Here is a 144,179-nt window from a genome sequence, read left to right as displayed (position 1 = left end):
TGTTAGTTCTGTAATTGCTAAAGTTGATCCAGAGGAGGGCAAAAACCCCAAATGATTTGGCCAATCTTCACCTGAGGAAAAATTCCCTCCCGACTCTGAAACCAGCAGTCAGAATAAATCCCTGTATCAACCTACTATTTTATTTTATTCTTAAGTATATGCAGAAATCTGCCTGGTATCTAGAAATGCATCCAGTCCCCGCTTGAACTGGTTTAGTGAATCCGACATTACCGTCTCCTCACTCAGTGAATTCCATATTCTCACTGCTCTTACCGTAAAGAACCCCTTCCTATGCTGGTGCTGAAACCTTTTCTCTTCCAGTCTTAGTGAATGCCCTCTTGTTAAGTATTGAGTGCATTTACTGAACATACATTTCAGTAGGCCAACATTTCGGATTTTAAAATTATTTTTCAAGCTGTTGTTATAATGTATTCTAATTTACTGAGATAATGACTTTTGTGTTTTATTTGGCTGTAAGCCATAATCATCAACATTAACAGAAATAAACAGTTGAAATAGATCACTCTGTTTGTAACGACTCTACATAATATATAAGTTTCACTTTTTGTATTGAAGAACTGAAATAAATTAACTTTTTGATGATATTCTACTTTAGTGAGAAGCACTGGTATTTATACTCTTGCATCTTTCATCCAGCCTTTGACGTTTATGGATTGTGAGTCATGGGGAAAGCAAAATAATTGTCAATGGATCTACGGGAAAAGGTAGTGGAACTGTATAACACAGGAAAGGGATACAAAAAAAATACCCAAGGAATTGATAATGCCAGGCAGCAGCATTCAAACTGTGATTAAGAAATGGAAATTTCCGGAGACTACCTCTTGAAGCTCATCAAGAGAATGCCAAGAGTGTGCAAAGCAGTCATCAAAGCAAAAGGTGGCTACTTTGAAGAACCTAGAATATAAGACATATTTTCAGTTGTTTCACACTTTTTTGTTAAGTATATAATTCCACATGTGTTAATTCATAGTTTTGATGCCTTCAGTGTGAATGTACAATTTTCATAGTCATGAAAATAGAGAAAAATCTTTAAATGAGAAGGTGTGTCCAAACTTTTGGTCTGTACTGTATGTGAAGAAAATTTTATTGAAGAAGGTTTTATAATGTTTAGTAAGCTGATAAGAAACATGTAACGTTTAAGAAAAGAGCCTCCCATAAAGGGATGAAAAAGTTGTGTGTTATTCTTCTATGTGAATGCATTCTAAAAATTTGCATGTCTCTAAAACACCTGTGTTTTTACTCTGTTCCAGCCCGCGGACGTGCTGTGCTTAACAAGGGAGGTATGTGGCGCCCCTGCGGATTCAGTCGCCACAGAGGTACTGCATCTCACCCACAGGGGTGGTACTCCACTCTCAGGTAAGGAAGGAGTACTGCCCGGGACCCACCCACCTGCATCCAACACTACACCACTACAGACCAGCAGGCGGGGCAAGATGCACGTGTACAATGCTGAGCCCTGTCCCTGGTTGGAAGTGGGGGAACCAAGGGAGGGGGAACCATGTAGTGGGTGTGGGTGTAGGAAATAGATCAGGGGAGCACTGACAGGAAGAGTATAAGAAGAGGGGGAACCATCTAGAAGCAGATCAGTCAGAGGAGAGAGAGTTGGGAGCACGAGCTCTGGAGGAGCTCTGCTCTGGAGGAGTGGAGAAAGGAGCAGGGCCTAGTCTGAGAGGCCCAGGAAAGAGTGAGAGAGGATGGGAGCAGAGGAAAGGCTCCAGAGACAGAGGGGATCACAGGGGCACGGGGAGTGCAGGAAGCCACCCGTGTGCCCGAATCTACCCGGAGGTGGAGGGATCAGGCCGCAGAGGGGACCGGCCCCTAAACTAGTGGAGAAGAATCAGGCTCAGCTAGATAACCGGAGGCTACTGTACTTTCAAGGTGCAGCTGCCGACTACCACAATTATATCGCTGAAAAGGTGGCTGCATAGGGTCCAGGGGACTGCAGGGCGACCGACAAGATCCGAGGCTACTGGCTTGGGACACTGATTGTGAGGCGCAGGGCAGGAGGGTGAGAGGCAGCGCAGGAAGACGACCGAGGAAGGAACATAGAACGGGGTCCCTTTTAAGTACTCCTGAAATACCTGAGAGCTGCTGAACCCCTTCCTTGGTGAATGCAGGACGACGTGGATGGTTATAAGCTGGCAGTTGTAACCTGGAGCAGCGTGATAACTGTGAGTAAACCTTGAAGACTGTACACCACTGTGTCCTGGAATTATTGCTGCGCCATCACCAGCCCTGCACTACACAGCATAGCAACATCTACCTCATAGCATAACTATATCCTGCCCTGGAGCTAAGCTCTGCCTGTGGAGAGCTGAACCAACTCTGCTGCGTCACCATCAGCCCCAGAGGATCTGCACCGCAGCGGCGGCCCCATATAGCTGCATACCACAGGTGACGTCACGGACATTATTATCCTAAAAACTTTATTCCCCTTTTTCTTTTCCCCTTTAATTGACCGCCCTGGGTCACGGACTGGGTCACTGCCACCATGACATCCCCCAGCATCGACCGGCCCGCCTACCAAGTACCCCAAGGCCCAGGGGGCACGTCACAATAACCTTTTTGGGCCCTTACTGCATGCTGTTATGAACGTAACACACACTGACTCACGGGTAACGGAAAAAGGGAAGACCTACTACAGGGAGGCGCCGTACCCACATCAAACTGGTCCCTGTACAGAATAGAAAGACCCTAACCACACAACTCAAAAACACCACTTGGACCTGGTTCCCTATAAGCCATCGAGGAGTTTCCCTTACCTCCTGAGGAACCAAAGCGGACGCCGCAATACCCTGCTAACAAGAGGAGAGGAAAATGTGTAGGAAGATATGAAAACACACGGTGAGAAAAGTAAATCACATTCATATAAGGTAGAGAGGTAAAGCTAAGTAGAGCCAGAAATAAACAGAACAAGAATAACCTCCCAGAAACCTAAAGAGGTGAAAGGAAGAGGAATTGGGAAGGAAAACAAACAGACTCACTGCAGAAATTCAACTGGTGTTTACCATACAAAGTAAACGCCTTAGCTGAAAGGTTGTAACTCCTAAACACAAGTCCACCTAGACGTATAGCCAGCAAGGAAGTGCAGTGAAGGATGAACATATAAAACCAAACCCAGAATGTGATAGGGCAGCCTAAAATAGGAAAATGTAAAACATCTGTAGAGGAGCAAACCAAGAAGGGGGAACAAAGACAGTTAGAACCATCAGCATTTAGACAGGTAAGAAAAGGCAATAGCTCAGCAGAACTGACCATGGAGCAACAGGTCAGCGGATCGAATCCCCAAACCGAGCCAAGACACATGCCTTAATTGTACGAACTTATAAAAATCAAAAGTTACCTAAATTAAACGTCTGCTTCAGATGCTTGTGTAGCACCCTGAGGATTCGGCTGCTACAGGGGTATTACACCTCAAGCCAGAGGTGTGGTATTCCACTCCCGGGTAAGGATGGAGTGTGGAACTGAGCTAGTAGGCTGCATGCACTACATACATCCCATTTCCGGGGGATAGATCAACGGTACTCCCACCAGTTTATGTGCAGGTACGACAGCGTCTGTCCCTGGCTGGAGTGGGAGGGGGGTGGAACATCCCAGTAGTGTAGGGGCAGATAGGGGGAGTAGTCTGGGTAAAGATAGGAGCTCATTGGGTGCTGGTCACCTGAGCTCACACATAGAGGGAGTATATAAGGTGGGCACCATCTTAGATCAGGGTTCAGTTCAGTTCAGTTCAGGCAGAGGAGAAGAGCAGAGGAGCTCAGCCAGAAGGGCTGACAGGGAGCTGTGGCTCCGGCTGGGCCCAGCTCCAGAGCAAGGCCTGCTGAGAGAGAGAGAGAGGAGTCAGAAGGACCCAGAGAGGAAACAAGAAGGAACCCCAAGATCCCAGAATAAGGACAGAAGGGTGAAGGGTTGGCGCACAAGGGTACCGGAACCCAAGCTGGCAGAGGCCAAAACGAACCTTAACCAGGAACCGGAGGTTGTGGGCAGGATCTGCCACGACCCTCACCAAATCCACTAGAAAGGCACACCGAGCATAGGGTCAGGGAGCCCAGAGGAGGCTTGACCACCAAGAGACCCGAGGGAGCCGGCCAAAAGTGGATCCCTGGTGGGAACGGCCAGAGGAAGGGAGAGTCAGAAAGGAGCTCAGGACCACGCTCCAGAATTGCCTGGGGGTTGGCCGAGTCCAGGACCTGGTGGACGCAGCACGGCTCGGGTGGTCACTCAAGGCCAGAGTGACCAAAAGAACACCAGTAAGTAAAAGCCCTGAACTGCATCTCCTGACTCTGAGTCTTCCTTCTGCATCTTCACAACCCCCATCATCTACACCTGCTGCCCTGAGGCCATACCCCTCCCGTTGGGGGTTATACCATCACTGCTGCACATATACCACCGGCCTCAGTGGACTGCTCTGCAGCGGCGGCTTCAAAGCCGCACTCAACGGGTGGCGTAGTCGACAATCAAGTTAACATCTACTGCCATAGACTGCCACTTAGTTTGACACCCTGGGCACGGACCGGGTCACCGCCACAAGGACTACTACCCCTATCCAGATCCGGCTCCGGGTATCCCTACAGCACTGGCCCAGGGGGCGCGTCAACTTTTGGCGTAGTCGGCAGGATCACGTGCCCGCAACCATCGGGTACTGCGTGCCTGAAGAAAAGTTCACATTTACCTCAAAAAGAAGTCTCCCGCCGATTCCGGAGGGTCCCCGCCATCGGACGCCATCTCGGATCGGTTCCCGCCATTTGCCCGTCATCTGCAGTCTTTTCCCGCCATTTCAGAAGATTTCCCGCCCTGGCAGAGCGGACGCCATTATGGGCGTGTCGGAGGGTGGCAAGAGGCCACCTCCCATCGTGGGCCAGGTCAAGGAATGGCGCCAAAAGCGGAAACCGCCCCCACCAGCAGAGACTGTGATGTTAGAGATGTCCATCAGCGTGAGGGGTCTGCCCCTGGAACTGACAATCACCAAGTTACCCCAGGACCGCCCTCAGTATGGGCGTAGACAGAACAAAAGAGAGAAGATGGGAGCAGATTGGAGGAGTCTGGAGGAGCCGTACCCGGAGATGGAGGGAGAGGCAGGCAGCACCGACCCAGTGGTCAGGAGTCTGTTGCAAGCGACAACCCCAGAAGGCCTGGTGGAGATCCTGGCGCAGCTCCCCAGAGATCGGGAGCATGCACGGACCGCACTGGAGGGCTTGGCTCAGAGGATGGCCCGAGTGCAGGGGGACGTACTGGCCGCATGGAGCAGAGAGATGGCCCAGCAGGCTGGAACCCGCCAGCGAAGCACGCCACCCACAACAAGGAGCATGTCCGCCTCTGAGGACGGTGCAGGAGGGACGACGGCCGGAGACGACGCCGCGGAGGGAGTTGAAGAAAAGGGAGCAGGTAATGGGGACGACAACATCCCGTGCCCGATGGTCGCAAGCCTGCCCCAACTCCCCGTCGCAGAGCCCGAGACCCCACTCACCACTCACGTTGCTGCATCGTCACTGCTCCAAGCTAGGCCTCAAGCGGCAGGAGCTGCGACCACGCCCCCTGTGACGTCACGCGCCTCAACCCTGAGCGCGGCCAAGCAGGAGACGCCACCGGCCTGGTCGCAAGGCCGAGTACCCCCGGGCGCCGCAGTACCAACAGCGCCCTCTACCTCCACTGAGCCACCGGCCTGGTCGCTGGGCCAAGTAACCCCGGGCGCCGCCGTCTTCACGGTGCCCTTTACATTCAGGGTGCCCCAAGCCTGGTCGCAAGGCCTGGTGAACCCGGGCGCCGCCACCAAAACAGCGCCCTCAACGTCCACAGCGCCACACCTGGGTGAAGACCTATTTGCCCAGCACACATGCCCGGATGGGCAGCCCTTTGTGTGGCCACCGGAGTTCCACCATCCCCGACTCCGGAAAGAAAGATCTCTGGATGAGCCCCTGATCCCGGCTCCGGCGCCCGTCAAGATGACCCCGCTCTCGTTAGAGGAGGCGCAGTTTGAGTGGGACCCCGCAGGAGGAGACCTCATCGGGTTCACTCAAGAAACCCGGGCGGCTGCAGCGGAGCGTGCAGAGTGCTGCCGCCAGCAGTTGGAAGCCTTTGACCGAGAAAGAAGAGAGAGGCGGGTCCGCGAGCAGCGGCTGCAAATAAAAAGTGCAGAACAGAAGAGCCGGACCAGGAGGAACCCCCGTGCAGCCCACGGTCCCCGTGCCACCGGGACTGTAATTAAATTCCAGTTGCAGCACGGTTGGGGCTTCATTCGAGATCATCACACCCCCGGCGACGTCTTTGTGACCAGAAGAGATGTCGAGTCTCACCTACCGGAGGGACACAGAGGTCGTGACCTTTACCTGGGTGATGAGGTCACCTTTACCCGGCACCAGTGTGCCAAAGGACCCTATGCACTTCATGTACATCGCCTGACGGAAGAGGAGTTGAGGTGTCAGGAGGAGCAAGAGGACCCGGACGGGTCTGAAGAATACACGGAGGAAGGAGCTGGAGGACGTCGCTACTAAAGTACAGTAGGAGCACTGTAAATAGTTACCCGTGAAGGTACAATAACTGTTACCATTATAGTCCCCGTTGGGACCAGTGAACTGTTCCAGTGTGTCCCATCTCCCCACAGGCTGAGGACTGTGAGCAGCCATCCCTAATCCCACTGGCCGAGGACTGAGAGCGGCCATACCTTCCCTTGTATATAGTTGCGCTTTCTAAGGCGCCCCCTACCGGTTTTATAGGAAACTGTTGTTTTTACTACAAGAGACTGTTGCACTTTACCCGGTCACAAGTTGCACCGTGGCCGGAGGAACAAGAATGTTTACTATGAAAAGTTTTATATGAAAAGTTTTATGCTGATGATATATATATAATGTTTTATATGTTTATGATGTTTTTGAAAAAAAAAAAATTGTATGTTTGTGGATGTTTTTATTCTTTTACAGCCTGAGGACGTGCTGTGATTTACCAGGGGGGAATGTAGCACCCTGAGGATTCGGCTGCTACAGGGGTATTACACCTCAAGCCAGAGGTGTGGTATTCCACTCCCGGGTAAGGATGGAGTGTGGAACTGAGCTAGTAGGCTGCATGCACTACATACATCCCATTTCCGGGGGACAGATCAACGGTACTCCCACCAGTTTATGTGCAGGTACGACAGCGTCTGTCCCTGGCTGGAGTGGGAGGGGGGTGGAACATCCCAGTAGTGTAGGGGCAGATAGGGGGAGTAGTCTGGGTAAAGATAGGAGCTCATTGGGTGCTGGTCACCTGAGCTCACACATAGAGGGAGTATATAAGGTGGGCACCATCTTAGATCAGGGTTCAGTTCAGTTCAGTTCAGGCAGAGGAGAAGAGCAGAGGAGCTCAGCCAGAAGGGCTGACAGGGAGCTGTGGCTCCGGCTGGGCCCAGCTCCAGAGCAAGGCCTGCTGAGAGAGAGAGAGAGGAGTCAGAAGGACCCAGAGAGGAAACAAGAAGGAACCCCAAGATCCCAGAATAAGGACAGAAGGGTGAAGGGTTGGCGCACAAGGGTACCGGAACCCAAGCTGGCAGAGGCCAAAACGAACCTTAACCAGGAACCGGAGGTTGTGGGCAGGATCTGCCACGACCCTCACCAAATCTACTAGAAAGGCACACCGAGCATAGGGTCAGGGAGCCCAGAGGAGGCTTGACCACCAAGAGACCCGAGGGAGCCGGCCAAAAGTGGATCCCTGGTGGGAACGGCCAGAGGAAGGGAGAGTCAGAAAGGAGCTCAGGACCACGCTCCAGAATTGCCTGGGGGTTGGCCGAGTCCAGGACCTGGTGGACGCAGCACGGCTCGGGTGGTCACTCAAGGCCAGAGTGACCAAAAGAACACCAGTAAGTAAAAGCCCTGAACTGCATCTCCTGACTCTGAGTCTTCCTTCTGCATCTTCACAACCCCCATCATCTACACCTGCTGCCCTGAGGCCATACCCCTCCCGTTGGGGGTTATACCATCACTGCTGCACATATACCACCGGCCTCAGTGGACTGCTCTGCAGCGGCGGCTTCAAAGCCGCACTCAACGGGTGGCGTAGTCGACAATCAAGTTAACATCTACTGCCATAGACTGCCACTTAGTTTGACACCCTGGGCACGGACCGGGTCACCGCCACAAGGACTACTACCCCTATTCAGATCCGGCTCCGGGTATCCCTACAGCACTGGCCCAGGGGGCGCGTCACTTGAATGTGCAAAAAGCCCATCTTGATATAGTTAGTATACATATTTCAATCCCTAAAACATTCCAGGTGAAGAGGCTTCCTCAAACAATGGTTGTTCCAAATGAGGGTACACTTGGAGCAGTCCCGCAAAACCATCAACTTCTTGCAGGTCCACCTGATTTTATGTATAAGGCATAAGGTTGGGGAGCATCTTGATTTAGCTTTGATATTATGTGATTCTAAAAGTTCTAAGACGTTATCTCCCTCTCCCAAAAATGTTAACCTCGAGGCACCTGCCTCTTGTGTCTTCTCCAGTGCCAACCCTCTAAAATGCTGGAACTGAGAGGCAAAGAAATACCCCCAGATATGTGCCAAGGCTTAGCCTCCCTGGTGTTTAGGTAATTGTAATTTTTGTAATTGTATTCTAGGGATACCCTTTTTCCAAGTCAGATCTCTAAAAATGTTATGCATATTTTTAAACCAATATTTGGAAATTCAAATGGGAGAGTTATGAAGGACATGGAGAATAAAGGCACAAGGCACAAGATTTGTTCTTCCAAGAGCAGAAAAAGGTCATTTATCCCATACACCAACTTTATTCTTCGATTTAGACACCAAAGGGCTTAAAATTAATGGGATATAGTCATTAACCTCTGTAATATAAATACCTAGATATTTAAATTTGTGTACTACCGGAATTTCTAAATTACTATTTAATAAGAAAGGAGCTCTATTATCCATATCCAAGGGAAGGAGAATGGACTTTGTCTGGTTAATAGTTAAACCTGAAAAATAACCAAACTTTTATATTGTTTTCATTATATTTGGAAGGGAATTACTCATATTATCTACAAATAGCAACAAGTCATCTGCATACAGAGCAATCCACATCTCAATCTCCGTATTTAAAACCCTTAATCAGATTGAGATTTCTAATAATACAAGCTAGGGGTTCTATTGAGTGCATACAGTATAAGGCTGTGTGCCCACTATGCGTTTTTTAAGCGTTTCTGCAGCGGCAAAAACGCTGCAGAAACGCTTAAAAAACGCATGGTAGAAGGCATGCCATGTTCCCCAATGATAATCCGCATGTGCTGTGCACATACTGCGGAAATTTCTGCTGCGGGTTATCATTGCAGAAAAAAACGCAGCACTACCAATTGTTTTGCGGACGCGCTGCGTTTCGCCGCCATTGACTTGCATTGGAATGCTTGGATTCCGCATCACTGCATCTGTACATGCGGAATCCATGTGCGGATGGTACCCGGGTATGGAGAAGAGGAGACTCTCCTCCGGACCCAGGTACCATAGAACCTGTAAAAAAAAGAATAAAGTAAAAAATAAATATGATACTTACCTTCTGATGGCCCCCGGTGTCTTTGTCTTCGCTTGCCGGCAGATCGCGGTGGACTGAAGGACCTGTGCTGACGTCATTTAGTCATGTGACGGGTCACGCGACGCTTATGTCGGCAGGACCTTCAGTGCAAGCCAGGAAGGAGCGAATAAAGACTGCGGGGGCCCTCAGAAGGCAAGTATAGATTTTATTTTTTTTTACCATTCTTTAACCCCTTAACCTCCGAGGGTGGTTTGCACGTTAATGACCAGGCCAATTTTTACAATTCTGACCACTGTCATTTTATGAGGTAATTACTCTGGAACGCTTCAACGGATCCCCCTGATTCTGAGATTGTTTTTTCATGACATATTGTACTTCATGATTGTGGTAAAATTTCTTCGATATCACTTGCGTTTATTTGTGAAAAAAACGGAAATTTGGCGAAAATTTTGAAAATTTTGCAATTTTCAAACTTTTAATTTTTATGCCCTTAAATCAGAGAGATATGTCACACAAAATAGTTAATAAATAACATTTCCCACATGTCTACTTTACATCAGCACAATTTTGGAACCAAAATTTTTTTTTTTTAGGGAGCTAAAAGGGTTAAAAGTTGACCAGCGATTTCTCATTTTTCCAACAAAATTTACAAAACCATTTTTTTAGGGACCACATCACATTTGAAGTCACTTTGAGAGGTCTTTATGACAGAAAATACCCAAAGGTGACACCATTCTAAAAACTGAACCCCTCAAGGTGCTCAAAACCACATTCAAGAACTTTATTAACCCTTCAGGTGCTTCACAGGAATTTTTGGAATGTGGAAGAAAAAAATGAACATTTAACTTTTTTCACAAAAATGTTACTTTAGACCCAATTTTTTTTATTTTCACAGAGGTAACAAGAAAAAATGGACCCCAAAATTTGTTGTGCAATTTACCCTGGGCACGTAGATACCCCATATGTGGGGAAAAAACACTGTTTGGGCACACGGCAGGGCTCGGAAGGGAAGGAGCGCCATTTGACTTTTTGATTGTAAAATTTGCTTGAATAATTAGCGGACGCCATGTTGCGTTTGGAGAGCCCCTGATGTGCCTAAACATTGGAGCTCCCCCACAAGTGACCCCATTTTGGAAACTAGACCCCCCAAGGCACCTATCTAGATGCATAGTGAGCACTTGGAACCCCCAGGTGCTTCACAAATTGATTCGTAAAAATGAAAAAGTGTTTTTTTTTTCACTTTTTCATTTTTACGAATCAATTTGTGAAGCACATAGGGGTTCCAAGTGCTCACTATGCATCTAGATAGGTGCCTTGGGGGGTCTAGTTTCCAAAATGGGGTCACTTGTGGGGGAGCTCCAATGTTTGGGCACACAGGGACTCTCCAAATGCAACATGGTGTCCGCTAACAAATTGAATGGAAAATCGGCTCAAATTGTTAGCGGACACCATGTTGATTCGTAAAAATGAAAAAGTGAAAAAAAAACAGCATTGCGGGGATTAATGTGCTGGGAGCGGTGCGGGACCGCTCCCTGCACATAGTACCGGGTGTCAGCTGTGACAATCAGCTGACACCCGGCGACGATCGCGCCCGCACAGCCTGTGTGCGCGCGCGATCGCGATGATGTACTAATACGGGTCTGGTTCTTAAGTCCCAGGGCACAGACGCGTATTAGTACGTCTAATGTTGTTAAGGGGTTAAAGTCACACTATATAAATCCATGCCGTGTGACCAAGTTGTCAAGCACTTTCCAAGTGATGCTAAAATCGCTTGGAAAGTGCTTGACAACCCGCATGCGGAAATGCATGTGAAGAACGCTTCACTTCCGCATGTCCCTGGCAAGAAAACGCATGTACAATCCGCATGCGTTTTTTCTGCCAGGGAGATGCAGAAACGCTCAGGAAAAATCCGGAGCATTTCTGCATCGTGGGCACATAGCCTAAATCACTATCTCCTTTGCAGCACAGCCACAATGTTTGATAAAAGGCACAGAGGTCTTCAACAGACTGTCAAAGCAACCCATCGGTGCCCTGTGATCACATCACAGGGGTGCCAATGAATGCATAAAATGATGCACCCCATGCCAAAGCACTGTTAATGGTCCTGTCAGAGATTGATAGCGGCATTTAACAGGTTAACAGTTGCGAGTGGAGCTCTGCATCACCTGCGGCAGTTAGAGGTAGGCCCTGGCTGTTAGTCACAGCCATTATCTGCCGGATATGGGACGGGCTCCATGCACCCACTACCGACTTGCTCCATACATGTACGGTGAATGTCAGTATGGGGTGAATACTTCTTACATCATGCTTACTTCATTGATCACTTTTTTACATTTAACAATCGTGGTTGTAGATAATGTCAATATTCTTTCTCTAACATGCGCAATTCCACGTACTGATTTATTCTGGCTCATCAAGGGCACATGCACCTTTCTGTGCTTTGATTGACAGCTTGCTCGCGCATGACATTTTTTTGCCTACTTATATTTTTCTTGTGTATAATTCCTTAATGCTGTATGTAATCGATATGTGCATGTGCAGATTTTACTTCTGGATGTGGTATCCATTACATGTCTCCATCGCTCATCATATGGATGGAAATGATTCAATTGTAAAGTGCTGCAGAATTTGTTGGCACTATATAAAGGAAAATTATTATTATTCTTGATTATACTTAATTATTTTTTCTATTTTACTATCACATGTAAGACATACTTATCTTTCTATTCCCTAAAGAAGCCATCTTCTGAAGATGATACGCATGGGGCCATATTTGCCCTTATTTTACCTAGTCCTGGGTATGAGCAAATAAAATCTTTACCTCTATTCAGGGTTTGTCTATATCTATAAAACTAACAAATTAAAGCTGCACTCTGAAACGCTATATTATGTAAACATTGAATATATGAAACTGGAACTGCTGTAGAAAACATGTTAAAAAATAAAGGTACTTGGCGCACAAATTGCGGGCTAAAAGCCTACAATTATATGGGCAGATAGAATCAAGCTCTATTTAAAAACGCTTTACTTTGATGGGAGGAGTGTTCAGTCAGAAGGAGTGTGCTACAAATATAAAAAAAACTGACTGGCACTTCCAAACAAATAAAGGCAAGTGTGAACAGGTGCAAGCTAAGAGAGTCAATCTATATAACTAACAAATTAATGCTGCACGCTGAAATGCTATAAGATGTAAGATGCAAGCATTGAATATTTGGAACTGAATTACTGCATGTTTTAAATAAAGCGAGATCCTACCTGCCCATATACAGTCCTGATCATTGTTATTGGCACCCATGAAGTTTAAGCACATAATGTGGAATATCTCCTGAAACAAATGAATCAAGTGAAACAGTTTTTTAGTATAGAGCACTCGTGTTAAATACAAAAGAAATGATAAACAATAAAAACCTAAAGCTTTCTGTGTCACTGGTATTGGCACCTTTTACATTAATTTGACTTGCTTGTGGTCACAAAAGTGTTTCACCTGTGATTAATTTTCGGTTCCCATGTGACATGAGTTAGCCAATGAATAATGACTTCAGTGTTTTAAAAAGCCACATGGCAGGGCCTGTTCCTTTGTCACAATGGTGAAGACAAAGGAGCTGTCTGAGGACATCAGAACTGCTATTATTAGCAACACATGACTTCCAAAGGGTATAAGGCCATCTCCAAAGATCTCGGTATCCCAGTTTCAACAGTGCGCAATGTTATTAAGAAGTTTGCCAAGCACTGAACTGTCAAGAATCTCTCTGGACGTGGGTAAAGAGGAAAACTGACAAGAGATGTCTTCGAAAGTTGGTGCGAATGGTGGAAAAAACACCATGTCAAACATCCGAAGACCTGAAGGCCCACCTGGAACAGTCTGGGGTCATGGTTTCAACAAGTACCATATGCAGCACACTAAACCAAGCAGAGCTTTATGGGCGAAGGCTAAGGAAGAAACCATTGCTGAAGAAAAGATATAAAAAGGAACGACTCATCTTTGCCAAAGAGTACCTTGACTAACTAAAATCCTTCTGGGAAAATGTTCTGTGGACAGATGAAACAAAAATAGAGCTTTTTGGCAATGCAAAGCAAACAGTTTGTTTACAGACAATGCAATGAAGCTTAACAGGAAAAGAACACCTTACCAACAGTTAAGCATGGTGGAGGATCCATGGTGCTGTAGGGTTGCTTTGCTGCATCCGGTACTGGAGGCCTTGACCGTATCACAGAAATCATTAAATCAGAGAATTATCAAGAGATTTTAGAGTAAAATGTCCTACCCAGTGTAAGAAAACTTAGTTTGAGTCGAAGATCATGGGTCCTGCAGCACGACAATGACCCAAAGCACGCATCCAAAAGTACACAGGAATGGTTGAAAAAGAAAAAATGGACCTCATTCCCATTGGAAATCTTTTGGGTGAGCTGAAATCTGCCATTGGGAAAAAAAACCCTGCAAACATTCAAGAGCTTAAACAAACTGCGAAGGAAGAGTGGGAGAAAATTCCAGCTGAGAAGTGCAAGGAAAAAGCTTATAGATGGCTACAAGAAACATTTGAAGGCTGTCAGCAATGCCAAAGGGTGTGCAACCAAGCATTAATTATGGGTTCCTTTACTGCTGCAGATGCTGTTTATTCTGTTTTTTTCTTTGAAATTGCAACATGGAAGTTGAAAAACAGTGTTTTATTGTTGTTGACCACTAATTAAATAATATTGAGGATATAACTTTGGTACATTTCCATTTATTTCTGAAGATATTGTACAGTCTATGAAAAAAATGAAGGGGTCCAATAATGGTCAGCAGCACTGTAATTGTAGGTTTTTAGTCCGGGAGAGGCATCATGTTAGGTTTATGGTCCCAGGTTTAGGGTCCCAACAAAAAGGTATGTTGGCTGTCGGGCTCACACAATTTGGCCAATTTGTGTGCTAAGTACCTTCATTTTTAATATGTTTTCTACAGCAGTAATGCAGTTCCAATTTCATATATTCAATATTTACTTACTATAGTGTTTTACAGTGCAGCTCTAATTTTTTTGTTATATAGAATGGCTCTCTTAGCTTGTACCTGTTCACACTTGTCTTTTTCTGTTTGGAAGTGCCAGTCAGTTTTTTTATATTATTTAGATCTATATTCATTATTTCATGGCTCTTTATTTGTTCACTTACTTTATTGTGTCATATTATTGGCCAGTAGAATTTTTTTTATTACATTTATGTCTACTTACTTATTCTTATTTCATATCAATGATTTTGCTTGCACTGACACTTTACTGTGTATATGGATTGTTTATTATTTAATTATATCAATTTGGATTAAACTTCACTATGCAGCCTTGGTTATTATGGGACAAGTTTTGGGTACTTGCATTTTTTAGGAATAATGATGATAAGTGTTGTGCAATATTTACTATTGGTACCAAGGTATATGGTATATCTATTGACTGGCAGCTTGAGGTTTTGGTATACTTCTTTGGATAATATGACTATAGCTTGTTCTGATTGGTTAATGTCCTTTTACATTATTTATTGTTTTTATATTTTTTTAATGTCATTCTGCCAATAAAATTACTATTATATATTTGGTCGTCTGTTTTTTGGTTTCTGCTTTGTAGAGCTCGCTCAAAGGAGCATATAACTCAGCGAGTGTAATCTGATAAAAAAGGGATTGCACTCGGACCAATGTTATTCAATGAGGCAGAGCAGATCTGCGTTTTTTATCTCACTTGTATTTGGCATGAGGAAAAATTCTCAGGATGCTGCGATTGACTCCGAAATCAGTTCAGTGCAAGAAAAAAATTTGATGTCATACAGAGTGGCATCCAATTTTTACGGATACATTGCAATTCTGTAATATGGGAAACAGTAACTTGTCCTGTAAATGATTAATAGCTGCTGAGTAAAGAAACTGATTACATACACACAGCACATGGATGACAAGTGAGAAAAAAATCTTCCCACTTTTCTGGCTGAGAGTGGCACCGATTTTTTTATACACTTGTGTGACCCCAGTTATAGGCAGAGCTATTCCAGATGTTTTAGCCTGCTTCATCAATTACAACTTTTTAAAAAGTCACAAAATTTTGCGCAACTTCACTGCAGTTACCCCCGGTGTAGTTTTAAGACTGCCAGTGAAAAAGCCATGACTTCTACCATGTCCTCCACCTGTGTGTAAATAACAGAAATGCAGACTTAAAGGGATCATTTTGGGAACATTTTCACAATTTGAAAAGCCCCAAAAGTCTGTGTGTTGTGTTGTTAACCCCTTCGCAACCCTGGAATTTTCCATTTTTGCATTTTCGTTTTTTGCTCCCCTTGTTCCCAGAGCCATAGCGTTTTTATTTTTTGGTCAATATGGCCGTGTGAGGGCTTATTTTTTGCGGGACAAGTTGTACTTTTCAACGTCTTTACTAGTTTTACCATATCGTGTACGGGACAAAGGGAAAAAATTCCAAGTGCGGTGAAATTGCAAAAAAAATGCAATTCCACAGTTGTTTTTTGGGTCCTTTTTTTACCACGTTCACTGATTGCTAAAACTAACCTGCCATTATTATTCTCCAGGTAATTACGAGTTCGTAGACACCAAACATGTATAGGTTCTTTTTTATTTAAGTGGTGAAAAAAAAATCCAAAGTTTGCTACAAAAAAAAAAATGACGCCATTTTCCGAGACCCGTAGCGTCTCCATTTTTCGGGTTCTGGGGCCGGGTGAGGGCTTATTTTTTTGAGCGCCGAGCTGCCATTTTTATTAATAACATTTTGGGGTAGATCCGATGTTTTGATCGCCCGTTATTGCATTTTATTGCAATGACCAAAAAAATGTAATTCTGGCGTTTAGAATCTTTTTCTTGTTACGCCGTTTACCGATCGGATTAATTCTTCTTTTATATTGATATATCGGGCGATTCTGAATGCGGCGATACCAAATATGTTTATGTGGGTTGTTTTTTTAATTATTTTATTTTGAATGGGGCGAAAGGGGGGTGATTTAAACTTTTATATTTTTTTTATATTTTTAAAAACTTTTTTTTTACACTTTCTGCATGCTTCAATAGTCTCCATAGGAGACTAGAAGCAGCAGTTGTCTGATTGCTTCTACTGCATATAAGCGATGAGCAGATCGCTTGTATGCAGCAGAAATGCTCACTTGCTATGAGCGCCGACCACTAGCTCATAGCAATTGAGACATGACAACCACAGGCGTCTGCTGCAGACCCTGGGTTGTCATGCCCACCCATTGGTGACCCGCGATCACATGACGGGGTCACCGATGGGCGGGGCTTAGGACGCGCTTCCCAGAAGCGCGAGTTAAATGCCGCTGTCAGAGATTGACAGCGGCATTTAACTGGTTAACAGCCGCGGGTGGATCGCGATTCCACCCGCGTCTGTTGCGGGCACATGTCAGCTGTAAGAATCAGCTGACATGTGCCCTGTTCAGTGCAGGCTCAGCGCCGGAGCCCCCGCTGAACCGGCCTTTCAGACCTAGTGCGTACTATTACTGACCAGGTCGGAAAGGGGTTAAGGGCTGTGGTGGATGATATTGTATGGGGGAACTATAAGGTGCTGTGGGGGTCATCATTCTGTTTGGGGACTATAGTGGCCATCATAATGTGTTGGAAGCTATTAGGGATCATACTGTGAGGGTCATCATTCTTGTGTGTGGGATCATACTTTTTTGGGGTGCTGTGGGGACCATCATATTGTGTGGGGAGCTGCAGAAGCTATCATATTGCTTTGGAGGTCTGTCGGGGATCATACATTGGTGTGGGGATCATTTTGTGTTGAACTGTATGGGCATTCATACTTTGTTGGGGTCATCATACTGTGTCTGGTATCATATTTTTTGGGGGGTTGTGGGGCCATCATACTGTGTATTCGGGGCTGTGCGGACGACATACTCACTATGCTATGAACCCAAGTGATATGAAACATCAGTTCTTATAAGTGCTTTAGCAAAAAGAGTCCTGTGGGAGCACATTTTAAAAATGAAATGGGAGCCCAGACCAGTTTATATATTATTTCAGCAATGTAGACAATGAAATATAATATACCTTTTATGTAGCATTAGTAAATAACGTCATATAATAATCAATGTTCGATACAAATCTTCGAAGGTCTGTGGTGTCAATGAAAGTTGACAACTCTGTGTTAAGTGTTATCTTTATCAGATATAGGTAATTTCATTATCTTGGTTGCTCTGTTTTCCTTAGTTATTGAAAAAACCTGCGGTTATTAGTTGTTGCTGTCTCACAGCCTCTTACATCAATCGAAGATAAATCTGCAGATTTTATTACCTTGCAATGTACCATCTTGTACCAAGGTGATAGAAGCTCATAACTGTTAACCTAGAAAAGTGATAATCGTGATACCAAAATCACATGTCCAACAAAAACATTTCATTGGGGAATAATATAATCTTCAAAATCGCATACGTACTTACAATCTATGCGTACGTGACCACATGTACTGATCTCAGATAATATCCCTATAATATTACCAAAGTCTTTATGCCTTTTATTAACCGATTTGTTCTCTTTGAATCCCAGCATAAACAGCTTCCCGACACGGCCAATTTCAATTTTTTGCATTCTTGTTTTTTCCTCTCCTTTTACTAAGAGCCATAACTTTTTTAGCTTTCTGTTCACATAGACGTATAAGGGCTTGTTTTTTGCAGGACGAGTTGTACTTTTGAATGACATCATTCATTTTACCATATAGTGTACTGGAAAACTGCAAAAAAATTCCAAGTGTGGTGAAATTGCAAAAAAAACAATTCTGATACTTTGTGGGAATTGTTTTTATGGCATTTTTATTTATAACATATTGGGATAGATATAACATTTTGATCGCAAGACTGCATTTTTTGGAGTATGGCAGCAACCAAAACATTGCAATTTTAGCGTTTTGATTTTTTTGCTGTTTATGGTGTTTACTGTTCAGCTCAATTATTTTTATATTTGTATTTTTTTATGATCTGTATTTTTATTGAAGGAAAAGGGGGATGATTTGAACTTATGGTTTTTTTTTAACTTTTTTTTACCTTTTACTGTATTTATTGGTCTCCCTTGGAGTACTCGAATCTGTGATTGTCTGATCACGTGTCCTATACACAGTATTGCTGCATATAGTAAAAATAATGGTCTCCTTTGAAGCGCGGCCACAGGATGGGTTTCAAAGGTGCTCTGTGATGATAGAGTTTGACAGCGGTATTTAACAGGTTAACAGTAATGGGCGGAGCTCTGCTCCACCTGCGGCTCTTAGGGGCAGGTCCTGGCTGTGTGCCACAGCCATATCTGCTGGTTATGGGCCCGCTCCGTACAACCGCTTGTGCCGTACATGTACGGTGGATGTTGGTAAAGGGTATTTTACAGGAGCCGACCGTTTGCACTAAAGTGCCACTGATCAGCAACTTTTTTGCTAATAGGCGGTCGTTCAATAATCTGAATGATCAGTGCGCATAGGAAGCCATTGTTCTTGGCAACACAGGTTCTGTTTACACAGGATAATGTTTTGTGCAGCACAAAAGATCATTTCACCCAATGAACAAGTATTTTGTAGTTTGTCAGGTGATTGGTAACCTGTTTAAACTGTTAGATTATCAGGAAACAGGACTTCTTAGGAGCACTCGTTCATGATAATTTTGCATTGTAATTGGACCCTTAAGGCCCCGTCACACTTAGCGACGCTACAGCGATCCTGACAACGATATGACCTGTCAGGGATCGTTGCTGCATCGCTATGTGATCGCTGGTGAGCTGTCAAACAGGCAGGCTCACCAACGATCAGGGGAGCAGCGACATCGTGGACAGAATCTTTCCACGATGTCCTGCTCCTGGTTACCAGCCTGCTGAAGCAGGAGCAGACTGGTAACCATGATAAACAGCGGGTTACTAGGGGCACACGCGCACCTAGTAACCCGCTGTTTATCATGGTTACCACTCTGCTACAGTGAGCGGGAGGTTACCGCTCACCGTAGAAAAGTGGTAACCATGAAAAACAGCGGGTTACTAAGTGCGCGTGCGCCCCTAGTAACCCGCTGTTTATCATGGTTACCAGCCTGATCGCTGGTCCCGCTGGTCACACACAGCGATGTGTGCTGACCAGCGGGAGGGCAAAGACCAAAAAATGGTCCAGGACATTCTGCAGCGATCACTGACCTCACAGCAGCGGCCTGATTGCTGCAAAGTGTCACACATAGCGACATCGCTGGTGAGGTCGCTGTTACGTCACCAAAACCGTGACTCCGCAGCGATCTCGCTATGTGAGACGGGGGCTTAAGTCAGCCATAACTTTTTTTTCTATGATTATGTAACTAACCAATGCCTTATTTTTTTCAGGAAGCATTGTAAATCCTTTTCAGGGTAAAACTACATCAATATTTGATAAACTTTAACTTTATTAAATAGCAATGAATAAGTAAAAGCAACTTAGTCATTTTTTTTTACAACGTTCACTGTTAAAATTAAAAGTATAACTTTATTGCATAGGTCAAGACAAGCATAGGGATATGTACTGTGTTTTTTGTTTTCTATGATCTTGTGACTTTGATTAAATCAAATTGATTTATTAAATAGGTGAAAAAATTTGATTATTGCATTTTTCTTACATTGCAGCTTGAGTTTTTCCCTATGTTATGTTTAAAAAGGAAATGTTACAATGTTGTGTATCTACATTACTGCTTTTGAATGTAAATTTTGGGGAACTGGATATTAAAGCCTTCCCCATACACATTAAATAGCTTTCAGCTGATCAATCTCCTATTGATCGACTGGCAGCCATCTCTCCCGACTCTCCCATACACAGGAGTGCTCACCCTCCTGATTGCTCCTGTGTTCTCTATGAAACAGATGCTGCTGGACATCTCTGGCAATGTCTTATCTCACAGAAAACAAAGTGAGTGGTAGTTCAAAATCGGACATGCCGAATCCTTTTCTTCTCTTGACACTCATCTATTGGGGGGCCCCCATTGACATTAAACTGTCAGCCGAATCCGTCCATATTGGTGGGTTTGGCCAACGTTAGTCTAACGGCTATGGGTATTTTTCAAACAAAAGAGTTGGTGGCTTTTGACTGTGGCCAAGGACCTAATGGATCCTCTCAGGCTGTGGAGAGTAAATTAATTTTATTTGTTTTTAAATACCAGTTGTGAGTCTATTTCAAACATGTACTACTCGGTTTATTACATAATACAGGTGCATCTCACTAAATTAGAATATCATCAAAAAGTTAATTTATTTCAGTTCTTCAATACAAAAAGTGAAACTCGTATATTATGTAGAGTCATTACAAACAGAGTGAGCTATTTCAACTGTTTATTTCTGTTAATGTTGATGATTATGGCTTACAACCATTTGTTAACCCTTTCGCCGAGTATGCTTGGGCGGGCACCAAGTATTTACAGCTGCTCGGTGTTATGTTTGAATCACTCCCGTGTGCATGATTTGCAACTGTTTGACAGTTTTATTACATGTGAGGAATGTGTAAAAAATAGACATTCCTCACATGTACTAAAGCTGTCAAACAGTCGCAAATCATGCACATGGGACTGATTCAAACATAACACCGAGTACGCTGAAGATACTCGGTACTCGCCCGAGCATACTCGGCGAAAGGGTTAACAGAACATACTCGCTCATCACTAGTGACAATATGTAATGTAATGCTTCCTATAAAAAGTCAAGTATATATTCACTAATGATCATATATATATATCCACATATGGGAACATGGTTAGAAAAATGTGTTATAATAGCACAATAACATAAATTAGGTAAAACTGGCCATATCTTAATAAGTCAGGAATTAGCCTTTCATCATTTCTAGTTTATTATTTAAAGCAAGGTGCTTTTTCCACATTATACTTTTACTAGCAATTGAACCTGCTCTATGCCCTGGTGGCGAGCATTTTTACTTGCATATGCTCCCCCATTCTGTTACGCGCCGCCCCCATCCTGTTACGTGCCGCCCCCATCCTGTTACGTGCAGCCCCCATTCTGTTATGTGCAGCCCCCATCCTGCTATGTGCAGCCCTCATCCTGCGCCCCCATCCTGTTATGTGCAGCTCCCATCCTGCTATGTGCAGCCCCCATCCTGTTACGTGCTGCCCCCATCCAGAGGCCGGGGGAGGAGTGTGGTGTCAGAGTACGCGTGTGCCCATACTGCGCTGCCCGGCACCAATGTGTCTTCACTAAAATGGCGCCGGATAGTGCGCTATGTGCATGCACCGATTCCGACGTCGCACTCCTCCCCCGGACTCCGGCCAAAACAGAGGTGCCGCGGCAACATTCCTTCTGGTCAGGTATGTACTTATGGTTCCGGAGCTCGCGGTATGCATTCAGTGTCTATTTTGATCAGTGTTCAATCAGAGTGAGATCCAAGTGTCATCAGTTTTTCTCGTACGTGGAAAAAGAAATAAAGTTTCACCACTTTGTCCTTTTTGACAGTCTGTGAAAATGGGACCACACTCAGATGTCATCGGAATGCGGTCCGATTTTTTAACGCTTGGATGAAAATCAGACATTACTCCTCTTGGTCCACAAAAAATCACGGACATGTGAATGACCCCGTAGACTATCACAGGTATGAGTGCAATCTGTGAAAACCATGGATAACACTTGTACGCAAAATACGGACGTCTGAATGAGGACTTAGGAAAAGGTTATGTGGAGAAAATGACAAGAAATATTTTACTAATAGCAAACAACGTCTCTCGTTCTGGAGGAATCAGTTCACCCATCCATTTGGGTATGGGTACCGTGTAATATATAATTTCTCCTGAGAAAGTGCTGTACAACAACTGAAGTTCTAAGCACACTTATAGGCCGAACATTTTCCAGCAATGAATTATCACAAATAGAATTCAGGAAGGGAAAGTAACAGTGACTGGTAGAGGCATGCAAATATAACTGCTTCCCCTTTCAGGTGGAAAAAGCAATTACTATTCAAATAGCCATCATAGCATACAGCAACCCACAACATAAACTTATTATTCATTTGTAAGGGAAAGATAGGCGTAGCTAGAGGTTCTGTTTAGGAGGGGGGCGAAACATCTGAGTGGGCCCCTAACTGGTAACCCTGATTACAGCTAAGGAGGCACATTGATATTACCACCATGTGGTGACATATCAGTCCTGCAGAACATACAAGTGATTACAGTACAGTTATAGATAGTGACTTAGAGCTCACGTTCTTTCTGGTCGAGTCATTCATTTTTACCGTCTTTTCCATTTGGCCCAGACCGACATGACAACTTCTTCCAGCCAGGACTCATCTGCAGAGATTACAACAAAGACATATTTGACTTCTCACATTTCCAGGAACGTCCCCATCTATCCCCAACCTGCACAAACGCCTCATCCTACTAATACCCCAATACTGAGCCGCTGCTGTATGCGTCCCTGTTACTGCACCTGCTTTGAGGCACAAAAACAGTGCTCCTCTTAGTGCCCCACAAAATAATGCGTACCACTGTGCCCCTTACACAGTAATAATGCCTCCTTTGTAGCTACTAGTTGGTAAAATTGCCCCCCCCCTAGAGGATTGAGTGGGATCTGGGAAAGATGATGAATTCTGTTATGTCCATGTTAAGTTTTAGACATCTGGCAGAGAGGAAGGATGAAATAGCGGACAGACATTGTGGGATTCTGGTTAGTAGCAAGGAGATATGGAGTCCAGAGAGGTAGATCTGTGTGTCATCAGCATAGAGGTGATACTGAAACCCGTGAGACTATGAGTTTTCCCAGAACTAAGGTGTAAATGGAGAAGAGCGGGGCTCCTAGGACTGAACCTTGAGGGACACCGACAGATAGGTGGTGAGGTGAGGAAGTGGTGACTGAGTGGGAGATGCTGAATGTTTGGCCTGTTAAGTATGACGAGATCCAAGCTAGGGCCATGTCTGTGATGCCAAGAGATGAGAGAGTCTGTAGTAAGAGGGAATGGTCCACTGTGTCAAAAGCAGAGGACAGGTCCAGGAGGACGAGGACAGAGCAGTGTCGCTTGGATTTGGCGATTACTAGGTGACTTTAGTCAGGGCAGTTTAAGTGGAGTGATGCAGTCGGAAGCCAGATTGCAAGCGGTCAAAGAGGGAGCAGGAGGAGAGGTAGGAGAACAATTCAAGATGGATGTGTTGTTCCAGTAGTTTTGAGGCATAGGGGAGAAGTGAAATGGGGCGATAGCTAGACACAGAGGATGGGTCAAGGGAGGGCTTTTGGAGGATGGGTGTGATTGAGGCATGTTTAAAGCATAAGGGGAATACAGCAGTTGTTAGTGATAGGTTGAAGAGATGGGTTACGATTGGGGTAAAGACTGTGGTGAAGATTGGGATGAGGTGGGACGGGATCGGGTCAAGTACACCGGTGGTAAGATGTGATCTTGAGAGTAGAGCAGAAAGTTGATCTTCAGTAATGGCGGAGAAGCTGGTTTTGGAGGAGGAGGGTGGAGTAGTTATGAGGAGAGGCTGTGGGGACTTTAGGCAAAACCTTCGCCTGATGGAAATAACATTTCCTTTATGTCTTTACATCAGCACCATTTGTAAAATGTTTTTTTTTTCTTTATTTTGTTAGGATGTTAGAACCTTTAAAATTGTAGCAGCAATTTTTCATTTTTTTCAAGGAAATTTACAAGACTTATTTTTTTAAGGGACCTATTCAGTTTTGAAGTGACTTTAGGATATATATATATATACACTGTGTTCAGAATTATTAGGCAAATGAGTATTTTGATCACATGATACTTTTTATACATGTTGTCCTACTCCAAGCTGCATAGGCTTGAGAGCCAACTACCAATTAAGTAAATCTGGTCATGTGCATCTCTGTAATGAGGAGGGGTGTTGACTAATGACATCAACACCCTATATAAGGTGTGCTTAATTATTAGGCAACTTCCTTTCCTTTGGCAAAATGGGTCATAAGAGAGATTTGACGGGCTCTGAAAAGTCCAAAATTGTGAGATGTCTTCCAGAGGGATGCAGCAGTCTTGAAATTTCCAAACTTTTGAAGCGTGATCACCGAACAATCAAGCGTTTCATGGCAAATAGCCAACAGGGTCGCAAGAAGCATGTTGGCCAAAAAAGGCGCAAAATAACTGCCCATGAATTGAGGAAAATCAAGCGTGAAGCTGCCAAGATGCCATTCGCCACAAGTTTTGCCATATTTCAGAGCTGCAAAGTTACTGGAGTATCAAAAAGCACAAGGTGTGCGATACTCAGGGACATGGCCAAGGTAAGGAAGGCTGAAAAACGACCACCTTTAAACAATAAACATAAGATAAAACGTCAAGAATGGGACAAGAAATATCTTAAGACTGATTTTTCAAAGGTTTTATGGACTGATGAAATGAGAGTGACTCTTGATGGGCCAGATGGATGGGCCAGAGGCTGGATCTGTAAAGGGCAGAGAGCTCCACGCCGACTCAGACGCCAGCAAGGTGGAGGTGGGGTACTGGTATGGGCTGGTATCATCAAAGATGAACTTGTGAACTTGTGGGACCTTTTCAGGTTGAGGATGGAGTGAAGCTCAACTCCCAGACCTACTGCCAGTTTCTGGAAGACAACTTCTTCAAGCAGTGGTACAGGAAGAAGTCAGCATCGTTCAAGAAAAACATGATTTTCATGTAGAACAATGCTCCATCACGTACATCCAACTACTCCACAGCGTGGCTGGCCAGTAAAGGTCTAAAAGAAGAAAAAATAATGACATGGCCCCCTTGTTCACCTGATCTAAACCCCATAGAGAACCTGTGTTCCATCATAAAATGTGAGATCTACAGGGAGGGAAAACAGTACACCTCTCGGAACAGTGTCTGGGAGGCTGTGGTGGCTGCTGCACGCAATGTTGATCGAAAACAGATCAAGCAACTGACAGAATCTATGGATGGAAGGCTGTTGAGTGTCATCATAAAGAAAGATGTCTATATTGATCACTAATTTTTTTGGTTTTTGTTTTTGCATGTCAGAAATGTTTATTTCTAAATTTTGTGCACTGATATTGGTTTACCTGGTGAAATTAAACAAGTGAGATGGGATTATATTTGGTTTTTATTAAGTTGCCTAATAATTCTGCACAGTAATAGTTACCTGCACAAATAGATATCCTCCTAAGATAGCCAAATCTAAAAAAAACCCACTCCAACTTCCAAAAATATTAAGCTTGGATATTTATGAGTCTTTTGGGTTGATTGAGAACATAGTTGTTGATCAATAATAAAAATAATCCTCTAAAATACAACTTGCCTAATAATTCTGCACACAGTGTATTGAAAAATCCCAAAAGTGAGACCATTTTAAAAACAGCACCCCCAACATATTCAAAACTGCTTTCAACAGTAGCTTATTAACCCTTCAGAAGCTTTTCAGGAATTAATGCAAATTGGCATGAACGAAAATAAAAATGTTATTTTTGCCACCTAAATGTTGCTAACTTCTGAACAGGTCACTGAACTGCCATGGCAACCATGATCAATCATGATCTCAGGGTGCCAATGTGGTTAAAGAAGAAGCCCCCACACCCTGTTAACCATCTAGATGCCATAGTCACTATTGGCAGTCACATCTAAGGTGCTAGATGACCATGGTCGGTGGCAACGCCGATCGTGACTGATGCAGCAGGGTGTTAGCTGTAGTGTACAGCTGACAGCTGCTGCATTTTGATCCACTGGGGGAGGCTATTCACTTATATCTCAGGTCAGTTTTAAGTCATATTGGTGGTCACTAAGAAGATAATAGTTGAAATACTGCTTCTATGAGATGATATTTCTATAATACGATGCCATATGAAGACACTAAATGGCTGCTTACAGACTGCCTGTGGCTCCATAGTATGGCTCCATAGTGTGGATCCGGAGGGACCATATGTGGTTCTGTTCATGTCATGTGTGTGATGTCTAAGATTGAGAAGAAACAAAAAAAAAAACTGACCAGCAACTTCTAACAGAATAAAGCAAGTTTGAACAGGTACAAGCTGCTCTGACTGCATAGTATACAAACAAAAGCATACAGCAGCATTCTTTAAGCACTAAAATGTATGCAAACAATGAATATGTGAAATATAGACTGAATTACTGCTATATAGAATATAATTATAAAATTAAGATACTTTGTGCTCCATCAAAGACAGGCTCGACCATTTGGGCATCAAGTACATTCACTTTATAACTGTATTCTATATAGCAATAACGCAATTTAAATTTCATATGTATCGTATTTTTCGGACCATAAGATGCACTCCCCCCCCCCAAATTTTTTGGGAAAAGGGGGGTGCGTCTTATGGTCCAAATGTACCGTTTTTGTGATTTGGGGGGTGGCTGGGGCTGCGGTAGCGGGGGCTGCGGCAGCAGAGGGGGCTGTGGCAGCTGGCAGCAGAGGGGGCTGTGGCAGCAGGGGCGTCGACGGAGAGGTGTTACCCAGTGTGCGCAGCCATGAATTCACTATGGCCGCGCTAGACATCAGGAGGTGGGCAGTCTCCCTTCCAGATCGCGCGCGGCAGTGACGTTACTAAGAGGCAGGGCCGGGGAGGACTGCGCGCTGTGCTGTTCTGTGTTGCCACGGCCCTGCAGCGCATGATCTGGACGGGAGACTGCCCACCTCCTGATGTCTAGTGCGACCATCGCCGCCCCAGCTGCACAGCCCCCGTCGCAGCCACAACCCCCTCTGCTGCCACAGCCCCCTCCACAGGCACAGGCCCCTCTGCAGCCACAGGCCCCTCCACTGCCACAGCCCCCTCCACTGCCACAGCCCCCAGCCAGTGTGACCCTGCTCCCTGCCTATCCAGAATGAGAGGCAAGCATTATAAGGTAGAAGTAAAGTATAAAGTGAAAAAGCACATGTCATTAAACACTGTACCACTCCTGTGGTGAACTATAACTCCCAGCATGACATAAGAGCTGAAGGACATGCTGTGAGTTATAGTTCTCCTCGGAGCAACCACATGACAAATGTGTGGTGAACTATAACTCCCAGCATGGCATAAGAGCTGAAGGACATGCAGGGAGTTATAGTTCTCAGGGCAAACACATGACATAAATGTGGGGAACTATAACTCCCAGCATGCCATAGGAGCTTTACCCCCCCCCTATTTTCCACCTCTAAAACCTGTGTGCGTCTGTCTTATGGTCCGGTGCGTCTTATAGTCCAAAAAATACAGTATTCCACATTTGCATACATCTTGGCATATACAGAGTGCTTCTGTATCTTTTTTTTTAAGATTGATCAATCCCTTGACATACAGTGGGTCCCATATATTGACCAGTCCTGGCAAGAGCTGCAGCAGCCAGAAGCATGTTATTTTAACCTAGTTTGTAAAGTAAACGTGACTGCTTAGATCAGTATAATTTTCATACATCATTGCATTCTCACATACTTTGAACTTTGATTCTTTTATCGATTATGCTTTATTACTCGTGACAGTTCCACCTTTGTGACAAGCAGTGGACATTAAACCTTCATAAACAATACACCTTTCTACTTACTGATAAGACAGCGTATAAGTACAAGGCTGCAACTTCTACAATTCACCAAGCTAAATGTATTCTGACCTTTTCTCCTATACTTATAGTAAATACAAGACATGGGCTTATCAGGTTCTTTTCACTCCAAGGCTAAACAAGCCAGAATCTTGCTACTGGGCTTAGACGCAGCAGGGAAATCTACTGTCCTGTATAGAGTCAAGTTTAAGGAGCCCTTTTCCACTATCCCAACAGTGGGATTTAATGTGGAGATGATTCAGACGGAGAAGCACCTGCAGCTCACTATATGGGATGTTGGAGGACAGGAGAAGCTGAGATCTTTCTGGTGCTACTACTTTGAAAACACAGATGGACTGGTGTACGTGGTAGACAGCACCAACAAACATACTTTGGATGAATCAAAGAAACAGTTTCAGCAAGTCCTCCAGAATGAGCTGATCAAGAATGTGCCAGTGGTGGTCCTGGCCAACAAGCAAGACCTGCCGGGAGCTCTGAACGCTGATGAAATTACTAGAAAGTTTAACATGAAGAAGTATTGCTGTGACCGGGATTGGTATGTCCAGCCATGTTGTGCCATCACTGGGCAAGGACTAGCTGAAGGTTTCAACAAGGTGACTGAATTTGTGAAGAGATCTAAAGAAGAAGCTGTAAGGTTCACCAAGCAGAATGTAACACTTAAAACTTCCCGTAAAGTATGAACGTCCTTCTACAGCTCATGGACAATTAACTTAATGCTGCCAAAAAGAGCCATAACAAGAGCTAAGTATTATTTATCGTCGGTACATGCACAAGAAGGCAATACATCTCTGTGATACAATACTATGAGTGTGTACCTACTTACAAACTACGAGAACAAGAGGCCTCACAGTATTAAGGGCCAAAATTTGGGAAATATGTGACTTTTGTATTAAAATGGGCAGCTATCGACAAATTATTGAAATTGCTGCTTACAGTTGGGGCTATGTACACTCAAGTACATAAATGAAAAGACATTCAGATGTGTGTGGAGTATTATTATGTACATGGCACTGTTGCAGTCCACTGTAATACTTACAATCAGTATTTTAGATAGCCGATAGCATATGCTGCTTTCCTTTACACTATGCATTGTTTTATTTAAGTTTAGTTTTCATTAACAAATAATATCACCAATGTGACCAATGTATAGTTTTATGTTCTAATAAATCCATATTTTTCTTATTTGATTGTTTTAATTTTTGTTAAATAGTTACTTTCCATTATTTCTAATTACAGCATTTTTTTTTTAATTACTTTGTTTACTAAACAATATAAAAATATTTATCACAGAGGAATACTGATACCCCAAGACAGACTAGGTACAATGAAAACGTACTGTAGCTTTCTAATATAACTTGCACTGTCAAATATTGTAAAGTATTGCTAGTATTCATTAATACAATGCTATTTAAATGGTCACAACAATGACAGTTCAGCTTTATATGCAGATACTTTGAATTTGCATTTCCTTTCTACTTCTAGTGGTACATCATGGTTTAAACTTTTAACTTTAAAGCGTAATTAAAGATTTAAACACTTTTTGATATGTTGTAGCCAGTGATGAGCGAGCGTGCTCGGCACTGCTCGATACCCGCATCGGTTTGCTTGGGCACGCTTGTTACTCGGCTGAGTATCTTGTGGTGCTCAAGAAAATGCTTCGGTCGCCATCTCACATGTTTTGCTGCTGTTAGACAGCCATTAAACATGCAGGGATTGCCTGTAATACACAGTAATGCCGTAGCCATGTTGGCTACTGGCATTACTGTGATTGGCCATCCGCATCGAGTCATGGGGTCTATATAAGACCCGGTGACGCGATGCTCGGCACACTGTCCTCCTTCCCACCTCTCGGTGCCTGAGATTTTTACTGCTACTGACCCGACGCTGAGCGGTGGGCGTGGGAAGCAATGAATATTAATTTTGAATTTACATCTTTTTTTTTTATCTTTATTCTTTATTAAATGTTTTCCAATTTTTACAACATCAAAAATTAAATACATCACCCTTGTATGTATACATAGAACATAAACATACAATTACACTTTCTTTTTCAAAAAGGAAAAGTTCAATATTTCAAAGTCATAAAAGGTGTGCAACATTTAACACAACATATAACATTACAAAACAGCATAAATTTACTTAAATCATCATGTGTTTATAGGAATGACCCACGGGTATAGAGTTCAATATTTACATCTATCCATAATTTTCTTTCTATTTTGTTGCGAGAATGCTAGCATATATTCATAATGATAATGTAGCGCCGGCGTCCCTGCCCTCTGCTAGGCAGGGATGCTGTTCCCCTCACCTCTCTGCTCCGTGCCCGGCGTCCTCCTCCCGCTCTGCTGGCAGCGCGCGCTCCTTCCCGGCCACTGTGCTTAGGGCGCGCGCGCTCTCCCTCCCTCTTAAAGGGGCCGCGCGTGTCGTCCTAAGGAGTCCCCGGCCAATGGCCGGAGGACTTCACCATATATAAGGCACCTCCTCCAAAATGGAGGTGCCCGAGCAATGTTGTTGCACTGTTCACTACTCTGCTTCAGCCCTCAGGTCCCGTTGCCAGTTACCTGCCAGATACCTGCCAGATTCCTGCCAGCTTGCTGTCTTATTCCTGCCTGATATTCTGCTACCTGCCTGCTAGCCTGAGGTCCGACGGTCTGCCTTACTACTCCTGTCAGTCTGTCTAAGGACCAGCTTGCCCGCTCACCTGGGAGCGCACATCAACTACCTGCCTGCTTGCCTGAGGTCCGACGGTCTGCCTTCCAACTCTTGTCAGTCTGTCTATGGACCAGCTTGCCCGCTCACCTGGGAGCGCACATCTGCTACCTGCCTGCTAGCCTACCTGGAGGCTCTGCCGTCACGTGCTGTGACCACCTGCCTGTCCAGTGACTCCTGCCCGCTCACCTGGGAGCGCTCATCTGCTGCCTGTCTGCTAGCCTACCTGGAGGCTCTGCCGTCACGTGCTGTGACCACCCGCCTGTCCAGAGACTTCTGCCCGCTCACCTGGGAGCGCTCATCTGCCGCCTGTCTGTTGGTCTTCCTGGAGGCTCCGCCGTCACATGCTGTGACCACCCGTTTATCCAGAGACTCTCGCCTGCTCACCTGGGAGCTCACGTCTACCATCTGCCACCACAGGTCGTACCAACCCTTTACCCAGAGACTGCCCCGGTCACTTGCCGTGACCATCTGCCCGTTCACCCAGAGACTGCCCCAGTCACTTGCCGTGACCATCTGCCCGTTCACCCAGAGACTGCCCCGGTCACTTGCCGTGACCATCTGCCCGTTCATCCAGAGACTGCCCCGGTCACTTGCCGTGACCTCCTGCCCGTTCTTCTAGAGACTGTCCCGGTCACCTGCTGTGACTGCCTGCCTGGTCGCCACCCGCTCCCTTACAAGGACCGCCCCCTTGTATAGTAGCTCAGAGGTTCCGCCTCCCAGACCCGTTACAGTTTGCTCGGGCCATGGAACCCGGTGGCACCCAAGCTCCCTCGCTCTCGGACCTGCGTCATGAACTGTCCCGTCAGAGGTCCCAACAGGAGTCCATCCTGGGTCACCTGCGGAATGTCAATTCTCGCCTGGACACTCTGACTGCTCCGCCAGCAACCTCCGCCAGTGCCATGACTCGCAATCCGGCAGCTCCGCTGTCCACTAATACCATGGTATCCTACCCCGGACCCCGGCTTTCTGCACCTCCTCGCTTCGGAGGCGACTCCGCCCAGGCTCGGGGCTTCATAAATCAGTGCACCCTGCACTTTGAACTCCTGACCCACCAGTTTAACTCCGACCGGGCCAAAATTGCCTTCATCATGTCCCATCTCACCGGGGAGGCCCTGGCCTGGCTAAATCCTCTATGGGAGAGAGGAGACCCCCTGGTGTCCGACTTGCCTGCCTTTCTCATGGCTTTCCGGAAAGTCTTCGACGAACCCGGACGGAAGACCTCATCCGCATCATCACTGCTACGCCTCCGTCAGGGAAGTCTCACCGTGGGCCAATATGCCATACGGTTCCGTACCCTTGCCTCGGAGCTGGCCTGGGATAACGACGCTCTGGTATCCGTCTTCTGGGAGGGTCTGTCCGGCCGTATTAAAGATGAACTTGCCGGTCGGGACATTCCTACCACTCTCGATGACCTAATAACTCTTGCCACCCGGATTGACCTATGGTTCCAGGAGCGTGCCAAAGAGGTCACCCGTGAGAGGAGGTTTCCACGTCTAGCTCCTACTTTTCAGAAATCCGTCTCTCCCCAGGTACACTCTCCTGAGCCTATGCAGGTCGACCAGACCAAGATGGTCAAAACCCGTCAGGACTTACGCCGTGCCGAGGGGAGTTGCTTCTACTGTGGCAGTAAGGAGCACCGGATCCGTGCCTGCCCGGAGAGGTCGGGAAACGCCTGTGTCTAGGTTCGCTCAGAGAGGTCGACCTAGACAAGAATAAATCCTCTCCATCTCTGCTGCTGTCAGTCTCAATCGTCTGCGGGGAGAACCGTTATTTCGAACTAGCCCAACTTGACTCTGGAGCAGCCGGGAATCTTATTTCACAGTCCCTGGTAGAGAAATACCGCATCCCCACCAAACCTCTGGCTGTACCCTTGTCTGTTGCTGCCGTGGATGGGGGTCTTTTACCACGCCCCATCCAACTCATCACCGAATCCATTACTCTGCAGGTGGGAATGCTGCATTCTGAGATTATCTCCTTTCATGTTCTGCCTGGACTCTCTCACGCCCTCTTGCTAGGTCTACCTTGGCTCCAGAGACATGCACCCGTGCTTGACTGGCAGACCGGAGAAGTCCTTCGCTGGGGACAGGACTGCCATAAGACCTGTCTGGTTCCCGTCCATCCCGTCCGTCCTTCTCCTACCCCAGCTAATCTACCTGGACTTCCGATTCCTTATTGGTCTTATGCTGATGTCTTTAATAAAAAGGAGGCAGAGACACTACCCCCTCATAGACCATACGACTGCCCTATCGACCTGTTACCTGGTACTACTCCTCCCCGTGGGCGTATTTATCCATTATCCGCTGCTGAGACCCGGTCGATGTCCGAATATATTGAGGAGAATCTGGCCAGGGGATTCATCCGGAAATCTACCTCCCCGACGGGAGCAGGCTTCTTTTTCGTCAAAAAGAAGGACGGCTCTCTCCGTCCCTGTATAGACTATAGAGGCCTTAACCAGATCACGGTGAAGAATAAGTACCCCCTTCCGCTCATTCCGGAGTTATTTGATCGTCTGAGGGGGGCTAGAATCTTCACCAAACTGGACCTCCGTGGGGCGTACAACCTGGTTCGTATCCGTCAGGGGGATGAATGGAAGACGGCATTCAACACCCGGGACGGCCACTATGAATATCTGGTAATGCCCTTTGGTCTCTGTAACGCTCCTGCCGTCTTTCAAGAGTTGGTCAATGACATCTTCCGGGACCTTCTCTACTCCTGCGTAGTGGTGTACCTGGACGACATCTTGGTCTTCTCTCCGGATCTCCAGACTCACCGGAGAGACGTTCGTCAGGTCCTGCTCAGGCTCAGGCAGAATCACCTCTTCGCTAAATACGAGAAGTGCCTCTTTGAGCAGACCTCGCTTCCGTTTTTGGGCTACATTATTTCTCAGACCGGCCTACGAATGGATCCAGAGAAACTGTCTGCCATCGAGAAATGGCCTCGACCGGAGGGGTTGAAGGCCATTCAGCGGTTCCTGGGCTTCGCCAACTACTACCGTCTCTTCATACCGCACTTCTCTTCCCGGACTGCCCCAATTTCCGCGCTCACCCGTAAGGGTACTAATCCCAAAGAGTGGCCGCCCAAAGCAGAGGAGGCCTTTCTTTCCTTAAAACAGGCCTTCTCTTCCGCCCCGGTGCTGCATCGCCCGGACGGCAACAAGCAGTTCTTCCTGGAAGTTGACGCCTCCTCCTCTGGAGCCGGAGCGGTACTTACTCAAAAATCATCTTCCGGGAGGATGGTAACTTGCGGCTTCTTCTCTAAACTCTTCTCCTCCTCAGAGCGCAATTATTCCATAGGAGACCGAGAGTTATTGGCCATCAAACTGGCATTGGAGGAGTGGCGTTACCTGCTCGAGGAGGCTCTTCACCCGGTAATAATTTACACTGACCACAAGAACTTGGCTTACCTCCAGCATGCCCAGAGACTTAACCCGCGCCAAGCCCGGTGGTCCTTGTTTTTTGCTCGCTTTGATTTTGTTCTTCATTTTCGCCCGGCTGACAAAAACGTCAAGGCGGACGCCTTGTCTCGATCCTTTCTGGTGTCTGATCTCGAGGAAGATCCGAAACACATCATCGATCCCGCCAGAGTAATGCAGGTGGCTCCCGTGAGTCTAAATCGTCTCCCTCCCGGAAAGACGTTCGTATTAGTACCTGATCGGGAGAAGATCCTTCACTGGGGTCACTCGTCTAAACTGGCTGGCCACGCCGGTCAGAAAAAGACCCTCCAGCTTATTACCCGGCACTACTGGTGGCCTACCCTGCACAAGGACGTAATAGACTTTGTTTCTGCTTGTGTGTCCTGCGCCCGCAACAAGGTTCCGAGACATCTGCCAGCCGGTCGCCTCCTTCCGCTTTCTGTACCTGCTGCCCCCTGGCAGCATATAGCAATGGACTTTATAACTGACCTCCCAGTCTCTGCCGGTTGTACGGTCATTTGGGTGGTCGCTGACCGCTTCTCCAAGATGGCTCATTTCGTTCCCCTGCCAGGCCTCCCGTCTGCACCCGAGCTAGCTAAAGACTTTATTCGTCACATCTTTCGTCTTCATGGCCTGCCCCTCCACATCGTGTCGGATCGTGGGGTACAGTTCACCTCACGCTTCTGGAGAGCCACTTGTAAACTGCTAGACGTCACCCTGGACTTCTCTTCCGCTTACCACCCACAGTCCAATGGTCAAGTGGAGCGGATCAATCAGAACCTGACCAGTTACCTCCGGCACTTCGTTAATGCCCATCATTCAGACTGGGTGGATCTCCTACCATGGGCCGAGTTCTCTTATAACAATCACGAGAGCGAATCCTCCTCCAAATCCCCGTTTTTTGTAGTCTTCGGTCAGCATCCTCGGATTCCTTTTCCTGTCTCCACCTCTGTGGATAACCCGGCTGCGGAATCTCTCGTTAGCAAATTTTCCTCCACTTGGGAGAGTACCCGATCCGCACTCCTTCAGTCGTCCGAACGGATGAAAAGACACGCTGACAAAAAACGCCTGGATCCTCCACAATTTCGTCCTGGAGATAAAGTCTGGCTCTCATCTAAATATGTCCGACTCAAGATACCTTCTTACAAGTTAGGGCCTCGGTTCATCGGTCCTCTGGAGGTCATCAGTCAGATCAACCCGGTGGCCTATAAATTGAAACTCCCGGCCAACTTACGGATCCCTAACTCCTTCCATGTATCTCTCCTCAAACCTGTGGTACTTAACTCTTTTTCCAAGTCTACAGGTACGCCTCCTGCTCCAGTTTCTGCTGAGGACGAGTTTGAGGTAGAGAACATTCTTGCTACCAAAAGGGTAAGAGGAAAGACCTTTTTTCTAGTAGATTGGAAGGGGTTTGGTCCTGAGGAGAGAACGTGGGAGCCCCGGGAGAACATCCATGCCCCGCTCATCCTTGCTAAATTTCTGTCTGGCCTAAAAAAGGGGGGGCCTAAAGGGGGGGGTACTGTAGCGCCGGCGTCCCTGCCCTCTGCTAGGCAGGGACGCTGTTCCCCTCACCTCTCTGCTCCGTGCCCGGCGTCCTCCTCCCGCTCTGCTGGCAGCGCGCGCTCCTTCCCGGCCACTGTGCTTAGGGCGCGCGCGCTCTCCCTCCCTCTTAAAGGGGCCGCGCGCGTCGTCCTAAGGAGTCCCCGGCCAATGGCCGGAGGACTTCACCATATATAAGGCACCTCCTCCAAAATGGAGGTGCCCGAGCAATGTTGTTGCACTGTTCACTACTCTGCTTCAGCCCTCAGGTCCCGTTGCCAGTTACCTGCCAGATACCTGCCAGATTCCTGCCAGCTTGCTGTCTTATTCCTGCCTGATACTCTGCTACCTGCCTGCTAGCCTGAGGTCCGACGGTCTGCCTTACTACTCCTGTCAGTCTGTCTAAGGACCAGCTTGCCCGCTCACTGGGAGCGCACATCAACTACCTGCCTGCTTGCCTGAGGTCCGACGGTCTGCCTTCCAACTCTTGTCAGTCTGTCTATGGACCAGCTTGCCCGCTCACCTGGGAGCGCACATCTGCTACCTGCCTGCTAGCCTACCTGGAGGCTCTGCCGTCACGTGCTGTGACCACCTGCCTGTCCAGTGACTCCTGCCCGCTCACCTGGGAGCGCTCATCTGCCGCCTGTCTGTTGGTCTTCCTGTAGGCTCCGCCGTCACATGCTGTGACCACCCGTTTATCCAGAGACTCTCGCCTGCTCACCTGGGAGCTCACGTCTACCATCTGCCGCCACAGGTCGTACCAACCCTTTACCCAGAGACTGCCCCGGTCACTTGCCGTGACCATCTGCCCGTTCACCCAGAGACTGCCCCGGTCACTTGCTGTGACCATCTGCCCGTTCACCCAGAGACTGCCCCGGTCACTTGCCGTGACCATCTGCCCGTTCATCCAGAGACTGCCCCGGTCACTTGCCGTGACCTCCTGCCCGTTCTTCTAGAGACTGTCCCGGTCACCTGCTGTGACTGCCTGCCTGGTCGCCACCCGCTCCCTTACAAGGACCGCCCCCTTGTATAGTAGCTCAGAGGTTCCGCCTCCCAGACCCGTTACAGATAATAGGTGTTAATTTTCCCAATCAGCTCTTCCATCGTGGGAATGAGAAGAGATTTCCATTTCAGTGCTATGCATTGTCTGGCTGAAATCAAAACATGTATTACCATCCATCTGAACTTGTGTGGAATTGTATCTATCCCAATATTCAGCACTGCTAGAGCTGGAATTGCACCCCTATTAAACCAGAGATCAACCCAAAAACCAAAGACCAAAGGGGTCCTATCTTAGGACGAATCCACCATACATGGCGTAATGTACCGACTTGCAGACATTCCTTCCAACATTTATCCGAATAACTTGGATTACAATATGATAATTTAGATGGAGATAGATACCATCTCATATGGATCTTCTTTAGTTGTTCAAGATGATTAATACATCTTGATGTTTTTTGTATCCAATCGCATTATGACAATTCTGAATTGGTACTGATATATCTAGATCCGTTTCCCACTTAAGCATATACGGCAATTTCTCCTCCTCTAGTGGACTATTTAACATTTTATAGATAAAAGACATTCCTTTAGTCATGGAGTTCACATTATTTAAAAAATGTTGAAGCGAACCTCCATGATTACCTTTATCTAGGAAACATGATGCTTGGAAATGTCTAATTTGTAAATATTGATAAAAATTTTTGCTAAAACGATACTTATTTCTAATAAGCAATCCAAAATAAAAAAAATGACGATCCAATGGCGCTGTCACTATGATGAATTATTAAAAAAACAATGTTTTTATTAAAACAACGCGTTTCTAGAGCAAACTGCTCTCTTCATCAGGTACAAATAAAAACATACATTCAAATTAACCAATTATTCTTATAAAACCCCTTAACCAGGTGTGGGTACTGAAATTCTTGAATCATTTAACCCCTTCGCGACCTTGGGATTTTCCGTTTTCGGATTTTTGTTTTTTGCTCCCCGTTTCCAGAGCCATAGCGTTTTTATTTTTTGGCCAATATGGCCGTGTGAGGGCTTATTTTTTGCAGGACGAGTTGTACTTTTAAACGCCATTACTAGTTTTACCATATCGTGTACTGGAAAATGGGAAAAAAATTCCAAGTGCGATGAAATTGCAAAAAAAATGCAATTCCACAGTTGTTTTTCATTTTTTTTCTTTCCACGTTCAATGAATGCTAAAACGAATCTGTCACCATTATTCTCCAGATCATTACGAGTTTGTAGACACCAAACATGTATAGGTTCTTTTTTATTTAAGTGGTGAAAAAAAAATCCAAAGTTTGTTAAAAAAAAAAAAAAAAATGGTGCCATTTTCCGAGACCCGCAGTGTCTCCATTTTTCGGGATTTGGGGCCGGGTGAGGGCTTATTTTTTGCGCGCCGGGCTGACGTTTTTATTGATAACATTTTGGGGTAGATACAATGTTTTGATCGCCCGTTATTGCATTGTATTGCAATGTTGTGGCGACCAAAAAAACGTAATTCTGGCGTTTGGATTTTTTTTCTCGTTACGCCGTTTACCGATCGGATTAATTATTTTTTTATATTGATAGATCTGAACGCGGCGATACCAAATATGTGTATGTGGGGTTTATTTTTTATTATTTTATTTTGAATGGGGCAAAAGGGGTGTGATTTAAACTTTTATATTTTTTTAATTTTTTTAATATTTTTAAAAACATTTTTTTTAAAACTTCTTTCATGCTTCAATAGTCTCCATAGGAGACTAGAAGCAGCACTTGTCTGATCGCCTCTGCTACATAGCGGTGATGAGCAGATCACCTCTATGTAGCAGAAATGCTCCTGTACTATGAACGCCGGCCACTAGGTGGCGCTCATAGTAATCTTTACATGACAACCACTGGAGTCTGCTGCAGACCCAGGGTTGTCATGAACATCCATCGGTGACCCGCAATCACGTGACGGTGTCACCAATGGGCGGGGTAAGTGACACACTTCCGGCGCGGCGATGTTAAATGCCGCTGTCAGAGATTGACAGCGGCATTTAACATGTTAACAGCCGCTGGTGGGTCGCGATTCCACCCGCGGCTGTTGCGGGCACATGTCAGCTGTAACAATCAGCTGACATGTGCCCGGTACAGTGCGGGCTCACCACCGGAGCCCTCACTGAACCAGGGGTGATGGCCTGGGGCGTACTAATACGCCCCAGGCCAGTAAGGGGTTAACCCCATCACCACTGCTCTATCGCTCCACAGCAAACTTGCCCCTTTGTTAATGTGATGCATGTTAACCTATATACTGCCAGTGTGATTTAGCCTGTATGCTCTATGCATTCATTTAGTCCTTCCAGGGCTAACGTAAATAATTTAAAATTCCAATTGCAATGGGGCATAGAGCATACAGGCTAATGTATTAATTCCACTCTTATGCCATAATGCTAAATTTAGATATGGGATATGAAATTCTATAGACCTAATGGAAATATTTACCAGTGAAATAGACAGATTCCTTCTAGCCCAGTTGTTCCAACCATATATAGTTGCCACCATAGTTAACAAGGAGAAAAAACTGTTGGCTTTAGATTTTGAGAGTATGTGCCCATAATGAGGAGCTGCTGCGGCATTGACGCAGCAGAACATCCTCATTGATGTTAGTCTATGGGGAAAGTCTACATGCTGAAAGACGCGCCGCATGTCAGTTTCCGCGGGTGATCTGCAAGTGCACAGAGACGCATAGTGGACATGGGATTTATACAAATCCCATCCACTATGCTGTAACATCTGGATGATGTGGGTTTGACGCTGCATAAAAATGCAGCGTCAAACCTGCAGCATTTCCTGATCGTGGGCACATACTCCAAGAGTTCTCCTTGTAGAACCACCGTTAGAATAAAAGGATTCAATTTGCATCCATCTATGAGAACCTTCTTCCAACCACCAATCCCTCGTTGAGTCAAGAATAGTAGCTTTATAATATGCCAAGACATCCGGAACTCCCATACCTCCCAAACTAAAAGGATAGGAAATCATTTTTTTTTAGACTCTTGTTTTTTTCCCCACCCATATCAATTGCCCAATTAATACTTGAAATTTGTTAATCAGTTTACGGGAATACATCTAAATAAATATAATAATTTGAGAAGTAATGTAATTTTAAAACCATTTATCCCAGCTATCAATGATAGTTCGATTGTCGAATATCTTTCCAGTTCCATTTTAAGTGACCTACATATTGTGTCAAAATGCTCCTGTACGAATAGATGGGTAGATGTAAGAAATATACCTAAATATGGAATTCCATTTTCAGCCCACTTAAAGGGTAATAAAGTCTCTATCTTACTTTTAGTTTGACTTAAACCCGTTAAGTTTATAGTACGAAACAGAGAAAATTCACCAAATTTCTATTGATGGCCTGGAGGGATTTCTCCACATTTGTGCACGTTAAAATAACATCATCTGCATAAAGTCCGATTACATGATCCAAATCACCTACTTTTATGCCTGAAATATATGGATTAACACATATGGACGCCGCCAAGGGTTCCATAATCAATTGTAATGCAGCGGTTGCTGCATTACTAAAATGTCCAGGGGGTATGTTCTGACTGACCACGTACCTCCCCTTCAGGTTACTGATCACATGACTGTGACATCATCACAGGTCCTGTGCGCACAGAAGGATATATAAATCCTGGTGGTTTTTGAAACAGTGGAGAGGCAAGAGGCCTGGTCCCTGTGTCTGGGACACCATTACCCTTGGAGAGGCAAGAGGCCTGGTCCCTGTGTCTGGGACACCATTACCCTTGGAGAGGCAAGAGGCCTGGTCCCTGTATCTGGGACACCATTAGCCTTGGAGAGGCAAGAGGCCTGGTCCCTGTGTCTGGGACACCATTAGCCTTGGAGAGGCAAGAGGCCTGGTCCCTGAATCTGGGACACCATTAGCCTTGGGAAGGCAAGAGGCCTAATCCCTGTGTCTGGGACACCATTAGCCTTGGAAGGCACGTGGCCTGGAGACCACGTCTGGGGAGCCTTAGATCACAGCGGTGGCAGAACAGAGCTGATAGAAGCAGCCAAGACCCGGCAAAGGTAACAACGGTACTTGAAATGGACATTGATGTTGTTACCTTGCTGAAGGCTGTATCTGAAGCCAAGTGGGCATAGCGGCCACTGGAAAAGCTCTAGGATATTACATGTGTAACATTCCTGCAAGCCACTGAGATGGACTATGTAATAAGCAGTTTATGATGTGTAATAAACTGCTGGACTTCAGATTAATGGATAACGTTGCATGTGTGCTTTAATTGACCCGGTGAAGTGAGTGCCCCTCAACATGATCATTAGCGCTACCTTACACAATGCAAAAATAATTAGGGATAATGGACACCTCTGGCGGGTTCCATTAGTGATATTAAACTTAGAGGGCAAAAAACCCAAAGCTGAAATCACTGCCCTACGATTGGAATACTAAGATCTAATTGCAGATCTAATAAAACCTATCAGACCAAATTTTGTGAGAACTTCCTACAGGTATCCCTAGTACACCCGGTCAAAGGCCTTCTCAGCATCCAAGGACATGAGTGCACTGGTAATACTGGACAGCTCTGCTATCCTAATTAGATTTACTATCCGTCTTGTTCCATCATTCACATGCCGTCCTGGTCCAGGGCCACTAAGTGAGGTATCACCCCACTTAACCTAGAAGCTATTAATTTTGAAAAAAAATTTAACATCACAGTTCAAGAGTCTATAGTTGTCCGGTAACCCCGGATATTTTCCTGGTTTCAAAAGAGTTAAAATTCTAGCCTCAAGATTTTCTGGAGCTATAGATTCTGCGCTCTGCCAATAACTAAAAGTCCTAAGTAAATATGTGGATAAATTCTCAATAAATTGACCATAGTATTAATTTGGTAGCCTATCTGGGCCAGGCGATGAATTAGTTTTAGACGTTTTTATAATATTTTGGATTTCCTGTATGGAAAAAGGTGCATTTAGATACCCTAATTATTCTGCAGAGATTTGAGGAAGGTTCAAATTCCCAAGATATAACTATATACTCTCCGTATTTAGTTGTATAGTAACACAATCTTCTTTTAAACTGTAAAGTTTATAATAATAATACGCAAATGTCTCCGCTATTTCAATCGGATTCTGTATAACTAATTTATTTGGGCCTTCTAGAAACTCTATTTTTGTTTTAGCTTCTTTTTTACTCTTTTAGCCAATAAAAGTCCTGCTTTATCCCCCAAGGCGTAAAATCTACATTTAGATTTCCTTAAGTTGTTCTTATATAAAAGTAATAAAAGTAATAATCTAGATCGAAGTTGGAATCTGAGTTTTGATAAACTATCCAGAATTTGTTTAGAATTAGAGACTTTTTTTTTTTCAGTTGTTGAATTTTGAAAATTAAATCATTTAAAACTTTTTCCGACCTTTTTTTTTATGAAGGAGGCATGTTTGATAGAAATTCCCTTAAAGACCGTCACCACGTTATTAGCAAAATATTCCGTCAAATTTTCCTTTACTTCTTTAAAAAAATCAGCATCCAATAATAAGCGAGTATTTAAACGCCATATGGGAAGTCTAGCTGCAGCATATTGAGTCTTCACTGTTAGAGAAATAGGAGCGTGGTCTGACCACGATGCTACTCCTATCGTTGAATCCACACAGTTTCAGCTCTTTCACACGTCAGTGTGTCTGATGCGTATGGTGACAGTTTCCACATGTACCGGAGACACTGACACACGTAGACCCATTCAAATGGAAAATGAGCCGCTGCAGCGAGCGGGCCCAGGAGCTGCGCTCAGTGAGTGACAGGACGCTGCTCCTGAGCTCAGCGGAAGTCCTGGCCTGCTCACTGAAGGAGTTATTCTCCCCAGATCCTCTGTTGATCGGTCGCATGGATTACAGGGGGGGACACTTAGGACAGGTGAGTATAAGGATTTTTTATTTTATTCTTATTTTTACACAGGGACAATGCGGGAGCAGACACTACAACTTTCATCATTGTCCCTGCTGGTGTTGATCGCAGCTCCGGCAGGGAACCATAATGAGGGCAGCGTTCAGCACCCGGCGCTTAGGAACAGCGCTAACTGTACACTGATTCCCAGGTGCTGGTACGTATGATCCTGATGCGGCACACGGGCGGCACACGTGTGACACAGGGGACACGGATATCTCTGGTATCGGAAATATACGGACGTGTGAAACCGGCCTAACCTAACATTTTACTGTCAACTAGAAAATAATCAATTCTGCTATATCAATGGTGTCTAGATGAAAAAAAGGAATGATCCTTTTCACTGGCATGCAAATATCTCCATATATCATGCAGATGGTATTCCATAATTAATAAACCAAGCTCTTTCCTGGTGGCTCTTAATGAAGAACAATCTCTAGTCCTTGATACAGGAATATTAAAATCAACCGGCATGGATTTATATAGTGTGACCAAGTTAATAGTTAAAAAAAAAGAATAAAAATGGTAAAAAATAAAAAATAAAGATTATACTTACCTTCTGATGACGCCCGGTCTTTTCTCCGCTGCGTCCGGTCTCTTGTACGGCTTGCGGTGGTGTAAAAGGACCTTTCATGACGTCATTTAGTCATGTGGCAGGTCACGCGACTGCCAACATCAGCGGTCGCGTGACCTGTCACATGACTAAATGACATCATGGAAGGTTCTTTTAGACCATCGCGAGCCGTACAAGAGACTGGACGCATCGCTGAGGAGACCGGGTAAGTATAATCTTTATTTTTTATTTAAAAATTTTTTTTTAACAGGTTCTATGGTACCCGAGTCTGGATGAGAGTCTCCTCTTCTCCAAACCCAGGTACCATCCGCACATTGAATTGCTTAATATCCGCATGTGCACATGTGCTCATGCGGATATTATGCGATTCAATGCAAGTCAATGGCGGCAATTACGCTGCGTGTCCACAAAATTAATGGACATGCTGCGTATTTTTCCGCAATGATAATCCGCAGCGGAAATTTCCGCAGCATGTGCACAGCACATGCGGAATTTCACTGGGGACCATGGGGCACGTATTACCAAGCGTTTTCGCTGCGGAAATTCCACGGCAAAAGCGCTTGAAAAACGCATAGTGGGCCTGAGGATCTATCAAATCATTATGTGATGAAGCATATTCTACCATGTTTGTTTCAATATGCACCATACAATCTCATAAAAGAATCTATTTCCCCCTTTAAATCTTTCAAGATGCCGCGCATATCTTCCTGTAATGAGGCTCGCAAGGAACCAAGGAGAGATTGCAGTTTTTTTGTGAGCGGTACCTCAGAGTCACCACTACTCTCCCCCATCAGATGCCATCAAAGAGGCCCTTCGCTGTAAGCGAGCTGAATGGACGGGTGCTGTCACAACCGCAGCCATGAAAGTTTCTAGAGCATAAAAGTCTGTAAGTTTTGCTGGAGACCCCGCTTGCGGGTTCTCCATTTTGGCATCGTGCCCTCGCTGCGGCGCAACACACTGCTATGTGTCGCAGATTGACTCACGGCGACCAGTGTCCGGGGACCACGAGGTGCTGCACGATTTGCAATGTGGCGCTTTGTGATACCACTCACAGTGTCTAACCTTCTCATCCGCTTGTCATGCAGCGCACATGAGAAAGGGCTCAGAAGTGGGTCAATCACGTGAGATAGTCACGTGCGGCAAAACGGGATCGCTATACGGCACTATGCACTAGGAAGGAGATCACTTTTTTGGGTAAAACCAAAGGCTCAAGCCGCTTCAGAGTCCATAGATGCTGAGCTCCTGCTCAGGTTCAAGTAGCTGACACAATCAGCATGTCAGCCACACACCCCACCACACCCAGGTTCCTTGAATTTACATCTGATTAACTGGGAAGTACGTGGCTCTCACTCCTCCAAGTCCCAATTTCAGGATATCATTAGTATAGTAAATAAAAAAAAGTCACCTGACAGATTCCCTTTAACGAATTAAATAAAACGAAGTGGGGTCCCCCCCATTTTTAATCACTAGCTAAGGGAAAGCAAACAGCTGGGGCCTGATATTATTGGGCTGGGAAAGGCAAGATAACTAGGGACCTTCCCAGCCTATTAATATCAGCTCACAGCTGTCTGCTTTGCCTTTCCTGGTTATAAAAACTGGGGAGATCCTAAAAAAAAAATGATGTGGGGTCCCCCCCCCCGATTTTTGACAACCACAAAGGCAAAGCAGACAGCTGTAGGCTGATATCAATAGGCTGGGAAGGTCCATGTTAATTTGTCCCTTCCCAGACTAAAAATACCAGCCCTCAGCCGCCCCAGAAGTGGTGCATCACATTAGATGTGCCAATTCTGGCGCTTAGCCTCAGCTCTTCCTGATTGCCCAGGTGCGGTGGCAATCGGGGTAATGGGTTTTGGGGTTGATGTCAGCAGCTAGTGCTGACATCAAGCCCAGGGGCCAGGGGTTAGTAATGGAGAGGAGTCTGTCGTATACCCCCATTATTAAAGCAGTTGTAAAAAGAAATAAACACAGAAAAAAATCTTTACTTGAAAAAACACTCCCCGATACAATTCCCTCTTTCTCAATTAAAAAAAAATAAAAAATAAAACCCATGACAGTCCGTCATAGTCCACATGGAGGTCCCGCATGATCCCAGTCTCCGTCGTTCAGTGAATGGAGCTACATTCAGAGAACGTAGTTCCATAGACTGGTGCAAGAGTCGGAATGATGACTGGGGAGCGTGCCCTCTGTGACCCAGCGGCTGCAGTAACCTTACTGACGTAACCACTCATCACAGCCGCCGGGTCTCATGGAGTGCAGTGTGAAACCTGACAGTGGCTGCTGCTAAACCTATGGAGCTTCGCTCTCAGAATGAGGCTCCATAGGCTATGGACAGCGTGGGACCTCGTGGGAATCCATGGACTACAGCGGACCGGCGTGTGAGTTTTTTTTATATTTCTTTAATAAAATGGTGAACCAGGGAAAGAGTCGGGGAGGTTTTTTTTACATGTTTTTTGTGTCTGTGTTTATTTCTTTTTATGACTGGGTTAGTAATGGAGGTGTTTGACAGACGCCGCTCTATTACTAACACCAGTGCTTGATGTCAATGCCAGCTGCTGACATCAACTCCAAAAACATTACCCGATTGCCACCACACTGGGGCAATCGGAAAAAGCCAAGGTGAAGGGCCAGAATTGATGCATCTAATGAAAGCGCCAATTCTGGGCCGGCTGCGGGTTGGTATTTTTAGGCTGGAAAGGGTCCAATAACCAGGGTCCTTCCCTGCCTGATAATATAAGCCCCCAGATGTCTGCTTTACCTTGGCTGGTTATGAAAAATAGGGGGGACCCCAAGTTGTTTTTTTCATTCATTTAATCATAAAAAGCTGCCGGATAAGCTCCACACACAAGACACTAAAGGGTGCAATGTTATAATTTGTTGTGAAATTATCTGTATTATCTATCTCTTCATATAAGCTTTTTTTCCTTTTTTCTTTCAATTAGCTTTAAGTCTCCACTGCAAATCGGAGATAGAGGATGAGAAGGAGCAGTAGGGGGTGCAGGAACCGGTGTAGGAGGTAGAGGAAACCCTGATAGAAGTAGGGCCAGCAATCCTCGGCGTCAGTAGCACATGTGACATGTCAGGGAGGACAAAGCCCCGGCCTGCACAATGTTCAGCCAGTCTGCAGTCAGGGAAATGCAGCATGCCTGTCCACGTGTCGGTTGTTAAGTGGACAATCCCAGTAACTGCGTTGGTAAGGGCACGGGTGATGTTCCTGGACACGTGCTAGTACAAGGCGGGATGCCACACCGGGATAAATAGTGGCTGCTGGGGACCGAGTACCGAGGGTTTGCTGCCACCATGAGTAAGCGGAAATCAGGTCAAACAGGTCTTTGATTTGATCTTACCACTAGAACCTCATCTCATCTTGCTTAAAGAGCACCTGTCAGCAGGATAAACCACATACGCTGTCAGGTGGGCACCATTACAGTGGGTACGGAAAGTATTCAGACCCCTTTAAATTTTTCACTCTTTGTTTCATTGCAGCCATTTGGTAAATTCTAAAAAGTTCATTTTTTTCTCATTAAAGTACACTCTGCACCCCATCTTGACTGAAAAAAAAAACAGAAATGTAGAAATTTTTTCAAATGTATTAAAAAACTGAAATATCACATGGTCATAATTATTCAGACCCTTTGCTCAGACACTCATATTTAAGTCACATGCTGTCCATTTCCTTGTGATCCTCCTTGAGATGGTTCTACTCCTTCATTGGAGTCCAGCTGTGTTTAATTAAACTGATAGTACTTGATTTGGAAAGGCACACACCGGTCTATATAAGATCTCACAGCTCATAGTGCATGTCAGGCCAAATGAGAATCATGAGCTCAAAGGAACTGCCCAAGGAGCTCAGAGACAGAATTCTGACAGGGCACAGATCTGGCCAAGGTTACAAATGAATTTCTGCATTACTCAAGGTTCCTAAGAGCACAGTGGTCTCCATAATCCTTAAATGGAAGAAGTTTGGGACCACCAGAAGTCTTCCTAGACCAGGCCGGCCAGCCAAACTGAGCAATAGTGGGAAAAGAGCCTTGGTGAAAGAGGTAAAGAAGAACCCCAAGATCACTGTGGCTGAGCTCCAGAGATGCAGTAGGGAGATGGGAGAAAGTTTCACAGAGTCAACTATCACTGCAGCCCTCCACCAGTCGGGCCTTTATGGCAGAGTGGCCCGACGGAAGCCTCTCCTCAGTGCAAGACATATGAAAGCACGCATAGAGTTTGCTCAAAAACACATGAAGGACTCCCAGACTATGAGAAATAAGATTCTCTGGTCTGATGAGACGAAGATAGAACTTTTTGGTTATAATTCTAAGCGGTATGTGTGGAGAAAACCAGGCACTGCTCATCACCTGCCCAGTACAATCCCAATAGTGAAACATGGTGGTGGCAGCATCATGCTATGGGGGTGTTTTCCATCTGCAGGGACAGGACGACTGGTTGCAACTGAAGTAAACATGAATGTGGCCAAGTACAGAGATATCCTGGATGAAAACCTCTTCCAGAGTGCTCTGGACCTCAGACTTGCCCAAAGGTTCACCTTCCAACAAGACAAGGACCCTAAGCACACAGCTAAAATAATAAAGGAGTGGCTTCAGAACAACTCTGAGACCATTCTTGGCTGGCCCAGCCAGAGCCCAGACCTAAACCCAATTGAGCATCTCTGGAGAGACCTGAAAATGGCTGTCCATCAACGTTCACCATCCAACCTGACGGAACTGGAGAGGATCTGCAAGAAAGAATGTCAGAGGATCCCCAAATCCAGGTTTGAAAAAATTGTTGCATCATTCCCAAGAAGACTCATGGCTGTACTAGCTCAAAAGGGTGCCTCTACTCAATACTGAACAAAGGGTCTGAATACTTATGACCATGTGATATTTCAGTTTTTCTTTTTTAATAAATTTGCAAAAATTTCTAGATTTGTTTTTTTCAGTCAAGATTGGGTGCAGAGTGTATTTTAATGAGAAAAAAATGAACTTTTTTCGAATTTACCAAATGGCTGTAATGAAACAAAGAGTGAAAAATTTAAAGGGGTCTGAATACTTTCCGTACCCACTGTACACTGAGTAAAATTATACCTTCGTTGATGAAATCCATCCAGTAGTTCTTTTATAATCTTTATTTTCAGTTCTGCCATAATGATATGCTGGTGCTCTGGGGTGGGACTTTGGGGAGGGGCTGTAGCTGGTGCTCTCATTATGTATGCCTACCTCTGGCCTCTGAGAGGTCACTGTGCTTTCAGTGACCTGCCTACTATTTTAAATACGGCCTTTGTAATTTCTGTGCCAAAGTGAAATTTACATCCCCCAAAATGGCCCCCTTACCATGTCACTACTTACCTCTTTAGGTGCATATAATCAACATATGCACATATAGTCTCACATACATAGTTGTTCACCCTACTTGTAGTTCATAGTCCAGTTGCTGCCCCCCTTCTTTTTCCTGCCTTTTTTTTCACAAGGAAAGAAAAAAAAAAATTCTCTCCATATTTTCACATTTGCTACTGTTTTACATTTTTTTTTTACCTTACTACATTAACTCTCCCATTTTTTTTATTTTCTTTGGGTTTATTCCATACACACAAGATTGACTCGAGTTACATACCTTCCACTTCTATGACGAGACCAGTTCATTACGCTGTTTTTTGCATTAGATAAGTACTGTGGTTGACAACTATAGGAGACTTGTGTCACCTCTCAAGTCCTATATCAACACTATTATTATACCAGGATATTGTAATTTTTTTCGATTGAACTGATTATCCCATGTTTATTGTTGATGTTCTCTTGTTTTCTTTTTTAATTTTATGTTTCATTGTTGTTTATCATAGTCTGATGAAGGTCAGAGTGTTATGATTGAAACATTACATAGTGGATTGCATTTTCTGAATACATTTCTCCATAAAGAGTGCCAATTTTTATCCTTTATAATATTAAGGAGTTTCCTTTCTGCGCACCAAATAACATGGAATGACGTATATCCTGATCCATAACTTTTATACTACGTAACATATAAGCATATAGCCAATAAGAAAAAATACAGCAGTCCCATAGTTTTACATATTAATCATGGGCCCGATCATCTCCTCACCATAAATGATGCTAGATGATGCGACTGACGCGCCCCCTGGGACCGTGGGGTACTCGGTAGCCGGGCCGGTCGGTGCTGAGGATTTCACGGTGGCAGTGAACCAGTCCGTGACCCAGGGCGGTCAATTAAAGGAAAAGTAAAAGGGGAATAAATTTTTTAGAGATAATGTTCGTGACGCCACCTGTGGTATGCGGCTCTATGGGGCCGCCGCTGCGGTGCAGATCCTCTGGAGCTGATGGTGACGCAGCAGAGTTGGTTCAGCTCTCCACAGGCAGAGCTAAGCTCCAGAGTAGTATATGATGAATTGTGTAGGTAGATGCTGTTGGTGAGGTGTAATGCAGGGCTGAGGGCGCAGGTAATGACCAGGCAACAAATTAATGGCGGTTTCCTCTATCTTTACTTGCGGTTTGTCAGAGCCGGCCGGGGCACAGGTACTAGCTGGTAGTGGAGGTCCGGGCGGCCTGGAAGCAAGTTGGGGATCCACCTCACCAGGTGAAGTTGTAGGCCTTCCCTCTGCGCTATTCTCTTTGGCCCTGCTGCTTGAAGCTATGCTGGGGCCCTCGTCCCTGAGTAAAACGTCTTTTTCCTCACCTGTATGGCAGGCAGCTCAGGCCCTTTTCAAGAGTCGCTCTCACGTGCCGGTGCTGGGCCCTATGGTGCTGCTGAGCCGCCGGGCGTCTGGTGGGGCCAGGAGACCTGCAGTCTCCTGCCCTCCGGATTTAGCTGCTGGGCCTTCAGTGCCCCACAATCATGGACTCCGATGTCCGGTTCCCTTGCGCTTCTCTCTGGGTTGAGCTTCTTTACAGCTCCCTTCCCCAGGTTCTCCCTCATCGCTCTCCTGACTCCAACTCTCTTTTCAACTAACTCCTTCTAACCCCGCCTCCAGATTCCAGTTTGAAGGGGAGGAGCTCCCCCTTCCTGGTCTGGAGCCAGGAAAGTGTTGTATGCTGGTATACCTGATTAGGGGACCCCTCCTTGCTTCCAGGCATGGCATCACCCCTTGTGAGCGAGGCAATGCCACTGTGGCAACCGGACCCCTGGGGTGCCACATGACCAACTGTACGCCTGTCAGTGATTGATGGGAGAGAAGGCGTAGCACTAGACTCATGGGTACGGCTTCATAGGTGTTTTAAGTTTTATTAATAAATACATCAAGTTTATGAAAAGACTCAATATTTACAGTGTTGAACGTTATTTTACGAAGCTTTTGCAATTCGCCTTCACTGCTCAATATCAGCTTCACGGCTACAAATATGACAGCCCGTCCAACCGCATCTCCTATACTGAGGTTAAATTGGCATGTCCCCTCATCCATCCTGTCCACAGCTGTGGAGGGAGCCAGGCACCATTTCCTGTAGCCCAGAGCAGGGCTCTGAGTTATAATATTCCCCTGTAACCACACAAGTAGTGTTCAGCGGCAAGAAGTGACACGTGGTCTGGGCGGCAGAGGTGTACACAGGTCCGCAGCCTGACATTGTACTAAGATCAGGCTACCAAGCAGTTCTCACCGGTGGAGTGAGTTACTCCCAGAACAGCTCGGTAGCCTGGTATTAATACACAACAATGTCAGGTTGTTCGACCGGCCATCACCACCGCGGTCACCGCAGTGTTCAGAGCACAGCAGAGAAACCATAACTCAGCTTTGCTCAGTGCAAAGCAGGGGTAAACAACATTTGTTGATCCAAGGGCCACAGTCATACAGAACCAATCGTAATATCCCCCCACACTACATCTCTCATAATCCCCCCATTTCCCCATAATGTGCCTTCACAGTAACCCCCACAATAATAATTTGCTACATCCTCGCCGCCTCTGCAGTGACAGCAACAGCGCGATGATCTTGTGGCGCCCCTGAGGGTTCGACCGCCACAGGGATGCTGCACTTCTTTAATGAAGTGTAGTGTTCCTCCTCTGAGGTAACAACAGTGTGATGATCGTGACCAGACCTTGCAGCCAACACCACATTTCTCCACCAGAGGGGGCTAGTATGCACTAGGTGCTGCCCTCCTGGTTACAGGGAGACTGGGGAACCAAGAGTTAGGGGAACCAGTTAGTGGGTGAGGGTGGAGGACTTACAAGTTAGTTACACTTTAAATTTCATATTTAATTAAAAGCCATTTGGGGTTTTGGGTCTTTGACTGCTCTTTGATCGCTTTGACTGTCTTTATGCTGTCAATTGCGGAGGGTACATTAGTCTCCTACCCTGAAAGTGGATCCTGTGTGGGCCCGCATCGGATGGAGACACAGCCCTCGTGTCCCGGCCTTGGGACGAGGGGAAGATTGTGGACGAGGGATGTCTCAACCCGGTTAAGAAGGCCCGGAGCTTAAGAGTGCGGCTCCATAGCAAATGGATCCCTGGGAGGATGCAGACGGAGCGGTGTACGCCACCTGTCCTCGCCAACCTGATATATTCAGAGGGAGTCCGGCTGCAAGAGGGGTACCGGCCCCCGACCTTGCTACTCCACGTCCTGGATCGGGAAAGCCCGGTAGGCCCAGGGGATCCCACCGAGTATCAGAAGGAGCGGAGCTGCCACCCGTGCCCTTGTTCTGAGAGGAGCTCAGAGGGAGACCTATTCGCACACACACGGACAGGAAAGGATTCGGTCTCTAGTTCAGGAACCCTCTGGTTCAGGGTCCTAATTGAACGCTGGACTTACTCGGAGGTTGCCGGACCCCCGTCTCTGGTGACAGCAGGACTCCGCACGGAGCAGAGAGTCGCCTTCCTTCTGCTAACTCTAAAGTGAGTAAAGCCTTGGAAGTTCACCCCTATGGCCTCCGGACTGTTTATTCTGCGCCACACCGCGCGACGCGGCATCCGTTATCCTCTACTACAACTACCCTCACCATCCTGTCTTTCTGCCCTGAGGCCTCGCTCCGCCTGTGGGGAGTAGTAATAACTATGGCCGCCATACCACCATGCCTCAGCGGACTGCAGCGGCGCTGGTGGCCTTCACCAGGTGCCACAGGTGGCGTAGTCGTAAATCAGCCACTCAACCTGGATAAGCCCATACCATCTTTTTTTAATGTGACGGCCCTGAGCACGGGTCGGGTCCAGGCCACGGCTGCACCCCATCTCTCCATCACAGGACCCGACTCCGAGTCCCCCATCTCCCAGGGTAAAGAAAAGGGCTTTTCGAGTAGAGGCGTCACAACCTCATCACACCGCGGCACGTCGGGGAGCTGGCGAGTGATCTTCTGATCCTGTCCTGGCGCTGAAGTGTTCAAATGATCTAAAAGACATGAATAAAATGGAGAACGGGATGAAGAGAGAAGGAATCCACTGGTGCTCTATGGGCCGCAAAGAAATCCATGAGGAGGCCACACGTGCCAAGCAGGCTGTATGTTGTGCAGGTCTTGTGTAAAGCCTCATTCAGACGTCTGTGATGTGATGACACACTCCCTTTAATTTTTTTCATGACAAGAAATGACTCTGCAATCCATCAGATTACTCTTCCCAATCTAGAGTCAATGCACATTGTCACTGAAGCTGCAGACCTCGTGACATCCAATCATAGCGCCAGACAGATACCACGTGACATACTGTCATGGCGCTCTTGCGCCCACGACTGTAGTGCAGCCAGGCTTCATCGCACACACTACACCTTTGAGGCACTTGCCTAAGGGGAGGAGTCAGGGCGTGACTTAGATGACCCGCTATCTGACTATCCGTCACGTGACGCACCGCCTTAGTGACATTAGGCGTATGCGAGTGAGTCCACCCGTGATAGCCCCACACACCCGCCCCCTCTCCACCTGATCCACCGGAAGTTGTTACCACACACCAGACGCGCCTTTTCTTTCCCTCTCTTTGATCAGCCAGGAGCTGCTCTAGCGCCCTCACTGCTCGGCGGACTGACTAACAGCCGGAAGCCTTGCGCAATTCTGGCTCCCCAAGGGTCAGCGCGCAGCCAATCAGCGGCGGGGATTCCTGTCTGTGGGCTGAGTCATTTCCACCAGTTCGAGGCTTTCTTGTTACCGGCATTCCGTCCAGACTAGCGGCAGGAGAGCGGGCTGGCTGCGGCGCTAACCGGACAGGCGGAGCTCCAGCGTCTTCGTCCCCGCCTTGAGAAGCGAACCACAGTGCTACGTGCTCTGTCCCCGAGTGTTGTCTTGCTGACACCGAGGCCCCGGCGCTCCCATCATGGCTGACAACGACAAGCTGGACAACCAGCGGCTGAAGAATTTCAAGAACAAAGGCCGCGACCTAGAGGTAGTTACCCCGCGCCCCTGCTCCAGGCTGCCGCGGCCGCCGCACCGCCCCCCGGTCTCCTGCCCTGCCGGGCCCAGCTGTGACGTCGTATCACCGGGGCCTGACGGAGGAATGTGGGCCCGGGCCGGAGGGAGAGGGCGGAGGCGGCCGAGAGCGCTCCTCATCCGCGTTATAGGAGGGCGGCTCCCGTGTAATCCTCCGCCCTGAACCGGCTAGAGCTGCGGGCGCTGAGGCCTAGTCCTGCCGGCACGTACCTCGTATAGGAGTCCCCGCCCGGCCTCCCGCACTGACGGCGTGACAGACAGGCCATCGTGTGCCGCCTCCTGATGGCACGGCGCCGGTTATATACATATGGTGGGCACGGCGCCTGGCACGGGCGTGCATCTTGTGGTCGTAGGCGTGCGTATGGTGGGCACGGCGCCAGGCACGGGCGTGCGTATAGTGGTCGTAGGTGTGCGTATGGTGGGCACGGGTGTGCGTATGGTGGGCACGGCGCCGGGCACGGGTGTGCGTATGGTGGGCACGGCGCCGGGCACGGGTGTGCGTATGGTGGGCACGGCGCCGGGCACGGGTGTGCGTATGGTGGGCACGGCGCCGGGCACGGGTGTGTTTATGGTGGGGACGGTGCCTGGCACGGGCGTGCGTCTTGTGGTCGTAGGTGTGTTTATGGTGGGGACGGCGCCTGGCACGGCCGTGCATCTTGTGGTCGTAGGCGTGCGTATGGTGGGCACGGGCGTGCGTATGGTGGGCACGGCGCCAGGCACGGGCGTGCCTATAGTGGTCGTAGGTGTGCTTATGGTGGGCACGGCGCCTGGCACGGGCGTGCGTATGGTGGGCACGGCGCCGGGCACAGGCGTGCCTATAGTGGTCGTAGGTGTGCGTATGGTGGGCACGGCACCTGGCACGGGCGTGCCTATAGTGGTCGTAGGTGTGCGTATGGTGGGCACGGCGCCTGGCACGGGCGTGCCTATGGTGGTCGTAGGTGTGTTTTGTGAGCGTGACGCGTGGCACGGTTGTGTGAATGGTGGTCATAGGTGTGATTAACGTGGTCGTAGATGTGTATTGTGGCACGGTGCTTGGCATGTGTGTGTATGGTGGTCATAGGTGTGTAGGGTGGGCACGGCGCTTGGCATGAGTGTGCATATGGTGTTTATAGGTGTGTGTATGGTGGGCAAGGTGCCTAACATGAAGCAAGAGTGTAATCATTTGGAAATCTATCGCCTTAGTTTAGGCACAACAGAACATAGAACACAGGTCAGAAGGGGATATGAGACATTTTTCCATTTCATTTGAAAAAATGAACTAATTTAGAAATTGACAGCACATCTCAAAAGTTGGGAGCGGCCCACATCTACCATTGTGAAGCCCCCCTTTCTCTTTTTACAGCAGTCTGTAAATGACTGGGAATTGAGAACGATTAGTTTTGGGAGAGGAAACTTGTCTGATGTAGAATTCTCTGCTCCAGTTCTGGGTCTGCTTTGCTTGATTTTTCATTTATAATGCGCCAAGTATTGGTGAAGGGTCAGGACTGCAGGAGGCCGGTTTATCACCTGAACTAGTCTGCAAAGCCAGGCTGTTGCGATGGATGCAGTTTGTGGTTTAACCTTATGTTGCCGAAATATTCAAGCCCTTTTCTGAAATAGACGCTGTCTATGTGGTGGCATACAGGGGCAGACACAGACAGAAGAGTGCCACTGTACAACAACAGTATATGGGCCCTGTGCCTTCCAATAATGTGTCTGTGAGAGAAGCTTCTTGCTGCTTTGGAGGTGGTAGTGGCCCCATTACACCTCTGGTGCAACCTGTGCAAACGCACAGGGACCAATGACATGACTGCCCCTAGTAGCACAGAAAAAAAAAGTTGATCCAGTTTAAAATGTAGAAAAAAAACCCCTTTTTGATCATTTAAAAATATATATAACGTGTTGATACAGCTAATAAAAATTGGGTTGGACAGGAGGAAAAACATAGGCAGAGAAAACCAAACGCGTTTCAAACATTGTGTTCTTAAACTCGGTCTTCAACCGCCCCTGGTAGTATATGTTTTGAACCCTCTATATAATACTTGGCATTGATAGTAAGCTACCCAGGTCATAGACTCTAATGCAACCCCATACCATCAGAGATGCAGGCTTTTGAACAAGGGCTGTGGAGTCGGTAAAAAATGGACAGACTCCAACTCGTAAAATATATAATAAATTGGGTATAGTAGTTGAGTGCAGTTTGTGGGGAATATTTTTTCATAATAATTTGGGAAAGTTATGAAATGTCCTATAAATGTCTGTCCTATTCCTGATCTAAGGGTTTAGACTTTTAGCTGAGATGAATCTGTGCTACATTAAATTTATCATTTAAACATGAGCCATGTATGAGGGAGACGGAGTCGTGGAAATTGAGGAGTCGGAGGCTTGGCTTACTGACTCCACAGCCCTGTACGGTGCGCTGATAACAAGCTTGATGGTCCCTCTCCTGAGTCTGCTGAAGACGGCACCTGTGGTTTTCATAAAGAATTTCAAATTTGAACTCTTGTGTCTACTGAACAGTTTTTCATTTTGCTTTAATCCACTTTAGATGAGCTTTGGCCCAAAGAGGACGGCAGCGTTTCTGGGTTATGTTGCTATATGGCTTTTTTGCATGATAGTTTTATCTTGCATTTGTGGATTGCACTTCGAATTGTGTTCAGCCAGTGATTTCTGGTCGTGTTCCTGAGCCCATGCAGTGATTTGCACAACAGAATCATGCCTGTTATTAATGCTGTGCTGCCCGAGGGCCCATAGATGACAAGCATCTGATGTTGACTCTTGGCCTTGTCCCTTATGCACATGGATTTCTCCATATTCTTAATATTTTGATGATTTGTACTGTAGATTGTAGAATATTCAAAGTCTTGAACATTTCTGAAAATATCCCACTGATTTTGGACACAGTTATTCAGATTGATAAACCTCTGACAATCTTTGCTTCTGAGAGACTCTGCCTCTAACATGCTCTTTTTACTCAGTTGTATAACTTTGAGAATTGACCCTCCAGCTGCTTTTCATGACTACCACTTTTCCAACCTTTTGATTTATTTCTGCAATCAATTTCTTAATTAATAATTGCAAATTAAATGGAAAAAATGTTTTTCACCTTCTGATCAGTGTTCTATTTTCTGTTGTGAATAAAATATGGCCATAAAAGATTTCCAGATCATTGTATTCTTGTTTCCTTTACATTTTAGTGTCCCAACTTTTTTGGCATTGGCCTCCACAGTATACAGTAGGCACACTGCTGATGTATATCTGTATATGTACAATGAGCTTTGTATAGTGGGCACAACGTTGCCTTTTACCTCCATTTACTGTGCAGTCCATTGCTTCTCCATATGGAAAGTCTTGATCTAGTATTGTATTCCTATCACTGAAGCTCACTCACATTATCACACAGATTCAGGGACATACATTTGTTAGTTGTCGTCAGCTGGTTTATTGTATCCATCCATATGGTGTGGGCTGGTGAAGTTCTGTTGTCACCGCACCCCCTACTTGTTCTCTGTTGATAATACCTTGTGGACGTCACTGATAAGAAGTCTACATTATTCCTGATGAGTTGTGTTTTCTGTGGGGCACAGGTGTACTTACTGTTGCATAACACATCTGTTTAGGATATGACTTTTCAGTAGTTGTGAAACTACAACTCCCAGGATGTCGTGATGGCCTCAGTGAGTTATATTTTTGTGGCAGTAGTCAATGGTTGGTGACCACTTATTTGGGACATGGCTTTTATCCTGCCATTTATTGTCCTGCATGTAATATTAGGTCACGTTTTCAGACATGTCAGTTCAGCAGAAGTATGGGTTGATAGTCGCTGGGGTACAAACACTTCCAGCTTGCCCACTAACCAGAGGTGTTGGTGTAAACATTTTATCTGTTTCCAACAGAAGTGCTAGGGTAGGTTCACACATAAAGGCTTTTTTTTTTTTTTTGCAGCCTTTCCATTGGATATTCTGACAAGGATACTGCAACATAGAATAGACCTAGCAAAATGGTTGAGAACCTATAAATCTCATCCACACATTGTTTGCAGGTCGGTTCCAGAGATCTGGGCCTTTTTATTTAGTTTTAGTCTGTATGGCCTTTATTTAAGGGGGCATTGTTCACAGGGTAATTATACAAAGTAATGTAATGACACACCCCATAAAATCCTGTGAACCACACCCCATTGGTAAAGACCATAAAATCAGCAGTAAATAAAAAGGCCCATATCTCTGGTTTCATGTGGTTGATTAAAACCAGACAAACAGAATACATGGTGGGACTAAAGAACAAAAACAGGCCACTTTTGACTTGGTAACAGGTATTCTTTAAAGGGGTTGTGCGGTACTTTAGATTACCCCCCAGGTCCCTAAGACTTTTTGTAAATACCTTCCGCTGTTGATAGCGCAGCTCACAGGCATCACGTGACTCAGCGATTGGGGTCCCCGCGGTGGCTGCTGGGTTATGGGCGGGGTCACACCCGGCATCCACCGCACGCTTTACCAATGAATGGGGAGAGGTAGAGCGCACGGTGGATGCCGGGTGTGACGCGGGAGGGTAACACCGCCCACAGCCTGGCATCCACCTGGAACCAGGAAGACCGCCCATCAATGCCTCGGTCACGTGATCGGGGGCGTCGATCGGTTGTCATGATAGCCTGGGGTCTGCTAAATGCCTGTAATTACGATCCTCCTAAATAAAGTAAAAAGTTTTTAAAAATATCACCCCCCCTATTGCCCATTTGAAAATAAAACAATAAAAAAAAATACACATTTGTTATTGCTGCGTTCAGAAATGTCCAGTCAGTAAACAGCAAGGCAATACGAGAAAAAAATAAACTCCAGAATTGTGTTTTTTGGCTGTCGCAACATGCGATTAGAGGCGATCAAAGCATCGTATCTACCCCAAAATTGTATCAATAAATGTCAGCTCAAGGTGCAAAAAATAATCACCCTGCCCCAGTTCCCAAAAATTAAAACGCTATGGGTCAAGGAAAAAAACTCAAAAAAAAAAAAAATTCACACATTTTCTAAAAAAAAAAAAAATGTTTTCACCACTTAAATAAAAAAATAAATTCTACATGTTTGGTATCTATGTACTTGTACTGACCCAGGGAATCATATTGCCAGGTCAGTTTTACAATACAGTGAACTTGGTAATTTCATCATCACTTGGAATTTTGTTCCCATTTTCCAGTATACTATATGGTAAAATTGTTCAAAAGTACAGTTCTTCCCACAAAAAAAAACAGCCCTCATACTGCTATTTTAAGGGAAGTCTAAAAAAAAAAGTTATGGCTCTTGGAAGAAAGGGAGGAAAAAATGGAAAATGGCCATGGTGTGAAGGAGTTAAAGGGGTCCTCTCATGCTTGGAAGTTATTCCCGATCCATGTGTAAGGGGGTAGGTAACATTCTGTTTGCTTGGGGATTTGACCGCTGGTACCCCAACCGATCTGGAGAGCCCCGTGTGAATGGAACAATGGTCTATCATGCGCTCTGTCGCTTAATTCATTCTTTAATGTGACTATCGAGGATAGCAGAGCGCTGCGCTCAGCTGGTCTTTGCCGCTCCCATAAGAATGAATGGATCGGCAATGCGATGTGGCTCTCAGTGGTCAGACCCAAAGCGATCGGTAAATTATCTCATATCCCTTGGAAAGGACATGCATTGTTCTTAGAGAATGTTCAAGTTATGTAATGCAGCATCCCACACTTTTCCTCTATACGTTCTTTCAAAACATTTTTTAGTCATTCCTGGGATTCTGCGTTTTATCCTGTAGCTGAAAATCTGTGCAGAGTTTCTTCTGAGAATTGGATTTATTGTCTACTTTGAGCGAATACATCAACATCAAGACAGATCTTGGGTTGTGACACTTTGCTACACTGTGCCACTAGAGCAGGGGTCTCAAACTCGGCTGGGTATATGGGCCGCACATGGAAAAAATTTGAATTTGGGGGGCCGCATTCTTTGTTCAATGTGACATTTTTAGTGATACCATTTTTTTTGTATACACCTTTTGAACATTTTTGCCGTGTTTATTTTTTTATGGCTTGGGTCGTTATGGATGTGGCGATAATAAACGTGCACTTTTTTGTGTTTACTTTAGTTTACATATAAAACAGCATTTTTAGTGCCCAATATTTTTTCATGCTTTATTTTATTTTTTATTTTTTTTTACAATTTTATTTCCCCCAATTGGCCACATACAGTAATATTGTCTTACAATTAGCATCATATAGTAATAATGGAAAACATCTTGTAGTAATGTTCCCCATCTTGTACTAATGTGCCCCATCCAAGTCCCCATCTTGTACTAATGTGCCCCATCCAGGTCCCCATCCTGTGGCTATGTGCCCCATCCAGGTCCCCATCCTGTGGCAACGTTCCCCATCCTGGTGCCCATCTTGGGGCTATGTGCCCCATCCTGGTCCCCATCTTGGGGCTATGTGCCCCATCCTGGTCCCCATCTTGGGGCTATGGGCCCCATCCTGGTCCCCATCTTGGGGCTATGGGCCCCATCCAGGTCCCCATCTTGGGGCTATGGGCCCCATCCAGGTCCCCATCTTGGGGCTATGGGCCCCATCCAGGTCCCCATCTTGGGGCTATGGGCCCCATCCAGGTCCCCATCTTGGGGCTCTGGGCCCCATCCAGGTCCCCATCTTGGGGCTCTGGGCCCCATCCAGGTCCCCATCTTGGGGCTCTGGGCCCCATCCAGGTCCCCATCTTGGGGCTCTGGGCCCCATCCAGGTCCCCATCTTGGGGCTCTGGGCCCCATCCAGGTCCCCATCTTGGGGCTCTGGGCCCCATCCAGGACTCCATCTTGGGGCTCTGGGCCCCATCCAGGGCCCCATCTTGGGGCTCTGGGCCCCATCCAGGGCCCCATCTTGGGGCTCTGGGCCCCATCCAGGGCCCCATCTTGGGGCTCTGGGCCCCCTGTGCTGTTCTTCACACACATAAAATAGAAAAAAAAAAAGATGATTCTCACCTGTCCTCCGTTCCCTCGGCGGCCTTCCTGCAGATGTGGCCCGCAGGCACCACAGAGTCCGACCCCTTGACGATCCCGACCTGGTCCAGGAGGAGCCGCCGACAGCAGCGCTGCATTGCCGCACAGAGACTGTCTCCCAGCACAGCATTTTCAATGTCAGCCGCCGGCCAATCAGAGACCAGCAGCTGACATCTGCATATGGCAATGACGTCATACTCGCTGCGCCGACACGCAGATATCATCAGCTGCTGGCCTCTGATTGGCCAGCGGCTGGCATTGGAAATGCAGTGCTGGGAAACAGTCTCTGTGCGGCAATTCAGCGCTGCTGTCGGCGGCTCCTCCTGGACCAGGTCGGGATCGTCAAGGGGTCTGTGCCTGCGGGCCGCATAAAGCAGCCTCAGGGGCCGCATGCGGCCCGCGGGCCGCGTGTTTGAGACCCCTGCACTAGAGTATACTGATGGCAGGAAGTGTCCTGCTTCCATCAGAGGATACATCCAGTACAGTTGTAGCAAATTACTGGCTGTGAAAAGTAGTCAATCTATATGAATTTCCAGTTTTTGAATTTAAGATTTCCCATTCACTGCTGGCAAATGAATGTATTATATAATAGAAAGTTGAGGAACTTTTCAATAAAGGGAGATAATTTTTGGTTTTCATATAAAGCTTTATTTTAAATATGGAGTTATCAGTACTTGATGTTACAAGACCTAAGCTTGAGGCTGTTCTGCATCGGTGATCTGACACTTTTATCTTTCATGTGCAATAGTATTGTTAATTAAAGTTTAATAAAATAGACTGCACGCCCTACAGCAGGTCAGACAGGTACAGACTAAATTTCTGTAGGTTTCATTTATGGTATAGTTCTACCCAATTCTCTAGCCTGTTTGGACTGATTTTTCTTAATTGGCATCAGTCCAGTATAGTTTTGTGCCTTTATTTAAAAAAAAAAGAGAAAATCCTGTTACTGTTGCCGCTTTTTATACTTGCGTCTCATTCTGTCCGACTTGCCATTTATGTCCATATTATCAACCTAGATAGGAGCGAGTATATGTGGTCATTGATGCAATAACACAAGCCTGAGCTGTAGAGACACAAAGGATTAAACATTCTACATTTTGTCCGAGCTATGGACAGCTCCACTGTATGTGTTCATGGTGAAGGAGCAAACATTTGTTGCCACTATTTGAGTGTAACTGAACACCCCCTTTTTATTGGACCACCTCCGCCAATGACATGACTGACAGACGTGTTTAGTTTTTGTTTGCTAGAACAAGTCCTACAGATAATGTACATATATTTGCTTTACTTCTACCACCCCCTATCGGTGTAGATTATATGGAGCTCAGTGACTCGCCTGCGCACAACATACTTGATCATAGATGGGAGGATAAATGCATACAAGTTAAATTACACAGGATCCGGCCACTGGTATTGCACATCACAGGGCACACTGACAAGCAGGGGAGGGGTAAAAAATTCTAATTACCACAGAGGGGGGTGAGGATTCCTTACTGTCCCCCAAGCGTCAAAAACTGTAAAGAATAAAAAGCCATATCACTACAATAAGACCTCTAAGGCTGTGTGCCCACTGTGTTTTTTTTTTTTTTTAAGCGTTTCCGCAGCGGCAATTCCGCTGCAGAAACGCTTAAAAAAAAAAAAAAAAAAAAAAACGCATGGTAGAAGGCCTGCCATGTTCCCCAATGATAATCCGCATGTGCTGTGCACATGCCTTGGAAATTTCCGCTGCGGATTATCATTGTGGAAAAATATGCAGCACTACCAATTATTTTGCGTAAATGCTTCGTTTTCGCTGCCATTGACTTGCATTGGACCGCATGTCATCCGCATCACTGGATCTGTACATGCGGATTACATGCATTTCAATGTGCGGATGGTACTCGGGTTTGGAGAAGAGGAGACTCTCTCCTCCGGACCCAGGTACCATAGTACCTGTAAAAAAAAAAAAAAATAAATAAAAATAAAAATATTATACTTGCCTTCTGATGGCCCCCGGTGTCCTTGTCTCAGCTTGCTGGCAGCTCGCGGTAGACTAGAAGGACCTGCGGTGACGTCATTTAGTCATGTGACGGGTCACGCGACCGCTGACATCGGCAGGTCCTTCAGTCTACCGCGAACTGCCGGCAAGCCGAGACAAGGACACCGGGGGCCATCAGAAGGTAAGTATTTATTTATTTTTTACCATTCTTTCAGTCACACTATAGTGTGACCAAGTTGTCAAGCACTTTCCAAGTGATGCTAAAATCGCTTGGAAAGCGCTTGACAACCCGCACGCGGAAATGCATGTGAAGAACGCTTCACATCCATCCGCATGTCCCTGGCAGGAAAAATGCATGTAAGATCCGCATGCTTTTTTTCTGCCAGGGAGATGCAGAAACGCTCAGGAAAAATCCGGAGCATTTCTGCATCGTGGGCACATTACCTGTATGCCTCATATTAGGCTAATATAGATTCACATTTCTATCACCTGTATGCCCATATTAGAGGTCTGATAGGTGCCAGGGGGTGACAGATTCCCTTTAATGACCAGGCCAGTTTTTACAATTCTGACCACTGTCACTTTGAGGTAATAACTCTGGAAACGCTTCAACGGATCCCACTGATTTGGTTTTTCGTGACATATTGTACTTGATGATAGTGGTAAAATTTATTTGATATGACTTGTGTTTATTTGTGAAAAATCGGAAATTTGGCGAAAAATTCACAATTTCAAACTTTGAATTTTTATGCCCTTAAATCAGAGAGATATGTCAAACAAAATAGTTAATAAATAACATTTCCCACATGGCTACTTTACATCAGAACTATTTTGGAACCAAAATTTATTTTGTTAGAAAGTTATAAGGGTTAAAAGTTGAACAGTGATTTCTTATTTTTCCAACAAAATTTACCAAGCCATTTTTTTTTAGGGACCACATCACATTTGAAGTGACTTTGAGGGGCCTTTGACAGAAAATGCCCAAAAGTGACACCATTCTAAAAACTGCACCCCCTCAAAGTGCTCAAAACCACATTCAAGAAGTTTATTAACCCTTCAGGTGCTTTACAGGAATTTTTGGAATGTGGCTGAGAACAATGAACATTAACTTTTTTTCACAAAAATATTACTTTAGACAGAAATTTTTATTTTCGCAAGGGTAACAGGAAAAAATAGACCCCAAAATGTGTTGTGCAATTTCTCCTGAGTCAGCAGATACCCCATATGTGAGGGAAAACCACTGTTTGGGTTCACAGCAGGGCTCGGAAGGGAAGGAGCACAATTTGACTTTTTGAATGTAAAATTTGCTTGAATACTTAGGATTCTATGTCGCGTTTGTGGAGAGCCCCTGATGTGCCTAAACAGTGGAAACCCCCGACAAGTGACACCATTTTGGAAACTAGACCCCTCAGGGAACTTATCTAGATGTGTGGTGAGTACCTTGAATCCCCAAGTGCTTCACAGAAGTTAGTAACGTGGAGCCGTAAAAATAAAAAAAATCCATTTTTTCCCACAAAGTTTTTTAGCCCCAAATTTTTTATTTTCAAAGGGGTAACAGGAGAAAGTGGACCCCAAAATGTGTTGTGCTATTTCTCTTAAGCACGCAGATATCCCATATGTTGGGGAAAACTATTGTTTGGGTGCACGGCAGGGCTCCGAAAGGAAGGAGTGACATTTTGGAATACATACTTTGATGGAATGGTTTGCGGGTGTCCTATCTCTTTTGGAGAGCCCCTAATGTACCTAAACAGTGGAAACCCCCCACAAGTGACCCCATTTTGGAAACTAGACCCCCTCAAGGAATTTATTTAGATGTGTGGTGAGCTTCTTGAATCCACAGGTGCTTCAGAGTTTTACAACGTGGATCTGTAAAAATAAAAAATATATATTTTTCACACAAAATGTTGTTTTAGCCCCATTTTTTTTTCCATTTTCTCAAGGATAGCAGGAAAAAATAAACCCCAAAATTTGTTGTGCAATTTCTCCTGAGTATGCCGATACCCCATATGTGGTCGAAAACTACTTTTAATGCACAGTGCAAAGCTTAGAAGGGAAGAAGCACCATATTGGAGTTCAGATTTTGCTACACTGGTTTGAGGGTGCCATGTCACATTGGCAGAGCCCGCTCAATGAATTCATCTAGGGGTACAGTGATCATATTGACACCACAGGTGGATCACAGAATTTTATACCATTGGGCAGTGAAGGAAAAAATAATTACATTTTTACCACCAAAATTTTGTTTTAGTCCCAGATTTTACATTTTCACACTGGGAAATGGATAAAAATGGCACCAAAACTTGTCCCACAAATTCTGCTGAATGTAGAAATACCCCATATGTGGCTGTATAGTACTGCTTAGCCACACGGAGAAACTAGGGAGGGACGGAGCACAATTTGCCTCCTGGAGCACAGATTTTTGTAGAATAATATGCGGATTCCATATACAGAGCCCTCAAGTGACCCCATTTTGGAAATTATACCCGTTTGGGAATTTATCTACAGGCGTAGTGACTATTTTGACTCCATGCGTGTTTTCCAGGAACAAGCAGCAGTGGCTGTTGCGGAGTGAAAATTGCAAACTGCCGTTGTAGTGACCAGTAAGTTGTAGTGACAAGCTCGTGTTTCTGGAGACACACACCTGTAAATTAGGCAGCCTCTCATCGCTACAGAAATGCCAACTATTTTCCTCACTTCACACAATACTTATAAGTGGATTGACGATTCGTCTAAAGGTCTGACGCAGAGTGTTACAGCCCTGTGTACAGGATACTTTCAGTTTCTGGCATATTCTATGATTTTTTTTCCATTTACTTTGTGAGGATGTCGTATGGGAGGATTTTTCATGATTATTACTGAAACATTATGGATGGCCTGATTTAACACAAAAAAGGATATACATATAAGTGTGCAACACCCTTTTAATTTGAGCAATTTTTAGGCATTTAAAGAGACACATTGTCTTCTTGTCATGTTTTTGATTATAGGAAGATGACCGGCCCTGAATGAGTTCTGGCATATTGTCATATGGATAATTGAGGCTAATAACCCTCATCCTGAAATACTAAGGCTCCTCCCTATTAAAATGGTTAAGAAACATATGTGCTCATTAGTCATATCACAGGTACATATTAAAGCCATTCAGCTATATTATGTAGATGGCTAATCCTCTGCAGTAAGGTACAAGTGACAGTCTGGTGCACCATTCTGTTTGCAGAAGGATTGTGCTAAATTCCAAAACCTACCATCTGACACAGGTGACAGGATTTTGAACCAGGACTACTATAGTCTGAGACCCTTACATTCCAGGAGAGGTGTTGACTCATGAGATGCCTGCCATCTCTCTCCAGCCCATTAATTTTTATACAGCTGTAAGCTACTTACCTTCCTCTTCTTGTCTCCCAACAAAGCTTCTGTTATCAGTCCTACAAAATCACCCCTTCTCCCCCTCCCACCCCTCATAGGCATTTTCCAGAACAGTTCTACTATTCATTACTCACTTGAGCCCAGCTGTTGTTCAAAGGCAGTTATCAGTGTATGCAAATATAGTGTTAATAGTGCAGACTTCAAAAACTACCACTGACAGATCGTTAATATGTCACAGTAGCAGGAGGAAACCAAGCTTAGCGGTAGTGTGAAGCTACTGGACCAGAACTGTCACTCCAGGTAGAGTGCCTGCCCCCCAAGCAACAAGAAAGCGAGGAGACTGGCCAGCTGTGTTGCTGCCCACACAACTTGAGAATAACCCTTTAATTGCTGTATTATTCCTGTATTACTATACTTTTTGAAGTCCATGGAAGGTGAGGCCTCACAGTTTTGAGATTTTTCTGCCATTTGTTGGAAGGCAAAGCATTCCCGCATCAAATTGTGCCTAATTTCCATTTCACTAGAGAAAAAAGTGACCCATAATGCTATAGTAAAAATGTACATTAGTGCCAAAACCTCAGAGCACCTTATCGCAGTGAAACATTTTGGGGTGGATGTAATGTAACAATGAATATAAAATTTACAGCTGCGGTTATGTGGGCTGCAGCGCAGCGGTGATACTGGTACAGAATACCACAGCAATGAGCTGCTGCCAACTGTGACAGTTGTAGGATTTACATGGGTTCTAACAAAGTAGCCTTCTAGTTTAGTTTTCACCAATAAAAGGGATTTTGTTTTTCTGGTTGACTAATTGGAGTAGTTGAGATTACTTTACTTTAACGGCATTTTGCAATGCTGTAACTTACACATTGATAAATCTGGGATGTCGTGCTTTGCCACTGATGTAGTAAGGAAATGTATCTGCTGTGGTTTAATACAATTGTCTATTTTAAAACTCATGCCTCAGATTTCATCGTCTGTCTAAATTTGTTCTGCGCACTTGGGCCTCCTGTGCCTGGCTTCTGTTATAGGACACTGTGTACTTGGGGCCGTGGCTCTAGTCCAGTGACTCTGAATTAAAGATGGATTTAAATTTGTAGCTGCAGTGTAAAGGTGTCTGTATGTAATCTTTGAAGTCCAGGATGCTGGGGGCTGCATTGCCGTTTCAGTGTTGCATCTTCAGTTAAAATCCTGTAGTCAGAAATATTCTACCACTTTTTTTTGCCACCACCCTTTTTTGTGATTTTATTTCCTAAATCCAGCTTTTATCCATTCATTGGTAAAGTGACTCCTCTTTTTTTAAAAAACAGTGGCAAGAGTCAAATTTTTCAACAAATCTTTTGTTGCCTGAAGACTGGCACAAAGCTTTGTAAAATTCTCCCCTTAGTACTCGTGCGAAACATGGATAAAAATGCACATGGCTTTCCCATGCCTTGTCAGTTGCTGTACAGTTTCTTCACGGGTGAAACGCTTATTTTCATTGCTTCATCTGTCCAAGCTGCTGTGCTGAAAACTGCATTGTAAAACTCGTTAGTAAATTTTGTGTGAATTGTTTCACACCTCCCAGTTCATCGCCGTTACCGTGGCTGCAGGATGAGCGTGGGAGAAGCGCCACTTACCCGACAGTATCTGTGGCTCTTCTTTTGATTATCCGGACCTGGCACAAAGTCACGTACATAATACATCACTGATGCCAGGCTGGCTAATCAAGAAAAGGCCCCTGGATGCCGTCGGGTAAGAGGCCGTTCTCCTGCTGCTGTCCAGTACTTGATCAGCACCAACTCTAGTTATTAGTGCTTAAACTGCAGGAGCTTCTTAGCATCTGCGCTTTTATCTGCTGTCAGCATTAGATTTTTTAAAAAAATTTTTTGATACGTGTGCTTATTTTTACAACGTTTTTGGAAAATCGCAGCTAGAAAAAGGCATTGGGAACACGTGTGCATAGAGCCTAAGGATTTTCTTGTTTTATACCTTTCTTTGCACTCTTGTATTAGCACAGAGATGTGTTTTATGGGAGTGCTATTACACTGGCTAAGTTACTTTGTACTCTGGCAGTCACTGTCTGCTGTGCAGCCACCGTCATAATCTGTCATGTCTAAGTAGTTTATCTTAAGTGATAAATGTGAACTTGCATGGCTCAAAGTAGGCAGAGAATTTGATTCCTTTTACTTGTCCTATCTGGGTATATGTGGTGATAGAGGAAAGCATTATTCTCCCTTTATCCATGCATTGCTCCTCATCAGAGAAGGTGTCTGTTTAACCCCTTAATGACCGGGCCAAATTTTTGAAATCTGACATGTCGCTTTGTGGTAACTCTGGAGTGCTTCAACATGTATTCCATTGATTTTGAGATTGTTTTTTCTAGACACCTTATACTTTATGAAAATGGTAAGTTTAGGTTGATATGTTGTGTTTATAAAAAATAAAAAAAAAATCAGAAATGTGACAAATATCAAAAAATGTGCAACTTTTAAACTTTGACTATCCCTTTAAGCAGCTAGTCACACCACGCAAAAACATGAATAAATAACATTTCCCTCACTTCTGCTTTACATCAGCGCCATTAGTAAAATGTTTTATTTTGTTAACATTTTACAAGGTTTAAAAATATTCAGTTTTGGAATGACTATAGGGGTCCTATATATTGGAAACCAACAAAAATAACATTTTAAAAACAGCGCCCCTGAACATATTGAAAATTTGTTTAACCCTTCAGGTGCTTTACAGGAATTAATGCAAAGTGACATGACAGGAATGAAAAAATGTATTTTTACCACCTAAATGTTTCTAACTTGTGAACAGGCCGCTATAGCGGGAAGACTTTAAGGCCGTTATTTGGCCATGAATTGCCATAGCAAACATCAGGACCACATGATCAAGATCTCAGGGTGCCGATGGGGTTAAAGAGAGATCCCCCACACTCTGTTAACCATCTAGATGCTGTAGTCACTATTTACAGCAGTATTTAAGGGGTTAAACCGCTATGGTCGGTGCCAACTCTGTTCGTGGCTGATGCAGCAAGTTGTCATCTGTAGTGTACAGTTGACAGCTACAGGATTGTGATCCGTCAGAGGATGCTAGTCTTGTTTCACAGGTCGGTTTTAAATCCTATTGGCGGTCGCTAAGGGGTTAAATGGGGTTTTGTGATGGAACAACCTCTTTGCATGTGTCTTAAAACATTTGTATGTTGCTTCAGTACAGCAATCCTAAGCTCAGTTTCTCGGGGCATCAGTTTGCATTGGTTACATGGTTTTTGGTTCCCTCTTCCTATTAGGGATAATTGAAGTTGCACAACCCCCTTTTTTTTTATTTTTTATTAATGGGTTTTAAGAGATTAAGAAAAAACTACTCTCCTCCCAGACTGTCACTATTCGTCCATACTTGGCAAGTGTTCCCCCTCCGATCACCTGTATCACATCCACCGGGGCCATTACATGAGCGCTGCAGTGATCTCATTTCATTTAAATGGAAGAAACAATTCATATGAAATGTGAATGCTGTAATGGTCACATTACACCTCCACAGGACATTGATGCCAGGGGTCCGATGGGGGACGACGACACTGCTGAGTATGGAGTGGCTGCACTGGTCTGGGAGGAGATAATCTGTGGGCCCTTTTTAAAAAAATAAAAAAAATCACCCACTTCGGTCCATTAAGAAAGGGTTGTCCTGTAGTGGAAAACCCCTTTAATCAGTTAGCAGGGTCCTCTGGAAAGGGAAGACCCATAGAAAAGTTAGTAGCAGAAATGTTTTGGAAGCAGGGCCTCTTAGAAGTTGTAGCATTTCAGCAGCTCCTGTATTTCCTGGCTGTAAACATTTACTTTCTTTTTCAGAGCATGAGAAGACAGAGGAATGAAGTGGTTGTGGAACTGAGAAAGGTAGTCATTTTCCACTAATCCACATTGCATTACATGTAAAGATGAAGTGTGTGTGATAAATTATATGTATCCCCCAATATACTGAGCTATTCATGTTATTTAGCTAAAGTGAAAACTCCAGTGTCAGGGCCAAGAAGTGGTTCTGCCTCCCTTGTTTTTGTGGGGCAGCCGTGTAGCTCACCATCCCTCTATTTCTGTAGCTAATACATCTGTGTTACGTACTTAATCCCAGGCTCAGGGCCGAGCTGTGCTGTAAGATTTCATAACTCTGGTTTATTTTACTTAGCAGACTTCAAGATACTGAACTAGCACATATAAATCTGCTTACCTGTACTAAATTATGTAAATGTCCATAAATGACATGCTCACATGCTTCATAGAGACATCATGCAATATCTTATATTTTGATTATAGAATAAAAGAGATGAGCATCTCTTAAAAAGAAGAAACGTTCCCCACGATGATGTCTGTGAGGACTCTGATGCGGATGCAGACTTCAAAGTGGTGAGTACAATGGATCTGTATACTGTACTAGTGCGCATCTATTAATCGGTTAGTCCTTGTCATGGGGCACATAAATGTACTTGATAGGAGAGGAACATGTGAATGTCATACAATCATTTGTAGCAGCGACATATTGTTACTGGTGATCCCAGTAGTGAAGATATAGGCCAGCGCTGCTTATATTTTGGTGCGTCAGGCGATAATGTCACTGCCGGGGTCCACAGTTATTCTCAGAACAAAGGATTTATTGAGCAAATACGCCAACAGACACGTGAAGCTCCTGAAATGTTCAGTTTCCCAGTTATTGAAAGACAAGTTATAGAAGGTTGTTTTCCCATTATTGTTATAATCTGAAGAAACGCACCGATGCTGCTTTTGGTTCTATCTCCCATGAGCTTCCCCTATGAATATTGTTGCAGTTTTGTCTTCTATACATGACAAGTTTTTTTTCTTTTCCTTTGCTATAGCAAAACACGTCTTTGGAAGCAATTGTGCAGGTAATGTGAGATAATTTAATCTCCTGGGTTTGGTTGAGCTGGACACATTTATTGTATATAATAATGTGTATTTTTTTCAGAATGCATCCAGTGACCACCAAGGTATTCAGCTCGGTGCAGTCCAGGCTGCAAGGTAAAATGCTTACACTTCACACACTGCTTATATTATGCAATCAAATGCTACTTTACCCACATAGTGACATTACCGAACAGTTAAAGCGAATATTTTCCCTTACAGTATGGCGCTGGTGTCATCTTAACCATAGACACTTGTACAACAAATTTATCAGGTCTGCAAAGTTATCATATAAAAACCACTTGGATTTTTTTTTTCTCATTGTTTATACAATTTATTTTATGTTAAAATGAACAGTGGTAGTCAAAATTACAACCCATATACATACAGCATGAGGGTGTGTCAATGGCAAAATAAAGTTATGCTGTTGGAAGAGGAAAACGCAGAAAAAATGTCTAAGGGGTTAAAGTGTGTAGTGCTCAAACCTACAGCGCACACAGCCCATTGTATCAAACAGTTTGCACCAGAAAAAAACCTGTTGACTTTGGCGCAATTTTTGTCACTTTTAATATAGTATTGACATTTTTTTAAGAAAGTTGGTGCAGTTTAGAGAGATTGGTGTGGCCTCTAGCACAGGCTAAACATTTCATTAGAATTTACATCAGAAAAAAACCTTAAATTATAGCATAAAGGTATTCCAGTCATGGACTCTCTGTAGCACAACAGCTTAAGTATATGCCTAATTCATTACGAGACTCGCTCATCTTAATGAGTTTGGTGCATCCTACTCCACTAAGTTCAGCATTAAGATTTGCCGTATGTTTATTCAGTTATGTAGCGCCATTACTTCCACAGCGCTTTACAGACCTATCAGCACTGTCCCTATTGGGGCTCAAAATCTAGATCCGCTATCAGTACGTCAAGACTGGAATATATTAAAAGTGCTCTTGAATTTGTGAAGGATGTGTTAGGCTATGTGCCCACGTTGCATTTATGAAGCAGAAAATTTCTGCTGCATAAATGCAAGTCCTCTCCCGGAAAAACGCATGCGGAATTCCGCACGCGTTTATTGCGCATTTTTCGCGCGTTTATCACGCGTTTTCCACATGCGGAATTGCCTTGCGTTTTTTATGCATTGGACAAAGGCAATTCCGCTTGCGGAAACGCAAAATTAAATGACATGCTGCGGATTTTTGAACGCGGCATAAACGCTGCGGAAAAATCCGCAGCATGTGCATAGAACTTGCGGAATCCCATTGGGGACCATGGGGTGCGGATATACATGCGTTTTTCAAGCGTTTACGCTGCGGAAATTCCGCAGCATATACGCTTGAAAAATGCTACGTGGGCACACAGCCTCAAAGAAATGAAGATGATTAAGGCACCTGTGCACATGAAAACTGAAGACAGTACCTTCAGAAGGGTCTGCCGTCACTCCTCTGCTGTGTTCTGCCCTTCTGTGGACGCGGTCCTCAGTCTTCACGTGCGCAGGCTCCGGAGAGTCACCACTAACTCCTGGTCCTAGTGATGCCCGGCGCTCAGTAGGTGAATTCCCCACAGTGCAGAGTAGCCGACGGCAGGCAGAATGAGCAGGTGCGGGATTTCCGACCGCGCACATGACATGAAAGGGATGCCTGGAGAGAAGGGGAGGAGAAAACCTGTTTATTTAAAACCGGAGGCAGTTTTATCTTCTGGGCAGAGAACAGCCCATAGCCTGGAAGAGCAAAGGTATAAAAGATGATTTTTACTTAACAAGGCCACATCTGGGAGGCATACAGGTATGACTAATTTCACATGTATACAACCTGTATGCCCATAATGACTCCAAAACCTCAGTGACAGATTCCTTTAAATGTTTGGCCTCGCCATGATGCACAAAGTGTCTGTACTTGGTTTGAACAGTCATTCTGTGCTGACAGTCTCTTGAGAAAAAAAAAAAGCTCATCTGGACAGCCCTATTCAATAATATTGGTCTATGTGACGTTTGTGTGATTTCTGATTTTTAACTTGGACAGCACATCTATGTAAAGCAACATTTTGGAAATGTTTGAGTAGGTGGCGTTTTCTCCTTTATTAAAAATGGTCATTGAATTTCATGTACGATTGAACATTGTATTTGGAGTTCATGTCTCTTCTCTGATCCAATACATGTTTGGAAAGTTCCTTTAATAATTTAAAGGATTACTCGACATCGCTCACTATTGAATTGGAGTCGAGCAGTGCCGATAACTTTGACCTCACACACCTACCGAAATGCATGCGCAGTCTCCAAGAATCGTACACTGGTCTGGTTCACCAGAATAGCACTAGAATAGGACAAGTGCACAATACCTGACTATTGTATACTACTCTCGGCAGGAATTTGGGATCATAATGTCATCGACACTGCTCATATCCAGTCTGATCCCTGGTAACAACTTGAATCATTGCCTGGTTGGGGTAGAATTTCAGATATCATGGTTTTGATATTGAGCAGATATTTAGGCTGTTCCTCCTGTGATGACATTGATCTAGTGTTTTGAGGAGGAAACAATGGGTGGCACCTTACCTTAACAACTAATCCAATCTGTAGTTAGTGCCAGCCTACTTATGGCAGATTGTGACTTGATCTCCTTAGTTGACTGCATTGGCCGTTGCTGACTTGGCCCTTTTTGTTTTCAGGAAACTTCTGTCCAGTGATCGTAATCCACCAATTGATGACCTCATTAAATCAGGCATTTTGCCAATCTTGGTCCACTGTTTAGAAAGAGATGACAAGTAAGTGTTCGTTAACTTATTTTTCCTTATGTTGTAAAAAGCCAATTATTTTGTACTTGACTGTTTTTTTGTTTTTTTCTTAGTCCTTCCCTCCAGTTTGAAGCTGCGTGGGCTCTCACCAACATTGCTTCAGGAACATCTGAGCAAACACAAGCTGTGGTCCAATCACGTCAGTATACACAAGTGATATAGCTTATGGAGTGATTCTTATTCTTTGTAGTCATGAATACCCATCAGTATCTTGCAAGTATTCTAGCCAATTTAACCTTTTAATGCCATTTATCAGTTTATCAAACTAGCATGGCCTCCGTTTTGAATGCACAATCTGGGCTTTACCGCATAAACTGTTATACCAAGTATATGGTGTAGTGAAGCATTTGCATTTCAGCGCAGTTTTGCAGAATTGGGCTTATGCAAATGTCTGTCGTATCTAATTTTTCATTACACTTTCATATCTGAGCTCTGGTGGATCCACATGGTGCATGACAAAACCCTATAATTTATAACATAACCCGCCCGCGGTGTAGTCAGGGGTTATATTGCATTGACAGACCAAATAATACTGCATTTTTGTCAAAATTTACATAAAAGTTGACTGCATCTCTAATATAAACCTCAATGTATTATTAATCCTTCATAAGAATCTGATACTAAACGTACTAACAAATGGTGCTTTTCTATACTATAAACGTGTATAGGTAATTTATCTTCTCAGTACAATTCTTCACCTTTTTTTATTTTCTTTTTTTAATAGATGCTGTTCCTCTGTTCTTAAGATTGTTGCATTCGCCTCATCAGAATGTGTGTGAGCAGGCGGTGTGGGCACTGGGCAACATAATTGGTAAGTCTTCTTTCCAGCTAAAGTTACTTTGATTTAATGTTTTTTTTTTGTGTAACGCCAACATATTGTCAGTATTGTGCACACAATCAATTCAATTGCATTGGCCCATGTCACCAGTGGGGTCTGATTTCGTTTCTTTATTGTGCTCATGCATACTGTGTAGTGAGGGGTCTTGGTGGCGATCTGCATACGTTCATGGGTCCTCTGTATTCTTGAGCTATGTGTCAGTCCCTGACTGCTTTCCCATGTTCATGAGTCCACATAAAATGGCGGAGTCTTGCCCATTTTTTATCCGAGTCACAAATTAAGTCTATGGGTGTGTGAAAATCATGGGGCTGCGTGTGATTCTTGTGCTGTCTATTTGTAACATCGTACTGGAAGAGGAAGCTTTTGTGGGTTATTGTATTTTTGGCATAAGGAAATCACTGATGTTGAAACTGGGCACACTGACCATATGCTAATGAAAATCTGATCAAGCACACCTATGAAAAGAAGTGTTTTCATGCCTACAAGATAAAAAAAAAAAATGGATGTCTGAGGCCTTACTGTGCATAGCATGGACTTTTGGCTCAAACTTCACGGCAGGTACATATTGCAGACACAATTGAAATCTGTGTTTGTCAGTAGCTCATACTATCTGAAAAGTCAAGAGAGATTTCATTTAACAGTGCATGTCATGTAGATAGCGGCCAATATGACATACAAACCCTGAATTTTTATTTTTTTCCTCTTCACGCTGCATCAGAAATTGCATGTATTTCTAATGTTCAGAAACTGGTTTTGCTGAAAAACTGTTGCTAAATAACTTTCTGATTTCTCATCAGGTGATGGACCACAATGCAGGGATTATGTTATCAGTCTTGGTGTGGTGAAGCCTCTGCTCTCGTTCATCAACCCTTCCATACCCATCACGTTTTTGAGAAACGTCACTTGGGTAATGGTAAACTTATGTCGACATAAAGACCCCCCACCACCTATGGAGACCATCCAGGAGGTAAATGCCCTTTTAGACATCTAGCAAAGTAACAGCTAACATATTGACTGCTGTTAGTGGACGTGATGAAATGGAGAATCAGGGTATTGGTGAGAATGTGTTTCTATAGCTATTATATACATTTATTTCTGTAATTGCTAATTCAGTGTGTGTGTGTGTGTGTGTGTGTACATGGTTATTATAAGGGGACTCTGAAATTACTGAGTATTGCTGATTTCGGAGTGCATCTGAGGAATGTTGTAAAAAGAGGGGCTGTACTACAACAATTCCAGTGATTAGAGCCCCCTGTCAGGTCTTCTAAATAACCTGTGTACCCTTATCTCTGACAGGTCTGCATCAGTCAGACCTGTGATCTGATCCCAGCAGCAGATAAATGGCTTTGGTAGTGTCACACAGAGTTGTTTCCTTTTATGTGGTACGTGCATTTAGCTGGTGCTGTTTGCTTTACAGATTCTGCCAGCACTCTGCGTTCTCATTCACCACACAGATGTAAATGTAAGTTTTTGCTGCATTCCTAACAATTGTGTATTTGTGCCTTGTATGTGCAGCACTTCTCATGGTTGTCTATCATCCATAGATTTTGGTGGACACAGTGTGGGCGCTCTCCTACTTAACAGATGCTGGGAATGAGCAAATCCAGATGGTGATAGACTCTGGGATTGTGACAAACCTGGTCCCTCTCCTATGCAATCCAGAAGTAAAAGTACAGGTAGGCCCAAACTAAAAGGCAATCCTCATAAGATGCATCCGCCTGTTTTCTCCTTTTTGACCAGTGTCTCTGTGGCGTAATATCTCCGGAACACTGTAATGAATCCCAGTGATACTGAGATTGTTTTTTCACGACACTTTGTGCTTCATGTTGGTGGTAAATTTAAGCTGCTATTTTTTGCGTTTATTTGGGAAAATATCTTATTTTTGGAAAAACGTCGCAATTTTCAACTTTTTACATTTTACGCCCTTAAACCAGAGTTGTATCACACAAAATAGTTAATAAATAGCATTCACCACATGTCTACTTTACATCGGCATCATTTTCAAAACATTTTTTTTTTTTGTTAGTTAAAATTTCGCCAGCCCTTTCTCAATTTTCCAACAAAATTCATAAAACCATTTTTCTCTCCCCCCCCCCCCATGACGGCACCACGGAGAGAGGGGAATCCGCCCTTCAAGGACAGGAAACCTATAGATAAAAAGGGCGGCACCTCTTTCCCGCATCAGTTGGTTTCCTGTCCTTGACGGGGACCTACAGAAAGAAGAAGGAAAGAAAGGAAAAAGAAAGAAAGATAGAAGATGGACTTACCAGGACCGGCCAGACCGGTTCAGGCGGCGGGGGTCCCTGCTTCGGCTGGTGCGCTGTCCTGTAGCGCCACCGCTGGGGTCAGTGGGCCTCTAGGGTGGCAGGGTGACGCACCGCAGGAGAAGACCGGAGCCGCCGCGTTCTCCAGTGGTGCCGGGGCCCAGGTGGTGAGTATGCCTGGGCTTCCGGGGCCCAGGTCGGTGAGAATGCCTGGGCTTCTGGGGCCCAGGTCGGTGTGCATACCTGGGCTTCCGGGGCCCGGGTCGGTGTGCATACCTGGGCTTCCGGGGCCATTGCTGATGCCTTCCCTCTGACGCGAGCCGCAGTGCACCACTGGGTGTTGGCGGCCTGGGCACGCGCACGCACCGCGGTGCCCTCTCGGGGGCCCCCCATGCTGGAAGGTGCACACGTGGACAAGCCAGGTAAGGGGGGCGGAGCCCTATAAGGGTTAAATTGCCGGGCATGCACAAGGGAAGTGCTTCCTGGCACACTCTGGCACCTTTTTGGCTATGAGCGAGCAGGAGCTACAGGAGGTGCAGTCCCTGCACCCCCACTCACCACCACCTCCGCAACATGGGAAGCGTACGAAAGGACCCCCCAGTGACCGCCAACACAGCCAAGGTGACGGTGGAGCGGGCGGTCTGGCAGGTCTTCGCAACGCGACAAGGACTCCAGCGTGGCGTCAACCTCGAGGAAAGACCCAGCTACTGGAACGAATTCCTCTTCAAATCCGGTATTCCCTCTTACAACGAGACGGTAAGTGATCTTCGTGAAAGCTCACTTGTAACTTGGGACCCCCCCTCTCTTTTCTTCTCTCATCAGGGAAGGAAGAGTACGGGCAAGTCCAAACACAGGACCTGCGCGCTTTGCGCAGAGGATCTGCCCACCACATGGCAAAAAAGACTATGCAACTCGTGCATTGAACAAACAATCTGCGAGGAGACCCCTAAGTTTGCCTCAGAGCTCAGATCCCTGATTAAATCCCAGGTTGAGGATACCTTCAAGTCCCTGCAGAAGGGGGGGGAAGAAACGAGAAAAAACGAGGAACCTATCCCCTGTATCAGGATCTAGCAGTTCGGACGGGGAGGTGGTAGACTCAGATTCGTCCTGCTTATCTTCGTCCTCGTCATCTTCTGAGGGTGGGAGTCATAGCTGTTTCCCTATAGAGGGTACGGATAATTTAATTAAGGCAGTTAGGTCCACTTTGGGGTTGGTAGATCCTTGCCCTAAGAAATCAGTCCAGGATATGATGTTTAGTGGCCTAGAACAAAAGAAAGGAGATCTTTCCCTCTTAATGATAAAGTCCACTCCCTTATTTAGAGGGAATGGAAAAAGCCGGAAAGGAAGGGCTTGTTGTCACCTAAGAGAAAATACCCCTTCGAAGACCCGGTATGCTCCTTCTGGGGGAAGGCGCCAAAGTTAGACGTAGCAATAGCTAAAGCCTCTAAAAAATTTTCCCTGCCATTTGAAGACATGGGGGTGCTAAAAGACCCAGTGGTCAAAAAAGCGGACTCCTTCCTGAAAGGAGCTTGGGAGGCGGCAGGAGGAGGATTAAATCCCGCAGTGGCAGCCACATGCACAGCCAGATCTTTAACCCATTATCTACCAATGTCCTCCTTTGGGACGCCTAATATTTTGCTTCTAGCAACTAAGATTTTCTAATTGGGTCCAAAAAAAACAAAAAATGAAAATTGGTAATTTGGCAAGTAATGGGTTAATGGTCTGGCTAGATCAGCTAGAAGCTCAACTTAAAAACAAAACGTCAAGGGATAACATACTAGGCTCCATCCCAGTTATGAAGGGCAGCTTTTTTGGCTGACGCATCAGCCGATTCCGTCAGGCTGGCAGCCAGGGCTGTGAGTTTTTCTAACGCAGCTAGGCGGGCCCTCTGGCTTAAATGCTGGCCGGGTGACCACCAAACAAAATCTAGGCTGTGTTCCATTCCTTGTGAGGGTGAGTTCCTATTCGGATCTACTCTGGATGATATCCTTGACAAAGCCGGGGATAACAAGAAACGCTTCCCAGTCCTCTCCGGTACTTCATACAGGAAGTCCTTTCGGAGCAGGAAATTTATGCACAGAAACCCCCCAAAGACCAGGATAGGTGGGAGGATAGGAGGAAAAAGGCCAAGGGGTTTATGTTTAACAGGCCTCCCAGCGACAACAGGAAACCCGCCCAATGAGACTACCTCATTTCCTCCCAGCCTGGGAAATATCGAACAGTTCTTGGATTTTAGAACTGATAAAAACAGGACTAAAATTCCAGTTTCACTCCATTCCCCGTCCGAACTTAGTCATAACCCCCATGAGGTCATCAGGGGTAGAACAACTAGCACTAGAACAAGAGATTCTAGGCCTAATAGGGAAAGCAGTCCTTCAGGAAGTCCCTGCACAGGAGGAAGGCAAAGGATTCTACTCCCCTCTGTTCCTCAGGAAAAAAACAGACGGGACATTCAGGACCATTGTAAACCTGAAAAAATTGAACAAATTTCTAAAGGTGCAATCCTTCAAGATGGCATCAGTGAAATTGTTGTTCCAAGACTGTTTTATGGCTGTCCTGGATCTCAAGGATGCCTATTATCACGTCCGCATACACAGAGACTACCAGAAATTCCTGAGAGTAGCGATATCGCTAAAAGGTATAGTCAAACACTACCAATATACGGCCCTTCCCTTCGGTCTAGCGATAGCCCCAAGGGTTTTCACAAAAATAGTGGCAGAGGTAATGGCCCATCTGAGGGAGCAAATCATCCTGATCACCCCGTACCTGGACGATCTTCTAATAGGCAACTCGTTCAACCATTGCAAGGACCATCTAGCAAGGGTCATGGGTTCCTTGACGAATTCAGGCTGGCTTCTGAACCTAAAAAAAGTCCAGGTTGGAGCCGGATCAAGTACAAGAGTATCTAGGTATCCTATTAGATTCGAGGAATCAGGAATGCCGTCTCCCGGCAGGGAAAATCCAGAATATGATAGCCCGGATATCTCATGTGAAAGACCATCCCTCTATGACTCTGCAGGTAGCAATGTCCCTTCTAGGTTCCATGACTGCCTGCATCCCGGGGGTCCGCTGGGCTCAGTTGCTCACCAGGGACTTGCAATGGGAAATCTTGGGGGCAGAAAAGTCACTAAAAGGGCGCTTAGAAGGTCAGCTAATTTTGTCATCAAAAACCTTGCTTTCCCTAACATGGTGGATGGAGATGGACCATTTAACCAGAGGCGTTCCATGGACAATCTTAGTGTCGCAGGTCCTAACTACAGATGCAAGCCCCAGGGGGTGGGGGGCTCACCTAAATGACCAAATAGCTCAGGGGGTCTGGTCAGAGGATTTGGAAGGGGTATCTTCCAACATGAAGGAACTTCTGGCAGTAAAATTCGCTCTCTCAAAATTCCTAAACACCCTACGGGGACACGATGTAAGAGTTTTTTCAGACAACAGGATAGTAGTGGCATACTTAAATCGCCAGGGGGGGCCCCGGTCCCATTCTCTACTACAGGTGTCAAAATCCATCCTCCAGGTAGCAGAGAACAATCTAGAGTCCCTGTCTGCACTCCACATAAAAGGAATGGAAAATATCACAGCAGACTTTCTGAGCAGGACCCAGCTGAGACAAGGCGAATGGGAGCTGAATCAGTTGGTGTTCAACCAAATCACGGAGTTTTGGGGGAACCCTTCCATAGACCTAGTCGCCAACTGGCAGAACAAAAAAGTGGACATATTCTGCTCAATCAACCCCAAGGGGAACCCAGCGGCATTATATGCCTTCTCAATTCCATGGAACCACCAGCTAGTCTATGCCTTTCCTTCGATTGCTCTGATTCCGGCGGTTCTGAGGAAAGTCAGGGAAGACAAGGCAAACATAATTCTGATAGCCCCCTTCTGGCCAAAGAGGCCCTGGTTTTCCTGGCTGAGGATAATGTCCACCTCCGACCCCTGGGTTCTTCCGGAGATTCCGGATCTCCACCCTCAGGTAGCAAATCTACACTTGACAGCCTGGATTTTGAGAGGGCGCTCTTAAGGGATAGAGGGTTTTCTCCAAATTTAATCTCCACTCACTACAGAGTAGTTAATAAGCAATTACGTGGGAGTGTACAGCTGCCACTCAAACCAATTTTTTCACTATGTAGAAGTTTTGACAGCAAAATTGTGAATTCTAAAACGTAACTTACTCTGTCGCCTCATTGGGGGACACAGGACCTTGGGTGTTATGCTGCTGTCCACTAGGAGGCGACACTATGCTTATCTGAAAAAGATTAAGCGTGGCTCCTCCTCTGCAGTATACACCCCTGGACGGCATCAGCCTACTCCAGTTTTTGCTTAGTGTCGCAAGGAGGCACACCTCAGACCTTCACTCATCCCTCGCTTCAGCACGGGATTACAGATGAAGAAAAGAGGGTCTCTTAAGAGACCCCCGGCATGGCTCCTTCCTCTGCCCCCTACTACGGGGTGCACAGTTGACGTTGAGATGGCGTAGCCACCATGCTGCTCCTCCTCCGGCCCCTCGGGTCAGGCTCGAAGTTGAGAACCCCCCTCCTTCCCCAATTCCCTCGGTCTTGGTCCGAAGTTGAGGCGAGGACAAAGCCCCCTGACAGGTGACAGCGGCACCCTCCCTAATCCCCCCCTGGGGGTATTAGGTTGAGACACCATCAGGTAGGGCCTGGATGGCGGCATCTGCAGCTCTCACCAGCCAGCACACTGCAGCCGAGGACCAGCAGCAATACAGGAGCCCCAGTCTGTCTGTGGGACCCTGTAGGAGCCGGGGGGGGGGGGCGGGGGGTGCAGGCAGCCATGGCACACACGGGCCCTGCACCTGCGGCAGCTTTTCATCTTAAGCGCCTAAGGGGGACTCTTTTCAGAGACACCCCCCCCCCCCCCCCTTCCACTTATGTCCCCTCCGCCATTCTGCCTTTCAATCCCGGGGGGTCCGGTTTTAATCCCCCCCCCCCCCCCCCCCCCCGGACTACCGCGCTGGCCTGGAGCCCTTTTGGGCACAGAAAATAAATTTACACTGCGGCTTCGGCCTAGCCGAAGCCGTCGCCCATTTTCCGCCCCCCCCCCTCCCCCCCCCCCCCCCCCCCCCTCTCTCCCGGATGACTATTTTTACTCACTGCGGTGTCACACAAGGGGCGGATCTAGGCTGCAGGGCGCGCATCTCCATTGCAACTGCCGCCCTTGCAGCTTTCCGCCCCCCTTCTCCTTCATCTCTGCAAGCAGGAGAAGAGCCACGGCGGCCATCATAAGCTGCAGGACGCATACAGGCCAGCCAAGTCTCCGGGGAGGCACAGGACCAGGCTCTTTCAGCGCTGTTCACAGGGGCACATTGGTGGGGTAAGTTCACAGTCTGAGTTACCTCAGCTGTGAATTTTATTACTCTGTATCCTCCTCTGCACAGTTAGCCCTTTTGCATAGCCACTCCAGGTGCACTATGCCGGGCTCAAAGTCTAAGAAAACCAGGCAGGACTGCTTTTACGCTTTCTGTACAGCCTACAGTCATGCTCTTCCCAGCGGCAGCACATATCCGCTTTGCAAGGATTGTACTCAGACTACTGTGCCAGAGTCCCAAGTAGCCCCTACCAACCCTTCAGTGTCTAATCCTACGCCGGAATGGGTCACTCAAATGTCACAATCTATGACACAGTCCATAGATAACATGACCTCCAAATTGCTTCAGGCTCTGCAAAGCCATACCTCGACTATGAATGCTACCCAACAAAGGGAAAGCCGGACTCAGTCACATACTAACCCAAGCACATCCATGTCAAGGTCAGGACGCAAGCGCACCCATAGGTCACGCTCATCTGCATCATCCCATAGCACACGGTCATCCCTGTCTAGGGAGAGATACCGTAGTCACAGGTCATCTACACAGTCCCCTACCAGGGACAGACATGATATTTCTCCGCACCAATCTCCGTCCAGAGAAATCCCTATTTCTGGGTCACCTAGGACACACCTTAGTGATACACAGGAGTCAGAAGGCGTCTGCGATTCTGACTCAGATAAGGAAACTGATGGATCCCTAACTCCAATCCCACCTAGCAATGCAGCGCTAGTTGAGGACATAATCTCGTCCATACATCGGGTGCTGGATATCTCTGATCCGATGCCGGACGCACCACAAAATAAGATTTCATTTGAAGGAGCTCTGAAACCACCTAAGGTTTTCTTGGATCATCCAGAATTTAAATCTATCCTCACAAAACAATTCTCACAGCCTCACAAGAAGCTTAACAATCGCAAGTTTCTGGAGGCCCGTTACCCCTTTCCAAAGGAAACCACCAAAGAATGGGCAGACCCACCGGCAGTGGACCCCCCAGTCTCTAGACTGGCAGCACATACACTTCTTTCACTGCCAGATAGCTCAACCCTTAGGGATGCAGCAGTCAGGCAGGTAGAAAGTATGGCTCGCTCAATTTGCGAAACCACAGGGGCCTCCCTAGTCCCCGCGTTCGCTTCAGTCTGGGCAGCCAAGGCCATACTGGCTTGGGCAAAAAATCTACAAACTGGCCTCCAAGCTTCTGCCCCTGAACTGTCAGACCAAGCAGTTCAGATAGCAGTTGTGGCAGATTACATGCTTCATGCAGCTCTGGATTCTGCAAGAGGTGCAGCGGGCGCAATATCACACGCCATCACAATTCGGCGTATCCTTTGGCTGCGTGAATGGAAAGCGGACGCAGCCTCAAAGAAGTCCTTCACGCACCTTCCATACCTCAGCGGTCAACTTTTCGGTGAAAGCTTGGACACGATGATATCCAATTCCACAGGGGGTAAGAGTACCTCTCTTCCCCAACTGAAACCCAAGCTCATTTATAACAAGCGTAACCAAGCTCGATTCCGATCCTTTCGGAACTCTTCTGGCTGGTCCGTTTCACGACCACCACAAAATAACAGCCGCTTCACACGCAGGGAAGACTCGAGGCCGACACAAAGGTCGGACAAATCCTGGCAGTCAAAAGCAGGCCACTCAAAATCAAAAGGAGGAAAATCTAAGAATTTCTCCTCGTCATGACTCACGGACTCAGGAAGACACTCCACCTGTAGGAGGCCGACTTTTACTCTTTCATCAAGTCTGGCTACCTATTACAGAAGACAAGTGGGTCAGGGAACTAGTATCTTCAGGATACAAAATAGAGTTCACCTCCAACCCACCAAACAGACTCCTTATATCTGTTCCCCCAAAATCGCCAGTAAAAGCTCGCGCCTTCCACCAAGCGGTCTCATCGCTTCTTCAAGCATGAGTCATAATACCTGTTCCCGCAGCCGAGCGCTTCCAGGAGTTCTACTCCAATCTTTTTGTAGTCCCCAAGAAAGGAGGAGGGGTACGCCCCATACTAGACCTAAAACAACTCAACAAATATGTACGAGTAAGTCACTTCCGTATGGAGTCCCTCCGGTCAATCATTGCATCCATGGAAAAAGGAGAATATCTCGCCTCCATAGACATACAAGATGCATACTTGGATATACTGATTGCGCCTGCCCATCAGAGATTTCTCCGGTTCGCAATCGACCAGGACCACTACCAGTTCGTGGCTCTCCCTTTCGGACTCGCCACGGCTCCCAGAGTGTTTACCAAAGTCATGGCAGCCACCATGCACGTTCTACACTCCAGAGACATAGTAGTCTTTCCATACCTGGACGATCTTCTCGTCAAGGCTTCTACCTTCAAGGACTGCGAGCTCAGTGTCTCAATCACAATCGACACCCTGAGTCGCCTGGGTTGGTTAGTCAACCTACAAAAGTCATCACCAACCCCAAACCAGTCTCTGACATTCCTGGGAATGCTATTCAATACCTCCAAGGGCCTAGTGCTTCTCCCCAAAGACAAGGCACTGCCTCTCCGTCTAGGAGTTCGCACCCTTCTCAGCAAACCCCCTCGATCTCTCCGGTTTGCAATGAGAGTCCTTGGCAGGATGGTGGCGACAATAGAAGCGATTCCATTTGCCCAGCTTCACCTCAGACCTCTCCAACTAGACATTCTCAAGTCATGGGACAGGAACCCTTCTTCTCTCGACAGGAAGTTCCAGCTGACGTCGTCAACCAGGAAGTCCCTTCACTGGTGGCTCAACCGGACCTCTCTAACAAAAGGGAAATCTTTTCTCCCAGGTCAATGGAAGGTCCTGACCACCGACGCAAGCCTGACAGGTTGGGGTGCAGTACACCTACACCACAGAGCACAGGGCAAGTGGTCCCCAGCGGAAGCAACCTTGCCCATCAACATCCTGGAGATTCGTGCGATCCTCCTGGCGTTGAGAGCCTTCCATCACTTACTGGCAGCCTCTCACATCAGAGTACAATCGGACAATGCCACAGCCGTGGCATATGTCAATCACCAAGGGGGAACCCGCAGTGCCAGAGCGATGCGAGAGGTGACACGCATCCTTCACTGGGCGGAGAAAACGAGCTCCATTATCTCTGCGGTCCACATTCCGGGTGTAGACAACTGGGAAGCAGACTTTCTCAGCCGACAAGGAATAGACTCGGGAGAGTGGGCTCTCCATCCCGAAATCTTCCAACAGATCTGCCATCGTTGGGGCACTCCGGATGTGGACCTAATGGCATCTCACCTCAATGCCAAAGTCTCCAACTTCATGGCCAGAACACGCGACCCGAGAGCTCTAGCAGCGGACGCCCTGGTTCAGGACTGGACCCAGTTCCAGCTCCTGTACATTTTTCCACCTCTCCCCCTGATTTCCAGAGTGGTGAGAAAGATCAAACAGGAAGGAGTTCCAACCATCCTAATCGCACCGGACTGGCCCAGGCGTACATTGTACGCCGACATCGTACGACTCACAGCAGACGTTCCCTGGCGTCTTCCCGACTGCCCGGATCTTCTGTCACAAGGCCCGTTCTACCACCAGAACTTAGAGGCCCTCAATTTGACGGCGTGGCCATTGAGACCTGGGTTCTAACCCAGGCAGGTTTTTCGCCAGACGTCATTAAAACCATGATCAGAGCACGAAAACAAACCTCTGCCAAGATTTACTACCGTACCTGGAAAACTTTCTTTACCTGGTGCGAATCTCGTAACCAGACCCCACTCCCTTATTCCCTACCCAGGGAACTTGGTTTTCTCCAATTGGGTCTGGAAGCCAGACTATCCCTGGCCTCCCTTAAGAGCCAGGTGTCAGCTCTTTCAGTGCTTTTTCAAAAACGCATTGCTCATAAACCGCAAGTAAGAACATTTCTCCAGGGGGTTTCCCGATTGGTTCCCCCCTACAGACGACCTCTAGAAGCGTGGGACCTCAACCTGGTGCTGACAGCATTACAGGAAACACCCTTTGAACCCCTTAGGGAAGTCCCACTCCATCTTCTATCCCAGAAAGTGGTTTTCCTCGTGGCAATCACTTCGCTACGCGGGGTGTCTGAACTCACGGCACTCTCCTGCAGACAGCCTTTCCTGATTTTTTTTTTTTCCAGGACAAGGTAGTCTGTACGGTTCCATCCTTCCTTGCGAAGGTTGTATCCAGCTTTCATCTCAATGAAGAAATTTCACTACCATCCCTCTGTCCGGTTCCGGTTCATAGAGTGGAAAAGGCTTTGCATACGCTTGACCTTGTCAGGGCACTGCGTATCTATGTGTCTAGGACTACGCCCTTCCGGAAGTCTGATTCTCTTTTCCTTCTTCTGGAAGGCGGCCGCAAGGGTCTACCAGCTTCCAAAGCTACCCTTGCCAGGTGGATCAAATCCACCATACAAGAGGCCTACTGCCTCAAAAATTCGCCTATTACGGCACATTCTACACGTGCGGTAGGGGCCTCCTGGGCCCTTCGGCACCAGGCTTCGGCACAACAAGTGTGTAAGGCAGCCACCTGGACTAGCCTACACACATTTACAAAACACTACAACGTTCATACCCAGTCCTCAGCAGATGCGAGCCTGGACAGACGTGTTCTGCAGGCGGCGGTGCCCCAATTGTAGGGACCCGTCTACACAATATTCGTCCATTGCTTCCCACCCAGGGACTGCTTTGGGACGTCCCAAGGTCCTGTGTCCCCCAATGAGGCGACAGAGCAAAGGAGATTTTTGTGTACTCACCGTAAAATCTTTCTCTTGGCCTCTAATTGGGGGACACAGCACCCACCCTTTGCCCGTTCCGGGCTGTTAAGTTGAGTTCTCATATTGGTTTTCCTTTGAGTTCTTACATAGTTGCCTTCTTATAGGCATGGTTATGTTATCTATGTTACGTTACTCCTACTGCTTTTGCACAAAACTGGAGTAGGCTGATGCCGTCCGGGGGTGTATACTGCAGAGGAGGAGCCACGCTTAATCTTTTTCAGATAAGCATAGTGTCGCCTCCTAGTGGACAGCAGCATAACACCCAAGGTCCGGTGTCCCCCAATTAGAGGCTAAGAGAAAGATTTTACGGTGAGTACACAAAAATCTCCTTTTTATTACGAAAAAATATATATAAAATACCACTTACAACAAATATGGAGAGTCGCCTGGCCAACCTGATAATTTCCAGAATTATGGCACAGAGACCACCCCAATGTATAAAAAGACAGAGGGACAGTAGAACAGGGCTCAGCACAACAGCCCTGTATCAACCAGATACCTTCTAACATATAGATTTTTTGTAGACCTATTAATCAAGATAATCATTCAACATGGACTCATGGACCACATATTTACCCAGTGTCCAAGAGTACACGAAGTTTTGAAATTTATGGGAATCGAAAAGGTACCGAGTCCAATAAGAGGAGGTGATTGGGACAGAATCATTTTGCAAAAAACGGTGTCACCATTAGGCCTCAATGAACAAATTAATTATGGGTGTTTTATGTAAGAGAATTTTGATCTTTTCTCTCCTTCCTTATTTACCATAGTTGGATTCCCAACTTTTGAATTTCTGGCCAATAAGCGCTTTTTAATTTAATACATGCCACTTGTGCTAATGGATAGTATATTAACTAAGGTCACGATAATTTTGCCAATTTACGGCTTACCAAGGGGGCACTTGTATTAATACCCCCTCTCCCCCTGTTGATTTTCTTTCCCCCTTCCTCCCTACAATCACCCCCCCTCCCTCCTATTATCTCCAAGCATCAGTGGGTTCCATGAAGTAATGAGTAATCACAGTCTACTGCATGATGGACCTAGTTGCAACGGTCCCAATATAGTGTTAACTTAAAATACAGAGTGTTTGATCCTATATTCTGCAGTGGCTGTCTATGGATATTGAGTATGGATGTTGAGCGCAATATGCGCATTTCCGCTCTTTGGAGGTGATGGGGGGCATACAGGCATTATTTGTGCCGCTTGTCTCGGAGGTGATGTGGGAGGAGCGCAGCGCCTGGAGTCGGGCAGCTGGGTGACGCAGAACGGTTGTTCGGGGAAGTGGGAGGAGTTTCATGCGTTCCACAAAGACAGGAAGTACTCGCGCGTGCGGTCCAGTATACCGGATACAGCGCTGAAGCACTGACATGTGTTGGTACATTGAATGGGGACGATATAATCATAAGGGGGGTGTCCCCAGGTGAGCCAATTGACACCAGCAATCTATCTTTCATACTGATAGGTATATATACAGACCCTGCTTCACATCCCACTCTGCAGGTTAGGACAGAGTGGAGGGACCCATGTTTGATTATATGCGCCTAGCACTTTAGTTCCCTGGATACAAGTTAGTCCCCTGAGGATTTTACTTGGATGAAACGCGTTGGGACATGAAAAAGGGAATGTGCAGGGTCTCCATAAAGGGCTAGCTGTGGACTACCCTTGTAAGGGCAGGACTTTTGTGGGGTCAGTAATATTGTGAGCTGACAGGGATTAAACCGGGTCAGCTCATGTCCCCACATTGTTATCCAGAGGTACCTTCTGGATACAGTCTCCTCCCTTGACAACAAAGACAAATGTGTGAGAAAATTCCATTTTCCTCTTTTATATAAATGAATTCTGATGTTTTTTTTTTTTCTTTTTCTTTTTTTCTGCACTCAGACTACATAATATATAATCCAATTCATATGTCAACTTCATGTACTCTTGGACACTGGGTAAATATGTGGTCCATGAGTCCATGTTGAATGATTATCTTGATTAATATGTCTACAAAAAATCTATATGTTAGAAGGTATCTGGTTGATACAGGGCTGTTGTGCTGAGCCCTGTTGTTCTACTGTCCCTCTGCTATAGAAATCTATCCAAATAAGTTGTTTTGGTCTCCATACTGCAGGGTTGATCAGAAAACTGTCTTTTTATACATTGGGGTGGTCTCTGTGCCATAATTCTGGAAATTATCAGGTTGGCCGGGTGACTCTCTCCATATTTGTTGTAAGTGGTATTTTATATATTTTTTCATAATAAAATTTACGTTTTAGAATTCACACTTTTGCTGTCAAAACTTCTACTACAGAGTAGGAAATCCGTAACCACCAGACTTTACAGTAAAACCTGGAAAAATTCCTCTCATTTGCGGGTTCGAAGGTACTATAGGAGGCCCCCATTACTTCCATCTTAGAGTTCCTGCAAAAGGGGTTGGAGCGGGGTCTGGCCACAAGCACTCTAAAGGTTCAGGTTGCGGCACTAGGAGCCCTATACAACTGCGACCTGGCCAGAAATAGGTGGATTTCTAGGTTCATCAAGGCATCACAACGGTCTAGGCCCATACCCTCACGGAATACTCCTCCTTGGGACTTAAATTTGGTTCCTTTTGCTCAAATCCTAAAAACAGGGGGGGGAAGAAGACCTGCACACCTTAGACGTCAGAAGGTGCATTATCCAGTATTTAGAGACCACATGGGAGTATAGGAAGGACAGGTCTCTGTGTGCTTCCAGGGACCTCGGAAGGGACAAAGCTTCCAAGGGCACACTGGCAAGGTGGATAAGGGACGCCATCTCCCTGGCATACTCATCAAGCGGGGAGACCGCCCCGGAGGATTTAAAGGCTCTTTCGACTAGGGCTGTGGCAGCCTCCTGGGCGGAGAAAGCCGGTGCTTCAATTGAACAGATATGTAGTGCTGCAACCTGGTCTTCCCCTTGTACATTCTTTAAGCACTACCGGCTGGATCTAACCTCTTCTTCGGACCTTACCTTTGGTAGAAGGGTTCTGGAAGCGGTGGCCCCTCCCTAAACGACACTTCTCTGCAATTCTCTTCGTGGTGCCGTCATGGGGGAAGGAGAAAGACTTAGTTACTTACCGGTAACGGGATTTCTCAAAACCCATGACGGCACCTGTTCACACCCATGCGTGAAGGGAGGGAATGTACATTTATTTATTACCTATGTTTAGTCACAGGGTGTGTCTGGTAAGCTCCTTAAAAATGTTAAAATTTGTGTTACTGACCTGGGGGTCCTCTCTGTGCTCTGTAAACAACTGATGCAGGAGAGAGGTGCCGCCCTTTTTATCTGTAGGTTTCCTGTCCTTGAAGAGCGGATCCCCGCTCTCCGTGGTGCCGTCATGGGCTATGAGAAATCCCGTTACCGGTAAGTAACTACGTCTTTTTAAGGGACAAACTCACTCTTTAAGTGACTTTAAGGGACCTATACGACACACAATACCCAAAAGTGACACCATTTTAAAAAAACTACACCCCTCAAATTGCTGAATACCACATTCAAGAAGTTTATTTATATTTATATTCCTATAACCCAGGAATTAAAGCAATGTGGAAAGAAAAAAATTAAAATTTTACTTTTATCCCACAAAAAAATGTTGATTTAACACCAAATTTTTCATTTTCACTAGGGTACCAGGAGAAAATGGATTGTCCAATTTGTTAGGCAATTTCTCCTGAGTACACAGATACCCCATATATGGTGGAAAACTACTGTTTGGGCATACGGCAGGGCTTGGAAATGAAGGAGTGACAACTGAATCCTGGAGCTCAATTTTGGCTGCCATAGATTGCGGATGCCATGTCACATTTGAGGAGCCCATGATGTGCCAAAACAGCCGAAACCTCCCACAAGTGACCCTATTTTGGAAACTACACCCCTGGAGGAATTCTGCTAGTGGTGTATTGAGCGTTTTTAACCTTCAGCCAATTCAAAGAATTCTATAACATTGGGTTTAGTCAATGGATAATTACAATTTTTTTTCCACTAAAATGTAGCCCCAAGTTTTTAATTTTCAAAAGGGATAATAGGAGAAAATGAATTGTACAATTTTTATTGTGCAATTTTTCCTGAGTACTCCAATACCCCATATGTGGTCGAAAACTACTTTTGAGGCACAGTGCAAATCTCAGAATGGAAGAAGCGCCATATTGGAGTTCAGATTTTTCTGGATTGGTTTGAGGGGCCATGCTCTCAGCATGTTCTAACAGGCTTGCTGTAGCTGGCTGACCTGGAAGTTGTCATGACGACCAAGTTGCCATGGCAACGATCGGGCCTTCACAGGGTCACCGATCGGAATGCTGCGATTTAGGGAGTTAAATGGGGTGGACACACAATTGTGCACTTGCTTCACTGCTACTTATTAGAGAAATATTTTCCTGTCCCTTTATATTAAAAGTTCTGTAGACCGTGTGTGATTATTTGATTGTGTGAGCACAGGGATACACAAATTGTGGGGTTTCTCTTTCAGACTGCTGCCTTGAGAGCTGTAGGTAATATCGTCACTGGGACAGATGAGCAGACCCAGGTTGTCCTGAACTGCGATGCGCTGTCACACTTTCCAGCATTGCTTACTCATATGAAGGAGAAGATTAACAAGGTTTGTAGTTGTCGCTTACTCTATACGAACTATTGCTATCATACTTCATATTATGTCTTGGCTGTCGTTTGGAGGAATGTCTGCAGGAGGCTTCTTCTAGTTAATCATTGTCTTAAATTGATTTGTAGTGTGGTGAACATCATCTAATGAAACCAATTTTCTGATTCTTCCAGGAGGCAGTTTGGTTTTTGTCCAACATCACAGCAGGCAACCAGCAACAAGTACAAGCTGTAATTGATGCTAACCTGGTACCAATGATCATACACCTCTTGGATAAGGTGAAGCCTTGTGTAGACACTGGGCAGCAGTCATTGCAATGGGTATAATTTTCTAATGGAGCTTTTGTGTGTTCATTTCAATATAGGGGGATTTTGGGACACAGAAGGAGGCCGCATGGGCTATAAGCAATTTAACAATCAGTGGAAGAAAAGACCAAGTGAGTACTGCTGGGATAAAATTCTATACATTACGTGATGCAATACTGATTTTCTATGTTTGATATGTGCTGGAACTAAATGTAGAAGTAAAAAATCTCTCAGTACTGGTCTTGCTGTTAGCTAGTAATCAGAATGTGGCTTTTAGCTACTGGAGATTAAAATGGTGGCTATTAGGGCACGACTGTAACAGCTAATAGTCCTTGTGTGTGCCCTAGACTTCACCAGTGCCATAATTGAAATAATTCAAACTACAATGCATTTGAAGCTTGAAAACCCAATTTTCATGCTGTGAAAACAATCTGCATTTGATTTAGGGGCTGGAGGGGACATTTATCTGTAATATGGTAATGTCTTCACTGACAAAATGATTCTCATTGCTGAGAGTGTATCTAGTCTTAAACCATACTATACTTGTATACCTACACTTTTCATCACCAGTTTGACCAAATTTCAGGCTTGGAGAGCTGCTTCTTCATGATGAGCAGAATAGTAATCGCAGCATTATGCCTCGTGCCTATTGTGCACAGGTCTCTGGAGAGGGTGAAGGAGCACATCTCCACACCCAATATCTGGTTCTGCTTTAAGATCAAAATTAAAGGTTTACTGTACACTTTCTGGAGGCCTAGCTGACTTGTAACAGTAAATGGCACCAAAATATTCCTTGCAGCTCTTCATAATTCAGAGGGTATATATACATAGTAACAGACAAGTCAACACTGCAAAGATTAGGAGTGCGGAACCTGCTCACAACAGGCTTACAATCTGTAAGGAGATGTATGATTATAACGAATTGTCAGAATAAGACTTGTGCTCCTGATGTGCCTGTAACTCAGAGGATTGTCTAGACCGGAATCCACCTCTCCTCGCAAATAAGTACTAGGCCTGTACATTCTCTGGTTTCCGGGAATGAAAAATGTGGCTCCTATTCATCAACATTGCCTTTGTTCATGCCAATCTTGATGAGGTGGTGTGATGGAGTCCCAAGCGCCTGATTCGTTAATCGCCTCGTCACAAATCTTACTCCTGTCAGTGATGAGCCAGCGTCACCATGCCCTGCCCTGCTGCAGAACCGCAAAGTATGGTTAGTGCTGGCTGAAAATGGTGCAGAAATGCCAAAAGTTGCAAAATTCTTCAACCTCGCATTAAGCAAAAATGTTGCAAGTTTTCAAACTGTTTTATGCCAGATTGCTTTGGTGAATCAGTCCTATGTCTACAATCTATATGGATACATTTGGTTGTAAAATGAATAAAATAAAATTAGAAATTTGCAACACTTTCTATGTACAAGGAATGAGGTTTGGCCACTGTAGCAAATCGTAGCAAATGTGTATTTTATAAGATGCTTACTTAAATATCTTTTACATTCTGCACTATTTTCTTTATTACTGAAGCCTCGTTCTCCTCTTTGGCAAGACTTTGGTGTCATCCGCACATCTATAAAATGTCTGCTTTATCGCGCTGCCTTTAGTTCCTAATGCCCAGAACCTGGGCGCAGCATATGTCTGTGTGAATGACTGTGGTTACATGCCCTTCCATCAGCAGCCATGTTAAAGACATGCACCGTGCTGACGGGACCAAAGGTTTATCCAACAAGACAGGGTGTTGGCTTCAGAAATATAATTGCGCTGAACTTTAATAAAAAATGTATATTAGTAAGCTGCATCAATGCAACTTTAGCACAGCTTTTTTCTGATTAGAAGTAAAATAGCCGACCCGCTTTTAGGTTTTATTTGCACAAAGTTGTAGTTTTGCAGTCTGCCTCATTCACAAAGTGACAATCAAATGTAATCCAAGTCTATAATGTTTTCTGGTAATCTTTTTGTAGGTTGCATATCTTATCCAACAAAATGTGATTCCACCCTTCTGCAACCTGTTGACTGTGAAAGATGCCCAAGTCATACAGGTGGTGTTGGATGGCTTGAGCAACATATTAAAAATGGCAGATGACGAGGCTGAAACTATAGCCAATCTTATTGAAGAATGTGGAGGTTTGTAACTTCACTGTTTTCTGTAATTGAACAAAGTTTCTGAGATACTGTTTGATCGCAGAAGAAAGAAGAGATCTATGAAAGTTATTAAAAAAAAATTCATAGTTTGAGAATAAATATAAAAACCTTAAACTATATAAAATATGGAGTACCTCTAGTTGAGGGACACTAGAAAAAGACCTGTATACAGTCATCAGTATAGACACCCACGGAAGAAGCAAGTGAAGCGAAACACGCGTCGGGGTGGAGAGAGACACCAGCCTGGACTATAAAAAGCACTCTTTGTCCCCAAAATTTGGGATGAAGATGGGGGTGCGTCTTATAATCCTAATGTAGCTTAACTGAGGGAGGGGGGTCACAGGAGGAAGGGTCGCCGCTGCCAGCAACGGCAGACATGGGGCCCTGGGCTGGGAGGGGGGAAGGGGTGTACCAGTGGTTCGAGGCAGGAGCTATTGATCTCCCGGTGGTGGGCTTCAAGAAATTGTTGGCGGTGCGTGGCAGGAGTTGAGCCCCTGCTGCACACATAGATCTCCCAGTGGTGGGCTTCAGGAAAATGTCCATCAATGTCGGCGCATGCTCAGATTTAGATCTCGCCTCAGTCGAGCCGAGGTCTCAATCTGCGCTGCCTCCGGTGGCCATTCTCCTGGAACCCACCACCGACTCCTGCCTCTCACCACTGGGACACCACCTCCTCCCAGCCTGTGGCCTGCAGCATCGCCCCATTCTTGCCGCCAGCGGCTTCCTGCAGTGGTGACCCTGCCTCCTGTAAACCTGTTCAAACCGTCCCCCCAAGCTAAATTCAGACTATAGGACGGACTCCCATTTTCAAATTAACATCATTTTTTTTTTCCTATTTTCCGCCTCTAAATTTGGGGTGCCAATGGGGTTGCAATCCTATGTTTAGACCTTGGCCAGCTTAAAGTATAGTGGGAAGGTTATTTATATGCACTGGCATTATACTACCCCCCACTTCCTCATATACTTTGCTAATTTGTCTATACTAATGACTGTATACAGGTCTTTTTCTAGTGTCCCTCAACTAGAGGTAGGTACTGCATGTTTTATATAGTTTAAAGGGGTATTCCCATCTCCAAGATCCTATCGCAATATGTAGTAGGTGTAATAATAATATTAGCAAATACCTCCAATTAGAAATGTAGTATAGTATTTTTGATTCGCTATGTCTCTATACTCTCTGGCAGCTGGTTGGTTAGCAAGACAGTGTCCGTACTTACTAGACACCATCTGCCCCGGTGAGCAATATCTATCCACTGCTCTGTTTAGATTGTCTAATCTATGGGCCCATTTACATGATCGGACCACTGATGTTAACAGTTAATAACGATCATTTAGTGGCCTAAATAGACCTAATAGGCGCACAGTGATCATTAATCCGTTCATTTTGTGCGCATAGAATATTGTTATCGGCAGGACATCTCCTGTGTACACAAGATAATACGCTGTGAGATTGGATAGTTATTACCATCATGAACGATCTAATAGCCCAACAAACAAGTATTTGCTCATTCAATGGGTGATTGCCTGCATGTTTATACAAGCCAAAAATCAGCGAACAAGTGTTCTAATGAGCTCTTTTTCCCAATTACTGACTTGTCTAAATGATCATTAAGCACTCCAGACAAATGTTACCCCTTTTACCCTTTTTACAATGTATGTAATGCAGAGTAGTTGTATTTACCAATTGCCATCACCTCTGGTTCACTGCGCCGTTCCGGTTTTCCTTGGCCTATGTGACCGCTCTTCTCCTTTGACAGCTCACACAGTGGTCCTTGTGCAGGGTGGGGTTACTTCCATTAAAGTAAGCCCGTAGAGCCTCGGAACTAGGCACCATAGACTTGTATTGTTAAAGCGACTTGTGGGCCAAACATGAATCCCTTTGTGATCTGGAAAATTTAGATTTTTAAGTCACATGGCCTGAAGAGTAGTGGAGTGGCACTGGAAAATGGGAGAGATGGTGATCAGGAAATATTTTAATATAACTACATTACATACATATTTAAAAAAAAAAATTAGGTGACAAAACTGTTATTAGGAGTTTTAAAAGCTTTCTTTTCCCCCTAACCCACCACACCTCTTTCCCAACATCTTACTTATGATTGCTATTACAACTCAATGGCATGTATTGTTTAATTATAGCACGTATACAATAACTTAATGAGTCGTCTCCACAGGCCTGGAAAAAATTGAACAGCTGCAGAGTCATGAGAATGAAGATATCTACAAGCTGGCCTTTGAAATAATTGACCAGTTTTTCTCATCAGATGATGTAAGTAGCTATAGTTTCTGAAGTGATTCATTGACTATCCATACAATAAGTTCTTCTGTGATGTGATCTTTACCGTGTCTAGATAAAGATCTGCTGAACTGAAACTGGTCACAGAGGTCTTATTCCAATGGAGGATCGTGTAGCGTTTCTACCAGTTCAGAACAGCAGGGAACAGATGAGCTCCAAGTTCTTATTCACACATAGCATAAAGTCATTTAAAGATATAAAATAAACAGCAGTACTCAAACCTGCAGCCACATTTCTTCACAAGTTGTACTGCACATTAATTTTCTATTGAAGTGTGTTACATATTGTTTTTTTTTCTCTTTAAAAATAGAAGTGGATGATAAATGTCTGAATGAAAAATGATTGGGACTAAAGCCATTGTGTATAATATTTATTGCTTTCCACTTTTAATTTTACATGACCATTTTATGGACCCCTTTTGGTTACTTGTGATTCTTCTTAGAACTTTTTTCCTTCCCACTGAGCTATTCACACCAGTTTTTTTGGTCAATATTTCATCCGTGTTGGTAAGCTAAAACCAGGAGTAGCTCCAAAACACACAACTGGTGTGAATCTTTCAGGAAGGCCTAATTTAATGTCTGTGATTATTCACATATGCAAAACAGTCAGTTTCATCACTTTTGGTCCATGTCCGTTTCTACCATCAGTTTCATCAATGATTTTTACGTATGAAAACCTAAAACTTAAAAAGCTTCTTTTATTCATTGTAATTTTAATCACGGACTGCACACAGATTGTACATTGACATCCGTGCTGTTGTGGATTTTCACGAATCCATAGACTTGGGGTAATTTTTGATTTGTCTCTCTGATCAAAAAAGACATGTTGCCCTGATTTTTTTTTTTTTTTTTTTTTGTGAAAACTGGTCCACAAAAAACTATACCAACATGTGACCAGCCCCTTGGAGTTTAATGGTTACGGGTTCTATCAGTGTAGATCATGGATAGATCACATTCAGGATTTACAGTAGATCATGGATAGATCACATTCAGGATTCACAGATGATGGTGTGAATGAGGCCTTATAGTTTTTTCTTTTTGTAGAATCCAGTCCTGATATTGGTTTACAAATACTGATGAAACACTGACTAAAAGCTGGTGACTGAATAGCCCCTTTGTGTGAAGACTTACAATCTCATTTCCTTAATAAATAGCTAGTTTGCACAGTGATTTTACTAGGAAGCCAATTAACATGCAGGGTTTTGTTTTTTTTTAAATTGGGGGAAAATTAACCCAACAAAGATCCATTGCTGCATAATGTAAACCTGATGGAATTGATGAGTCTTGGTAATTGACGACATGCATATCTATATTCAAGATAATAAGTTTCTTTTGTAGCTTCTGTATTAAGCTCGCCCTCTTTACCAAGGCATAGGGGTCCTGTCCTTTGTGCTTTAGTTACAAATTATAATGCCAAATGCCCAAATTATAAAGTGTGTGCCACTTATTATTGAGATTGTTCATCCTGGCAGTAAGAGAATCTGTGCATTATCTGATGGTGTCCTCTTTGGCCATCTTCTATACGTTTGTAAGATTGTTAAATTACTGACAGATGCCTCCTAAAGATGCATATGTTCATACTATGATGGCGTTTGTCTCTTCCCCAGATTGATGAAGATTCTAGCCTTGTTCCTGAGACAATACAAGGTGGAACATTCAACTTCAATTCAGCTGCCAACGTACCAGCAGAAGGGTTCCAGTTTTAGGAAGAATGGTTGGAAGTTCGGTACATTGCAGCACTGAAAACTGGTTTGGTCCATCAAGCTTGGCTCATGGGATCTGCTGCTGCATTAAATCGGAGACAGAAATGTGCGGACTTCATTTGGATGACAGTAAAGACCAAATGTTGTCAAGATGGCGAGTGGGTGCGAATGAGAATGAGTGGCAAATGTAATGAAAACTTCACACCGAATGCTTATATAGGTTGTGCAGAGGAAAAGGCTACAGGTCAAAGATCTTCAGTGCCTGAGAGCAATCATTGATCTAACCAAGCAAATGAGGAAATGCAGCGCTGTCATCATCAAGCCTTGTAAGCATAAAAGAAAAATCTATGGGTAGGATGCCCACACAAGTCCAAGGAGAATAAGCCCAGGCCTTGCTAAGACACTCCGTATGAATGGACAGCATTGGATGAATGTCTGGACACCGTGTTGCGGAGCCAGGCTCATTTTACCAACGTGAGGCAATTCACTCATGAAGCAGACTTTCAGTCCAGGAGTGGCGTGTGTACGAGAGTATGGGTGTGGTGCTGTATGTGAACGCATGCAAGCTTGAATCGCCTTCAGGGGGTTGATCCTAAAACCTAGAAAACAATAAGTTCATAAGTGTTACCTTACACTGGACGTGAAAACAAAGACCGCTTATAGCAGCAGATTTTGGTTTACTCCTGCAGCCTGTGTGCTTTTTTTTTTTTTTTTTTTTTTTTTTATTTTATTTTTTTTCTTTTAGTTTGGATCTTGTATGGCTTGTATATTTTAAGTTGCTTAGAAAATAAGGAAATTGAAGAAGGCAACCCTGTGCATCTGCACCAGATACATATTTGATGTTATGCAAACTGTTCCATATCATCAAAGCTGATTTGTGTACAAAAAGGACATGCATGAAAAGTCACATTTTCCCTTTAGAATTTGTTTCTCCCCAGTATGAGACTCCATACAGAAAAAGATGATCCACGCAATCCTTTCATTTTCATGAATATATTTGCATGTGGCAACAAACAGCATAGTTTATTTTTTAGATACATTTTGTTGAGTCCTGTACAGATGTTTCAGTTGTGGTAGACACTGTCGTGTTCAATCCTGTTAGTTATCAAACATTTGTTTTCTATGAAAATGATATGGACACTTCGAAAACGATACTTGGTGCATTTGTACTGCTACATTCAGATTACTAGGAGGTGTGATTTAGATGTAAAAATGGATTCATGGTTTCAACACCTTTACTACGCCTAAGCCCTTACATTGTTTTAGAGTCTTTTTATCTAGATGTAGGCAGCCATGAACAATCTATTTTGAGCCACTTTAGGGAGATAACTTTGTATTTTTTAAGACTTGCATTGACCTTATGCAAGTGACTTTTAATTGGAAGACTGCCTCCATGTGAGGTAATGCACACTAAATTAAAAGCAACAGGGATTTCTAGAAATCGGCAGAACTCTTTATAAGGTGGCTCATTGTAGGAAATGCTGTGCCTTCCCTTTTGAGCACAAGTGTTGCATGAACAACAAATTGCTATAAGACGTACGACTATAGCCACCATTAGCATCAATATCTTCTTTTGTGTTAAAGATAACTGGTAAAACACTGTAGAATGGATACAGATTATTTTGTGAATCTTACTTTGATGGATTAGAGTATTTTTGCAGCATTCCTTGTCATCTGAAATATGGTTACAGTATAACTCTAGGAACAGAATATAACTAGCTTGTGAACTTATTAATGTAGAAGACAAGCTAGGCTGTCATGGGAAATAAAGAGTAATCCTTAAGACACAACTTCTGATTGCTTTTTTTTGTCTTGTTTTTTTTCCCTTTATCCTGAGTTTAGACAGAATAGAAGTTGTACAACCCATGATAATGGTGCAGGATATGCTAGGGTCTGCCTGTGTATATATATAAAAAAAAAAATAATGGGTGCCATATATTGTGGTCCTATTCTGTAATAGTGGGCTTTATTTAGATTTTGATTACTTCCACATTTCCCAAAATGAGGAAATATTTGCTAATTTCAGCTAATGGAAGAAGGTAGAAAACACAATTCTAATACATTTATTAGAAGGTGGTTGAGGCAGGGGTTTGTGCCTATGTGAGTAATATGGATTCCCATGATCTGCCGCAGTCTGAAGTGAGAGATTTTGTTGATAAACTATAGGACATGCTCACATTTTACACTATCAGTGGTTAACAGCATATAAATTCACGCCATCTTGTGAGCAAAAAAAAAAACCGCTTGTTTTATAGTGTGAAAAAAGTTTTTGCCCAAAAAATGAATCATTCTTGGAAGCCCATCGTTCTGTGTAGGCATGGCTTGTGCTGCCGAGAACAATGGCAACTATGCGCACTGGATGATCTAACACAGAACATTAAGTGCACATCTGGAGCACGGTCAACCTGTATAAACAGGATATTATAGTCTAACAAACCAGTAACTAATTGGAGGTCATTTAGAGGTGATCAGCTAGTATAAATGGCCGTCAACTCGGTGACTTTCTTCACCATCTTCAGAATTGGTGATATCTGTTAAAACTAGGCTGGTCACCCAGATTCCTCAGTCATTTGGCTACATTTAATTCTAGAGTCTAAAATTATCAGTCACAAATATACCACTTTGGGAAAAGTGCTGATTGCAGTGGTCTCCAACCTATCGATAAATTCTGGGAATGCAATGTGACAGTTCTGTCCCAGTACTATAGACCGTGTGGACAACAAAGTAGTGCCGGCCACTGGATACATTTGTTCTTCTGCATACATGCTTTTGCCACCTAGGGAACCCATGCATCATTAGATGTTCTTACGTTTTATGCTCTATTACTATCTTCAATACCACAGATGGTTTTTTTTTTTTTTCTCCCTCTTTCCTGTTAACAAGGGTGCAAAAAATTCAAACTCCCGATGGCAAATGCAGTTTTCAATTCAGGGTAGGGCGGATGCATATATAGGTGGCTGCTACCAAAATTGCTTTTCTTTTGAAATCCTAGCTATTTGTAGAGGTTTATAAGTTTCATCTCTATTGCTGTTATGGAAATGGTCTGCTTGTATTTGATTCCTGACTGATGTGTGCATATCTAGCTTGCAAAGATGTTACTATCCAGCTTGGTTCACACATCCTGCACTCACACAAATTGTGTGACCAAGCCTTAACGCGGTGATGGTCTTCACACAAAATGTTGCATTGCAATTATACAGTTTTGGATTCACCTAAATATGACAATTTTTTTTTTTTTATTGCAATGTTAGGCGATTAGTTAAACAATAACTAAACTTTTTTTTTTAATGACTTTGTCAGTTATGAAATGTTGTGACTTTTTAGAAATCATTTTATTAGGGGATTTGTCTTGATGCCTGATTATTAAATTATAATATAATTTGCTTGTATTCAGCTGCACTGATATCAGAAGTACTCATTTGGAGTACAGGTGCTGGCAGTGAGAGGGTCAGCAACTGTCACACTAAAGCCCCCGTCTCACATAGCGAGATCGCTGCTGTGTCACGGTTTTGGTGGCGCAACAGCGACCTCACCAGCGATGTCGCTATGTGTGACACTTTGCAGCGATCAGGCCCCTGCTGTGAGGTCGCTGATCACTGCAAAGTGTCCTGGACCATTTTTTGGTCGTTGCTCTCCCACTGGTCAGCACACATCGCTGTGTGTGACCAGCGGGAGCAGCGATCAGGCTGGTAACCATGATAAACATCGGGTTACTAGGGGCACACGCGCACCTAGTAACCCGTTGTTTATCATGGTTACGAGCCTGCTAAAGTGAGCGGTAACCTCCCGCTCACTGTAGCAGAGTGGTAACCATGATAAACAACGGGTTACTAGGTGCGTGTGTGCCCCTAGTAACCCGATGTTTACCATGGTTACCAGCCTGCTCCTGCTTCAGCAGGCTGGTAACCAGGAGCTGGACATCGTGGAAAGATTCTGTCCACGATGTCGCTGCTCCCCTGATCGTTGGTGAGCCTGCCTGTTTGACAGCTCACCAGCGACCACATAGCGACGCAGCAACGATCCCTGACAGGTCGTATCTTTGTCGGGATCGTTGCAGCGTCGCTAAGTGTGACGGGGCCTTTACTCTAGAGATAAGCTGCTGCAAGAGATTGTTCTGAAAAGCACAACACTCAGAGGAGGAGACAGCCTGCCCTATTCACTGCCATCATCTGTACTCCAAATGAGGACATTCTGCTATCAATGCAGCTGTAGGGAGGCCAATAGACTAGGGGAAAAGCAGGGATTTGGATGCAACTTATTTTTACAGGAATGAAGACCAATCCACCAGTAAAATGACTTGTAAAGTTCCATACAAGACAAAATTGTTAAAACAAAAATAACATTTTTTTTTTTTACTCTTAAGGAGTCGTATATGTTCCAGATTCAACTTTGTGCCCCATGATAGACATGGAGCAAGCAAACTGCTAAACCCATTAACGGCTTGCAGGAAAGGTAAATTCACTCTAGGCAGATTTGCTGATATTTTGGGGACTGAAAATCTGTTCCACAATTCTGATTGTTTCTACAGCATGTGTGGATTTCTACCTATCCCATTTAGATGGGACCGTTGCAAAACTTTCTGCAACATGTCTGCAGTGCTGGAATATACCCTGGTAGGGAAGTCCGTAATCTGCCACTTGGCTATTGTGAAACTAGCACTCCCAGCAGCCTGTGGCTATCTGCATGCTGGGAGTTGTAGTTTTCCAACAGTTGGAGTTCTGCAGGCTGCAGACCCCGGACCTAGTACAAACCCTTTAAGATAGACTTCCTGTAGTGAGAGGATGTCTTTTGTACATAGAGCAGTTACTGCTTTTATTCCACCAAGTCATTTTTGAATTTTTGTTCAATGCTTCTAGGTAGTTTCTCATAATATTTCATAACTGTGAATATGTAAATAGGTGGGTGGGCAGAACTTTGTATAGGAGGGGTGCTGACTTTCAATACTGAGATACAAGGGGCCATCAAGTCACCAAAGATGGAAATATTTACTTATATTTCATCATTAAAACCACAACTTCCCATATTTTGACTTTAACAAATACTGAGGCTTGTGTACTGTGGGAGGTTATGAACGTGGTGAGAATTTCCATGGTTTTAGCCATATTTCTGGGTGGCCTGAGAATTTGGCCGCTCATTGGTCTTGGGAGTCACTGTAGGGGGTGTGGGTACTGTTTTGTAAGAACCCCTTAGCATGTGATGGGAAATACTGGCAAAATATAAGTTCAATTCATTTAATCGGCATATGGTCGTGTCAAAATCAGATGTGTATGCCGCTTTTTTTTTTTTTTTTCCTCTCCCCTTTAAGTCTCAGATTGCAAAACTCCCAATCCTTTTTGATGACCCTGTTACAGAAAGGTTTATGTTTTTAAGTGTCACATTACTAAAACTGGATTGCCAAAATGAAGAAAAAAAAATGGGCCCTATATGTGAAAAAAGCTCCTACTCTTGGGACACAAAGGGGTTTGTGCACACTTTTTCTTTTCTTGCTATAAAATTGTAATTGGGGAGGGCGGGGTAGTATGTGATCCTCAGATGTTGGGTTCTTCAGTGATGTCAGTGGAACTTGTATGCAGGTCTAGATCACCACAATCCAATCTTCTATCTAAAGTGTCTTATGTCAGAAGGTAGAATGTGCACAAACTTCATAGAGAACCGACCATCTCTTATTACACTAACCTTTACTCACCAATCGCTGCCTTCTCCGGTATCTAGTGCCATGCCGCTCCTCTTCTGAGTCATGTGATGGCGATTCAGACTCTCCAGATCACACTGTGTGACCCCTAAGTGCCCTTTACAATGTAAGTCTATGGAGTGTCAGAACACGGCTTCACAGACCTATGTTGTAAAAGACTTATGGCTCATGCATAGGCCAGGATTACATAACCTTTTTTTTCTGTCTGAGTGTTAAAGTAGATAAAAAAAGACAGCATTAGGACCAATGTTGTTCAATGGGCAGCGCAGATGAGCATCCCCCCCCCCCCCAGTGACCAAATCTGCGTGAAAAAAAATAAAAAGTCATAACATGCACTAGCTTCAAGTCTGGGTGCGTAAATAAAACGGATTCCATATGTATTGCATACGATTTTTATGGACACGTTGCAATTCTTTAACATAGGAAACTGTAAATGGTCCTGTAAATTGCTGCTGAAAAAAACCGCATTACATATGGATGATAAAAAAATCATCCAAGTTTACTGGAAGAAACTGATGGGTGAAGTGGTCTATGGAGAGCTTGTGATCCGGGTAGGCTAAGAAGTGGTGAGTATATTAGAGCACTGACACTACAGTAACATTTACACAGGGTTTTTTGGGGGGAGGGGGTTAATGGGAGGACTTTTTAACCAAACAGAAATACATTTTGGCTTGTTAATTTAGGTTGTTTTGGTCATCTGAGTAATTGCTACTGACTTGTCAGCTGAGACATTTTTTTCTAAGTGGTGTAGGTGAAATATATGTACTTGATTACAGAGTCGAGATGTAATATGATTTTACTGTTTAGATGCTAACTAGTTAAATGGTGTTCAGTAGATTAAAGCTATATTTTGTATTCATAGCAGTATTGAGACAACATAATAACCTTGTCCCGATGTTAACCCCATAGGTCCCCCCTTCAGTTTTAACTTTTAATTGTTAACATAGATATAGAATATCTTAAAGTCTGTATGAGATCCTAGCGTGCCTCTTGAAGCCCTAGCATCTAAAATCTTTTTAGAGGATGACTTCTTTACCCTATTTTACCACTTTAATCTATGTATATTTATTTGCATGGACATTGCAACCTTAATGTGGCATGCTGATGAAACAAGCATACTTGTGAAGGCTGTCTTGCTTTAAAGCAGAATATATAATGTGTATAGTTGCTGTATCTGGTGAACTTGGTCATGATGTCCACTGGCCACGTTGTTAAAATCTCAAATTATTGAAAATCCAATTAACCAGATGTTTTCCTTTTTGATTTGACAGTGGAACTAATATTATTACAAACCTTTCCCATTAATGTGAGTTTAAACTGGCAAGAAATAAAGAATTTATTTAGCCAAAACAGAACTGTCTGCAAAAATGTATTGTTTTTCTTGCATTACATCTAATTATTAGATGTCTTTTTACCATTGAGATTAAATTAGATGAAGCACTATAATAGCCCATTTATGAGATCAGTGAGACCAGCTCTCACTTCCTACGGGTCACGGGACATTAACAGTTGAAAAGGGTTCCAATTATTAAACCCAATATAAAGGGGTTCCACATGAAAAGAAAAATACATTGACCTTTAATTTAAATTTCTAAATACTTAGCAAAACACACGGTCATCTACTTAACTGATAAAAGAAAAACTGTCCTATAATGAGGAACAGTGCCTGTGAGATTGTGCACTGTAAATAATCTATACTCCGTACTGCCACACTATCTCTGGGTCATAGCAATCACGCAGAAGTGGACAGCCATGTGGAGCATCCTGTCATGCCTCAGCACCCCTGCTATTTCCAGTATTAGGTCAGAAAGCCTGTACACAGCAGTGTAAGCAGCCTCTTCTTACTTCATCACCCCTGTAACTCCATTATAAGATCAGAAGACAGGTTGGGCAGCAGTGTGAGGAGCCTCTTCTTACCCCCCGTGTCTCCAACATTTAGATCAGAAAATCCACTGGCAACACATTTTCCAACACACAAAGTAGAAGGGGGCTACATGTGTTAGATTACAGTAAAGGTTTCAGTCAGTGAAAGATGTACTACAGTGCTTACCTCCCTAGACAAAACTAGTGACTTCCTAATTAAATGGCTTCTCATCTTCATTAATAAGTAGAATTGCAAAGTGGCTGAAAAAAAACAAGCAATTTGCTTATTAACAATAAGCAATCCCTGTGTTGTTGCTAATGCAAAGTGCACAGCTCATTGTCTAGGTTACTGGCCCCACTGTAGTCAGAGGAGCTGGGCCGGTTCTCTAGCTTGTAGGCTTCATGCTTTGGAGCCTGCAAACACCTCTGTGAATCTGGTTGGATCCAGCCCGGTTTAGTGTGCCCCTGTGCTTATTCCATGCTGTCAGGGAAAGCTGCTCTACTAGCAGCATATGTGAGTGCTCAGAGGTACAGGAAGCTGGGTGGCAAAGGTCTGGTTTACTTCTGAAGAAGATGAAACCTTTTACAGGTATTTATGATTTTTTTTTATTTCTATTCCTGGAGCACTCCTTTTACATGACATTTGATAGAGCATTTTTTTTTTTTTTTGCTAGGGGTGGATATCTTACTAAAAGATACAATCACTTAGTGATCCTATGACACCACAGACTCGTGTGCACCTCTACATGTTGTGGTTGATTTTTGGCGTGTATATGGAACGTGTAATCTGAAATATCCCAGCTTTATTTGGGGCCGGATGTAAACTGTTAAAACTGGAAGCTTATCCTAAAATACCAATTATGGAGGAGTACAATACCTTTACATTCTTACTGACCAGAATCACAGAAGAAAAATTCTCCGTAATCTGTGTTCTTTAAGTCAGATCAGTGTATCCCTGAACCATCTGCACCCACAGGCTTTCTGCTACACTCTCCACCATATCCTCGCTCCACACCACCAGCATAGCCACTGTGTTCTACAATGTCAGAATTGCATCATCTCAACTCAACTGATCAATAGGCAACCCAGGTACAACAACCTCACATAAAAAGCTGAGGCTAGCTTCCAGGACTGTAGAGCGAGCGGCACTGGAACAAATCATATGCAAGAAAGACTATCTACAAAGAGGACTACTTCACCACTCTCATAGCAACTCTATCACACAGCACTGAACAATTAACACGTATAATTCTCTACTATGCTTATCCCCCTTCTCTAATGTCAGCAGAGGCCTCACACTTTAAAAGCAAGCACCTCTCATTTAACACACTCTTCAAACAACTTCCATCTCCACCACTCTACTGAAATAGCAATAACTATGCTACCACCTCATCACCACCTGAGCTGTTCCAACCCCTTAAAGGGGTTGTCCGGTCCATATCAATAAGTCTGCCTTCGCTCTGTGTGACTGCAGACATATGAATCCCCCCAGCGCATGTACTGTGTGCTGTGGTGATTCGCCGGTTTCAGACCCTGGACTGGAGGGTTTGTATACATTATACATTCTCCCGGTCAGTGGGTGCGGCCTCTCTATACGCTTGTATGGAGCGAGGCCGTGCCCTCTAGTGGCCCACGCTCACAAGATGGAGGGCACCCTCGGCTCAATACAAGTGTATGGAGCAAGGCCACACCGTCTTACCGGAAGAATATATAACGCATACAAACCCTCCGGTCCAGGGTCTGAAACCAGCAAATCCCCGCAGCACAACGTGCGTGCAAATATATATATATTTTTTTCACAAAAACAAAATTAACTGGATTTAAATATATTCTTGTGCTGAATTCAAATATGCTTTCAGATTTTTTCAATCAGGCAGTGTTTTTTGTGACACATTTCAAGTTTTATGGAAATGTTAAGTATTGTTTTTATTTTTTTTTTATTTAGTCAACATTATATGAAATCCGCATTACCTAGAAACTTTTTGATGAATATGGGGATATTTTGCTTCTGGGATGTCTCATCGTAGTCCAGCAATAGTCAGCCAGCATACTCAGGCTTCACTTGCCTTGGTTCCTCCGTTCTATCCTAGAAATCTACTGATGAAAACGCTCCCCATGCTGCTCACTGACAGCACTAAGGGTATGTGCACATGTTGAGTAATTTGTGTGCAGAAATTTCTGCATCTTTTGGCAGGAAAACGCAGCCTCAGAAACGTTTCTTTTCTGCCTGCATTTTTTCAGTGCATTCAATGGATGAAAAACACATCCTAAAACGCACAGAGAATTAACATGCTACAGATTATTTTCTGCACCAAATCTGCAAGTCAAAAATACTCAATGTGTACATGACGCTTCAGGTTTCTCATTCACTTTGCTGGCATCAGGTCTAGCTTCAGGTTTTGCTAGCAGGTCTGCATCAAATCTGCAACGTGTACACACAACCTAAGATTTTCTGGGAAGAAGTCAAAGTGGGAGTCAAAGAAATGAAGTTTTAAGGACATGTTTCATCCCATAGCTTGGTATGATTTCACAAAATCACTCACTACATCACCGTAGTTTTTTTTTTATTTTTGATTTCCGATCAGACACATTATTGAAGGACAGCCATGCTCCTTTTTGCAATGGATTTAACAGTTCCTGAAACTGTTCGTCCATCACAGATCTTATTTGTGGCCCTATAAAATTGCCTTCTTTCAGTTTCGCATCACTAACTTTGGGAAATTTATTAGATTTCAAATGTATAAATGAGATACATGTGTTCTTATGAATTTTTTTTCATCAATCCTAGTCTGATATGCAGTGGAGGTAAATACACTTTTTCAGGATTCACTAAAGGTACATTTGACACTTTTTTTTGTCCAGAAATAAGAGATTTACGTTTAGACCATTGTTTTTGAATATAGTGAGACTTCCTATCCCATTCACATAAGAAACAGCAGAATATAGTGTACTTAAGTAGAAATAAAGAAATCCCCTTCACAACTCTACAGATATTCCAGTTATATTTTTCATACTGGATTTTTTCTAACAGCAGTTTCATATTTTCATATGTCTCTTTCATAGCAGCATGTGGAACAGGTATTGCCAGGTGGTTATTACCATTATGCAAAAGAATGGCCTTCAAACTAACTTTTGATGAGTCTATGAACAATCGCCACTCATCTGCCCGGTTTTTGTCCAAGGGCCTCCATAACAGCAAACATTTAAAAAAATGCACCTTTATCGTCAGATAATAGTTTTTGAAACCACTCTCTCGGCTATGATACCTGCATATTCTCACATCTTCGTGGAGTAGATACAATCTTTTGAGCCTGGAAGTTAGAAGCTCTGATTGTCGCTTAGTCAAGTCTGAATCACAGATAAGATTGTTCAGATCTTCCTGAGGTTCTGAGGGACAACTTGCTTCGAAAGTAGGATCACTTCTCACATTGCTGTATGCTTCCTCTTCAGTATGAGTAAGGTCAGAGTCAGAACTGTCACTTACAGTCTCAAAATCTGAACACTGGGTACAGGAAGCTCTTTGCTATGTAAGACAGGCCTCATTGTAGATGCCATATTGGGGTAATTAACTGTATATTTTGTTTTAGATGCGATTCCTTTAATGTTCGTTAAGCAGAAATGACAGTCTGTTAAATGGTCCTTCGGTTTTCTTCAAACCATAGGAATGGCATATGATGTGAACCATTTTTCCAACCAGTGCGAAGCCTAACACAAGATAAACAGCATATATGGGGTGTCCAGTACCTTTCAAGATGACCAACTTTACACCTGAAATAAAGCACATAACACTTTTTTACAATAACATAAAATTTCATCTCTGACTCAGGAATGTTAGTTCACCACACACATAACAGAAATTGTCTGGATGATGTAAACACTTTCTTGGCATTATTGAAAATGTATAATAACTAATAGCACAAATAAAATATGAGAAACGAGCAAAACACTAGAGCAACAGAAGAAGAAACACTTGTGTGAACACTCACTGCCATTTCACTACTGGCTCTGCTTAGAAAAATGCAATATCTAAGCATGTCTGAACATGAATAATGTTATTTTGTCTTTAAACAGAAGCCCTCATTCTTCTCATCACATACTGATTAAAACACTAAATAATTTAGTTAAATCATCCAATGGCAAAAAAAAGCTAAAATTAAAAATAAATACGTGTAACAAAAACTGTGTCCGATGAAAAATTTTTAACATATTTGAGTTCATGTGGTGAAATCCTACTAGGATTGGTTCTTGGGGAAAAAAGAAAAAAAAGTCATGTTGACCAGTATATAATCAGCCCATAGCAGTGCTTTATCTGGCACTGTTACCCTTTAGAGGAGGGTTGGGTACAGATTCTGATGTAGTTTACTGTGCGCTACTGTATAATGCCTCAGAGAGGAATGATCTACTCACCAAGCTGTAATGCTTCATTAATGAGGGAGTCTCTGCAAAGATTAATCTAGTGCCCCCAATTATGGCACCGTTTCCATGGCACCAGTTTCTAAAGTTGGACGTACACAGGATATTTCATACAGACATTTTCTGAACAATATAATCCTTAGTCTATAAGTTTTTTGTCTTGGATGACAATTCCATAACTTTAAAAAAAAAAAAAAAAAAAAAGAATAAAACAAATCTGTGGCCTAGTCTAAACTGCCATTGGTTGAACGAAGATTTGTTTAGTATGAATGACTTGAACTACAGCATTTGCTAAATTTATTGCAAAAAGTCCAACATGACAGATAAACTATGGAAAATATCTAAGTAAGTTTGGCATCTACATTATTAATCAAAAACCAAATTTAGAAAACCCCATTTACACGCAATAGTATACACAGATAAGACCTTGATTGTCTCGTTACTAGGGATGGGCGGACCCCTGGATGTTCAGGTCTGTCGAGTGGTGACACTAGTAAGGTTACCGCAGTTCATCGGCTGTGAACTGCAATAAGCTTACGTCGCAGCAGCCTCATTCACATGTTACTGTCAGTGTGTTCCAGCGGCCGAAATGATGTCGCCGCTCAGCACTGCATCCGGATGTAGCAGAGTTAAGGATCGTCATAGGATGGATTTACAGCAGACCCCTTTGCATTATTTTATTTTTTAAAGGTAATAAATGGGTAAAAGAGGGCTGGGGAGTGTTTTTTTTTTTTTTTTTTTTTTTTATAGTTAATGGTCATTTGTGTGTGTGTTTATTGCTTTTGACTACGGGGTTAGTAATGGGGGTGTCTTATAGACTCCTCTCCATTACTAATCCTTGGGCTTGATATCAGTGGACATTACACCACTGACATCAACCCCAAAATATTACCCCGCTTGCCCACGCACCAGGGCAAGCGGGAAGAGCCGGGTAAAGCCCAGAATTAGTGCATCTAATGGATGTGCTTTTTCTGGGGTGGTTGCGGGCTGCTATTTTTAGGCTTGGGAGGGTCAAATATCCATGGACCTTCCCAGCCTGGTAATGCCAGCCCCCAGCTGTCTGCTTTACCTTAGCTTGTTATCAATAATAGAGGGGACCCCAAGTCCATGGCTGTGATGGAGCTGAAAATGCCCACAACTGAAAAGCTTGTTGATTGGCTGCACTGCAGCCTTTCAACCAGCTTTGTTTGGGCTGCTGAACCTGAACAGTAACATCAACTTCCGGGAGACTTTAGAGTTCGGGTTCGCCCATCCCTACATGTTACAATGGCGCCAGTCCTAGAGTTGATACATTGTGACCATAAAACTTGACTGACTGGCCAAATTGTGATGGCTAAACGAATGAATCTGAGCATCTCCAAATGGTCAGGTCCAGTAGGCGGTAATTACCAGAAACTACCAAAGGACTACCAGGGCCATAGGCACCTGAAGGCTTATTGATGTTATATGGGAATCAAGAGCTAGCTTTCTTGGTCTGATCCAACAGAAGAGCTACACTAGCAAATATTGCGGGAAAAGTTGGTGCTAGGTATGATAGGTTATACAGGACTCGCAATGCATCCCAGTTTGCTGCAGACCTGCAGGAGTGTCCATTCTGACCCCTCTACTCCCAACAGCACCTACAATTAGCATCGGGATTGGAATATTGAGCAATGGAAGAAGATGTCCTGGCCCACAAACCCCACATATTTTCCCCTCTCCCATATTGCAAAACAAATAGTTGTGTGCTCTGACAACTTTTGGTTTACTTGGTCACCACTCCCATAAATATGTAGAACAAATCATTAACACGAGGAAAAAAGTGGAACACACTTGTATATAAGCACCAAAACAGTGTACAGTGACCATGTAGTGATCAGATGGCCTGTCTACACAACAGTCTGCTGAGGTTCATCAGGCTGCAGACTACAAGAAAATACAGCATTCGAGATCAGCAAACAACTGGTCTGTCGTCCAGGACTCAGGAAGAGGGTCCTGCTAATTTATTTAGCTGAGCTGTACAGATCAAATGAAGCGACTGGCAGAAAATATAACAATTTAAGTTGACCAGTAGCCAAGCTTGTCAATACGTGGTCATGGTCATACATGTGGTCACGTGCCTGCCAACTTTCACTGGCTAATATAGGGGAATCGTCACAATGTGCACTCAGTATTCTATCATGATTCAGTAGTCTGAAGTTAAAGGGAATCTGTCACCCCCTGGCACGTATCTGACCTCAGGTGATAGAAATGTAAATCTATACCTACCTGTATGCCTCATATTAGAGGTTTTGTTGCTGTGAAATGTTTTATTCCTACAAGTTTCTGATGTGTTCCCGTCCTGGAGCCCAGAAGAAATCCCCTCCTCCTGTGTGAATTATAATGTTTCCCCCTCCCCTGCACGGTGGCCGCGGTGGCCATATTGGGGGATGTAAATTTTCACTTTTGAACAGAAATTACACAGGCAATATTTTAAACAGTAGGCAGGTCACTGAAAGTACAGTGACGTGTCAAAGGCCAGAGATAGACGTACATAATGAAAGCACCAGCTACAGCCCTTCCCCAAAGTCCCACCCCAGAGCACCAGCATATCATTATGGCAGAACTGAAAATAAAGATTATAAAAGAACCACTGGATGGATTTCATCAACAAATGTATTATTTTACTCAGTGTAACGGCGCCCACCTGACAATGTACAGTATGTGTTTTACTAAGCACAATCCTGCTGACAGGTGCGCTTAAAAGATGAAAGAATAATGACCTGGCCCCTTCCTCACCGGACCTACATGCTATTGAGAACTTGTGGCCCTTCTTTTACAGGAAAGTTATGGTGAAGGGAAACAGTCACCTCTCTGATCAGTGTCCGTGTTGGTGCTGCCCAAAAAGCTGATCGTTAGCATATTAAGAAGCTGACAGCCTCCATAGATGGACGGCTTATGACGGGGGATGATGAGCACTTTTTTTTTTTAATGTCAGAAATGTATTTTGTACATTGAGTTGTTTGGTTATTATTATCACTGTAACTGATAAAAATAAACAATTGAGGTGGAAAAATGTATGCTTTTTGATTAGTTCCATAATAATTCTGCACACAGAGATATTCTCCTAAGGCTGTGTGCCCACGATGCGGATTTAATGTGTTTCCGCGGCGGCATTTCCGCCGCGAAAACGCATTAAAAACGCTTATTAAGTTGTCTGCCATGTTTCCCAATGATTATCACTGCAGAAAAATCCGCAGCACAACCATTTATTGTGCGTAATCGCCGCCATTGACTTGCATTGAACCGCATAACATCTGCACGTATACATGTATGCATGCAGATGTTATGCAATTCAATGCACGGTTGATACCCGGGTCTGGAGAAGAGGAGACTCTCCTCCAACCTGGGTACCATTAGTGAAAAAAAGAATTAAAACGTAAAAAAATAAAAAAAAACATTATACTTACCTCTCTGGTGGCCCCCGGTCTCCTCTCTCCGGTGGCATGCTCTGTCCTCGGCGTCCCGCGGTGTTCTGAAAGGACCTGTGGTGACGTCATTTAGTCATGTGATGGTCACATGACTAAATGACGTTATGGCATGTCCTTTTAGACCACCGCGAGACACCGGACAGGATCAGATAAGGACACCGGGGGCCATCAGAAGGTAAGTATAATGTAAAAAAATAAAATAAAAAATGTACAGGTATAATATTTATTTTTTACCATTCTTTAAGCTCACAGTATATAAATCCATGCCGTTTGCATGGATTTATATAGTGTGACCAAGTTGTCAAGCACTTTCCAAGTGATGCTAAAATCGCTTGGAAAGCGCTTGTTAACCCGCATGTGGAAATGCATGTGAAGAACGCTTCACATCCACATGTCCCTGGCAGGAAAACGCATGTACAATCCGCATGCGTTTTTTCTGCCAGGGAGATGCAGAAACGCTCAGGAAAAATCCGTAGCATTTCTGCATCGTGGGCACATAGCCTAAGGCTGCGTGCCCACTATGCGTTTTTCAAGCGTTTCCGCTGCGGAATTTCCACAGCGAAAACGCTTAAACGCTTGGTAATACGTGCCCCATGGCCCCAATGATAATCCGCATGTGCTGTGCACATGCTGCGGAAATTTCCGCTGCGGATTATCATTGCGGAACAATCCGCAGCATGTCCATTAATTTTGCGGACACGCAGCGTAATCGCCGCCATTGACATGTATTGAAACGCTCAATATCCGTGTCAGCACATTTGCACACACGGATATGAAGCGATTCAATGTGCGGATGGTACCCAGGCCTGGAGGAGAGGAGACTCTCATCCAGACCTGTGTACCATAGAAACTGTAAAAAAAAAAGAATTTAAAATAAAAAATAAAGATTATACTTACTTTCCGATGTCCCTCGGCCTCCTCAGCGATGCGTCCGATGTGTTGGGCGGCTCGCGGTGGTGTGAGGACCTGCGCTGACGTCGGCGGTCGCGTGACCTGTCACATGACTCAATGACGTCATCGCAGGTCTTTCACACCACCGCGAGACACCGGGGAGACCGAACAGAGCGGAGAAGGAGACCGGGGGCCATCGGAAGGTAAGTATAATCTTTATTTTTTACCATTCTTATTCTTTTTTTTAAACTATTACTTGGTCACACTATATAAATCCATGTCGGTTGCATGGATTTATATAGTGTGACCAAGTTGTCAAGCACTTTTCCAAGTGATGCTAAAATCGCTTGGAAAAGAGCTTGATAACCCGCATGCAGAAATGCATGCAAAGACGCTTTACAAACGCTTCTACCTGGCGGGAAAAACGCATGTAAAATCCGCATGCGTTTTTCCTGCCAGGGAGAAGCGGAAAAAATATGCAGCATTTCTGTATCGTGGGCACATAGCCTTAGAATTACATTTTTAGGGAAAATTATCAGGTCCAGGTAATTGTGCATGTTACCAGATCCTCACTTAGGCTATGTGCCCACGATGCAGAAATGCCCAGGATTTTTCCTGAGCGTTTCTGCGTGTCCCTGGCAGAAAAAAAAGCATGCGGATTGTACATGCGGATTGTATATGCGTTTTCCTGCCAGGGACATGTGGATGTGAAGCGTTCTTCACTTGCATTTCCGCATGCGGGTTGACAAGCGCTTTCCAAACGATTTTAGCATCACTTGGAAAGTGCTTGTGAACTTGGTCACACTATATAAATCCATGCAACCGGTATGGATTTATATAGTGTGACCGCAAAGAATGGTAAAAAATAAATCTATACTTACCCTCTGATGGCCCCCGGTGTCCTGCTTCACTCCGTTCTCCCTTGCTGGCAGCGGTACACTGAAGGACCTGCCGACGTCAGCATCGCGTGACCCGTCACATGACTATGACGTCAGCGCAGGTCCTTCAATCCATCACGAACTGCCGGCATGCGAGGAGAAGTGCAGCACGGGCCATCAGAAGGTAAGTATATATTTATTTTATTCTTTTTTTACAGTTTTCTATTGTACCCGGGTCTGGATGAGAGTCTCCTCTCCTCTAGACCCGGGTATCATCCGCACATTGAAACGCTTGGATTCCGCATCTACATATACAGTGATGCGGAATCCATGCGTTCCAATGCAAGTCAATGGCGGCGAAAACGCAGCGCTCCCCCAAAATATTTGGTAGTGCTGCGTTTTTTCCGCAATGATAATCCGCAGCGGAAATTTGCGCATGTGCACAGCACATGCGGATTATCATTGGGGAACATGGCAGGCCTTCTACCAAGCGTTTCTGCCGCTGCGGAAACGCTTAAAAAACGCATTGTGGGCACACAGCCTTACATGTCACCCTGCTACAAGGTGCTGCACAGCACAGGCCGCCCTGTATGTGGCCGAGTATTGTGTGACTGTATACCGGAGAGCACGGGACCGGCTATACAGGGAATAGTGGGCAGTTGTATATGCGGTTTTTCCGTGCAGCAGAGCCTGCGGTCTGTCTGCGGTTACACAGGACACTGCCTTGTCTCCCGGCGATGTCCGAGGCGGCTCCCGCAGCCCCCACATGCCCCGGGCCCGGCCGCGCTCTGACTGGCGGCTCCGGGATGATTACTTTCGAAAAGAGCATTTACTATTCGCCGCTTCAGGAGTTTGAATGTGGCGCGCATGCGCGGTGCTGCCGTTCCTCGCACTGACGTTACAGACAGCCCGGCTCCTGCAGTGTACACGGCGCTGTCAGCCGGACCGGCTCAACTTACTGCAGCTCTAAGGTAAGAGCTCTCCTCCTGCTGTACTGCACCGGGCACAGAGCACAGGGCACAGAGCACCGGGGTGTACTCACCAGGGCGGCTGGACGCGGTGCACACTGCAAGAGAAACTTCTGCCCGTCACCTCCATGACTCGTGTCTGACTGTGACACCTGTTGTGGAACTACAACCCCCGGCATGCAGCACACACATATATCTCCCTGTAAAACCGTGACCCGCTGCATTGTGTGTATATACCTGACTGCGACTTTCTGTGCTGTGTACATATGTATATATTACATCTGTGACCAGCTGTATCGTGTGTATGTGTATACTATATATATAATCGCACACACCTGACTGTGACCCCCGCACCGTGTAGACGGTACATCCCGCAGCGCAGCGCTTCAGCCTGTAGTGACCCTATACCCAACAGCAATAGTAGTATCGTCCCCAGCAGTACAGGACCCCCATACTGTGTGATAGGAGAGGAGCCCCCCACTGCTGCTGCTGGCAGATCAGTGACGTCACATCATGGGCTGATTACACCTATGGCATATAGACATAATGATACGTATAGATGGACAGGACTATAGAGGCCTAGAAATAGCAAGAGACAACTATGTAGACATAAGTAAGATATTGTATGTGTATATATATATATTACAATGATTAGTGTAAAGGAAGGAATATATGTATATATCTATAGACAGATTTTGTATGGATAGCTGTGAAAAGTAAGAGAGAGGGAAGTATATAGCGATAATGGTAGATATATACAAGTCACTTGTATTAGTTTTATGAATATCTGTAAATAGCAAGAGACAAATATATACAGATAAGTATAATAAATGTAGAAGTAAATATACAGCAATATAGTGTGTATGTGTGTGTGTATATATATATATATATATATATATATATATATATATATATATATATATATATATATATATATATATATATATATATATATATTACACAACTTTTACATTTTATTTATATAATATATGTAAATCATGAGCGTGAAATACATATAGTAAAATAATTAAGATAAGCATGTGTGCATATATATGTATAATAGAACCATTAAATACATGTATAGATATAGAGAAATTTATTTATAAATATATATGTATGTAGCTGAATAGAGCTAAATGGATCTCCATTGTGTTTTATATGAGATGGAACATAAAATTATAAATGTGTGTGTAAAAATAAACCTATATATATAATTTAAATAGTTATATTTTTCTTGACGTTTCCTCTTCTTCAAGGATGTCTGATTTATTTAAACATAATTTTTTTTTCTTCACATCCTTTCCCTTTTTCCCCCATTTTACTGACAAACATAATTTAATGTCTTTAAAATTGCCCTGAATCTTAGCTGTACTGAAAAAGTAATTTTTTTTATTTTTAAATGTAGTAAAGCATTTTGCGTTTCCCTACACTGCTTTTTGTATAACACTCCAACATGTACAGTAGTTTAAAAAATGGAGCAAAATGAAAAAGGATCTAAATATTTCTTTACAAAATAAAATTACCGATGTGTATATATTTATTTAAAAAAATGCATTAGGATTAGACAGACAGCTCAAAAATATTAGTGAAAAAGCTGTAGAGATCATGTTATGCTTGGCAAAAATATTTTACAATAAAATAAAGCATTGTCTATTAGTTTACATCACTGTTATCTTCTTATAAATATCTACATTATTCTCAGAAATTATTTTGTATTTAGTCTTTATTAAATATGACTTCATAATGTAATCTCTTACCCAAAGCAATTCTGAAATCAATCCTGTAAGTGACTTATTACTGAAAAGGAAACAATAGAATGTTTAATACCAGGTTGTTTTGGTGATCATTGCCTAATATATAACATTTATAATAATTTATAATACATAGTTTTATTTTTATCCTATTCCTAAATGTTTTTAGTATGTAAACTATTGCTACAATGAAAAAAAATATAGGATGTAAAGAAATGGAAAAAAAAATTCTAAAATTTAATTTGATATCTCGTGCATAAAAAAACTTCATGTATATATTATGTATTACAAAAGGCTCTTTTATTAATGATGATAATGCATTAGTCTCGCCCATGCCATATCTGGCACAGTTCTAGTTCCACGCCCTTTTTTCTCCTTTTTTTTTAACACTCTTGTATCAGGAGATGTGCTAATGATGAACATTAATAAATGCACATAACGCAGTCTGTAAAATGTTATTCAGAGCTTTGTGTTTTCTTCACTTTTATTAGATCTACAGTATATTTTTACCTTTATGCTTTGCATTTTATCTACGAAATTAAGGAGCAATTGGGACGCTATGTTTATTGAGGGATTTCATGTCTAGTTTACATGGTAAAAAAATAAAAAAACAAGAACAAAAAATAAATTTGGATCTTATTTTATTGCTCTCAGAATGCTGTGTGCTCTATTATGTGTAAAATAAAGAAATAGAGTAGATGCACCAATAATACAAAATAAAAGTACTAGAAATTTATAGATTCATGTATTGCTCCATTTTTTTTAAACTGGCGTGGCACAATTATCATCACACCATATATGTAATTTCCAAAATAGGGTTCAGTTACCCTAGGGAACCGGTACACAGAAGTACAATGTCAGAGTAGTGAGGACTTTAGTGGACTGTAAATGATCCTGAGCTGCATTCAATAGACTGGAATGGGTGAAAGCAGTGCCCTCTGGTTAAAGGAAGGGTAATTCCCAGGGCATTGAGTGGGCAGTATCTTTATCATAGATACATTGTTTCTGCTGACTCATTGTCTGGAGTCAGAGAAGAGCAGATTCAGGACCAGTTAGGAATAGATCCAGTCCTCGTCCTCCCCTCCCCCACCCCCGCAGGTCCAGTCCTTTCCTGCCCAGTGAGTCTCTTCTTTAATTTTTAAATGTCACACAAATGATATTTTAAAATGCCAGTCCATCTCGATAAACATTTAATGACGTATTGATCAGCTCATGGGGAGGAAGGCGGAATATTGGGAGGAAAATGAGAAAAAGGGGGAGGGGAGATGAAGGAATAGCTTGTTCCATCTCACCTGCCTGCTTTCAATTGCTAGGTGCTTAAATCATGCCTGAGACAAATACAATTAAAAGGACACGGAGCTGGCCCTCCTGTATAAGAAAGACATTTTGGCCCTTAATACCTCCCTCCCCACCTTAACATGAACATTCAGCCGGCCGATTGTGCATATTAATCGAGGGTGGAGTGAGCAGCTGCCAGTCACCAGTGGTGGCGATCATTCTGAAGGGAAACAATAGAATTGGACAGGGAAAATCCAACGGGTCGATAAATGTTCTCCCTGTAGAGCAGACGTCTGAGTGTGTCTGGAACACCAGCCTCCCACACCTCCTAACCATGTACAATAGATCTAATGGGTATAGGGGGCGATAACACCCTGTAGAACAGGGGGCTCTGCGTAGACACAATGTAATCCAAGTGTTACAATAATGTTGTTCTTTGCTGCGGCCTTTCTGGTCCCTTGTTGCATTTCTGCTTACACATGATGACGTCTCTTTCATAGGGACTATATGGTAAATGTGTGGGCCAGCTAATCACACGACTTTAAACATTTTTGATATAACAGAATTTTTGATATAACAAAGGTTATTATTGAACGTGCTGGACTTTTTTTTTTTTTTTTTTTTATATCGCCAGAAACCTTCTGTATAAATCTGTTTTATCCAATCTCTTGTTCCCTGGAAGCGGCAGAGATGCATCACTGAGACCAGTGGCGGGAAGTCCAGAATTATTTTTTTTTAAATAAATCATCTATCAAAAGGTTTTCATTGAGACTTGGAACAGTGCAACATTACACTTAAAGGGGTTGTCCACTTCTAGGACAACCCCTTTCTTAAACTAAGTGTTTGGCCCTGATAAAATAAAAACACCTATACTCATCTCCCGTGCCACCACCGTTCCAGCAGTGTCAGCACTCGCGGTCCCGGAGCTGTGGTGCGGTGGAATGACACGTGATGCCCGGAGCCCAATCAGGTTTGGCGTCACTGTCTCCGCCTTCGGACAAACTGAACATAAAGAGGAAGTCCGGGATCAGCTGCAGCCCTGACTTCCTCTTCATGTTCAGTTTGTCCAAAGGCAAAGACTGTGACGCCAGCACTGATTGGGCGCCGGGCACCACGTGTCAGTCCACCGCATCACAGCCCTGGAACCAGGAATGCCGACACCGCTGGAACGGCGCCAGCATGGGAGGAGAGTATAGTTTTTTTAAAATTTTTTTGGGGTCGAACATTTAGCTTAAGAAGGGACAACCCCTTTAACACCGCAACAGTGCAAATCTAGATTTGAATATCTTAAAATTGCCAGATCTATCATAGTGGTTCATGCTGTTTGAGAAATCTGGTGGATCTTTAGACTGTCTAGTAGTACTTTGTCAGAAATTTGCTCCTAAATTTTTGTGTACATGTTGGCGCATGGTGCCACAACTTTTTTTTTTTCTTAATAAAGCCACAGCACCATAATAAGTATGCTGCAAGTGATCAAATAGTTTCTTAGTCCAAATTATGCCAGACATGTAGCTTGATATACATGTTCCATTGTATGCCTTCCTTTATCATGTTCAACAATGGGTCCAATACATTATCGGCTGGTCATAACCATAAAGATTATCGATTATATGACAAGCGGTCTTATTTGCATGGAAACGAACATACATGAAAATATACTATCCATGACGCTAACAGTTTCCTCTGAATATTAATCGTGACATATTCTGCTTTTGTATTGCCCTACATGTCATTTTTTCTGACTATAATAACTGAACACAAGGATGAAGCGACTAGAAAACGAGACAGACAGTTTTCACTGCCAGAAATCGATCTTCTTCTTAGTACTATGGACACACGAAACCAGTTATGGATAACCATGCATCTGTCTGGTATTTATAGGGTCACTGTCATTTCAACAAACTTGGTGCTCGTTCAGACTAGCATATAATTGGAGCGTACACTGACCCCTAGTAGCCAGTGTTCCAGTACAATCGGTTAATTTTCCACATGGACCAATGGTTCTACATGGAAGAAGTTGCATCATGCACTAACCTAGTCCGATTTATGAAGCAGAATCATGGATGCAAGGTAAAGCCGCTCCGGGACCTGTCCGCAATAAAGAGGATCACAAGGAGCTGCATACAGAGGTAGCCATGTCAGAAGACACAACTCACCCTTTTTTGTAATCTGTCTTTCTTAACACAGCCTTATGCTTATTTGATGGCAATTGTATTAAATAGAAAAAATTGCAAGTTAATTTATTTCCTGAAAATGTGTCGTCATCCGTCTGTAGTAACAGTCTTAGCTTGTATAGGCATCCTGCCCTCTACTACATACAGCCATGGCCGCTCCGCAGTGCCCCATTTGCTTGCCCTTCTTGCCTCCTGTCACCACTTGTGAGCCACGGCAACAAGAATTATTGTATCTGTGCCACTACAACTTGTACTCTCATCACAATATTCATTGCATAATTGTAGCATTGTGTCACTATATGGGAGTAAGCGTGCCAATAACACAATAGTGGCAATATTTGTGCTTTTATTTTTTATCTATTTTTTTTTTCATTTGCGCCTAATTATTTTAATTTACAGCTTTTTAAAATCTATTTTATGTGTTTGCCTGTTGTTTTTTAATGTTTGTCATTGTGGGTGGGTTTTGGGGTTGTGTCCAAAAAAAAAAAAAAAAAAAAAAAAAGGCTAAATTTTAGCACAAATGCACTTCAGCCTCCTCCCACAGTGATTTTGTATATGCAAAAATTTTTTGACAAATGTTCTGGTAGAATGTGCGACTTTTAATGCAAAAAAGTTTTTTTTTTTTTTTAAAAAAAAAAAAAAAAAAGCTTTGTTGTCTTTAATTTTCTCACAATTCATGAACCATATGTGCCATTTTGAAGAATTTGGCACAAAAAGGAATATCACGCAAAATAAATTGCAAATGATGAATCAGATAAAAAGTCCTTAGTAAGTGAACATTTCTCATCACTCTTCAAAAAAACTTTTATATTTTTTTCACTAACATTATCGTATAAAACCTTGTTTAATGCAGGAGTAATTATTCTTTTTCAGATCTGCTATGTTACATATAAATTCTTCTGTAATCTATATATTTTTTTTCCCCCAACAAATTTATGTTGTAAGCTTTTTCTTTCTTTTAATCTGAACATTAAAGCACCACTCCAGTGCTGCAGTAAAAAAAATTACTGGAGGGGTGTTTTCATTTATGCAGGTTATTATGGTGGTATGGATACCTAATATGTTTAGAGATTTGTTTTTATGTATGTCAATATATATTCATTGATATGTATTTTTTTTTTACCTTTTTTTTTCAGATTTTTCTTTTTTGGGGAGTGTAGGGGGGATTATTTTTTTTTACTACCGTTTTTAGTTGCCTTATTAGCTATATTATTTGTATATATTTTATAAAGCAAGCGCTCAAATTTTTACAACACATCTGTTCTCATTTTGGACAAATTCAATTACATGAAACCGAATTTCAAAGTAAATACGTTTAATGTACAAATTAGGGCCTAGACAAAAACATGGAAAATAACCTAAAGTTGTGAAGGAAAAAATAAAGCCCAAAAGGACTTAACAAATGCAAAAAATGTTCTTATTAAACTCAATATGGCTGTACAATGAAAAAAACACAAAACATAAAAACAAGATAACAAAAACAATTAGAGGGGCAAATATGTAAAAAAGAGGTCAATGATCCAGAGGGTAGCATGATTAAATAGATAATCACTTATAATGAATATAATCCAAATGATGTGGGTAATACATGATAATTAATTATGCCCAGGAAATATAGAACCGGATGTGAATAAATCCTAATAAACCACTGAAGATTGTATAATAAAATGTAAAGTGATAATTGGTCAAAATGAGACAATTCAGAAAATGGCTAAAGTAGAATTCATCCCTGAGGAAGGAGGACATTGCCTCCGAAACGCGTAGGATAACTGACTACAGTTTTTTCCCCCCACGGGGAGACCCGTAGCTTGTGACATCACTTTGGCGGTAAGTGGCGGTCTTTTTGCGTCCATGGTGTCTCGCATTAGTACAGCTGGCCGGGGCACCAGAGACACTGCAATACCACGACTTAAATGTGAAGAAGTTTCCCTCATCTAACAGATCCTCATCTAGTGAATCTCCCCATGAATGCTTGCTTCTAGGAACGCCACATTATCTGTTACAGGTTGGCGCAGGAGATTTTATACATGCAGTGATACTGCATTTTTATATTCTATATAGTACTTTTGATATATATCCTTTGCACGATTTGACATGGGAAGTATTCTTGGCGCATTTAACATACTTTATTTTCTGTAGAATTAAATTATATCCAGGAGAATCAATTCATACTAACCTAGTTATATGGTATGTAACCCCTCCTGCTCCCTCTCCCCACCACGCGTTTCGCTACGTTGCGTTATCATTCATTGAAATGTATGATTGTGGTCTGCAAATTCGACTAAACTGATATGGATCCCAGAAAAAGTAGGTCCATGTGAAAACAGCCATAAGCTACAATATGTACGTGCGCTATCTGGTAAAATAACGGACAATATGAGTATGAGATAAAGGATGTGTGAATGAGCCCTTATTGACATAGTTTCTCTAGTTCTCCTTTTAACTGTGTTTACATCAAACCTGTGCAGTCGGTATAAAATGGACCGACTCCGACTCCTAAAATATATAATAAATTGGGTACAGTAGTTCAATGCAGTTTGTGGGGAATATTTTTTCATAAGAATTTGGGAAAGTTATGAAATGTCCTATAAATGTCTGTCCTATTCCTGATCTAAGGATCTAGACTTTTAGCTGAGATGAATCTGTGCTACAGTAAGTTTATCACTTAAACATGAGCCATGTATGAGGGAGTTGTGGAGTCGGTGTCATGGAAATTGAGCAGTCAGAGTCGGAGGTCTCGTTTACATGATTTATTTTTTTTCAATTGTTTTATGTTTGTATTGAGGTTCTATAGATGTGCAGATCTGACCTCTCCAGTATTAGATCACTTAAACTGTCCCTGGGAAATGATATATGGCTCACAGTGTGCATGCTCACAGGAGGAAGCCCAGTGAAACACAATTTATACTTACCATTTTGTTATTAAGAAATACTGTCTAAATTACAGATGATGAACTGATTTATAGAGCTCAGACAAATTGGGAAAACCCCTCAAAAATTCTAGCTATTGTCCCAACCCCGGATGATGCCGCTTTTGCGGTAAAACATGTTGGGGGAACAAAATAGGGTTAAAGCGAACCCGTCAGCAGGATTTTGCTAAGTAAACTACAGGCAGTGTCATGTTAGGGCTGCTGCACTGATTAATATGATACCTGAGGTGAACAAATCCGTCTTGTGGTTCTTGTGTAATCAGTGTTTGCAGTTTTGAGTTAATGATATGCCCGTGCTCCGGGGCGGAACTGTGGGCAGGGTCTTATCCTGGTGCTCTAGGTTAGATCAGCAAGACAAGACCTGCCCACAGGCCGCCCTGAAGCACATGTATGTTCCTCATCATAGAGACAGACACAGAGAGACAGATAGGGGTGGCCTGTGGGCAGGTCTTATCTTGCTGATCTGGCCTAGAGCACCAAGATAAGACCCTGCCCACAGTCCCGCCCCGGAGCACGGGCATATCATTAACTCAAAGCTGCAAACACTGATTACACAAGAACCACAAGATGGATTTCTTCACCTCAGGTATCATATTAATCAGTGCAGCAGCCCTAACATGACACTGCCTGTAGTTTACTTAAAGCGAACCTGTCAGCAGGATTTTGCTAACACCCTGGGGTGTCACCACTTGATATTCTAGGCAATGGCCTCTATACATAATTAGAATAATTAAGGCACTGTAGGGACAAAATATCCATTTACCCCGCTATTTTAAATAATAAAAGTTAAGTTTTAGGGCTTGTTAGTGAGGTGTTTTTTTGGGGGGTTCCCCAATTTGTCTGAATAATTATACATATCCCTCCAAAGTCCACAATGTGGTCCCCTAATATGCATTTCTAATGATTTATAGAGCAAATCAAGATCAGTCATTAACTCTGTTCCCAGCTGAGATCTATACCACGAGGATGATATTTCTCCATGTTTGGGATGTTCATTTGTTGAAGACCCTTAGTAGCTCCTGGAGGGTTTGAGTGTGTGCCGCATTTCTTCCAAGTTAAGAAGAAACATATTTTATAGATTATTTTGCTTTAATATTTGTGAAAGAAAAAGAAAGTAAAAACTAGACCTATACTGTTTGACGTCCATATACCGAATACTTTCCATTTTAGCTCCTTTTCAACGTTTAGGTCTGTGGCTTCCAGTTAGAGGTTCCCAACATATTTTAAAAATCTATGGATGAAAGGGGATGCTGGAAAGTTTCACAACAGCTGGAATGTCACAGGTTCGAGGCCATTGTTGTAAACCTTCATCCCATGGAGAATCAATATTTTCCAGAAGCTTTTAGTTCTGTAATTTCTCTGACATTTTGGTGATGGAAACATTTCCAAATTCAGATAATTGATAAAGCATTCACATTAGTAGAATTGCCGACCTCTGGTTTGGGTGAACATATCTATTTTTTGGTTAGGTCTCCGTTTCATACTTCCTCTCTTTTAATTAGTCTATGTTTCCTTTTATTTTTTAGGAAATGGATCATTTAGAAGAAGAAATGACTTGTTCGGTCTGCTTGAGCCTATATGATGATCCTCGAATTCTGCAGTGCTCACATTCTTTTTGCAGAAAGTGCCTTGAAAACTTAATGAGGTCTGCAGATAGCTACTTATGGAGGTTTTCAATGGGGAGGTTGAAATGTCCAGCCTGCAGAGGCATTACAGACATTGCCACCGGAGTGCAATCACTGCCAGTCAACTTTGCCTTAAAGGCTATTGTGGAAAAATATCAAAGTAACCAGCAATCCAAAACCTGCACTGAACATAGTAGATATCAGCTAAACATGTACTGTGTGAAAGACAGAAAACTGATATGTGGTCAGTGTCTCACGGTAGGCCCTCATAAGAATCACCCGGTAGATGACCCTGATGTTGCTTACATGAAGGAGCAGCAGACGGCATCCAGTTTACTAGCTGAGCTCAGTGATAAGAACTTCACTGGCGTGTCCTCTGTAATCCGGACGTTAGAGGAGCAAATGACCAATTGTAAAAATATTGTTCTGGAAGACAAAAAGGAAGTGCTTATGTTTTTTGACAATTTAATTGAAGTTCTCAAGCAGAAGGAACAAGAGTTGCTATCTGCTCTGAATGACCTTAACCAAGAAGTGGCTGATGTTTTTGCTCCAAAAATAGAGAAGATGAGACAAATACAAGATGAAGAATTGGATTTGGTGTCTATGAGTAGTTCCGCTCAGATGGAAGAATCTCCACTGGTATACCTGGAGACTATTCATGACATACAGCAAAGAATGATGGCCTTGAAGAAGCAGCAGCTATATCCCATTCATACTGTTGAGATCTACCCCAGGGTTGGCCAAATATTAAATGATGTCTGGGTGAAAACTAATACCGGGGATGTTTCCCTGCTGCCCATACCAAAATTTGGCATACATTTTCAGAAGGGAGACCCCAGAGCTAAGCCAAACAGCCCTCTGTGGATATTCGTTGCTTTTTTCTTTTTTATTAGTCTTATATTATTTATGTGTTTTTGCTCAGAAATATCATCAGATTTCACTACTCGTTACTGGACGTGCCTTTCTAAAATCATAGGACCGGCTTTGAATTTTGGGGAGAGTCCTGTGAATACTGTAAAGACAGTTTCTCAGACGTTTTCTACTTTATATCTTGACTTTATTGGCTATCTGCATTCTTTACTTCAACGTTACTAGTGTTTATTATCTCTTTTGTATCGCCGCCAACTTTCTTTGTCAATACCCTTATAGCAAACAACTTTAGCTTCATGCAGACAGGTGCAATCAGGATCTTTTATCGCATGGATCCCAGATACTGCTGCTAAGTTTCATTTGTTGCACAATTATAGCCATAATTTTTTCTCAGTCTATGTTAAAAAATAAAAAAAAAATCAGCATGTTCTATTGGATGCTGTATATCCTACCTCAAGCCCCACTAGAAGCACTGCTTCTAGTTCTAGGACATGCTTGTCAAACTCCGGCTCGTGGGCCAAATCTGGCCTGCAGGGTGGTTTTATTTGGCCTGCGACACAAGAACCACCACCCCATGCGGGGCTATGTAAGGCTTTAAGCCCTTCCTGACATATGATGCACAGCTACATCATATGCCTGCTCTCTGACTTTCATGCAGGCGAGCCTGCATCTTTCCCAGCAGATGATGACTGTGTTACTCAGCCATTATCTGCCTCTAACAGCCATGCATAGAGAGGAGCGTCGCCCGGGGCTGTTAACCCGTTAAATGCCACTGTCAATCTCTGAAGAGTGACGCGATCGCGAGACGCGGATGGGTTGCAATGACCACTGGGGGTCTGCTGAAGACCTTCACGCCTGTCATGACTGGTCTCCTGTCAAAGCCAGCCTGCAGATCGCTTTGATAGGAAACTGTGATTTTTGCTACACATAGCTTGTGCCATACAGATAAATACTATAGCACAGCTATCAGATTATCGCAGGTTCCAGTCCCCTAAGGGGACTAATAAATACAGTAGAAAGTAAAGAAAATTGTTTTAAAAAATTTGAAAATTAAAAAAAAAAAAAAAAAGTTCAAAACACCCCATTTTTATCCCATTAAAATAAAGAAAAAAAATCCAGTAAAAGTCCAGTCTATCAAAATATAAAGCATAATTAACCCGATTCGGTAAATTGCATGAGAAAAACAGAATTACATTTTTTCAGCTGTCACAACACTTAAAAGAAGAGGCGATCAAAACATCTTATCTACCCCAAAGTGCAATCAGTAAAAATGTCAGCCAAGGGCGCATAAAGTATGTTCTCACACAGCCCTGTATCCCAAAAATTGAAAATGATACGGGTTTCAGAATTTATTTTTTTTTTACAAATTTCCAATTTTTTTTTTCACCATTTAAATAATAATAATAATAAAAAAAAAAGCTATCCGTGTTTGGTATCTGCGTAATCATACTAACCTGGAGAATAATTTTGCCAGGTTAGTATTACCATATAGTGAAGATGATAAATAATCCCCCCAAAAAATTGTGGAATTGCACTTTTTTTTCCTCATTTTTGCTGCACTTGGTTGCAATTTTTTCTCACTTTCCAGTGCTTTACATAATAACATTAATGGAGTCATTCAAAAGTACAGTTAATCTTGCAAAAACAAAAAGTCCTCATATGGCTATGTGGATGGAGAAAAAAAAAAGTTATGGCTCTTGGAAGAAGGGGAGGAAAAATGAAAATTGGTGGGAAGGGGTAAAGAGAATCTGTCATCAAGTATTTGCTACCCCATCTGAGAGCAGAATCGGAGACCTTAATTTGAGCAATGTTTCACTTACTGAGCTGATTACTTCCATTTTGATAAAACCATTGTTTTATCTGCTGCAGATATAGCAGTTCTCTGAATGCTGAGCTCTGTATAACCTCATCCACACCTCTGATTGGCAGCTTTCTGTATACACTATGCATAGGCAGAAAGCTGCCAATCTGTGTGGTGGCTAGTGTTGAGCGAATTTGTTCGGCATTTCAAATTCGGGTTCGTGTTCAGGGTTCCAGCTTGTTTGCGCAAAAAAATCAGCTCCGCCCACGAACATCCCTGATTTGCCACGCTGTCACGCAGACGCTGATTTTTTTTGCGCAAACAAGCTGGAACCCTGAACACGAACCCGAATTTGAAATGCCGAACAAATTCGCTCAACACCTAGTGGTGGCGGGCTTATAAAGAGCTTATGAATATGGCTGCAGGTTTACTAGTCCTGTAGTGATTTCCTGCTAATATAAAAAGTGAATGTCACTTACACACTTCTTAGATTAACCCGTGCAGGCGCACTCCACATGCTATCTCCTCTTACTCAATCCAGCTCTCAAATTCTGTCTTAGGCTATAAAGTGAGCATAAATCACACCCCAACACATTCAGCACACCCCAACACATTCAGCATACCCCAACTTAACGCTACCACCACTCATCAAACACACGGGGTGATGAGTCCCCAAAATCTGTTACTCTCAGACAATCAAAAGGTCACACACACTCTTCAAGGCTATGGATTCTTTTAGAGTGCACAAGGGTCAACTTATTAAAGATTTGAAGCTTTAATATAAAAATAAACAGTGCTTACAATAAATATGTAAAAATACAACGACACACAAATATGCAAAACAGTTATAAAATAAAAAGGGAGAAACAACAGAAATGCCTACATTTCCGTCTGCAGTTTCCTGAGGGAAACTTTTGTGTAACCCAGCTTTTTATAGACTTAACCACAGACACATATTTCCAGGACGACCTGAATTGGTCTATTTAAAAGATGCTGTCTGTAAATGGCCAATGAGCCAAATTGTTGCATTTCAAATATCCTGTGTCTCCCTATACAGACAAAAGGAAATATTCTGCCTAGTGTAGACCATTTGCTATCACCCCTTTGTTGCTCCTGGTCCCAGAGATATGTTAAATTTAACACCTCCAGCACAAGCCCCATTGTGCTGACAATACTGGTATATCCAATTTCACCTTTTTCTCCACGAAATGTAACTCTACAGCTGTTATGATTTTTCCCTTATTGATTAAAAATATCACTGAAGGAAAATATATAATCAAAACTATAGCAAGTAGCCCAGTAAGTGACACATCGCTGGAATCTGGATCTCATTCTCTACATTATGCTGTTCTCAGATTAGGTAGCACAAACCTGCTGCAGATGCTCTTTAAGCTGGCTGTGCACTTTAGATTGACATTTTTTTTGTGATTTTTTTTTTTTTTTTTCTGTACAATTTATATGTTGAAACGTTGGTCAGTCAGAAAGTAAGTCTAACATTTAAAAAGCAACCTGAATTTCCACTACATGAAAAATAAGCCAAAAACACTACAATGGGACATGCAAGATGAAAAAGATGTGATGCAAATGTATGTAATACTATTATTACATGTATGCTGGTTTGGAGTTGGGTCTTTTTGTGTTATTTAGCTATAAAGGTCCATAATTAATTACATGGGTGTAATATAGGGGTTGCAGTCCCACCCAGGCCCTGGAGACTAGGATGCCTCAAATGGTCCCTTTGGCCCATATCAGAAGATCAGTACTATTAAAGATTTGTGACAGTTGGGGCCCCCACACTGCAAGTTACCCCTCTGATTGCTTACCATTGTACACACAATATTTACACCACAGCTTCTACAAAAACTCCTGTCTAAAGTGGGAGGCCATTGATTCGTATTTTGGCAACATGACAGTGGTGCATGGTGGATAAATATTTGCACCTATAGATAGGTAAAACATAACTGCTTGTCTCATTAAGAAGGTGGGTATGATGCTGAATACAATTCTTTTACATTGCTGTTCATACAAGAAGCTTTTTTATATGGGGGAAAAAAAGAGCGTCGTGTTACTTCTTTTGATCCGGATTTCTCATGGAATCCTCACCAGACTGGACATTAAAGTCAAAAGTTGTGAAAACTTGTGGGAAAAAAAAGAAATGTTGAAAATCTAATCAAAAGCTTCATTGATTTCTCTTGAAAACCACATCAGATTCCCTGTGTGAACATATCCTAACAACTTCTGAACGCTATAGTGTGGCAGGGTGCATTATCCTGCTGAACCATTGACAATAGCGAATATCGTGAAGGAGTGTACCTGGTCAGTAGCAATGTTTAGGTACTGTAGATCTTACGTGTCAAAGTAACATTCAGCAGTGCAAGAACCCAAGGTTTCGCAACAGATCATTGGCCAGAGTATCATGTAGCCTCCACAAGTTTGCCTTTTTCCATATCTCAGTGCCATCTTTTTCTCAGCCCCTACCATCCATGGACTGTGATCGAGAACATCTTGCATCAGAGCAGACATTCTTGTATTGCTTCATGGCAGGGGTGTACATAGGAATCATGGGGCCCCATAGCAGAAGCTCTAAAAGAAAATGTAAATAATAGTCAGGGTCACCAACGATCAGATCTCACAACTTTCCATTCTTTACATAGTAATTTTCCTCCTGCTGAAGTCCTAGATCTCTCTTTCATTGCCCCATAAAGTGTGATGCCAATAAAAGGGCCCCCCAAACACAGTATGATACACCCATGGTGAATTCCTCCACATACGCAGTATAATGACCATACTATACCCCACCTCAACTCCCAGGGCAAAGTATGCTGACCCCAACACAGTATGATCCCCCAACTGTGAGCCCCTAGAGCTAGAGAGGATGGTACATAATAAGGGAGGGTGTTATACATAATAAAAGAGGAAACTATATAACTAAGGATGGCGCTATACATAATAAGTGAGTACACTATATACTAAGGGACTGTGCTATACATAATAAGGCTACATTCCTGCATCTGTGTGCAGTGCTGGTGTGTTGCCCTGTTTTACCAACGCATTGAGCATGTCCTATTCTAATCCTCAAAATTGGATCAGAACAGGACATTCTCTGACCCTCTTAGATCTCATTCTGAGATCCGTGATTTTCATGGATGTGTGAATGGATCTATAAAACTCTAAATCTGGCAGCACACGGACATTTCACACAAATGTGAGAATGTGGCCTAAGGGATTTTCACATTATCACTCCAAGTCACACAGTGCAGATGCAGAATAATATTTACATCCAGGCACTTACCGCTGACATCTCATCTGATCAGAGCCGGTCTCTGCTGCTGCTTCTCCATCTGGTCAGACCTTCATGTCGACATCTCCCAGCCACGACTCGTCTTGTCACGATGATCTCCAGCCTAGAAAATAACAAGGAAAACAAAAACAGTAGGGGCGCCAATGGTGAAGAGCCTGAGGTTTGGGGGGGGGGAAATGAAGGGGGAGATTTTGTGACCATTCACCTGGTCCTGTTGTGCAAAGGAGCCCCGCACAACAAGGGAAAACGCTTCCAGGTGGGAGTCTGTAAGATGATCACAACTTAGCAGGAACTGTTGTAGGGAGCTTCTGTCTGCTTCAGCGGTCACATGACCAGGACCGTGTGACCGAAGTGGGCATTCCACAATGACATCACGGCAGGTCCTGTAGTAGGCTAGTTGTAAACAGAGCAGCTTCCACCGCTCTCCACAAGGGAGATTAGCAATCAAGAAAGAAGGAATTCTGCGGTGTTAGTGAAGCGCTAGAACAACTAGACAGTGGATTAGGTTATAACACACAAACCTTTTATTGTTTAGTATGCTCTCTAACGCCACGACGCGTTTCGATAGCAGACGCCATCTTCCTCAGGTATAACCTAATCCACTGTCTAGTTGTTCTAGCGCTTTACTAACACCGCAGGATTCCTTCTTTCTTGATAGAAAATAACAAGGTCACATATTGTATGCATACATGTGTCTCTCCCGCTCTGCGTCCTCGAATACAGATATGTACCCCCCCATTAATATACTATTAGCCACTTAGTGATCAAAATATAAAGTGATAAGCAGCAATATGCCCCCCATTAACTATAATCTCCACCAGCCAATAATATAAATTATTCAGTCTCTGTGACTCTCCCCAATTAACTGTAAGGCTATGTGCACATGGAAAACCTACAAGGCTTCACAGTACAAGCAAAGTGAAAACCCCATAATTGCTCTCTCCCAGCACCCCCATCATTGCTCTCTCTCAGCACCCCCATCATTGCTCTCTCTCAGCACCCCATCATTGCTCTGTCCCAGCGCCGTCATCATTGCTCTGTTCCAGCACCCCCATCATTGCTCTCTCCCAGCACCCCCATCATTGCTCTCTCCCAGCACCCCCATCATTGCTCTGTCCTAGCACCTCCATCATTGCTCTCTCCGAGCACCCCCATCATTGCTCTCTCCGAGCACCCCCATTATTGCTCTCTCCGAGCACCCCCATTATTGCTCTGTCCTAGCACCTCCATCATTGCTCTCTCCCACCACCCCATCATTGCTCTCTCCCAGCACCCCCGTCATTGCGCTCTCCCAGCAACACATCATTGCGCTCCCCTTCCCCACCATCCCCATCATTGCTCTCCCCAGCCCTATCAGCCCCATCATTGCTCTCCCCAGCCCCATCATTGCTCTCCCCAGCCCCATCATTGCTCTCCCCAGCCCCATCATTCCTCTCCACAGCCCCATCAACTCCATTATTCCTCTCCCCAGTCCCATTATTGCTCACCCCAGCCCCACCATCCCATCATTGCTCTCCCCAGCCCCACCATCCCCATCATTGCTCTCCCTAGCCCCCGTCATTCCTCTCCCCAGCCCCATCATTGCTCTCCCCAGCCCCACCATCCCATTATTCCTCTCCCCAGCCCCATCAACCCCATTATTCCTCTCCCCAGCCCCATCAGCCCAAATATTGCTCTCCCCAGCCCCATCACTCCTCTCCCCAGCCCCATCAGCCACATTATTGCTCTCCCCAGCCCCACCATTGCTCTCCCCCCACCTCCCCTCCCCAGCGTTTCAGTAAAAAAAAAAAAAAATAAATCTTACCTCAGCTCGCTCCCCTGCAACATCCTCCTGGTTGCCGGCAGCTTTCTTTCTGACCCAGGCGCGTGCTGCGTGATGACGTCATCAAGCTGCGTGTGCCTGGGTCAGAGAGGAAGCAGAGGACGAACCCTCCAGCTCCGCTGCTATTCTCTTCCTGACAGCGGCAGAGCTCCAGGGATCGCTCACTGACCGCCACGTGCAGGGAGCAGCTGCACCTTGCGGGCCCCTTGGTGCAGCTGCATGGTGGGGACCCAGCGCCGCTGCACCGGCGGCAGTATGTTTACCCCTGGACTGCTATGGGGGCCCCCTCCGGCTCACGGGCCCCATAGCAGTCGCGTGGTCTGCCGCCATTGGAGGTACGCCACTGCTTCATGGTAGGTTTTGGTGAACAGAGGTTATTGTGAACACTAACCAGTGTATGGCTTCAAGATCCCATACATATTAGGCTGATATTTACTGTGTTCTGACACATTTCTTATAATGGTAGCAGTGAGTTTTTCAATAATTCGTGCTACAGTAACCGTTCTATGAGGCCAGACCACCTGGGCACTCGGTATCCTTCCGACAGCTACGCAGTTGTCATCTCTTGGTAGACACCACTGCACATGACCTGCAGTTATGGAGATGCTCTATTTAGTCATTACAACTTGGCTTCTTCAGAGTTGCTCAGATCCTTCTGATTGTCCATTCCATTTTTTCTGCTTCTAACACATCAGTTTCAATACTTAACTTGTTGCCTTATGTGCCCCACCACTTGCCAGGTGCTATTGTACTTCTCTCACTTTCTTCACTTATGGTTCTATTGTTGTCCAGGTATCTGACTACGGTTCCATGTAATGTTCCACATGTCTGAGCTGTGACTGCTAAGAAGCAGCTTTGTGACAAAAAAAAGTCACAGAGGCTTTCCTCTGCATCAGTAGAAACAAATTGTGGAAAAACACGGATGGCACAATGATGGTAAACGCTGAGGACAATGATACCGATTTTACACGTACATGTTTTATACAGACGTGTGAAGGAGGCATACAAACAGTTGGGGACTTGACAGGTTGCCTTTAAGAATAAATTAGACTTTTCGATTGCATTTTTTTTTATTCATGGGATCTATGGGGTAAGGTTTCTCCTCGTGGAGAGTGACAAGCCAGACCTGGCATGTCACTGGCATGTCCGAGTAAGGAGACTTATACGCCATGCTCTGACATGCCAGGCCTGGATTGTCACTCTCCACAAAGGAGAAACCTTACCCCTTAAAGGGAATCTGTCACCCCCTGGCACTTATCTGACCTCTAATATGGGCATACAGGTGATAGAAATGTAAATCTATTCATACTTGTATGCCTCATATTAGAGGTCTGGTTGCTTTGAAATAGCTTTTTATTCAATCCGTTTTCTGATGCTTGCGGGCTGGGGGACAGGAAACAATCGACCTATTTTGTGAATTACAGTGTTCCCCGCCACCCCTGCACATCACAGTGCCCCTGTGACGTGCAGTCTCATCTTCCTAATCCCGCGCATGCGCACTTCACCTTTAACACAAGGCGCACTTTCTGCTCCCGGCTATGTTGTTTTCTGCAGTGATCTTGTGCGCAGGCGCTGGGTAGTCATTGTGACTGCGCGTTGTAGTTTTGAATGGCACCACTCAATTTATCGTGTGATATACTGAAAAGCTGAAAAAAATCCCAAGTGCAGCGAAATTGCGAAAAAAAGGCCAATTTTATCATGGTTGTTTGGGTTTTGTTTTTACAGCATATATTCTGAGGTAAAAATGACTGACTCATGATTCTCTAACATCAGTATAAATATGGTGATACTACTTCTTTTTCATTTCAGTAAACATTATTGTGCAACACCATTTTCCGAGACTTGAAACATTTTTATTTTTCTGTCAATTTAAGGTGGGTTGGGGCTTGTTGTGTTTTGGCTTGTTTTTTTTTTTTTTGATGAGCTGACTGTTTTATTGATACTAATTTGGAGTAGACACAACATTACAATCTGTTTTTATAAAAAAAAATGTAGAGGTGCGATTGACAAAAAACAAACAAACCTGAAATTCTGTTTTGTTTTTTTTTCATCATGGCATTTACCATACAGGTTAATTTAATTTTATATTTTTACGGATTGGACTTTTATGAACTCGAGCATACCAAATATGTCTTTTTAATTTTTTTTCTTTTTATATTCTGTAACCAAGTTTTTTTAACTTTTTTGCTTTATTTTTTTGGTTTCCACAGGGGACTTGAACCTGCAATTATCCAATAAATTATACTATGTACTGCAATACTATAGTATTGCATTGTATTGTGTAAATCCTGGTCTCCTTTGATGCTCAGTATATGTTTGGGCTGCAGAGGTGCATCAGGATGACAGTAAGTTCCTGAAGTTTTGCCTAGTGCCGTTTCACACAATGCTGAAGACTGCAGTAGACCGCGAAGACTGAAGACTTTTGCAGACACAGCATGGGCTAATGACTCCAGGTTCAAATGGTCTAGCACAGCCAGTATAAGAGATGAGGACATGCTAAGCAACGCCATTTTAAGAATTTACAGCCTAGGGATAGGAGGTCAGAGCACACTGCTCATTACACATAGGGATTAGTGTTGAGCGAGCATGCTCGACACTGCTCGGTACTCGCCTGAGCATCACGCTACTTGGGATGTTCGGCGAGCACCGAGCATTTCCGGGTTACTCGGGCGGGAGCTCGGGTCTCCGCCCTGCATGTTTGGCGCTCTTTACAGAGCCAATGAACATGCAGGGATTGCCAGCCAGTCACTGTAATGCCGCAGCCATGCTGTTTGTGGGCATTACAGTGATTGGCTAGCCGCACAGCGTCACCTCGAGTATTTAAAACCGGGCGCCGCCATCTTGGACACAGTCGCTCCGGATCAGACAGTGTAGGGACAGAGCTGCTGATTTAGGGAGAGATATATCCTCCGAAATAGTTAGTGTAGGGTCTGTAAAGGCTGCCAGATCAAACAAACAGTCCTTCTCAGGACTAATATCCATCCCAGATATCAGGCAGGCAGGCTGTATAGGAGACGCAGTGGTTATACCAGCAAACGCTGCATTACAGTCCTGTGTGCTCCTGTTGCTGAAATTGTTGGACTTAGCTCCAGGTCTCGGGGGCCAGGAAAAATCCTTTTTTTTTCATCTAAATCCTCCTTTTTTTTTTTCCTCCTTCACACTGTACAAATACCCGTCTTATTAACCTTTTGGTGTCTCCCCCCCCCCCCCCCCCCCTCACAAAAAAAAAAAAAAAAGTCTGTCTCTGATTTTTCAGACACAAATATATCTGTTGAAAATAGTCTGGTGTAGGCTAGAGAAATAGAAATGTTGTTTTGCAGTTCCACGATTCAAACCTCTGTATTATACAGTTTTGGGCCATTTGTATCTAAAAAAAACAGTTTGAGTGTGTCGCTCACTGTTCAGCCGCAAATATATATATTTTAAAAAGTCTGGTATACACCAGTAAATTATAACTGTGGTTTTGCTGTTCCACGGTAAAAAATCTCTATTATCCTTCCTTTGGCATTTTTTGCCATAAAAAAAAAAGTGTCTCCTGACTGTTCAGACACAAATATATCTGTTGAAAATAGTCTGGTGTAGGCCCGAGAAATACAAGTGTGGTTTTGCAGTTCCACGGGTCAAATCTCTGTATTATCCACTTTTGGGTCATTTGTATCTAAAAAAAACAGTTTGAGTGTGTCGCTCACTGTTCAGCCGCAAATATATCTGTTTAAAATTTTCTGGTATACCCCAGTAAACAATAACTGTGGTTTAGCCATTCCACGGTAAAAAATCTCTATTATTCAGCTTTTGGTATTTTTTCCGTAAAGAAAAACAGTAATAGTTTTTCCCTGATTGTTCAGATTGTTTAAAAGAGTCGGGTGTAGGCCAGAGAAATAGAACTGTGGTTTTCCTCTTACACGGTTCTAATCTACTTTTTATTACCCTTTTTCCATTGATAGTACGAGTGTAAGCTATTTTACTTCCTTTACAATGGGCAAGGCGCGTGGCAAGGGACGTGGAACTGAACGTTCTGGTGATGGTGCGTGCTGAGGACGGGGCTGTGGCCAAGGTGAAAATGTGCCACAACCAACAGCCACATCTTCTCGCTCCCACTTCTTGACCAAATTACTAGGGAAGTACAGAACAACACCAGTATTGCGAACTGATCAGTGTGAACAGGTTATTAATTGGATAGCAGATACTTCCAGTTACCTGGGCACCACCACCTCCGGCCTGTCTTCCACATGGTCAAATCTTAGTAGCCGTGAGTCTCGACCGCATACTCCTCCTCACCCTGATGCTCCTTCCTCCCACCATGCCGAGTGTCGTCAGACAGCAACTGATCCTACACTTGGACACTCTGAAGAGCTGTTCACTGGTCCATTTCCAGATTTGTGCCCCTCGCCTGCTCCGCTTGAAGTGGTGGAAGAGGAGATCCCATGTAGCGATGCCCAAATATTTGAACAGCCACGGCCACAGGAAGTCGACGCTGGCAATTTGTCACAAGAGGTGGACGATGACGAGACACAATTGCCAGAAAGTGAGGAGGAGGATTGTGGTGCGCAAGTGGAAGAGGAGGAGGTGGTGGATGATCTAGTAACTGACCCAACGTGGCAGGAGGACATGCAGAGCGAGGCCAGCAGCACACAGGGTGAGGGAGGCAGAGTACCCCAACAGGCAGGAAGAAGCAGTGTGGTGGCCGCACACAGAAGGCGGGCAACAGTTCCCCGTAACACCAACACGAGGGACATTGCCAGTACAACCTGTAGGTCTTCCAGAGTCTGGATTTTTTTTTTAAAGACTCTGCTGATAACCCCAAAAAGGCCATTTGTACCACCTGCCATGCTAGCATCAGCAGGGGTAACAAAACTACCACCCTGACCACCACCAGCATGATCAGGCACATGTCAGCAAAACACCCGACTTTGTGGGGCGAACCCCAGGGTCCACGACCAGTGTCAGCGGGTGTCACCACTGCTTCTTCCGCTGTTGTGCGTGCAATAGAAACCCCTGTTGTGTGTGCAAGGCAATCCCCTGTCCATACTGCATGCAAAGATGCCCCCTCCTCTCAGTCTTCACTTGTTATGGCAGTTTCTCAAGAAACAGCATCAACGTCCACGTCCAACCGCAGCGTTCAATTGTCCATATCCCAGACCTTTGAACGAAAGCGGAAATTCGCAGCTAACGCCCCACAGGTCACAGTCCTAAATTCGCACATTTCACGACTGCTTGCGTTGGAAATGCTGCCTTTTAGGCTGGTGGAGACGGAATCCTTCCGCAACCTTATGGCAGTGGCCGTCCCTCGGTACTCGGTCCCCAGCCGACACTATTTTGCCCGGTGTGCCATCCCCGCAATACACAAGCACGTGTCCCAAAACATCTGCCGTGTCCTCAACAACGCATTTACTGGGAGAGTCCACCTGACAACGGACACGTGGACAAGTGTTTATGGCCAGGGACGGTACATCTCCCTGACGGCACACTGGGTAAACATAGTGGAAGCCGGGACCCAGTCGGACCTTGGGACGGAACACATCCTCCCCACACGGAGGATTGCGGGCCCTATGTCAGTCAGAGTTGCCCCCACAGTGTACAGCTCCTGCGCATCCTCCTCCTCCTCCTCATGTTCAGCCTCCATCTCAGATATCACCACATCCGTTACAAACTGGAAGCACTGCAGTACTGCCTCCGCCAAGCGGTAACAGGCTGTGCTGAAAATCATAAGCTTAGGTGAGAAACCTCACACTGCTTGTGAGTTGTGGACAGCTGTGAAAGAGCAGGCAGATCTGTGGCTGAGACCGCTGAACCTACATCCAGGCATGGTCATGTCTGACAATGGCCGTAACCTGGTGGCGGCTCTGAGGCGAGATCACACACGTACCATGCCTGGCTCATGTGCTTAACCTCGTGGTTCAGCGGTTTCTTAAATCGTACCCCGAGTTGCCAGATCTGCTCGTCAAAGTACGCCGCCTGTCGGCTCATTTTCGCAAGTCGGCTACAGCTTCCGCCGCCCTTGCTGTGTTGCAGCAACGTTTGCAGCTTCCGTCACACCGACTGGTGTGTGATGTCCCCACACGTTGGAACTCTACCCTACACATGTTGCAAAGGATTTGTGAACAGAAGAGAGCAGTTGTGGAATACCAGCTGCAACAAGGCCGTCGATATTCAGGTCAGACTCCACACATAAGACCTCAGGAGTGGACCTGGATGTCTGACATATGTACCATCTTGACAAACTTTGAGGAGACCACCAAGATGGTGAGTGGCGATGACGCCATCAGTAGCGTCAGCATTCCACTTGTCTGTCTTTTGCAACGCTCTCTGCAGAGAATTAAAGAGGAGGCATTGCAGCCAGAGTATGATGAGATGGATCAAGAAGCCGTAGCGGTCGATTACACACAGCCCAACCTCATCTCATCCCAATGTGCATTGGGGGACAATGAGGGAGAGGAGAAGGAAGAAGAACAGGAGCTGGTATCATGCGCTGTAGACGGTAGTACCTGTACAACTGTCATACAGTCGGTTCAGTGTGTGTGGCCTGAGGACAGGGGGGAGGAGGAGGAGGAGGAGGAGAGCATGGTCAGTCGTCATCTTGGTGAGGACAGGGAAGTCTTGCCCGTTACCAGTCTGGCACGCATGGCTGACTTTATGTTACGCTGCCTTAACCGTGACCCTCGCATTGTCAAAATGTTGGGTGACAGTCATTACTGGTTGGTGACACTTTTAGACCCCTGCTACAAGGAGAACTTTCACTCTCTTATTCCTGAGGTGGAGAGGTCTACAAAAATGGGGCAGTACCAGAAGGCCCTTGCTGCAGAACTGTTAAAAAAAATTCCCATCTGAACACGCTAGCGGCAGAGGTCACAGTTCGTTGACCAACCAAGGCGTACAAGTTAGAGAGAGGCAACTCCAATCCAGCAGAGGCTGGGGAACACGGTCAACGTTCTGGGACAGTTTACTCAGACCCTCCCTTCGGACAGACCCTGAGGCGCGGGGTACTCTCACAAAGAGTGGAAAGTTTCAAAGGATGGTGAGGGAGTACCTTGCCAACCGTACTAGCGTCCTCCGTGATTCCTCTGTGCCTTTTAATTATTGGGCATCCAAGCTGGACACTTGGAATGAACTCGCTCTGTACGCCTTGGAGGTCATGGCCTGCCCTGCCGCTAGTGTGTTATCGGAGCGTGTTTTTAGTGCTGCTGGGGGAATTATAACTGATAAGCGCACTCGCCTGTCAACTGACAATGCTGACAAACTGACCTTATCAAAATGAACAAAGACTGGATTGGGCCAGACTTCTCATCACCACCAAATGACAGCAGAGTAACATAAAGTCAAATCCACTGTGTTATTTCGGGAGGTGTATTCACATGCACCGCTTTACACCCACACATGGGTATACGCTTCCTCATTTCGGCTGTTTTATGTTCTTCTCCTTATCCTCAGCCTCCACCACCACTATACCACCAGGGTGATCGTGGTCCGTGTTGCCATTATTGAAAGTTCCTCCGTCCTTCTTTTTGTCAGCTTTTGCTTGGAAGGCATAAGCAAAGACTGTGGGAGACCCACTCCCCAATAATGGGAATAATATTTTTAAGATGCTGTACTGTATGGCTCTTGGAAGGGGCATTAAAAGCGTCTTGCTAAGCTACTGCGACCTCCACCACTTTTCCAAGGGGCATTAAAAGCGTCTTGTTAAACCACTCTGAACTCCACAGCTCTTCCAAGGGGCATTGAAATGTTGTTTTTAATTAACTCTAACCTCCACGACTCTTCGAACGGGCATTGCATTTCCTCCTAATTTTTGGCAGCTTTTGCTTGGAAGGCATAAGCAAATACTATGGGAGACCCACTCCCCAATAATGGGAATAATGTTTGTAATATGCTGTACTGTATGGCTCTTGGAAGGGGCATTAAAAGCGTCTTGTTAAGCTACTGTGACCTCCACCACTTTTCCGAGGGGCATTAAAACCGTCTTGTTAAGCTACTGGGACCTCCACGTCTCTTCCAAGGGGCATTCAAACCGTCTTGTTAAGCTACTGCAACCTCCACCACTTTTCCAAGGGGCATTAAAAGCGTCTTGTTAAACCACTCTGAACTCCACAGCTCTTCCAAGGGGCATTGAAATGTTGTTTTTAATTAACTCTAACCTCCACGACTCTTCGAGCGGGCATTGCATTTCCTCCTAATTTTTGGCAGCTTTTGCTTGGAAGGCATAAGCAAAGACTATGGGAGACACACTCCCCAATAATGGGAATAATGTTTGTAATATGCTGTACTGCATGGCTCTTGTAAGGGGCATTGCAAGTTCCTCCGTCCTAATTTTTGGCAGCTTTTGCTTGGAAGGCATAAGCAAAGACTATGGGAGACCCACTCCCCAATAATGGGAATAATGTTTGTAATATGCTATACTGCATGGCTCTTGTAAGGGGCATTGCAAGTTCCTCCGTCCTAATTTTTGGCAACTTTTGCTTGGAAGGCATAAGCAAAGACTATGGGAGATACACTCCCCAATAATGGGAATAATGTTTTTAAGATGCTGTACTGTATGGCTCTTGTAAGGGGCATTAAAACCGTCTTGTTAAGCTACTGCGACCTCCACGTCTCTTCCAAGGGGCATTCAAACAGTCTTGTTAAGCTACTGGGACCTCCACGTCTCTTCAAAGGGGCATTAAAAGCGTCTTCTTAAGCCACTCTGAACTCCACAGCTCTTCCAAGGGGCATTGAAATGTTGTTTTTAATTACCTCTAACCTCCACGACTCTTCCAACGGGCATTGCATTTCCTCCTAATTTTAGTCAGCTTTTGCTTTTCAATGCATAGGTGAACACTAAGGGAGACCCACTCCCCAATAATGGGTAGAAGGTTTTTAGTACGCTGTAATCCACATCTGTTTCAAGGGGCATTGCAGTTCCTCATAATTTTTGGAAAGCCTTCCATTCACTGCTTAGGCCAACAGTGCACAGGAGACCCAGTTGCTATAAATGGAAAAAACTGTTTAGTTAAGGCCCTCTGACCTCCAGCAAAACAAACAAAAAAATATAAATGTAGTATCGCTGAAATCATACTGACCTGAAGAATAAGGCACGTTTTTGCTGCGTTTTTTTATGGAAATTAAAGGCTGGGTTTTACAGTACCAGCAAAATCTGAGATTTCAGAAATCTCATACACCCATTTTTTTTTTCCTGAGTGAATTGGAAAATGCATTATTGAAAACTGTAGCATGTCACTTTCAGCGTTTTTTCAGTGCAAAAAAAAAGCAAAAATGCGACAAAACGTTGCCATCAGCTTTTTCTGTATTTTTAGTGAAAAAAGCAGGTACAGCAGAATGTGAAACACATTTTTTTTTATTTTCCCCAAGTTTAAACCATAAAAATAAATAAAAATAATGTCTTTGTCTCCTCAAGTAAGAATGGCAGTTAGGATTAGTACAGTTTAATTAAATTAGTGATGTGTGTAAAGTAAACATTGGCTGACCAATGTGTGAAATTGAACAATGCCTGACTAGCTCAAGGGCTGACCAAAATGTGAAAGTAAACAGTGTCCTACAAACTCCATGCTCTGCCAATGTCTTAGGTAAACTATGCCTTACCAATTCAACTCAATTTGTAATTGTGTATTTTTTCATTAACACATCTGAATTTTTTTATTTAGAATAGTATTTTTTTCAGACATAAAAATCTATTTCTACTAAATAATTTGATCAAATTGCCCTTTTTTTTTTCTTCCCAAAAATGTTTTTATGGTTTCACATGTGTCTTGCATTTGTGGCCTAACACCTTGCATTGTTCATGCGTCTGTGGTGGAAGCAAAGCTGAACTTTGGGATCCTGAAAAACGCAGCAAAACATGCTTTTTGTAAGCAGCTTCTTTTCTGCCAAAAGAGTAGGCTTTGCCTGTAGAAAAAAAAAAACGCAGCAAAAACTCAACGTGTGAACATAGGAGAAAAGTGAAAATACTGCTTTAGGCTAAGGATGAACAGCATAAAAACACCCCCAAAAAAACAATTTATGAATTGTTGGTTTTTCCTCATTCTCCCTCCCAGAAATCGCTGAAATTGTGCCAGGGGTGGTAGCTGTGGGGGAGTATCATGAGTCTTAGGCTATGTGCTCACGATGCAGAAATGCTCAGGATTTTTTCCTGAGCATTTCTGCATCTCCCTGGCAGAAAAAAAACGCATGCGGATTGTACATGCGTTTTCCTGCCAGGGACAAGCGGAAGTGAAGCGTTATTCACTGGCATTTCCGCATGCGGATTGACAAGCACTTTCCAAGCGATTAGCATCACTTGGAAAGTGCTTGTGACAACTTGGTCACACTATATAAATCCATGCAAACAGCATGGATTTATATAGTGTAACCCTAGAGAGTGGTTAAAAATAAAAAAATAAACTAATACTTACCTTCCAATGGCCCCCGAGACTTGCTGCGCTCCTGTGCTGGCTACTGTCAGATCGCAGTACTGAAAGGACCTGCCGTCACATGACTGACGTCAGCGCAGGTCCTTCAGTCCTGCGCGATCTGTCAGCAAGCGAACAGAAGGAGTCCGGGGGCCGTCGGAAGGTGAATATAATATTTATTTTATTCTTTTTTTATGGTACTTGGGTGTGGAGGAGAGTCTCCTGTCCTCCACACCCGGGTACCATCCGCACATTAGAACGCGCCAATTACGCAAGTACAGATGCAGTCTTGCGGAATTGGCGTGTTCTAATGCAAGTCAATGGCGGCGAAAACGCAGCGCTTCCGCAAAATTAATGGACAAGCTGCGGATTTTTACCAAGTGTTTCCCAAGCGTTTAAGCTGCGGA

The 144,179-nt window shown here is 44.2% G+C and overlaps 3 protein-coding genes and 1 non-coding gene across 4 annotated transcripts; all 4 read left to right on the top strand.

Annotated features, from left to right (window-relative positions):
• Window positions 1–27,965: 27,965 nt before the first annotated feature.
• On the top strand, window positions 27,966–29,151 carry ARL14 (ARF like GTPase 14). Its single transcript, XM_073673076.1, has one exon. The coding sequence runs from the start codon at window positions 28,053–28,055 to the stop codon at window positions 28,647–28,649; it is 597 nt and encodes a 198-aa protein (XP_073529177.1). The 5' UTR covers window positions 27,966–28,052; the 3' UTR covers window positions 28,650–29,151.
• A 23,846-nt stretch (window positions 29,152–52,997) lies between these two features.
• Window positions 52,998–103,667, top strand: KPNA4 (karyopherin subunit alpha 4). The gene is made up of 17 exons (XM_073674809.1): window positions 52,998–53,446; window positions 69,640–69,684; window positions 70,099–70,188; window positions 70,656–70,685; window positions 70,766–70,818; window positions 73,363–73,458; window positions 73,542–73,627; window positions 74,213–74,299; window positions 75,124–75,293; window positions 75,744–75,788; window positions 75,871–76,002; window positions 91,118–91,246; window positions 91,420–91,524; window positions 91,611–91,682; window positions 93,509–93,671; window positions 95,864–95,958; window positions 97,592–103,667. The coding sequence occupies exons 1-17, from the start codon at window positions 53,378–53,380 to the stop codon at window positions 97,688–97,690; spliced, it is 1,566 nt and encodes a 521-aa protein (XP_073530910.1). The 5' UTR covers window positions 52,998–53,377; the 3' UTR covers window positions 97,691–103,667.
• On the top strand, window positions 75,351–75,655 carry LOC141260665 (small Cajal body-specific RNA 7). Its single transcript, XR_012319391.1, has one exon.
• Window positions 103,668–115,736: 12,069 nt separating the features above from the next.
• TRIM59 (tripartite motif containing 59) lies at window positions 115,737–128,824 on the top strand. Its single transcript, XM_073674808.1, has 2 exons — window positions 115,737–115,844; window positions 125,501–128,824. The coding sequence occupies exon 2, from the start codon at window positions 125,504–125,506 to the stop codon at window positions 126,692–126,694; it is 1,191 nt and encodes a 396-aa protein (XP_073530909.1). The 5' UTR covers window positions 115,737–115,844; window positions 125,501–125,503; the 3' UTR covers window positions 126,695–128,824.
• The last annotated feature ends 15,355 nt before the right edge of the window (window positions 128,825–144,179 follow it).

The sequence above is a fragment of the Phyllobates terribilis genome, unplaced genomic scaffold, assembly GCF_046119375.1.
Source record: "Phyllobates terribilis strain yellow unplaced genomic scaffold, ASM4611937v1 Scaffold_3__8_contigs__length_932513732, whole genome shotgun sequence".
NCBI classification, from domain to species: domain Eukaryota; kingdom Metazoa; phylum Chordata; class Amphibia; order Anura; family Dendrobatidae; genus Phyllobates; species Phyllobates terribilis.
Note: the sequence above shows the minus strand (reverse complement) of the source record. Positions and strands in the feature narration are given on the sequence as shown.

Excerpts from the sequence above, each read along its gene's own strand:
- ARL14 (XM_073673076.1), top strand. The coding sequence starts at position 28,053 with ATGGGCTTATCAGGTTCTTTTCACTCCAAGGCTAAACAAGCCAGAATC.
- KPNA4 (XM_073674809.1), top strand. The coding sequence starts at position 53,378 with ATGGCTGACAACGACAAGCTGGACAACCAGCGGCTGAAGAATTTCAAG. Across the intron at positions 69,685-70,098 it reads TGGTTGTGGAACTGAGAAAG|AATAAAAGAGATGAGCATCT; the intron begins GTAGTCATTTTC and ends TTTTGATTATAG. Across the intron at positions 76,003-91,117 it reads ATCCAGAAGTAAAAGTACAG|ACTGCTGCCTTGAGAGCTGT; the intron begins GTAGGCCCAAAC and ends TTTCTCTTTCAG.
- TRIM59 (XM_073674808.1), top strand. The coding sequence starts at position 125,504 with ATGGATCATTTAGAAGAAGAAATGACTTGTTCGGTCTGCTTGAGCCTA.